At 44.9% G+C, this 144,179-nt stretch overlaps 1 protein-coding gene across 2 annotated transcripts; it reads right to left on the bottom strand.

Moving 5' to 3' along the window:
* Positions 1–24,084: 24,084 nt before the first annotated feature.
* Positions 24,085–126,404, bottom strand: LOC148529660 (transmembrane protein 272-like). 2 transcript variants are annotated; one of them, XM_088468318.1, is made up of 7 exons: positions 126,315–126,404; positions 124,758–124,876; positions 109,147–109,182; positions 45,461–45,520; positions 45,186–45,362; positions 38,707–38,870; positions 24,085–24,416 (listed from the first exon to the last, which is right to left on the bottom strand). In XM_088468318.1, the coding sequence occupies exons 2-7, from the start codon at positions 124,789–124,791 to the stop codon at positions 24,348–24,350; spliced, it is 540 nt and encodes a 179-aa protein (XP_088324444.1). In that variant the 5' UTR covers positions 124,792–124,876; positions 126,315–126,404; the 3' UTR covers positions 24,085–24,347. The 2 variants fall into 2 exon arrangements, with proteins under 2 accessions (XP_088324444.1, XP_088324445.1); XM_088468319.1 differs by lacking the exon at positions 124,758–124,876 and having other exon boundaries at positions 126,315–126,372.
* Between the last annotated feature and the right edge of the window lie 17,775 nt (positions 126,405–144,179).

The following is a 144,179-nucleotide window of genomic DNA, read 5'->3' as shown; positions in this document are numbered from 1 at the left end:
GCACAAACGGAAGCGTTCCCGAACGAATGCCTGCCGTTTGTGGGTGGCACTACTGACATTACACGTGATGTCAGTAGTGAACTTCCTGCTCTATAAGAGCAGGAAGCTCACTGGGGCTTGCGGTGGACGAGACCCTACCACAAGGCCAATGGTTGCGATAATCGCGACCATCGCCAGGCCGCCAGCTAAAGCTGTGGGCAGTCACCCACAGCTTAGCGAGCGGCCTGCAGGCCGGGGTAAAAAAAACCCCCGTCCCGACCTGATTCAGAGCGAGCGCTCACAAATAGCGAGCTTCTCTGAATCAGCGCCTCAATTCCCTTGCTACAGTCAGTATTCACTACAGTCAGTATGAGTCAGCCTTTTAGAGGGAGACGTAGCAAGCCTTAGAGACAGATAACGTGGAGAAGTTGTGCAAAGCAGCCAATTAGTTTCTGCCATTTACCTAGCACAGTCTATGAAATGACAATTAGATGCTGATTGGTCGCTTTGGGAAACGTCTCCACTTTATCTCTCTCCAAGTCTTGATGCATCTCCCCTCCAACCAGTGTGAATGCCATGTACACAGTATACACAACCACAAATCAACACTACCTAACCATTATACTGGACTCTGTGTTAGTCACTAACATGAGTACAACCTCTCTGAGATACAAGGCACCTATGCCTCGGCACTTAGATACTCATTGTAACATAGAGCTGTGCACTGTGGATGTTACAATATGCCCTTGATGATACAGTGACTTGACTATGGTGCACTACACAAAGCATGATGTTCACACAGAAAGGGCTAAGGGGGTAATTCAGGCTCGGGCAGATTTACTATCGCAGCTGCTAACATGATAGCAGTTGCGACAACACTATTATGGTAATGCAGCAGGAGGCATCCTGTCTCCTGCATGCATTACCGATCTGAGTTGCAACCGTGAACGCAGCATCAGATCATCAGCATGATCCTCTTCCGGCTGAGTGACCATGGGGTCACTCAAGCTGCCGATCAGTTTTTTAAAATAGGCCAGGAAATCTCCATCAGCCGATGGAGATCCTGGCCTCTTCCCCCCTCCCCCCCCAACAGCAGAGAAATGGAGGCTAACACCGCCCCCTCCCCACCTAGAAATTACAGCAGACTGTGTATTACTGACAGTCTGCTGCCGCATTGCATGCCGGATCGTAGACCCATACTGCACATGCACACAGCACTAACCATTGGGTTAGCGTACATCTATGAATCAGCCCCTAAGCTCAATGAATTAAAATATATTATACTATGCCTTTATGTTGCTCTTTTACTACACTGGCAGTGGAAGCCCAACAGTCCAAATCCCAATGAATTTTAGTAAGTATTGTAACTCTAACCTACCCCTCCTGCAGCCTAACCCTAACCCAGCCCTCCTGCAGCCTAACCCTAACCATCCCCTTTGGCAGCTTAACCCTAACCGTCCCCTTAGACAGCCAAACCCTAACCATCCCCTACCGTAGCCTAATACTAGCCTTCCCCCTAGTGCCGAACCCTAATACTCACCGTCGGGATTCGTCTGTATTTTGACCGTCAGAATTCTGCTGCCATTATTGTGACTGTCGAGATGGTCACCACTGAGATCCTGACTACATCCCCTGACATTTGATAACTCCAGAACTATTTAACTTGTATTATTGTTAGTGTAAATGTTTCTTTGGGCTGTTTTCTGTTGCTCTCGATGATGTTACACTGCCAGGTGACTCAATAACGCTAATTAAAGTGAAAATACAACACAAACCCATTGAATCAAAAGGTGGATCAGTGTCTGAGAAATGAATAACAGGAAAGTCTTCTATAGTAAAAATAGTGCACTAATGTTGAGAATACTATAAATGTTTTTAGAATCATCTATAAACTAACAGTGCAGACAAAAGGACCGTTGTGATGATGCATGAAGCTGTTTGCATTCTTCATAATAGTTTTTACATGACAAATTTTTTTGTAAAGGATCTAATAGTGCTCATGGCAAGGAGCAGACCTTGGGAGGAGTAAGGCGTTATACAGTCACTTGTGTCACAAATACTGTATGTATTAGATTAAATGTCAGAATTAATAAATGAGATTCTCTTCAACAGAGATATGAAAACTAACTACAAGGAGTGGAACTAGCACATATATGTAGGCATTCATGGTCTTGCAATGTGAATTACAATGAATTACAGTCCTACAAAGCCACAAATTTTGCCACCACCATTAAGGTTACCTTGTTGCTTTTTCAATTTATTTAAACTTAGTTTCTTTGTTTTGGCTCTGAACTCAATACAGACATGTAACTAATTCTGTATTAGTTAAGCATATTATTATCTGCTATCAGCTGATGTACCTGGCATTGCATGGGTTTAAATCTTCAAGTTATTAAGTTTTATTATGTGATGTTGTCCAAATCGTCCCAATCCATCCAATGAAAGGCCCAGAGGCTCCCTAGGTCATAGTTCTGCCCAGCGTACACCAACAGGAAGTCAAACCAGGACCTCAACCCCCCTAGTATGTCTTCTGGGATCCAATGTTACCACTCTGTGAAGTTTTCATCAAAGTCCACCCAGTGGAAGGCTCAGAACAGGCTCCCCGGGTCAAAGTTCTGCCCAGCATACACCAACGGGAGATCTGACCGGGACCCTAACCCCTTAAAACCTGGCCAGGATTCTGCTGGACCACCTTGCATTGGTTTCATCCTAATCGGTGCAGGGATGTATCTTCAAGTTAGTAAGCTTTATTATGTAATGTCGTCCAAATCCATCCAGTGGAAGGCCCAGAACAGACTCCCTAGGTCAAAGTTTTGCCTGGAGCACTCCGCTGCGAGGTCCGACTGGGACCCTAACCATACCATTAGGCATCCCAGAACAATTGCCACCCCTCTGTGAAGTTTTCAGCCAAATCCATAGAAGGGAAGGCCCAGAACAGGTTCCCCAGGTCAAAGTTCTGTCCAGGGTACACCAACAGGAGGTCCGATCGGGACCCTAACACCCCGTAAACCGATCCAACTGGACCACCTTTCATTTCTTACATCTCAATCGGTGCAAACAAACTTCTTTTATAAATATAGATATCTACTATATATATATATGTTTGTTTGTTTGTCTGTTGGCGAATATTTTCCACAGCTCTCAAGGTAACACTGCCAAATCTTACATATTTATTTAGTATCTATAAAGTAAGATATCAGGCCACATAGTGACAATGCAACAATTCTTTTATATAAAATTCATTGGTGTTTGTTTGTCCGATTATGCATTCGGACATCTCTGCACCGATTGGGATGAAACCAACATGAGGTGTCCAGTTGCATCCTGGCCAGGTTTTAGGGCGGTTAGGGTCCCGGTTGGACCTCCTGTTGGTGTACGCTGGGCAGAATTTTGACCCAGGGACACTGGGCAGAACTTTGATTCTGTGTCACAAGATGCCACTGTGGCATGCGTCCTGCTCAGGTTCTAGTGGTCACTAGGCTCTGACAGTTCCGCCAATTGCTGGAAAACATGGACACCAGACCAGGATGGCGGCTGCAGTTGCCAGGCAACTGGGACACCGAACAGCCGCAGGGATTGCTGGGACTGCATATCGTTGATTGGAGTTTCTGCTTGAATGTGCAGCATCACAGCTGCTTACAATCCTCAGGAATCCCACCTTTTCTATGTGCAGTGATGGGTGGATCTCCTTGCTATTAGGCAGTCGGGCTAGCTCCTCCTTGCCAGTTATAGCTTATGCCTTGTGTGTAAGTCCCTGGTGTTGTTGATGATTATGAGGAATCTCTGGCAGCCAGAACTTCTGCCATGTTCCTGCGAACCTTGTCCTGCGTTCCGGTATAGCCTTCACTATAGTAGCTTCAGCTGCACAGCTATTCTGAGAACATCGTCATCAGCCCTCGGCCTTGCTGATTATTTCACCCAGGTACAGAGACATCACCCTGCAGCCTTGCTGCTCATACAACCACACAAGGGAGCGCTATAAGAATAATCACATGTTCATTTAATGAAACATTAAACCATAAATACAATATAAGAACCACACAAAGTGGTCAAAAAATAAACAATGAATAATTAATATAATGAGAAGATAAATTGAATTCTGATTTAGGACTCTGGCTTAGGACTCCAGTATAACAAAACAATCCACTTTTTGTATGGGATGAAAGGAAATATTCCAAGTAGTGTGGTTCACTTATATATGGGATAATGATGTATATTCCAATAATTGGTAGGCACAAAATGTTGGCATAATACTCGACCTCCCCACCATATGTTCACCTCACCGCTAGTGTGGACCTTAGCACTTGGTATTACTCCCAGAGTAGTCACGGTATGAGGAAGGTACCTCAGTGAATTACGCTCCCCATGACAGGCATCCACCTGATGGATTAGTGGAGCGGTGTCTGTAGGGGCAACACGTCATTGGCCAGTTCTTTTTGTGGGAGGGAAATGCACCTCAGGTGGAAGAGAGGTGTGTGCCCCCCAAGTCCACGATGTCCAACTCAGGGCCGTATTCAATTAGGAGCGAAGAGCCGTTTTCGCCCGTTTTTTGGTGAAAATTTTGCCTGCAAATGTTTCCTCGTATTCAATTCCAGTTTGTTTTTGCCTAAGCGAAAAGTCAATGCACTGAAATAGGCAAAACTTTTTCTCCACAGAATGGCAGGAAAAAAAAGTGCAAATTCTATATTTTGGGGTGCAGATGTTGGGAAACCAGCCAGAACCTTTGGTACACCCCAACTCCCAAAGGACAATTCACCCCCCAAAATGTAAAAATTCACCCCAAAAAAACGCCTTAGAAATTTGGGGCGAAAATGACCAAAGTGGGGGGACAACGTAAAAAACTAGCGAAATAAGCTTCTGGGGTGCTCTAAGAAGGGGCCAAGAGTCTTTGGGATTGCAGGTGCTTGTATGACGGATGAATTTCACTTAACTTTAGAGACATAAAAATATGCTAGTACCCATTTTCAAGCTCCCGAAATTTGATGGGACTACTTATTTTATCCAAAAAACACAGCTTTATGCTATTCTTCCACACTTGTACCAAAACGCTAACAGCAAGAAATTACCACCACTTAAGTACCCTAATTAGTTCAATTAGGGCTAATACTAAACTACCATAATGATTTACGAAGTCAGCTCATCTTCTTACAGGGTACAGAGTAATTCCCCCAATTCAACCTGCACTTTTCACCTGGTTCATATTCACCGGGTCCCGTTTTCGGCTGTTTGGTAATTGAATACGGTGTAAACTGGGAGAGCGCATGAAAAGTTTTCGCCTCCAAAACAGGCGAAGGCGGAGGAAAGTCGTGTAGGCGGAACATTTTCGCCGATGCGAAACTAATTGAATACGGCCCTCAATCTCAATCGATCACCAGAGTGTCAAGCGGCAGCGAACGGACCTGCAGGAAGCTCCTTAACACATTTCTCCGTTATGGCAGTGTAATGGTTTCATCATACGGCAATGCAGGTGTCAAAAAGGTAAGATATTTAAATGCTCAGACAGACAATCGGAGCCATCTTTCAATTAATTCCAATAGATGGCCATGGCTGTTTTCAATTGAGAAAGGAATAAACATCTAATAATTCTAAAATAAAACAGCTAAAAGACAATCACCAATAAAAAAGCATCTCAAAATCAAGTATAAAGATAATAATGCATAAAATAATATATATATAGCAATCATAACAAGTTTATATTACAAATGCATCAAAGAGAAACATAGGGCCTGATTCAGACCCACTCGCGAGCGGCTGTACGCTCGCAAGTGGGTCGATGGTCTGCACTGAGCATGCGCACGACGGAGGGAGCTCCGTCGTGCGCATGCGCCAGACACGACGAGCGAAGGACTTTCCTTCGCTCGTTGTGTCCGATCAAAGGGGGCGTGCTGTCAATGTTGATTGACAGCACGCCCCCTTTGGTGGGCGTGCCGGGGGCGTGCCTCCCTGACGGGGGCGTGCCCACGGGAACGCCTCCCGTCAGAAGCCGGCCCACTGACATCACTAGTGATGTCAGTGGGAGTGATTTTGGCTCTGATAGAGCCAAAATCACTCCGGAGCTTGCGGTTGAAAACCTCAACCGCAGGCTCCGGCTCGCAATTTCGATGGTCGCGATGGTCACGACCATCGCGGCCATCAAAATGCACGCTCGTATAGCCTGTGGGTGGTGACCCACAGCTATACGAGCGTCCAGGAGGACGCTCCATGAAAAAGGAGCCCGGCCCTCATGCAGAGCGTGCGCTCTGCTCAGAGCGTACGGCTCTGAATGAGGGCCATAGTACGCAATTTATATAGATGGAGTAAAGTATAAGGAACCAGATACCAATTACAAATGGCCTAGTGTGCTAGTAACACAGGGCCTGATTAAGACCCATACGCTAGATGTGTACACTCGCTCCCAGCATATGCAAATTCAGCTAAGTGACGGCAAGGCAGGCGATCGCACGGCAAGGCATAAGCATGCTCACTATGTCTTGGCGTGCGATGGCAGTGTGTATGCAGACGCCCACCAGCCTGTCTTTAAACGCCCACTAGCGCACATCATCTCCAGAAAGTGTATGCAACCATCGGTACATCGGGTACCATCGGAAGTGAACGCAGCGCTTGAGGTTGACTATATCCTACCACAAGCACTTCAGTGTATAATTCTACCAGTTGACATGTACTATGACGCTGGCTGTTAATTATGCACGCCTCTGAAACGGCGTTCAGATACTCAGGCACGCGCACCTCCACTCCTCCATTTCCAGTGGCCTGCCCCTGCTACCACCCACAAACGGCTTTACCTGTCACTCATTCAGCTGGGCTGTCTCTGCTGGGCAAGCGAATGTTTCCCGATCACTCGGACTAGTTCACGCACGCGCACTGCGATGCATACGCATGCACACATTGCAAAACATTGCTCGCTCCGAGCTACTGAACGGGTCTGAATCAGGCCCACAGTACACATTCGATGGTGGCCCAGTGCGCATGTGCACAACGGAGCCAGCTCCGCCGTGCGCATGCGCGAGACCCGGATAGCGACGGGCAAACCGTCGCTCCAGGTCTCATACAAAAGGGGGCATGCTGTCGATGTTGAGTGACAGCACGCCCCCTTTGGTGGGCGTGCCGGGGGGGTGGCTGCCCAGACGGAGGCGTTCTCATGGGAACGCCTACTGTCTGGGGCCGGCCCCACTGACATCACAAGTGATGTCAGTGGGAGTGCTTTCGGCTCTGTTTGAGCCGAAAGCACTCCAGGGCTTGCGGCAGCGAGACCCTACCACAAGGGTCTCGACGCAAGCCCGATGGTCGTGATGGTCTTGACCATCACGACCATCTTCCTGGCCGCTTGCTATAGCTGTGGGTGGTCAGCTATAGGAGGCCGCTCTAAAAATCAAGAAGGACGGCCCTGATTCAGAGCGAGCGCTCTGTCAGAGCGTCCGGCTCTGAATCAGGGCCACTGTTCAAAGAGGGCCAGGTTTGAATCCAGCATAGAACCAGGATTTTTTTTTTTAAAACATAGTTTATATTGTTAATGTATCATTAATAACATTATCACAGAGAAATGGAAATAAAGTATACAAAACCAGCTACAGATAATGAGAAGCTCAAATGGCCTGGTGGGTTAGTAACATAGGGCCTGATTCAGACCCGGACGCTATTTGCGTCCGCTCGCTGGCTAAAAGGAGCCGGCTATTTAAATCATGTGCTTGCACTGCATCGCGTAAAGCCGCCCACTAAGTAATAGCGAGTGGCCACACTATGCGCTCGCACCTGTATAAAGTTGCCCCTTCGCCACTTGCAACACACGTCATCTCCGGCAGTTTTAGGATTAATCGGGAACATCGAATGCCATCGGAGCTGCTCATAGTGCTTGTGGTAGCCTTTTTCCACCACAACATTGCGAGCAGTTCTGGCTAAAATACAACCCAGTCACGTGTGTAGTGACGCTACTTTGCTAATTATGCACACCCATTAAATGCCGTTCTGACGGTCGGGCACGTCTGCGTTCGCAGATCCACACCCCTGTTTTCAAGCACCTTCCCCTGTTACCACAGTACTATCACAATAGCGGCCCGACTGCGGGCTACGGGTGAGCACTTTCCCATCACAATGACTGGTTTGCGCGCGCATTGTGACTCATACGCATGCACAGATTGCGAAAAATCGCTCAATGCGAGCAAGCGCAGCATAGCGTCCGGGTCTGAATCAGGCCCATAGTACACTGTTCAGGGAGGGCCAGGTCCAAATACAACAGAAAGCAGGAAAAAAAGTTTTTGTTGTAAAACATTGTATATATTAAAGATACATCAGAGATCTAAAGAAAGTACTACAGACACATTAAACCTAGCAACTTCAAGTTGCTCCCACAGCAGAGTCACAGGCACTGACCACGAGTTCGACTCCCTCAGAACATAAGCTAGAAAAATATTTTTACTAGCAAAATATATTGGAGGGATATAGGCCCTCATTCAGAGGCGCTCGCAAGAAGCGAGCGCTCGTTCTGAATGAGAGCGGCCGCTTCTATTTTTAAGTGCGGCCTCCTGGTTGCTAGCTAAGCTGTGGGTTACCACCCACAGCTTTAGCGACCGACCAGGTTGATGGTCGCGATGGTCAAGACCATCGCGGTCATCTGGGCTTGTGATGGGACCCTAAGGTTGGGTCTCGGCAGTCGCAAGCCCCAGGGAGCTTCCTGCTCTGATCGAGCAGGAAGCTCCCCACTGACATCACTGCTGATGTCAGTGCAGCCACCCACAAAACGGCAGGCGTTCCTTAAGGAACGCCTCCATTTGTGAAACCACCCCCCCCCCCGCCCCGCCTACAAAACGGGGCAAGCTGTCGATCAACATTGACAGCCGCCCCTTTTGTAGTGAGCTCCGGAGCGAGAGAATTTCTCTTTCGCTCCGGGGCTTGCGCATGCGCAGTGCGGCTGCTGCGCGTGCACAGGGCCTAAACATCGACCCGCTTGCGAGCGCTCAGCGCTTGCGAGCGGGTCTGAATGAGGTCCAGTGTGTATTAAAATTACTAAGATCCGCTGTGTCAGTATCTTGTTAAGTATTTATTGAAGAGCTATTATTTATATATAACTAGCTCCCATGGGAATTATCTATTTAAAATAGTATATATTATATTATGTTATTCAAAAGATACTTCTCTCCAAGAAAAAGTCTCTTTAGTAATTGTTGTCTCACTAACTAGTATTATAATAACACTGTTGCTTCTTCAATTTTGTACATACTAAGTTGCCAGTTGTATCTCATGAAAGCCCACAAAACGGCAGGCATTCCTTAAGGAACGCCTCAGTTTGTGAAACCACCCCCCCGCCCCGCCTACAAAACGGGCCGAGCTGTCGATCAACATCGTCAGCCGGCCCTTTTGTAGTGAGCTCCGGAGCGAGTTTCTCTCTCTTGCTCCGGGGCTTAAACATTGACCCGGTTTAAGAGCGCTCAGCGCTTGCAGCCGGATCTGAATGAGGGCCATAGACTATAAAGTAATTGATCTAATAATTAGATGTTATTCATTTCAATGCAGTCATTAAGGCCATTCGCAATTAGGGTACCCAGTGAAAAAATCCAGAATGCCTCATGTTTGCATAACAGATTAAAGCGATCTCCACCTCTAGGGGTCATCTTAATATGTTCAATGCCCTGAAGTCTGAGAACATTAACATCACCATGTTTCAATTTAACATGTTGCGAAAGACTGTGGACCTGATTTAGACCTGCTCGCTAGCAAGCGATAACTCGTTGCTGGCGATGTTAGCAAATGTGCACATGCGTATACTTTGCATTGTGCATGCGCAAACTAGTACGAGCGATCGGGAAGCTCTCGCTTGCCCTGCAAAGACAGCCCAGTGGAATGAGTGACAGGAGAGGCCATTTGTGGGTGGTAACAGGGGCAGGCCACTGGAAACGGGGGAGTGGAGTTGCAAACGCAGGCGTGCCTCAACATCTTAACGCCATTTCAGAGGCGTGCATAATTACCAGGCAGCGTCATAGTACACGTCACCTGGTTGATTTATACACTGAAGTGCTCGCAGTGCTTGCAGTAGGGTACAGTCTACCGCAAGCGTAGAGGTCAGTTCCGATGGACCCCAATGTACCGATGGTTGTATACACTTCCTGGAGATGGACGTGCTTATGCCTTACCGTACCATCGTCTGCCTTGACGTCACTTAGCTGAATTTCCATACGCTGGGAGCGAGTGGCCGCATCTAGCAAGCGGTTCTGAATCAGGCCCTGTGTGTATTCACTCCCTTAAGAACATTTCTCCTGTGTTCAAGGAACCGTGTGTGTAGCATACAGGTCGTCCTTCCAATGTACTGGATACCACAATTACATGTAATAAAATAGGCAACATAGGTGGTTCTACAGTTAATCATGCTTTGGATATCAAATGAGGTACCTAATAAATTTGATTTTAATTGGATGCTTTTATCCAGCATAAATTTGCAAGTAATGCCGCTCATACCACCTCAGTGCTGCAACATCAGCCTAAGGCCTTGCCGCTCATACCACCTCAGTTCTGCGACATCTACATGGGGCCTTGCCATTAATTTCACCTAGGAGCAGCGACATCAGCCTGCGGCCTTGCCGCTCATAGCACCAGTGAGCCAAACCGTCAGCCCTCAGCCTAGTTGTTCTCAGTTTGCCGCAGTTCTGAGCCTTCTATCGGTGGCCCTGCTATTCAGATCACCTCAGTGTAGCAATCCAGCCAGCTACCCAGCCACTTTACTCCGCACCCAACTAGTGGCTCAGTCACTCCTGTTTATATCGGAATTCACTACAACTGTGTCCAGTCAGATCCCTAACGGTACACATCTGCAGCGATATCTCAACTACTGTGTATCCTCTACTGTTCCGAGCATAAGTCCAGACGGCAACCTAAGTACCGACGTGCTCAGGGAACAATGGAGGGCTGTTATTGACATGAAGACCTCACCAGTGTGACTCTAGAGGTTTTACACAATAGTAGTTCAGGTCATCATAACACCCAGGGAGCCTGTTCTGGGCCTTACATTGTATGTATTGGATGAAAACTTCACAGAGGGGTGGCAATTGGTCTGGAATGCCTAATGGAGTGGTTGGGGTCCCGATCGGACCTCACGACGGAGTGCACTAGCCAGAACTTTGACCCGGGGAGCCAGTTCTGGACCTTCCACTGGATGTTTTGGATGACATCACATAAACTTAATAACAATCATTGGTGCAGGTGGAGGGGAAGTTTTGGTATTTAAACCTGAACTGACCAATGCAGCAAGGTCTGAAAATCCAGATTTTTTCTGATCAAATCTGTTTCACCTGTGAGAAGCTTTAACAGGAAGTGTTCTGCCTTCTAAGCAATCAGCAGTGTGTGTTTAAAAAAAAGAGAAAAATATCAGAGCTGGAAGTAATAAGCCATCAGTCGTTGCTCAGGAGTGTGGTGGAAACCAGTGTTACTCTAACACCAATAAGTAACAACAAAATTGAAACGAGTGAAACATTTTCACGAGCAAGTTCAACTGCTGGTCCCAGTCCGGATCTGCAAGTTCACCTGCCAGTCCCAGTCCGGTTTTGCAAGTTCACCTGCCAGTCCTAGTCTGGTTCTGCAAATTCTCCTGCCGGTCCCAGTCCAGTTCTACAAGTGTACCTGCCGGTCCCAGTCCGGTTTTGCAAATTCACCTGCAGGTCCCAGTCTCGTTAATTCTCCTGCCGGTCCCAGTCCAGTTCTACAAGTGCTCCTGACGGTCTCACTTTGTTTCTGCAAGTTGTCCTACCGGTTCAGTCTGACCATTGACGCTACCATCGCTTACAACAGTTACATAACCCAGCTGCTCCTACCGGTTCCAGTCCAGTTCTGCAAGTTACTACCATCTGATTAGCCAGGTTCCCCCTGGCTGCATCACAGCTATCCATCGTTGTCATTTAACATCAAAGGCAGTTCTCACTACTACCCAAATCTCTATGAGAAAGAGCTATATATTGCCTCCACAATTCCTGCTGAGATCAACTGCTGCTGATCCCACCCTGACGCCCGAAACAAGTAATTCTATGACACCAGCCATGACAGTTTGTTCAGGCCCACAAATGGTTCAAATCAAGCACAAATCCCTGGAGCAAGCCGTTTACAAAATCTGGCCACCCATCTGGACACTCAGGAGGCAACACATGCTCAAATGATACAATACTTACAAGAACTTTCTTTACATTTGGACAGAATCAGGTCCGTTTTGCCAGCTCCCAGTACTTCAACCAGTGCGTCTACTGTGCAGACCGCTCACGCTGTTATATCCTCTGCAGCCATGAAGTCTCGATTGCAGCTACCTACTCCAAACCGCTATAATGGCAACCCCAGGAGCTACAGGGGATAATATCCCAATGCCAAGGGCTAAGGTGGCCTACATTATTTTGCTACTGGAAGGTTCTGCTTTAGAGTGGGCATCACATTTATGGGAATTCTCTGACCCCGTAGTGTCCAATTACTCCGAATGTATTGCCTCCTTTAAAATAATTTTCAAAGAGCCTAGTCATTCTGTGGCTGCCTCCAACAACTTACTTCGACTCAAGCAGGGATCACGGTCCGATGGACAGTATGTAGTCCACTTCCAGACTATAGCCTCTTAGCTACAATGGAACAATGATGCCCTTAAAGCAGCATTTCTTAATGGCCTATCAGAGAGATTAAAGGACAAACAGAGGGCATCACCCTAAGTTATGCACTATTCCTGTGGTTCGGTCCAAGAAGTCTCCCACAACTGAAGAGCCCATGCAGATTGTCTGATCTCATCTTACACCTGAAGAACATCTTCAATGTCACCAAGATAAATGATGTTTATACTGTGGTTTTTCCGACCACTACCTGAGGAATTGCAGCCTTCGTCCGGGAAACCTTCAATCCTAACCTGTTCTGGAGGAGTCAGGTTGGGAGTAACTTTTAAACATCCTCCTAAGTCAGACTGTTTTTCGGTAACCCTGAAGGGTCCACAAAGTTCTGTTAATTAGTCTGCTTTACATGAATCAGAGGATAATTTTATTTCTCCTTCCTTAGTCCATGACTTACACATTCCTGTCAAGTCACTGGAACAACCCATTGTGCATACTGCAGTCAATGGGACTCGAATCAAGAAAGGGACTATCTTGTACTCCACAGAACCTGTTATTCTTTAAGTGGGTCCTTCACATCAAGAGCGACTGTCACTGTCATTCCTTGTACTTCCTCAGAACACGCATCATCTAGTCTTGGGTTTACCCTGCGCAGACCCATTATCCGCACATCAATTGAATCTCCTCTCAAATAGTGGCATGGGGGCCCACTTGTCATCAAAGTTGTATCTCCAATTCTGTGTTACCTGAAGCCTTTCCAGATTTTATTGACGACTTCTCTGTACAAGCAGCCGACCATCCTCCTCCCCATTGCCCTTGGGAGTGTCCAATTGAGTTAATTCCACGAAAAGTCCCCTCCAGAGGCTGTACCTACCCCGCTCTGGCCCTGAAACTAAGGCCATGTCTGAATATATACAGGATAATCTAAAAAAAAAGAGTTAATTAGACCTCCTACGTCTCCGGCCGGAGCAGGGTTCTTTTCCATAAGGAAACAATATGGAGGACTATGTCCCTGCATCGACTAAATTAAATTACATTGAAAAATCATTATCCTCTTCCCTTGAATACCGAATTATTCAACCGTGTATGAGGTGCCAAGTTGGATTTGAGAGAGGCATATAACCTAATTCGAATAAGGGAGGGGGATGAATGGAAAACCGCTTTCAACACCAGGGACGGCCATTACGAGTATCTTGTGATGCCCTTTGGCTTGTGTAATGTGCCAGTGGTGTTCCAACTCTTCGTAAACGAGATCTTCCGTGACATCCTCTATCAATATGCAGGGCCAAATGTAATAGGTTGCAAATTTGTTAAAAATGCGAGTTTTGCACTAAACTCGCATTTTTTACTAACTCGCAAATGTAATAGGGTGTGACTATAGTAAAAATTAAATTTTTCGGGCTTTGCTATTACTCGCAAAAAACATCTCGCATCCAGATGTTTTCACATTCTCTAGATAGAACTCAGGCAATGTAATAGAGTGCGAGTGTATAACTTGCACATATTACTGCCTGAGAACTCGCAAAAACAACAGACCAGCTTCAGGATAGCAAGTTTATCCTGAGCAGGTCAGAGTAACACAGAAACATGCACATATCCATGAGATACATGCATGTTTCTGTGTGTACATATAAAAACTTTTAAAACTGAAAAAAAAAAAAAAGATGTGCACCCTCTCCCCAGAAGCATAACCAGCACAGGGTTATTTAAAGCCTGTCCTGGTTCTAAAAGTACAGAGGCCAAAATGCGTAGGGGGCCCCTGTATCTTAAGTACCAGCACAGGGCTTTGCTGAGCCGGTCCTTGCTGTGGAAAAACAGGGGACAAAACGAGTAGGGGTCCCCTGTAATTTCCATAACCAGCACTGGACTCTTTCTAGCGGGGGGGGGGGGGTGGCTAATGCCACAGCCAGGGAAAATGCTTCACCGGTTTCCCTGGCCAAAGCATTACCCCTGACCGCTAGTCAGCACAGACCCCAATATGGTTCTCTAAGTACCAGCATGCGGGGGAGGCTTGCTGGGATGTGTAGTACCATAGCTAAAGACAATAATTTTACTTCTAATTTTTACACAACACTGCACCCAATGGCCAGAGGTGCCAGGGATAGCCCCGGGCTATCAGCCTAGGGTGCCCTGGAGAGGGGGACCCCTTTATTGGGGGGATCCCTACCTCCCCAGGGATCCCTGGCCTGGGCTGACTAGCGGTCAGGGGGTAATGCTTTGTAAGGGGAAACCGGTGAATTCCCTGGCTGTGGCATTACCCCCCTCCCCCCCGCTTGAATGAGTCTGGTGCTGGTTATGGAAATTACAGGGGACCCCTACTCGTTGTGTCTCATTTTTTCACAACCAGGAGCGGCTCAGCAAACCCTGTGCTGGTACTTAATATACAGGGGTCCCCTACACATTTTGGCTCCTGTATTTTTAGAACCAGGTCAGGCAGTAAAGAGCCCGGGCTGGTTATGCTTCTGGGGAGGGGGTACACATCTTTTTTTTTTTAAACACTGACAGAAGCCTTCACGGGTCTCACTGATCTGTGATGGCTTCTGTATAACTCGCACCTTTTAATGCTAATCGCATTAAACGGTGTAAGTTTACAGGCTATTACATTTGCGACACATTTAGACATGGACTTCATCACAGACTTACCTGAAGAGAAAGGTTATAATACAATACTAGTAGTGGTAGATCGCTTCACGTAGATGGCACACTTCATTGCCCTTACTGGGCTCCCTTCTGCTGCCAAACTTGCCCAGATCTTCTTTCATGGCTTGCCTCAAGAAATTGTCTCAGATCGTGGTGTCCAGTTTGTTGCTAAGTACTGGTGAACCTTATGTTCAGCTATGCAAATCAAATTTTTCTTGTGCTTGCCACCCACAAACCAATGGACAAGTGGAGGAAGGTTTCTTGATCAACTCTCTCAATCTTTACATAACCTCTTCGCAAAACAACTGGATGGAGAATTTACCCTGGGCCACAACTATCGCTATCACACTGCAACTGATACCACTCCATTTTTTACAAATTATGGTCTTCAACCGTGCATTGACTAATTTTATTCACTCCCGGCACCAGATGTACCTGCAGGAGCCTCTAGATTAGAACTCCTTGCTCAAGTGTGGAAGAACATTCATCTGTCTTTGAAGAAAGCTTCCAAACAATACAAAATCTATGCTGACAGGAAGCAATGAGCCTTTCCAAATCTTCAACCAGGAAATTAAGTTTGGTTATCTACCAAAAACTTAAGACTCAATGTATCAACAATGAAATTTGCACCTCGTTTTATTGGGCCATTTCCAGTAGAAAAAGTTATTAATCCTGTTCGCTATAAACTCAAGCTCCCTGTTCACTTCCGTATTCCTAATACATTCCATGTTTCTTTGTTGTGACCTCTGGTGTTAAACCGCTTCTGGCCTTCTCCTCCAAAGTTTTCGCAGATCCAAACTAAGCAAGGAGTTGAATTTAAAGTTGCCAAAAGTCTTGACTCTCGTCTTCGCCAAGGACAATTACAGTATCTGATAGACTGGAAAGGCTATGGGCCTTAAGGGAGGTCTTGGATCAAAGCCAAGGATGTTGAATGCTCCTCGTCTTGTCAAAAGTTTCCACCGAAGATTTCCTCACAAACCTAATAGGTGTCCGGTGGTTACCCTAAAAAGGGGGGGTACTGTCATAACACAGCACCGGTGCTGGCGGCGGTCTGTGTGCTTACCTGTCCGTGGCGCTCAGTGCTGAGGCACATGCCGGGTCCAGTCTCCGAAGTCCTCTGTGCGGCTGGCTGTTCTAAAGTGGGAGTCCCTGCCGCGCCATTCATGGGGGCTGCCAGGTTGGACTGGGTCAGCAGACCCGGCTCATCCAGTCACAGTTCCTAGCTCTGAGTTTCCACCAATCCTGCGCTAGCAAGGGGGATAAAAGGGGCATGAGTGCCAGCACTCATTGCCTGAACAATAGTTACTACATGTGGTTAACAGGTTATGCTGTTGCATTCTCTCAGTGTGCAAGTTGCTATTCCAGACTCCTGCCGGTCACAGTCCGGCTCTGCAAGTTCACCTGCCAGTCCCAGTATGATTCTGCAAGTTCACCTGCTGGTCCCAGTCCGGTTCTACAAGTGCTCCTGCCGGTCCCAATCTGGTTCTACAAGTGCTGCTGCTGGTCCCACTCCGATTCTGCAAGCTCTCCTACCGGTTCAGTCTGACCACTGACGCTACAATCGCTTACAGCAGTTACATAACCCAGCTGCTCCTACCGGTTCCAGTCCGGTTCTGCAAGTTACTACAGTCTGATTAGACGGGTTCCTCCTGGTTGCATCACACCTATTCATCGCAGTCATTTATCGTCAAAGGCAGTTCTCACTGTTAAAGAAATCTCTGAGAAAGAGCTATATATTGCCTACATAATTCTTGCTGAGTTCACCTGCTGCTGATCACTCCCTGACACCCAAAACAGGTAATTCTGTGACACCAGCCAAGACAATAAGCATATCACCTGGATATATGATTACAAACTGATCCAAATTGTCTCAGAATACATCATTTACTAAATTTATGAAAGTGACCAATGCATTAACTAAAGGGAATTGCATAACTAATCACTCAAGGGGCTGATTCTGAGTCCACGCAAAGGGGCTGTAGCTGCAGGCAGCCACGGTAGCCTGACTACCTTATGCTAATGTATCTGATCTACAAAATCATGGGGTCCATGCACGTGCAAGTGGGAACCCATGCTGCTCCATTGATTTTATGCTGGCTGCCACATGCTTGGTGCAAGAGATCTGTTAGAAACAGGCTATCCTACCCCATAAGCATGATCAGAATATCACGCCCGTGACATTCCCACAACTCATGGTTGTTACGTGCAACGGCAATACCATCCCCCAAAAGACGCTATTTAATGGAAAGAGAGATCTAAGTTGCATCTGACTCAGTACAGGACAGACATATTCAAAGATGCAAAAATTCGTATCTGCGCATGCGCTCTATGCAAAAACTCACCATTTGCAAACACAGATCTATGTGACCTAGGCCAGAATCATTCCTAAAGTGTCTGTATTGGGTTCAGAAAGAGGTCTTCCACTTATCACCTGAGCATACCCTCATCCAATTGTAGGCGGCTCTTAAATACAGCTTGGTGAAGATTTTAGCTCCAAAGTCTTTGAAATAATTCCTGGACACGTGGAAATGGTATTCAGAGCTCTGTAATTTATACAACGCTGCAAACCACCATCCTCTTTCTTCACAAAATTGGTGCCCCAGCTGCAGAGGTAGAGGGCTTCATAAACCCACAAGACAAATTAGATTTGCTATATTAACTGAGTGTTTGTAATTATGATTGGGATATAGAATAGATGCACCCAAAAGGTATCTTGGCACATGAGAGCTAATCTATCAGACAGTCATAGGAATAATGCAGTCGAAGAGTTTCTGCTTATTTCTTATCAAACACATTAGCAAAGTCTTGATACTACTTTAGTACAGTGTATAGATACAGGAGATAAATATTGGGAGGACTTGATACATTGGTTGAGACTATAAACAGAAGAGAAGGGCAATTTAATAATTTTCCAATTTATACTAGGATTATGTTTGCTGAGCCAAGCCATACCAAAGATAACAGGAACTTTTAGGGGTTAGTGCAACATTAAGAACCAAGGTTACACAATGATTGTGACTATCTCTAACAGACATTGGTTTAGTCTGGCCCATAAAAGACAGAAGACCTATTAATAGTTTACAATTCTATATTTATTCCTTTGCATACAGCAGATATTTGATGTTATTACAGCAGCCCATTATCTATAGATCTGTCCATAGAGACAGAGGGCCTGATTCAGACCCGCTCGCTGCCGGTGGCAGGTCGCAGGTCTGATAGGTGTTTTTTTTTGTCCAGCCTGCTCGAAAAGCTGTGGGTGATCACCCACAGCTTGTGCGAGCGGCCTGGAGTCCATCGTGATAATCACGACCATTGGGCTTGCGACGAGACCCTGTGGTAGGGTCTCGGCTCCCGCAAGCCAGAGTGGACTTCCTGCTCTAATAGAGCAGGAAATCAACTACTCACATCACTAGTGATGTCAGTAGGGCAGCCCACAAACGCATGGGGTTCCTAAGGGAACGCCTACGTTTGTGAAGCCACCCCCCCTCCCCGCCTACAAACCAGGGTGAGCTGTCACTCACCATCGACAGCCGCCCCGTCTTGTAGCGAGACCCGTAGCGACGGAGCTGCCATCGCTGGACGGGTCTCAGGCATGTGTACGCCGGAGGCGGCGCATGCGCAATGGGGGACCATCGACCCACTTGTGAGCACTGTGCGCTTGCGAGCAGTTCTGAATCAGGCCCAGAGTCCACCAGTTCTACTATACACACTGTCTGATGCTTACTGTATAGAAATGGAACATGTAATCAAATTGAGTTGACTGGGAGTAAGATGGGTAATGACTAGCTGGCCCCACTCCACCTCTTTAAGGAGATTGGGTTCCTGGCATTATCTGAAGGCATTTTCTGAAGGCTTAGAGGTATCTTTTGTCTAAGAAATAAGCAGTGCTAGCACAGTACGAACATATTTTCCAGAGGAGAGTGGGAACATTGTCACCCTCCAATCTGCATAAGCTTCAGGTCCAAGTCCTCAGGTACAAGTATAGTGAATCTAGATTTAGCTTATTATAATTTAGTTAGGTAATGGAGCGCTGAGCTTTATGTATTTCTTTTTATGCCTTTTACTTTGATGTAGTGGTCCATGAATTCTTCTAGGCCTTGTGGAAGATTCATATGGGCCAAATACTACTTTATCTCATTTAGGCCTTTCCAGTAATGCTTTTTAGCATCTTTATTTGATTCAGTATCTGCCACCCATCATCTAAATGAAATAGTATAATCCAAAACAGAACATCCTTTTCAAATGCTTGTAGAAACAGCAAAAGACTATTCAGGATATGGTTTTAGATCTTCAAGTAAGGAGCCCAAGCCAATGCATTCCCTTTAACAACATAATAATGAATCCCACTTTCAAGAAGAAGGTATTTTTGGGAACACAAGTTGGCACTGTACCATGAACTGGCAGTACAGAGTCCTATCCCCATGATATTTACATGATTTTTTGTAATGGTTTAGATTCTCTGTTTGTAGCAGGTGGCAACAAGTTCCAACAGTGCTGTCCTACCAGGGTCTGAACCATATGAGCGGTTTGTAGCTCATCTATCCCTACTTGCATAATGGGCAGCTGACCTTAGAGTGCCGGGATAGCCTGAACCAGAGACACTCCAGCTGATTGAGACAAAGCTATTATGGCTTGGTTATTGTGTCATGATACAATGGTAGATAGCCTACCTGATGATGCTCACAGGGAGGATTCCAATGGGTAGGGCAGTGAAGTATATAGAACAGTTAAAGGAACGTGAGTTTAAGCTGGTCTGAGCTGGAGTCATTGGTGGCAGGTATATGAACTAGCAGAAGCAGCACGAACAGACAAGTGCTCCTGTAATTTACAGAATTAGAAGAAGCACAGACAAGAAGTAGGCACAGCAGGCATGTACTTGAGAACACAAGGTTGTTTTATAAGTGTAGTCTGATACAGTCCAGGGTCTGGTACACTTGCCGTAAACTTAGGTAGTAGGGGCATAAGCAGAACCATACTCTGACCACAGTTCAGGGAGTGGTGCACTTGTGGGCAACTTAGATACAAGGGGCTTAAGCAGTAGAATAGTCTGACCACGGACCAGTGACTGGTACACTTGTGGGCAACTTACTGTAGGTACAGAGGCTTAAGCAAAACCTTAGTCTGAGCACAGTCCAGGGTCTGGTACAATTGCATTTAACTTACAACAGAGCAACATGCAGTAAGCATAAAGCAGTGTCAAGGTATCACAGGAATCAGTCAAGAAAGCACAGTGTGATGTACAGAAATTAGACAATAATCTAGTAAAGGCGCAGACATCCTTTTATCCTTTAAATAGGCGGAGAGCGGAAGGTACAAGTAGCTGCCATCACTATAAAATATTTGTAGATCACATCCCCACATGCTGACAGCCAACTTGGGTAAGTCAGTCTCCTTCTCAGCCCCAGTGCAATGTTGGCATATTGTTGCAACCCAAACTAACTAGCCAGTAGCTGGTTCAGATTGCAAATCAGTGTCCAATGAGGCCACAGTGAAGAGCACTAGTATATATATATATATATATATATATATATATATATATGTATGTAGAAGACAGAATGAGCAAGCAAAAACTTACCAGGACCATAAAAGTCTTTAAACCAGGAAGCCCCAATTTATCACCTTCTGTACCTCAGGAGGACTGGACATTCAGGGTATTTAGAACCGGATTAGACAGGTAGGTAAAACTGCACTAACTAACCACACTGCAGTGTAAACCTGACCAACAAAGTGTACTAAGTCTTAGCCAGGTAACTTTGGACAGTTTTTACTGCTGAATTCACATTTGAACTCTCTCTTGCAGTCATGCCAATAACTGATACTTTTTGCATTATCCAGGGTCAAAGACTCCAGGCCCCTAGGACCCTTCCCTGCTGTGAGACATAACACTACAAATTTGCACAAAATGTAATACCATGTGACAACATAGCTACACACAAGCACAAGCACATTATAGTTCAACTTTATTGAAAGAAAATACAAAGAACATTATTATTCATGAAAATAGAAGATACTCAGATTTATTTTAAATGTATGGTAATAAGGGCCTGATTCAGATTTAGGAATAGAGTAAGATATAGCAAGTGACTGTACATCTTAAGCCGCGTATCCACTAGATGAGAAAAATGAGATATTGAACGATTACGATATAATTCAATTGTTCATTAAACGTTCATTATTCATTCCCGCTGGTCATTGTCCGCATTTGTCATTGCCTGAACATGCAGGCCAACCTGTGTGCATGTTTGTTTTTTGTGTGTATTTTATTGAGTACTGACAGGGTTAGTGTATGTGTGTGTGGGTTTAATGAGTGCTGGCATGGTGAGAGTGAGAGTGTGTGTGTGTATGTGGGTGGGCGGGTAATTGTTACTGAGATATATGGATGTGTGGTGTAATGTATTGGGGGCACAGCTGTTTTGCATACAAATAATTTGGGGCACTTGTGTGGCATATTATGTATTGGGGGGATAAATGTGTGGCATATTATGTATTGTGGCATAAATATGTGGCATATTATGTATTGGGGCATTGATGTGTAGCATAATTATGAATTGGGGGTATAGCTGTGTGGTATATAATGAATTATGGAACATAACATAACATGAATTGGGGGCAGTGTTATGAGGCACAGTATGATTTTGGGTCTCTGCTGTGTGGCATATTATAAATTAGCGCCACTAATATGTGGCATAGCAGGGCCGGCTCCAGGGGGAGCTGTGATCTGTGCAGGACTGAACTTAGGCGAATGTTATCTGTACGTGGCTTCGTCGAGTGCAACCGAAATTGGGGGGGCGCGACCGAATTGTCATAGGCCACGCCCCTTACATGATGTAATTAGGGGGCGTACCCGAATGGCATGCCTCCCGTTAACGTCAGGCTGGGGACGAGCCCAGCACTATGTCAGTAGCTGGGCTGCCCTCAGTGCTCTTCCTCTTCTCCGGGGCTGGCACCGCCGCACAGCTGCGGTGGTAGAGGTGCCCAACCTCCCGCGGGACACTTCTCCCCGCGGGTGAAACAGCGGAGCAGTGCCCGAAAAACGGGACTGTCCCACTGAAATCGGGAATGGTTGGGAGGGGTGTGCCCTCTATGAGGTGGCGCTCCTGTTCAACCGCACTGGTCGACAGTGCCTTGAGCCAGCCCTGTGGCATAGTATGAATAGGAGAAAGCAGGGGCGGTGGCTGAATTGTTGCCTAGGGTGTCCAGACACCATGCACCAGCCCTGTATTTACCCTGCATGCAAAAAAAATGTATGCATTGCACACCTTGCGTTGCAACATGGTTTGTCCAGGTACACAGTTATTTGCTCTATCTTACTCTGTTCCAAATCTGAATCAGGCCCTAAGAGTATAGTATTTTGCTTATTGTCAAAACTGATTTACAGTATGCATGGTTAAATTAATAAAAAAAATTAAATTTTGTCAATCATGGACATATTCCTGCTAAACTTATTTACCACCTCACCATTACCATTCCATGTCATAACTACTTACCCCTAATACAATAAACTTCTCTTTAAAAACATACATTTGTTTGAGGTCTTGTTTTGTTTAGGGAACTTTGTGTCTTTCTAAGCATTAGAATGCTCTCTTTCTTCACCAAGGAACAAGAAAGTGTCCACCAATAAGTACCGCAGATAATATTAGTTACACTTTCCCCACGTTTATGCAGCACTGTTGCTAGAAAGCGTCTATGACTAGTCAAATTTCCTCTGTACAGCACGATTCATAATGCATTGCTTAAAAGGAGTAGCAAAGGGAAACTTTGACAAAAGATCAACCTCTTACAGTGTTAACGTTTATGGAATTGTGCAATGGTGCTTTTCTATATTGCTTTTTTCTCTCTAAGCCTATTATTCCACTATCATTAGTAACTGATCCCTAGTATATTGTACTGCATGTTTGAAGCTTACTTGTAAACATTTCCATTAAACAAATTAATCAGTTAAAACAAAGGATCAAACAGCCTGTTCTGGTGTGATGTAAGTGGGTTCTTGGGAAGCCCTCTCTCGGGATATACTGCACATCTGTATGTGTGTATGTCATTGCAAGACGCCAATTTCTGCTACTAATACATTTCATTTATAATCTATACTATGTATTCTGAAGTATACATTAATGTCAATTAAGTTCATCCATATAAAACAAAGATTATATATCATTTATAAATGGTGATTACATAATATATAATGAATAACATACATTCTTAGCATTGATTTCTGAGACTTGTATTCTCATGGCTTTATATACGTAAATATAAGCATATTTGCAAGCATATAGCAAATTATTTATATACCATCAACACTTTAATTTGAAGATTTCCAAGGAAGACCTGTATACCTGAGGGATCGATAGATAATAGACCGAATTACAAGTACATTTTATGTTCTCTCCTCCAGCCACTTGTGTTTTGTCATTTTTTAATATCAATCTCAGGCCACGATATTGTCTTAATACTTACATCAGCTGGTACATTGTATCACATATAAGGTGCATAAACAAAATGGGCTAAATCAGAGTGCGAGCTGGCGCCGCTGCAGGAAAACATGCGAGTATTCCTGTATTTTTAAAACAGCAAGCATAATTAAAGGATAAATCAAGCTGGTTTAGCCTCTTAACATGCTTGCTGCTTTAAAAATACGGGAATACAGTACTCACATGTAATCCCACAGCAGCGCCAGCTCGCACTCTATTAGATTTAGCCTCATATATATAAATTTTCTGATAACTAAAAAGAAAGCATTCAATTCGATTAATTAAAGGTGGATCAGGGACATATTTGGACTATTGAAGGGAAATATACACTGTTATATGGTGTAAGTTCTAAAGCAACAGTGCCCCCTGTGGCCAAATTATCTTGGAAAATGGTAGAATATTTTTCGGCTTCATCAATCATTCACAAGCATCTCTCAGACAAGGGAGTAATGTTTCTTTATTCACGAAGAGCTCTATAAAATATATATATATACTATATTTAAAACAATTAGTGTTACATTGTAATGTCCCTTTAATATTTTAGAAACGCTTGCAACCTTGACAGAAGACATCAGCATCTTGAGAAAAGCACCTACATCCTATGGGACAGGTGGTGGTATAGGTAGATCTTATTCTCTCATCAGCACCTTCATAATTACAGAAATTTCCAGGTTTCTGCTTGATCCACAGATTAGAATGTGTATTATTTCAGAGCTTCTACATCCTCTGGGGAACGGTCGCCGACAGGAGTGTCTGTGGTTCCATCTGCCGCCTGAAACACAGTGTAACTGATATTAGAATCCAACTTACTTTTTAATGTAAAATATATAGAAACTATGTACACCCTGCGGGTAATAGCCAAATGCCTTGAGCCAGGAATCAACAATGTACCTGTAATCATCAAATGCAAGGAGCAGTAATCTAACACAGTGCTTAAAATCACCAGAGCCAGGAACTAACTCTATACCTGTAATTATCAGCTGGCTGGAGACAGGAACAGATACTGTACATTACCTGTAATCACCAAACTGCCCAGACCCAGGAACTAGCACAGTGCCTGTAATCACCAAACTGCCCATACCCAGGAACTTGCACAATGCCTGTAATCACCAAACTGCCCAGACCCAGGAACTAGCACATTGCCTGTAATCACCAAACTGCCCAGACCCAGGAACTAGCACAGTGCCTGTAATCACCAAACTGCCCAGACCCAGGAACTAGCACAGTGCCTGTAATCACCAAACTGCCCAGACCCAGGAACTAGCACAGTGCCTGTAATCACCAAACTGCCCAGACCCAGGAAACAGCACAGTGCCTGTAATCACCAAACTGCCCAGACCCAGGAACTAGCACAGTGCCTGTAATCACCAAACTGCCCAGACCCAGGAACTAGCACATTGCCTGTAATCACCAAACTGTCCAGACCCAGGAACTAGCACAGTGCCTGTAATCACCAAAATGCCCAGCCCCAGCACAGTGCCTGTAATCGCCAAACTGCCCAGACCCAGGAACTAGCACAGTGCCTGTAATCACCAGAATGCCCAGACCCAGGAACTAGCACAGTGCCTGTAATCACCAAACTGCCCAGCCCCAGCACAGTGCCTGTAATCGCCAAACTGCCCAGACCCAGGAACTAGCACAGTGCCTGTAATCACCAGAATGCCCAGACCCAGGAACTAGCACAGTGCCTGTAATCACCAAACTGCCCAGACCCAGGAACTAGCACAGTGCCTGTAATCACCAAACTGCCAAGACCCAGGAGCTAGCACATGGCTAAAGGAACTAGCACAGTATCTGCTATCACCAATTGCTCAGAGCCAGGAAATATCACTATATCTGTATATAACACCCACTAGGCGACGTTAATAGAATAACACCTCTTTTAGTGTTAAATGCTGCTACGGAGCTACCTATTGTATATACTGAATGCCTGAGACCTTGGGAGGGTTTTGCGGAGAAATGGGGCGTGGTCAAATAGTGGTGCATAGAAAAGGGTCATGGCTAAGTGGAAAACATCATCGAAAGGGGAAGTGGAACCGTAGCCTATAGAGGAGACAGGTTTTCCCGCCTTGGAAGAGACATTTTAGAGCTGGGCAACAGTGTGTGAGCTCCTGTACTCCCCCAGCGCTGGAGAAGGGCTAGGCCATTGCGGCTTCCACAATGCCCATCTAATGCCCAAGGAGAAAGACTAATAAAGAGGTCTGGAGAGAGACCTAAAAAAAAGCCTGTGAGAGACAGAGGGAAAGAGCTGGAAGCATGCAGTGTGAGCGTTAATAACACCGGTATGTACCTGGAATTTCGTTTACAATCGCAAAGGACAGCTCTTCTGAAAACAGCTGTCATTTGTGAAGAGGGGACATCCGGGTTTATGACTACGGGCGGGATGCAGCAAGCCGAGAAATGCGGTAAAACCCCGAAAATATGAGTTTGACCGCATTTCTCAAATGCACCAAGCCATTGCGGTGGGTAACGCCATCTTCCTGATGGTGTTACCCATAGAAGCATATGGGTTTCTCTCCACAGAGTGCTGATAGAGGGATCTAACTGGATCCTTCCCAGCACCCCCCGCATGCGCAGAAGGACGGAAAGGGGCTTCGGGTCAAAGATCCCGTGAGCCCCTCCACCACAAAGGGCCGCTCTTACCGACAGAGCGGTCCTTTTTGGGGATTGTCATGCATACCGACATTAACAACACCAGCATGCATGCGATGACTGGCAGAATGCATTGTATCGCGAGCGCGATGCGTCATGCATCCCAACCCTCAGAGTCATGTACTAGTGCTGTATTTGTAGCTATCAACTGTTTGAAGCTAGGTACTGTACCTGTAATGACTACCTGCCCAGACCCAGGAATTAACTCAAGGAGCTAGCACAGTACCTCTAATCGCTAACATGCCTGTAATCATTTATTGTGCAGAGCCAGAAATCAGCACTGTACCTGTAATCATCAAATGTCTGAAATCTAGCACAGTACCTGTCATTTCAAATTTCTCAGAGCAGGAACCTACCCCATACCTGTAACTGAAAACATGTGCACCCACTGGCAGCAACAATGTTTAATCTGCGACCTTATGTATCAAGTGTACCCTACATATCCTAGATTATAACATTTGGGAAGGAACACCATGTTTCATGCAATTACATGCTAATTTGTTGGTATCATGTACAGTGCTGCATAATACTGTATATTGGTGATTTACAAAACAATTCAGTATTTACAGGAAAAGATAAGTTTGACAAAGTCTGTTCAATCTCTAAATTCCACCCATGTTTACTGCTGGTTTATAAATACAATAAACCAGATATACTGTAGGTGTATTTTCCACCAATCCTAGGAACTGGAGTACATCAAGATTCAGAAAAAGAAACAATTTAAAGTTACAGATTTGATTACGATAAAATTAGGACCATCCTCAGCAAACTACTGTAGGACACATAAGAGGCCTAACCCTGTGTGAAGACCACTTAGTGGTGGAACTAGTGCGTGATGGCCCCAGGTTGAACAATATGCTTTGGGCTGGCTCAGCTGTGGCGGCTGTCAGGAAGGGGAAGCGTGTCTCCTCCTCTCATCCCTGGGTTTTCGCACCAGGGACAGTCACGTGTTTGTGGTATCAGATCTTCGGCGGGAAGAGCTGGAAAGGAAGCAGGACCGCCTCAGACAGGAGGAGCTGGGGATACGGGAGAGATGGGGGGAGCAGAGGGCTATTCCTCCTCTTCCTCCAGCCAGACTGCATCCTGCCCCACGGCGTATCATAATGAGTCAGTCTGAATGCAATGCACCGGCTGCACCACCGCTTCTTTCACCCCTGCTACCACTTAATAATAGTAATTTGTAGGAGTGATACAGTATATTAACACACATTGTAAGTTTTCTTTATGAAAATTGAAGCATAAATTATATTGAAAAATTTCTTATTTGACAAACAATGATTATTTTTTATATATATATTATTCAAAAAGGTGAGACGTCAGCGCCATCCAGTGTAATATTGCCAAAGTGTTCCAAAGGTGAGTTCAATGAAAATTATAACTCCAAAGTAGATATAGAAAAAAATGCATAAAAAAGAAGTCTGAAGAAGTCTGGCCAGTGGGCAACTCGGACAAAACGCGTTGAGGAATTGATGTTACTGGTGGTCCTTACTGCATTCTTGATGGTCCAAACCAGATAAGCTGTTTATCCTGATTCTTAGGTGTATGTTTTTTTGGATTTTTATGAAATGTGATATTTTACTTTACAACTCATTGGTACCCTATATGTGTTTTACCTTACATCATGCCATAAACCTGTGCGAGCATTTCTGTGAATACCAGGACCAAGCCTGAATAGTCCATTGGGTACGAGTACATTGCACTTTATGAAAATATTTTTCATGGTTTATTGGTATATATTTTTGGGTATTATTATTACATACCTTTGTGAGTTTTTTGCACATGCACAGTGCACTTTTCTTGTATGCTGTGAATTAGCACAAGCACTTTACATTTGAGCTGCTGTTATATGTATGGTTTGCACATTTAGCTCGTAATCACATACACCATATGAGGTGTGGATATTAAGGGCCTGATTCAGACCCACTCGCGAGCGCTGAGCGCTCGCAAGCGGGTCGATGTTGGGCCAGTGCGCATGCGTACGACGGACCCGGCTCATTTCCAGGGCTTGCGGAAATGAGACCCTACCACAAGGGTCTCGTCGCAAGCCCGATGGTCGCGATGGTCTTGACCATCTTTTTGGCCACTCGCTATAGCTGTGGGTGGTCACCCACAGCTATGCAAGCGGCCAGGAGGCCGCTCTAAAATTCAGAGGGACAGCCCTGATTCAGAGCGAGCGCTCTGTCAGAGCATCCGCTTCTGAATCAGGGCCTAAGTCAGTTAAATAGTTTGTGTTTTTATTAATATATTTTTTATGAATTTTTTTTATATATCTTCTTTGGGGTTATAATTTTCATTGAACTCACCTGTGGAACACTTTGGCAATATTACACTGGATGGCGCTGACATCTCACCTTTTTGAATAATTTATACTGTGGACTTTTTGAGCTGTGGTCCTGTTTGGAGACATTCGTAGCTGCCGCCCCTGAAGAGGGTGTGTGTAACCTCACATTCAAATACGGATTGTTAGAGGAAAAGAAAATATTTACATTCCTTTGGGATTCTATAACAACAAGAGCGCCGCTTATTTACCATAACTGTTTATTTTTTTAAATATATATATTATATATATATATATACACACACACATACACACATACATACATACAACCAGGGTTTGGCACCTCCAGAAATTCATTAAATACTGTCGCCGATGCCCTCACAAAGAACCAAATATAGAAAGCAGGGGTGCGGCACTCAAGGCATCAAACAAGACAGGTAAGCAGGCTGTGGCTTTTCAACGTTTCAGTTATTCAAACTGTCAGGAAAATTTTTTCCTGACAACAGTTTGAATAACTGAAATGTTGAAAAGCCACAGCCTGCTTACGTGTCTTGTTTGATGCCTTGAGCGCCGCACCCCTGCTATATATATATATACATATATATATATATTGTGATAGGATCACTGGTAAAGTGGTCTGTGGCAGGTACATTTGTCCCAGATTCCTGTCTTTTGTGTTTTAAACCCCCAGGAGAAAGTCTGCAGTGTAGCAGGCTTGAGTTTCAACTTTTTGAAAAGCCGGTTTAGGACCCCTGGGGTTGTGGGTGAGAGGAGAGGGAGGGCTCCACCCACGGCCACTCCAGGTTTTGGTTCTCGCAGCCTGGTAACAGGCTTGTTAGTTTTCCACCTGAGAGTGGCCAATATAAGCCTAGTATGTTTAGGGCTGAGTGTCTCACCTGGGAGAGCAGACAGGGAGTTTGCTCAGAGACACTGGAAAACCTAACTGTGAGTGTTGTGCTGTGCCTTTTGTTGCTGGTGAGGGCATTAGGCCCTGCCAGGTTCTGGTAGTGAGGGAACCACCTGTGAAGTTAGTGCCCCGACAAGGCTAGGATTTATGTTTATGTTTTCTTTATGTTATTTCTGACATTGTACAATAAAGACTGGCGCCGACCAGCTTGTACTTGCATCCAGACTGGTGAGCTGCTTCCCTGCTGCTGTGTGTGTGTGTAAGGAAGGAGTCCTCTACCCAGGAGAGGGACCCCCTAACCTAACTGTGTCACAATATGGTGGAGAATGCGGGCAACCACACACACAGAAGTTGCAGCAAGAGGAAAACTTTCCGTTTAAAAATTAAAGGGACAGACACCCAATTTGTGAGTGTGGAAATAACGCTGTGTCCTTGGAGTCCCATAGAGGAGGCGTCAGCCCATGCTCAGAGAGGCAAGGTTCAGCTTCCAACCTACACCCCAGGACAAAATGGAGGACATAATTAAAGCCCTGCTCCAAGCTACAACAGCTCAGCAGGAATCTACCAGAGCTCAGCAGGAATCTACCAGGGCTCTGCAGGAATCCACCAGGGTGCAACTGTCGGCCTTGGAGACAGCCCAGGGACAACAACAGGTTGCCATCGAGGAAACCCGCCGGGCCTTAGCGGAAAACAGCCAGGCCATAAAAGAGGTGGTACAGCACCTGATCGCCTGGCCCAGAGATGTTGGTACTGGTCCTCCCACCACCACTCACTCCGTACAAGCCAGTCACTTCCTCCAGAAGATGACTTTGGGCGATGATGTGGAGGCCTATCTCACCGCATTTGAAAGAACGGCCGAAAGGGAGAGTTGGCCCAAGGAGCAGTGGGCAAGTCTGGTGGCACCTTTTTTGTCTGGGGAGCCACAAAAGGCCTATTTTGACTTATGCCTGGCTGATGCCAAGGACTATAAAAAACTAAAACAGGAGATCCTAACTTGCTTGGGAGTCACCACCTTTGTTCGTGCCCAACGGGTCCACCGCTGGGAGTTCCATATGGACAAGCCTCCACGTTCACAGATGCATGACCTCGTCCATCTGTCCTCAAAATGGCTACAGCCCGAGATGCTGACGGGACCACAGATCGTGGAAAGGGTCGTGATGGACCGGTACCTGCGATCATTTCCCGCGACTCTGCGCAAGTGGGTGAGCCATGCAGACCCTAAGTCCGTGGACCAGTTGGTCGAGCTGGTGGAGAGGTACATGGCGGCTGAGGAGCTGATGAGTATGCCCCACCGAGCCCCGATGGCGCACCGGCGAACTCCCACAGACACTGGTAAGACTGTTCCAGGGGAGAAGGGTGCTGGGCGGTGGAATGTACCTAAGACTAAGGGTGTAGAACCTGGAGACAGGCCTGCCAGGCCGGGAAGGTTCTTGCCCCGTAAACGACTAGACATTAATATGACTCAGTGTTTCCGATGTGGTGGCTTCAGCCATATTGCCGCTAATTGCTCACTTACAACTGAACCTATGCAATGTGATACTGCTCATGTCTACCGCAGGGGGGCTTTCTTTGCACAGATAGCCTGTACGGCTGACCGGCAGGCTGAGACCGATAAGCACATGTGTGTACTCACTGTAGATGGCAACCGAGTAGAGGCACTGTTAGACTCTGGTAGCTTGGTGACACTTATAAAAGCTGAGCTGGTGAACCCCTTGCGGCGTGAGGGGAAAACTGTTGGTGTGACCTGCACACATGGGGATACTCGATATTATGTTACTGCCGAGGTGAACATCGAGACACCATGTGGTTCTGCTATAGTTTCTGTGGGTTTGGTGCATGGTCTGATGTACGATGCAATATTGGGGAGAGACTTTGCTCACTTCTGGAAGTTGTGGGAAAGCCGTTTTGTGAACAACCCCGATCCATTTGAGAAGGTTGTCAATGTAGTGGAGGAGGGAGTTTCTTCTGAGTCAGAGTTATTCCCTTTTTCTACTATGATTGGCGAACTAGAGAATGCGGAGCGTGACGGTGGCCCGCCAACTGATGTGCCTCCCATTGAGGTGGGAAGTGTTGTTGGGCCAGGTGATCGTCTGCCTGACTTAGAGGTCAGAAGAGAGGTCTTTGCCGTGGAGCAGTTGAATGACCCTACTTTGGTAAAAGCCAGGGAGAATGTAAAAGTAGTTGATGGTAAACCTGTAGACCCTGATAGTCCTTTGTCCTATCCCCACATGGCAATGTGGCAGGATTTGTTATATCAGGTGACTAAGAAGGGGGAAGATGTTGTGGAACAACTAATAGTTCCCAAAGCCTACAGAAGACCAGTGTTGGATCTGGCCCATGGTCATATAACGGCAGGCCATCTAGGGGTAGAGAAGACCACTGAGCGAATAATGCAGAGGTTTTTCTGGCCCGGGCTGCATAAAGAGGTATCTGACTTTTGCGCATCCTGCCCTGAGTGTCAGTATCATGCTCCCAGGCCACATTTTAAGGGTCCACTAGTTCCATTGCCTATTATAGAGGTGTCGTTTGAAAGAATAGCGATGGATTTGGTTGGACCCTTGATGAAGTCTGCAAGGGGACACCAGTATATTCTGGTCATAATGGATTACGCTACCAGGTACCCGGAAGCGATCCCGTTGCGCAATACGTCAACCAAGACCATTGTCAGAGAGCTAGTTCATGTCTTTAGCAGGCTGAGTATACCTAAGGAGATACTAACTGACCAGGGTACACCGTTTATGTCAAAAGTCATGAAAGAATTATGTCGCCTGTTCAAAATTGAACAGTTAAGAACTTCGGTTTATCACCCCCAAACCGATGGGCTGGTCGAGAGGTTTAACAAGACGTTAAAACACATGCTTAGGAAAGTGGTTGACAAGGATGGTAGGGATTGGGATTACTTATTGCCGTATTTATTGTTGGCCATAAGAGAAGTTCCCTAGTCCTCCACCGGGTTTTCACCTTTCGACTTGTTGTATGGGAGACACCCAAGGGGGTTACTAGACATTGCCAAAGAGACATGGGAGGGGCAGTCTAGTCCTTACAAAACAGTGATTGAGTATGTTTCTCAAATGCAGGAGAGAATTGCTGCGGTAGTGCCGATAGTGAGAGAGCACCTGGAACAGGCTCAACAGGCACAGCAGAGGGTATACAACCGCAATGCTCGGTTACGCAGCTTTGCTCCTGGGGACAGAGTGTTAGTATTGGTTCCCACTGTGGAAAATAAACTTTTGGCTAAATGGCAAGGGCCCTTTGAAATCTTAGAAAGAGTGGGGCAGCTCAATTACAAAGTTTACCAGCCGGGGAAAAGAAAGCCGGAACAGATATACCATATAAATCTGTTAAAGCCCTGGAAAGATAGAACGGTACTGTCGGCCGACCGAGCCCCTCCAGTAAATCCAGGGCCCTTAGTTCCCGAAGTGACCGTGGCAAAAACCCTGTCGGCAATTCAACAACAAGAGGTCAAGGAGTTTCTGATTAGAAATAGGGTGCTGTTCTCTGACGTACCTGGGAAAACCTCGGTCATTAAACATGACATCATCACTGACCCAGGGGTTAAAGTTAATCTAGAGCCCTATAGGTTACCAGAAGCACAAAGAGAATCGGTGTCGAAAGAAATTAAAAATATGCTAGAGTTAGGGGTTATTGAAGAATCACATAGTGAATGGTCAAGTCCCATTGTGTTGATTCCAAAGCCCGACGGGAGTGTGCGTTTCTGCAATGACTTCCGAAAGTTGAACAGCGTTTCAAAATTCGATGCCTACCCGATGCCAAGAGAGGATGAACTGATTGAGAGACTAGGGACGGCAAGGTATTTAACCACTCTTGACCTAACCAAAGGGTATTGGCAAGTACCGTTAACCGAGAGCGCCAAACAAAAGACAGCTTTTTCAGCGCCAGAGGGCTTGTTTCAGTACAAGATGTTGCCCTTCGGGCTACATGGGGCACCTGCTACCTTCCAAAGAATGATGGACAGGATTCTAAGGCCCCATAGATGGTATGCGGCTGCTTATCTGGATGACGTGGTAATTCATAGTCCTGATTGGCAGTCTCACTTACCCAGGGTACAAGCAGCGTTGGACTCCATCTATAAGACAGGTTTGACAGCCAACCCAAAAAAGTGTTGTCTAGGCATGGAGGAAGTAAAATATCTGGGATACACCATTGGCAGAGGCCTGATAAAGCCTCAGCTCAATAAGGTTGATGCCATACAAAACTGGCCACGGCCTCTGAATAAGAAGCAGGTGAGAGCCTTCTTGGGAATTACGGGGTACTACAGGAGGTTTATACCCAACTTTGCCACCATGGCAGTCCCACTGACTGACCTGACCAAAGGCAAACAAAAAGTCATGGTAGAATGGAGTCCTGAGGCAGAGAAAGCTTTTCAGGAGTTGAAAGTAGCGTTGTGTTCCCAACCAGTCCTGATGACTCCTAATTTTGAAAGGGAATTCATAGTACAAACCGATGCATCAGAAGTAGGTATAGGAGCGGTCCTGTCCCAGAACAAGGAGGGTGAGGAACACCCTATTTTCTATCTTAGCAGAAAGTTGAATGTACATGAGAGAAACTATGCCACAGTGGAGAAGGAGGCGTTGGCCATAAAGTGGGCGTTAGAGGCTCTCAGGTAATACTTGGTCGGAAGAAAGTTCAAATTGATCACTGACCATGCCCCTCTGAAGTGGATGTCTGAAAATAAGGACAGTAATGCGAGAATTACAAGATGGTTCTTGGCGTTACAAACTTTGAAATTTTCAGTGGAACACAGGCCAGGAAGCCAGCTGGCCAATGCTGACGCGTTGTCACACGTTCATTGTTTGGGGGCTTCAGTTGTTCCGCCCACAGGTCGAAACAAAGGGGGGGGGATATGTGATAGGATCACTGGTAAAGTGGTCTGTGGCAGGTACATTTGTCCCAGATTCCTGTCTTTTGTGTTTTAAACCCCCAGGAGAAAGTCTGCAGTGTAGCAGGCTTGAGTTTTGGCTTTTTGGAAAGCCGGTTTGGGACCTGGGGGTTGTGGGTGAGAGGAGAGGGAGGGCTCCACCCACGGCCACTCCAGGTTTTGGTTCTCGCAGCCTGGTAACAGGCTTGTTAGTTTTCCACCTGAGAGTGGCCAATATAAGCCTAGTGTGTCTATAACAACAAGAGCGACGCTTATTTACCATAACTGTTTATTTTTTTAAATATATATATTATATATATATATATATACACACACACATACACACATACATACATACAACCAGGGTTTGGCACCTCCAGAAATTCATTAAACACTGTCGCCGATGCCCTCACAAAGAACCAAATATAGAAAGCAGGGGTGCGGCACTCAAGGCATCAAACAAGACAGGTAAGCAGGCTGTGGCTTTTCAACGTTTCAGTTATTCAAACTGTCAGGAAAATTTTTTCCTGACGACAGTTTGAATAACTGAAATGTTGAAAAGCCACAGCCTGCTTACGTGTCTTGTTTGATGCCTTGAGCGCCGCAACCCTGCTATATATATATATATATATACATATATATATATATTGTGATAGGATCACTGGTAAAGTGGTCTGTGGCAGGTACATTTGTCCCAGATTCCTGTCTTTTGTGTTTTAAACCCCCAGGAGAAAGTCTGCAGTGTAGCAGGCTTGAGTTTCAACTTTTTGAAAAGCCGGTTTGGGACCTGGGGGTTGTGGGTGAGAGGAGAGGGAGGGCTCCAGCCACGGCCACTCCAGGTTTTGGTTCTCGCAGCCTGGTAACAGGCTTGTTAGTTTTCCACCTGAGAGTGGCCAATATAAGCCTAGTATGTTTAGGGCTGAGTGTCTCACCTGGGAGAGCAGACAGGGAGTTTGCTCACAGACACTGGAAAACCTAACTGTGAGTGTTGTGCTGTGCCTTTTGTTGCTGGTGAGGGCATTAGGCCCTGCCAGGTTCTGGTAGTGAGGGAACCACCTGTGAAGTTAGTGCCCCGACAGGGCTAGGATTTATGTTTATGTTTTCTTTATGTTATTTCTGACACTGTACAATAAAGACTGGCGCCGACCAGCTTGTACTTGCATCCAGACTGGTGTGCTGCTTCCCTGCTGCTGTGTGTGTGTGTAAGGAAGGAGTCCTCTACCCAGGAGAGGGACCCCCTAACCTAACTGTGTCACAATATATACAACATACATATATATATGTTAATATATAATAAAAGAAGAGCGCTCCATAGTGCAAAGTAAACGTTGGTTTAATAAAGCATCTGTGGCTAATATGACATAGGCATCACATGGTACCGCTCGTAACTCATTAAAAACAGTGTGGGCTGGTTACCACGTGATTTAATAAAGGAATACTCCACAAGCTATCTGCTCTGGACACCGTCTAGTAAGTCCGCCGGGCTTACACACCCTGCCACTGGACACTGCTGCCAGGCCGCTGCAGGTCGGACCTCGTGCGTTCCCGATCAGGTGCACGGAGTGCCGGGGGTCTGTGTAGTTGACGTCACTGAAGCCCCGCCCTAACGCGTTTCGTCAGAGACTTCGTCAGAGGGCGCCCTCTGACGAAGTCTCTGACGGACCGCCCTCTGACGAAGTGTGTGAGCCCAGCAGACTTCCCAGATGGTGTCCAGAGCAGATATCCGGTGGAGTATTCCTTTATTAAATCACGTGGTAACCAGCCCACACTGTTTTTAATGAGGTACGAGCGGTATCATGTGATGTCTATGTCATATTAGCAGCAGATGCTTTATTAAACCAATGTTTATTTTGCACTATGGAGCGCTCTTCTTTTATTATATATTAACAGATCTATTGAACCTGGACTCTGGTCATTTAAAGGAGAGCTACAGTCCCTGGACAAACAGATTAAGGACCTGGTGTTATTATATAAGATTTCTTACACTAGTAAGAATCATTCCAGTGTTCTTTTCTTGCTGGACTCAAGTGAGACTGAATGTTTATGTTACAGTGCATGGTTTATTTCACGCACAGCTTCTGATATATGTACATATATATATATATATATATATATATATATATATATATCTCCACTGAATAAAGCAAAGGCACTTCCATCATTGGGAGACAATGCAACCCGGTGGGCAAATTATTACCATGATTTTATATTTTAACATGGTTCTATTGCTTGAATTTTTTTTCTCAGATAATATAATTGACTTGTGCATCCATTCGGCTGCTATATCTCAAGTGGTGTGCACAAAAGACTGGAAGATGCATTAGATCTGTGGTACATCACTGGTTTAAGCCTCCTGATTGGCGTTTGATGCCCCTGTTACAGTGGTTGACTTTGCAGTAACTACCAGCTTGAGGAAGTGGTTAGGAGACCACAAAACAAAAATATATTGTTGAGGAGACTCACATTATAGTATGAATCCTCATTTTAATCCCCTTATATTTAAAATTATTTATATTTTTTTCTTTCTTTTAATTAATCATGTTTTATATATAACATCTGCCTGGTTTTTATTAAGCTCTTACTGAGCAATATTAATTATTACAGACATAACTTTAAATTAATTGGTATATTAATAGACGAAAAATTATTTTTCTAAAAATATCTCTTTTTTGTATGAGACTACATAATTTCCTAATTGATCTAATGCTATTGCATAACTCCTGGAGATCTCACTATGGGGTCTATTCATAAAGGACATGAAGTGGCTACTGAAAAATATCACTATATATATATCGCATCGCATTGACACGATATATAGTGATGTTTAGCAGCCATTCATGTATACTTACCTCTCCGACGTTTTCATGCGCTATCCGACTCCGGCGTCTCAGTTACATTGGCCATTTTGAGTGACCATAGCCTCACTCAGTCAATGTTTTCATATTTTGCGTCTGATGCTGTGTATGTGTATACAGTGCAGACTGCTGCGATGGCTCTGGGGGACGTCTCAGTACAAGTCCCGGTGGCTGTGCCATTAGCATATTTTCACATATCCATAGCTGAAAGAAATCGCAGCTGTGGCAGCAAAAGCGTACAACTATGAATCAATCCCTGTTTCCTTTATATCTTTTCTGTCAATATAATCATGGAGAGAACACTTAAATAACACTACACAACAAAAAATAGTTATGGTCAGATACTGAGGAAAATCCAGGTGTTCTTGGCTAGTTTCTGTGTGCTGATTCCAATGCCTAATTCGTTAGTAACTAAGTTATGAGCATCCTATTGTTTTAGGTTTTAAACATTATACAACAGCTATTACAGTGATATCTTTGTGATTTCTTTGCTCTTAGGGCTGCAGTTAGGGTACACCAAAAACATGATAGTCGTGATGACAAACACCATTATGATGTGAAAGACTGGCCAGCAAGATCTGAACACATCATTGGGAAACACAATGTTCTCCACAAGTCCCTAGCAGATCCTCATAAAGTTTATCTTCCACCACGCCACATAAAATTGGGATTAGTGAAAAACTTTGTGAAGGTTATGGATCACAATGGAAGTGGCTTCATCTATCTGAAGGAGAAATTTGGAGCAGTGCTATCTGATGCTAAGATAAAAGGAGGAGTTTTTATTGGACCACAGATTCATGAAATGATTCGAGATACAGAGTTCAGATGGAAGTTAAATACACTTGAGTTAGCAGCTTAGGATGCCTTTGTGTTAGTGGTGAAGAACTTTCTTGGAAATAACAGATCAGTATGTTGAGCAAGTAGACAATATGCTTACAGCTTACAAGCAATGGGCTGCAGAAAGTCCCTGAAAATGCATTTTTTCCACTGTCACCTCAACTTCTTCCCACCCAACCTAGGTGCAGTTAGCGATGAACATGGTGAGATTTCATCAAGACATTTCTTTAATGGAAACAAGAAACCAAGGTCGCTTTGACCCCAATATGAGCGCAAGAGCAAGTCCCCAAAGTATTTTTGAATATATTCATCTAATGTTTAAACACATTTTATATGTAACAAAAGCTGTGTTTTTGATCATTGTTAATGTTTAAGTAAAATAATGCTGCTTACGTTTAATTTGAATAAAATAGCAAACACTATATAAACATGTACAAATTAAACATTGGTAATGTCTATAACTTTAAATTCTGTGTGATGTGATAGGTACGTTTGATTTCAGATTTGGAATCAGCACACCCAAATTAGCCTGGAGTTAACATAGTAGCAAAAATAGTTGTAATCTGACAGCAGACTGAGAAAGCACCAACACATACTTATAGCAAATAAATATGCAATATTAACATAAAAAAAAAGAAAAAAAAGTTTACTTACCATCAAACCCAGACAACCTGCACAACATGTGCATAGACAAATAACTGCAACAAAGAAAGCTAAAAAGATGTACTCAAAGATCAGGATTCCAAATGCAAATTTATAAACCAAATCATTACAACGTCTTGGATTGTCCTGGTAGATCCTAAACACCCAGACGCTACCTGGGAAGAAAAATGGAAAAAAAAAAGGATTTAAAGAATAAAATAATTTTTTTTTATATCTAATATTATTAAATTGATCTAAAAGTGTTTGCTACACAACATATCTATTTCTGATCAGAATTGAGGTAGGTTCTTAGGAGAGATGAGCAATTCTGGAAGTTTCATTTATGGGGCATTTCATAAAATGTTCAAACAAACCAGATCTTTAAAAGAATTATTTGGCAAAACATTAAAAAGGGTTTTATGACACTTAGGGCCGCATTCAACTAGCCACGGAAGCCGCCGAGTTACCGCCCATTTGGTGATTTCTGCTTGCAGTCTGTGATTTTCCTACCATAGTAACCGGAAGTATGCACAGCCGGAGATTGTGTGAACCATGCAGCTAGTTGAATGTCTCCCAATGTCTATATCTAGAGGGATTGAATAAAGCCACAGAACTAGTATAAGTAAAATGGTTAGGTAGCAACATTTGGATTATCTGTTGGTTTATACCAGTCTATTTTAATTCAAGTACAGTTTCTATAAAGGTAAATTTAATAGTATGTTTATTGGGTTATTACTGTTATTATGAAATTGAGGTTTAATATAACATTTACATTTGGTGTTTACCCAGGTGTTGAAACTATAGAAATTCCTTGTGACATATTTACTTTTTCCTGAATGACTACTGTATCTTTAGATTACTAGAAGAGATAGGCATATGATGAGTGACATAAAAAGCATTCTTAGGTGTATATTTACTAAAGTGAGAGTTTTTAGAAGTGGAGATGTTGCCCATAGCAATCAATCAGATTCTAGCTATTATCTTCTAGAAGGTGCTAGTTAAATGTTAAGTAGAATCTTATTGGTTGCTATGGGCAACATCTCCACTTCTAAAACTCTCTACTTTAGTAAATATACCCCTTACATTTATACTGCCGATAGCATGAAAAAATGTTAATTAGCATTTTAACGGGGTCAACTTCTGTCAGGACTGTGGTGTTTTTGTGTTCCTGACCGTGATGCTGGTGGCTCAGCGGAAGAACTCGAGATCTGGAGTTTAGCAGGCTTGATAGAACTCAAGGAATAAGCTCAGGTACTGAACCCTGGTGGTGACCAGGACTATTGGGAAGGAACACAAGGAGACTGGAGATAACAGGACTCAGGAGATAACTCAGATAGACTGCTCTTGGAGATAGCACAAATAAACTGGACTCTAGCGATAGCACCGGCAGAGTAAACTCGGGAGACTGAGAACTAGATAGGTACAAGGAGTTGGCTAATACCCTAGCCAGGGGTGCAGAGTCTAAACACACCAGAAGTCTTCTCCAGGGAACACCTCAAGGAGATTTGGATTTCGCTGCGTCTGGTGTGCAGGTTGCGACCCCCTTGTAGGGTCTCCCAAGTACTTTATCTAGAACTCTCCGATAATGCTGAGGCCTAAGCCCCAGATCTTCGGACAATGATAATTGGGAAATAGTAGCAGGAGTCAATGATAGAGATCCGACTGCAGCTTATGATAATGGAACCGTTGGTGCTTGTATCCGATAGGGACTGATGGTGCTGGTTATCTGATAGGACCGAATGCTGGTTATCCGATAGGACCGATTGCTGGTTAACCGATAGATCTGATCGGTTAGGACCGATTCCTGGTTATCCGATAGGACCGATTGCTGGTTATTGGATAGGACCGATTGCTGGTTATCAGATAGGACTTTATCTAGAACTCTCCGATAATGCTGAGGCCTAAGCCCCAGATCTTTGGATAAAGATAATTGGGAAATAGTAGCAGGAGTCAATGATAGAGATCCGACTGCAGCTTATGATAATGGAACCGTTGGTGTTTGTATCCGATAGGGACTGATGGTGCTGGTTATCTGATAGGACCGAATGCTGGTTATCCGATAGGACCGATTGCTGGTTAACCGATAGATCTGATCGGATAGGACCGATTGCTGGTTATCCGATAGGACCGATTGCTGGTTATCGGATAGATCTGATCGGATAGGACCGATTGCTGGTTATCGGATAGGACCGATTGCTGGTTATCAGATAGATCTGATATGATAGGACCGATTGCTGGTTATCGGATAGGAGTGATTGCTGTTTATCCGATAGGACCGATTGCTGGTTATTGGATAGGACCGATTGCTGGTTATCGGATAGATCTGATTGCTGGTTATCGAATAGGCATTGGCGTCTTTATAGTGGGTTCAAGGTGTGCGGTGCACATGGGCCCCTGGGTCCAGGGGGCCCACACTGCATACCCTGCACCCATAGTTAATAATATAGTTACCTCTCCGCAGATTCCAATGTGCTGCTTCGGCGCTGCAGAGCAGCAAAAACTCACTGGGAAAATGTCAGCAGCCATTTTCGCAGTGATCTGCGCATGCGCAGAAAAGATGTCGCAGGGAACATCTTTTCTGCCAGAATCTACAGCGCTCAGTGCACTGACAGATAGGAGGGGGTCCAGACGGAGGCTGTACACGGGCTCCCTCCTCTCCTAAAATGCCCCTGCGGATAGAAGAGATTGCTGGTAGTGACTTCCACGGCTGCAAGAGTCTGGAGCCTAGATCCGTAGTACAGTAGCGTTCCCGTAGGCTGTTTTAGCGGGGTGCTGCGCCCTGCCCTCCTTCTGGAGGGCAAAAAGCGCCCTGCCCTCACCCAGCAGCGCACCACTAAGACAGCCTGTGGGTGCCGTCTTCACCTGTGGGTCGCAGTGTCCCGCGGGTGGTGGAAATGTGCAGTGACTTCGTCACCACCAGTGAGCAGACACCGGGTGCATGCGCCCGGCATCTATTCTACCTGTCAGCAGCGCTTGGGGGCTGCCCAGAGTGTCCGTAAGTGCAGGGCACGCCCCCAAGAGTGACGAAAAGGTGACGCGTCTTATAGACAGGCCCCCTTTTCAATGGCCACGCCCCTTTTTTGGGTGCGCGCGCGTCTTTGACGTGCGCGGAAGTGCCTTCTCTAGCTCCGGCGCCCTGTCTGCCACCAGAGCTACACTCGACACTAGTACAGGAGTGAGATTTGTTGTCCAAGGCACTGACTGCTAGTCAGTGGATTCCTCATATCCTCCCTGGCTTGTCCTGATTGGCTAACAGGATCAGGTGTCCGCTATTGTGTATATGATTGGAGGAAAGGAAACCAGCGCTGAGTGGTGCATGGAATCATGTGACCGTTGCAGAGATTGGAGGATCAGTGGTCAGCTGACTGAATGTGGTAGAGCCCAGTCTCCTGAGCACATGCAGAACGCTGGACACTGGCACCTCAGGGAAGACAATACTGCACACTGGAGCTATGCAGAAGGAATGGTCAGCACAAGAGAACTGGAAGCAGTACATCAACATGATCCCTGCAGTCCAGGTTCAAGACATTAGCTGAATTGCAAAAGTCTGTTTGTAGTCAGGAGTCTACTGCTCTCACAGACAGAGAGACTCACAGGTGTGCAATCAGGGCCTTAATCAGGTTGGATCACACGGCTGCGTGGTCGATGTTTTTGCTCTGCACATGAATCGCAGTGCGTGTGCGCGAACCGGCCGCTGCGATTGGGAAGCGATCGCAATAAGCACGCAGTCCCATCTCATAGTGATTGACAGGAAGTGAACGTTTGGTGGTGGAGAGGGGGGGTGGTCGGCGGAGCGCAGGAGTGCCTGGGCATTTGAACGCCGTTACAGGGGCGTGCATAATTAAGCCCCTGTGATTGCATACGCTGGCAGAGGTTTAGATGGCGACAGGAAGTTTAGCAGTTTGTGAGGTAGGGTCAGGTCAACCACAACTGTGCGAATGGTTCCGATGTTACTTGATTTTACTGATGTTTTTGCTGACTTGCGGATGCATGTCTTGGGAAGTGTGCAGATTTGATACAGTAATGGGCGCCTTGGTATAGTGCTGTTGTTGCCGTGCGATTGCATTTATTAGCATATTTTCGTAGCTAGTGGGTACGTGCGAACGCAGCCATGCGATCCATGCTGAATCAGGCCCTCAGTCCAGAAGGGAATCCAGGAGCTAGCAACACATACATGCTGCAGCCTGCAGGCAATCTGGATATCCTGACCTGCAGAGCAGGTAGCAGAGACAAGCCACGGGACAAGTCAGTAAGGTATGAAGGAAATAAGTCAGGATCATGGTGCCGGGATTATGGTGTCGACAAGAATAATGGGGTCTATTCATGTAGATTTGAGGTACTGAATTGCTACTTTTCACTATAGATTGCATCAGCTCGATGCAATCTTTACCTTTGCTAAATAGCAACTCATGTACACTTAACCCTCCTGCGGAATTAAACGAAAAACTGGGTCCCGAGCGAAGCGCTAACCTAACTGCATGATAGGAGGAAGATAACAGTGCCTTGTGTCCGGTGAAGCAGCATTGGGGGGGCTTCTCCTGTGTCATGTCCTTTGGCGCTGAAGAAGTCTGCTGCTGCTGCCATGGTCCTCTTTCATTATGCCCACCAATCTGGCTGCTGTTTAAACAAGGAGTGAAGCTCTCTCACCTCCTTGTAGCCGGTGTGTTCTGTGCCCCAGCGTCGCTTGCTTTCCCCAGCCTGCCTACACTGCGCGGTTCCAGTCCCTATCTCACTGCTGCAGCTGCACTACAGTCTGGCTGGGCTGTGGATGTAGCCCAGCGGGATTTACAAGTGGAGTGCCGGAGGGCAAGCACTCTGTTCCCGCAGGGAGCCTACCCCACTAACCGGAAATGGCGGAGATGTTTACAATAAAAGTAACCTTAAATATATTTAATAAATATATTATTTATTATTATTGTATTAACATTTTTTGTCATCCTGGCAATTCACCCCGGCAGCAGGCATAAGGAGGAGGGATGGCTGCTGTACACTGAAGGGGAGGAGATACTCACCGATGCAGGGGAGGAAGCAGGAAGAAATGGCGCTTTTTCTCCTCCATGAGCTGTTACGACATCTCAAGATGGCGTTATTATTTTTTCACAGAGAACGGTAACCTGAGTTTACCATTGCTTTATGAATTGCAGGCAGATCGCTTTCCCCATACTTGTGTATGGGGAAGCAAAATTTCTTGAAAATAGGAAATAGGGTAATCTTGTACATGAATAGCCCGAAGCTGTGATAAGCTCTTTTTGAACAGCTCAAGCATGAAAAAGGGCTTTTCACTGTTTTATGAATAGACCCCAATGTCTGTAATGTTCTCGTCGACATAACTTAGGGCCTAATTCAGAGCCGCTTGCGCATGCTGTGCGTTCGCAAGCGCCCCAATGTTCTGCATACACGCATGCGTACGCTTCATTCTGCGCGTGCGCAAACACTGCATTCGCAACCCTCTCGCTCGCCCAGCAAAGGTAGCCCAGGGTAATGAGTGACAGGAGAGGCCGTTTGTGGGTGGTAACAGGGGCAGGACACTAATAACGGGGGGTTGGAGACGCAAACACAGGCGTGCCTGGGTTTTTCAACGCCATTTTAGAGGCGTGCATAATTAACAGGCTGCGTCATAGTACACCTCACTTGCCATTTTTTTACACTGATTTCCTCGCAATGCTTGCGGTAGGGTAAAGCTACCTCAAGCACTGCGTTCGCATCCGATGGTGCTTGATGTACCAATGTTTTAATACACTTCCTGGAGATGACGTGTTGCTGGTGGGCGGCTCTGCCTGTGCGATTGGGCGTACGCATACACAAAGTGGCCACTCGCTAAGACATGGTGGGCCTGCTTATGCCTTGGCGAGCAATCGCTTCCCGTAGCGTCACTTTGAAAAATTTTCATACGCATCTCGTGAGTGTACGCAGATAGCGAACGGGTCTGAATCAGGCCCTTAATCTTTTCACACAGGCTCTCGTAATAAATATATTAAGAACTGCCGAACTGGTTTAAAGACCTATTTAACATGTTGTAATCATGTCTGAAAGATTTAATAAAGTGTAACAATTAGGTTGAACTGAAGATAAGATCGTTTGTGAATGCTATTAAGTTAATTGTGTAATATGGAATTTGTAACCTAAATCCGTAATACTTTACGGATTAATAAATAACCTAGGCGCCCATTTGTTTAAGTTTTATTATACACAACGAGTTTTAAAACTTGTTGCATATGATAAATGGTGCTCCAGCCAATTAGCTCCCAACTGTCATTTTTCAAACAAATTACAGTTAGGAGCTGATTGGCTGGAGCACCATTGTCATACGCAACAAGTTTTAAAACTTGTTGCCTATGATAAAACGTGTTGATACATGGGTCCCTTAGTCTCTCCTTTTACAATCTACTGTATATTTAATCTGCCAATTTATATTCTTTTTTGTAAAAGTTACTCAATGACAATAGTTTGTGTTGAGAAAATGATTTAACCCCAAATACCCTCACATTTACCTGCGATGAACCAGCAAAAGGAGAACAGGGCCATAATGCTCTCTATGGCATACGCTATCTTGTCACCCACCAGCTTTAGCGGGAGGAGAGCAAATGCCACCAAATGAAAGACCCCCGCCACAATCAGGTAGATAGGAATTTTTGGTTCCACCGGACAGTTGTCAACATGCATGGAACCTGTACAAAGAATAATACAAAGATTACAATACAAAAACTGTATTTACCTGACACAATAGTAGGACAATCTTGTCATGCAAACATATATAGGGTCTTACCTATGATAACCATGGCAATACTAAGTGCTGTCCACAGTAATACAGTAAATATTTGTGAGCCTGAAATAAAATACAAAATATTTATTTAACATTAAGTTGACCTAACATCTTATCTAGGTAAAGGAATAACACAATGAAAACATGGCTGGCTTTTGAGGAGTGTAAATGGGGCAGTAAATGGGGGGTTTGAAAACCCCCTGCCCACACTTAGCATACATGACATACAGTATTCATTAGTGATGTTGTCCACTCACTTCCTGCTTCTCTCTATTCTGACAAAACAGCCATCAGCATTATATAGGGTTTTTTTTTTTAGCTATGGTTAAATAAATAAATAACAAAACTAAAACAAAAATGAATGTGCCACATGACGTGTTGCTGTGGTTATTGAAATTTTGTGTGACCACAGCGATATCTCTGGCTGTCCCACTCAGGAACATCTAAGCAGCGAGTATTGACAAGAATGTTGATGCTGCTCATATGGGTCTTGTTTAAGTCATATGGGTTTTAGATTACCAGTCATCAATAGTATACTGTAATTTAATGTGCAGCAACCAGATCTTCACTGTATGTGTTGCCACAGGAAATCCTTCAAACCACTGACCTATAGTACCTGGCTTGCATCGCCCGACATTTTATAAAGCAAAATAGGGACCCAAGACCCTTCCTTAATCCATGCCCAGACCCACCCAAGCCACATCTAGAACACACCAGCCAGGCCCAGTAATATACAAATCATGCCTAATTATCGTGAAGCCATGCCACTTTATGGGTTCAAAAATGTGAATATTCACCAACTAAACAGCTACACATGCTGTGAGATGCCTCTCAACCAAAGCTGAGTACACGCTGGAGTGATCGTTGGGCCAATTTCCAGTTTCGAGATGACAAATCGCCTACATCGCTCAGTGTGTACGCTCAATATGTGCACTCCTGAGGTCGCATGCAACGTCGTCAGGTTTGATGTGCTGCACATCAAACCTGACGACATCGCTAGCAACCTATGGTAAGTCAATGAAATACAGAACAGTGATCATTCCATCATTCATTAACATGTTCAAATGTGGATGGGCAATCCCCATTCAGGGCATTCATTCTGATGTCCCAAATGCCTGTCGTCTCAGTGTGTATATAAGCCTTTGAAGGATAACTTCACTTAAAAAAAATGCTGGTTACCGCGCCTTACCACCCAGGTTAAGTCGCGAGAACCGGCATTCTCTGACTTAACCTATTCCCGACCAGGCAAACAGCACGTTGTATTGAATAGCTGCGGGTGCTCCCTACAGCGGCTATTCAACATCGCACTGAATTGAATTTGGCCCATTGATCATATGCTGCTTTATATATCTGTCCTCTAGTGTAAAAAATGCAACATTTATACAGTTGTGTTTTAATGCAGAGGAAATGTGAATTGTAGGTGTTGGACAGACCAAATCAAGTTCCTCTGTGACTGTTATCTGCAGGAAGCGTGGTGACAGGGATGTGACATGAAGGGCCCACCAGGGGAATGCATTGATAGGGGCCCATACTTATGGGTGTGGCCAATCTTCAGAGGGGGGTGTGGCAAGCCTCCACAGAGGCTTGGCTAACCATTAGAGAGTGCATGGTCTGGGCCCCTCTTAAAAAAATATATGTTTGACCATGTTTCCGCCAGCCCTGCCATCCTACAACTGATGATGGGACAGTGTGACTGATATGAGGCACAGTGTAATGCCCATAAGGGGAAGCAGTGGTTTATCTGCTCTGGGCTGGTGGGAAATTAGAATGAAATATAGAAAATTACACACGTTACAGGTCTTGTTACCTTACTTATTGACCCACCCTTGTAAAATATTTTGTTTTAACCACTTAAGTGCTTATAAATGTAACATATACAGCACCTCCATGTGCCATTAGGTTTTGGCAGTCCCTAAGTAGAATATATTTGATGCTCCTTGTAAAATGTACAAGCAATAAGGGACATTTCCAAAAATAAATAAAAAAATATAAATAAAACTTTTATGAACACAAAAAATATATGTATATTTTTTTATATCTGTCATGCAAGATGCAAGCCTGCACATTGCACACCCCCATTTCCCAACTTATAGGATTAACCAGGGTACAGGAGCTAAGGCTGGGAGGGAATGCTGCGGTAACTGTCAGGCTCTGAGTCCTCATACAGTGTGTATGTCACCATCTTCCCAGGGACAGTGTACTGTGTGACCGGCAGTATGCCAACATATACTGAGCCTGCACATTATAATGAGAGGGTCAGGGGGACTTCTGTTCATCTAAAATCGTGGCTCCCCTGCTGGTGCTTCTCGCCCCTCTGTCAGATGAGGCACATGCCCCCGCTGCCCTTTCTAGCCGCACCCCAGAGAAATACAATAAAACTAGAGAGTTCTAATGAAGTGCAGAAAGCCAGGTAATCATCTGTATTCATATAGTACAATATGATGAAATCTATAATGACACAAACAAGTAACAAAGGTATGTGGACACAACTTCTATTTTTTGTGTCTGACACATCCACTGCTAATAAGTGCATAATATCTAACATACTGCTATGCAATATCCATTTTATTTATTAGCAGTTATTTATATAGCGCACACATATTCCACAGCGCTTTACAGAGAGAATATTTGTCAGAATCACCAGCAAATGGAATATTTGTCCATTCACATCAGTCCCTGCCCAAGTGGAGCTTACAATCTATATTCCCTAACACATGCACACACACATACACACTAGGGAGACAATTAACCTACCAGTGTATTTTTGGAGTGTGGGAGGAAACCAGAGTACTCAGAGGAAACCCACACAAGCACAGGGAGAATATACAGACTCCATACAGTAAGGGCCGTAGTGGGAATCAACCCCATGACCTCAGTGCTGTGAGGCAATAATGCTAACCATTACACCATCTGTGCTATCCATAGTCAAACACTAACAGTAGAAAGGGCGTACTGAAGAGCACAGTGATTTTCAACATTGCACTGTCATAGGATGCCACCTTTACAACAAGTAAGTTGTCAAATGTGTGCCCTGCTAAAGCTGCCTGTTACTGTGATGTGGAAATATCAATGAGCAACAACAGCACAGATGCAAAGCGTTAGGTCACACAGGCTCAGTGAATGGGACCACCGAGTGTGGGCAGTGCAAAGGAATTGTCTGTCACTCACTACTGACTCTACACACATCGCCATCAAAAAAATGGACGTAGAGAGCTTTATGGATTGAAATTCCACTGCCAAGCCTCAATTTACCATGCGCAATGCCAAACATTGTCTCGATTGGCATAAAATAATCGCATCTGGCAGTTTGATGGATAAGTCTGGGTTTGGCAGGTTCAAGAAGAGCACTTCCCACTCAAATGCCTACTGCCAACTTTAACGTGTGATGAAAGACAAATAACAGACTAATATGTTTTTCATGTTTTGTCTTGGGCCCAGTAATTCCAATGATGGGAAATCTTTTAATGGTACAGCATACAATGACATTCCAGAGATCTGTGTGCTTCCAACTTTGTGCCTATAGAATGGGGAATGACCTCTTTTGTTTTAGTATGATAATGCTGTTGTGCACAAAGTTAGGTCCTTCAAATGATTTTTTGAATATCTTTACTGGCCTACAGAGATCCCTAACCTCAACCTTATAAAACACCTTCAGGATGAACTGCAAAGCCTTACTGCCCAAGTGTGCGATATGACTGATGTTCTTGTGGCTGAAAAGATGCGAATCCTGGCAGCCATATTCCAAAACCCAGTGAATGTCCTTCCCAGAAGAGTGGCGGATGTTATTGCAGCATAGAGGGGATTAACTCCATGTTTGGGCTCATGATTTTGAGATGTGTAGCAAGCACATATGGGTGTGATGTCCAGGCGTGCACATACTTTTGGTCATGTAATGTAACTGAGATAAATGAACTGTGAACTAGCCATTTACAATGCATGGAGTAACAATATAAACAGGAACCAAAGGACCAACTACAAATGATTACATCAATAATAATAAAGGAGCGAAAGGAACAAAATATCCAAATATAATTAGTACAAAACATAATACATTATAATACATAATATACTAATAAAAAGCAACATTGACTAAAAATAAATATAAAGATGAGCAAATCACGAATCACAATTATATTTGAAAACTAATAGCATTTAAGCAAACAGCAATATCTTTGTATAGGAGCCAACATAAAGTTTCACGAGTAGAATAACCTTATGTTGTATAATTTGGAACTTTTAACTGTCCCTTACCCAGGCAAATCTACACTCGTTTTACTGAACTAGCCGGTTGTTGTATGCTGAAATAACAGTATGCTTACTTCAGCTGTCAGCCCAATTTGAACACTTCATTTTTCAAGAGCCGCTGCTGATATCCATAAATAGTGGCAGACTGAAAGAATTGTGTACCTTGCACTTTAATCCTGAGCAGCTGCTGCTGATGTCCACAAGTGTTAGTGTAATCTGAGACAGTGTTGTACCTTATAGTCTCCGTATTAACATCACATGGGGGCCAAGTTCTCCTATAGCCATCACTAATTAGAAGCCATACGTATCAGGGGCATATCTATAATGGGTGCACTCACACCCTGCACCCATATTATATAATACATACCTTTCCGAGGTCCCGCGTCGGGTGTCTCAGGCCTGCACAAAATGCCGGAACATGGCTGCCACGGCCATTTTTCCGTCGTTATACACAGTGAGGAAATCGCCAGGAAAATGGCGGCCACTCCATTTCCTGGCGACCAGCGCATGCGCAGTAGACTCTGGGCACAGGCGTGTAAGTCTGCTGCCGAACACCGGGGAAAGAGGAGGAGGCTCCGGACAGGAAATGAACACGGGACCCCTCCTCTCTTAATATGCCCCTGATAAGTATGCATTCACCGCTGCGCTCTAAACCATGATAATGGTCCCAATCAAGAAATCATAGCAGTTTCTTCAGATGAAGTGTATGTGCGCTTCAGGTTCAGCTGTATTTGGATGTGTCTGATTTTTTGCAGCAAGCGACCTGTAGTTAATTTTTTCTCCCCGCCAACATTTCATTTTGTTTCTACTCTCCGCTACCTTCCTCCAGGCTTCCTGCCTTGGTCTCTGGTGCTCCAGCTGTGGTGGTGCTGACTGTCTTCCCGCTGGCCTATGTTTCTTCGCTCTGTTGTCTGTGACATCCTGGGACCTGGCCGCCATCTTGAAATCACTCTGTCCTCTGTCTGCCTCCCAGTGTCTCCTAGCAATCTGATGTCTCTGCACTGTGGTGATCCTCACCCGCAGATCCTCCGCTTCCAGCAATGTGTGTCCTGGGCTGATCTGCTGCCTGTTCCTACGGCCAATTCTCCCTGCTGTTTTTTCTGCTTCTTTCTCTGAGAGGCTGCCTGGTGTTCCAATGGCCATTTTAACCCCGCAGGTCCTGTAGGCTGCATTCTTGGAGCCTCGATACCTCCACAGAGGGTTATAGCTGCTCCTGCTCACCCATTCTGACCAAGTACTGCTATTTGTCCTGCTTTTAGATGCTCTTTCATACTGAAGATTGTCTGTAATGGTGCTGCTATATTTTGTGCTTGATTTATTCATGTCCTCAGTTATACCTGCCTCTGGTGGCCTTGTTACTCCATTACTTATTGTGTTGCTCCTTCATGGACAAATCTGAGCATGCTGCAAGAGCAGCAGCTAAACTGGAAAAATGTGCACATTCTTCTTAGGTCCCCCATAGACTGACCCTCCTTCTAATGGTCAAGCTTCATCTCCACACACCTCCTCTGACGTGGCCGACACTACCTTTCTTCTCTTCAACAGGTAATCCAAACTATTACCACCTCAGAACACAGGGTTACCAATAAGATTGGAAAGTTTCAGGTTAATATTTCTCTGCTCAGACATGATCTTCATTAACTTTGAGAACAAGTCGGGGAGGCTGAGCATCGCCTCTCGGATATTGAGGACAGTACTTTTCCTATGACAACCCAATTGGCAGAATTATCCTCTCATATAGCCACGGTTCAGTCCAAGTTGTCTGAATGGATGGCAGACCGAAGGAATAATCTAAGATTTGTGGATCTCCCAGAACAGACAGAGAGCAATACCCCAGTGAAATGCCTTGAGGACTGGCTTGTGTCCTCCTTTGGCGAAGAAGTCTTTACCCCTCAGTTTGCAGAGGAGTGAGCCCATAGCCTCCTCTACCAGCCGCATCTGTCAGAGGCTCCCTTTCATTTATAGCTTGAAGTTTTCACTTCAGGGACCGGGACGCTGTCCGAGGTCTTCTCAATACTGAAAACACCTCTGTCTATGTTTACCCTGACTTTGCTTTGGATGTTCAAAAGTCTCGTTCAGAAACTCCGGGATCTTCATATCCAATACCCTATGCTCTTTCGTGCTCGTCTGCGGGTAATTTGTGATGGGGCTACTCATTTCTTCAACACCGCGAGGGAAGCCATGTCCTGGCTTGAGCAATGTCCAAGAATTCCTTACTGAACTTACTTATGTGTGGCACTTTATTTTCCCTACCAGTCAGCCTTTTGATGCTTCTGTTATTATGTACTTCATGTTTGGGTCTCTGTTAGTTATTTGGAGGGGCCTGTAAGTTATAGTTTTAGATTTCACAAGCTCTCTGGTTATAGTTTGTACACATTTTACTGGTTCTTTTCTTTTCTGGGTGGCATTGAAGCTTATTGCAGTTTTTTCTGTTGGCTTATGTGCTGATTGTAATGTATCAATCCTCTGTTTTGGATGGGGGTTGTTAGGTAGATGATTAGTGTAGTTTTGGGGGGGTTGGATCCATGTATGCCTTGGCTGGGGTCAGTCTATATAGGGAGGGGGAGGTGTTTTGTTCCTGCATGTACTGTATTTATTAGGAGAAATGGCACATGTGTATTTTACTATTTTCATTTATTCTTTCCCAGTATTTGTTTACTATATGATATCTTTGTAGTAACGGGGGTATACTGTACATCCTGGTCGTCTAGTCTAATGTTGATAGTTGAGTCATCTCCTACCAAAAATCTATATGTCACTTAAGCTCCACTGATATCCTGATTTTATACTACGTGGCCCTGAATGGCGGTTTCTGTGCATATTTTTTATATGTACTGTATAATGTTTATCACTGCTTACCCACTCCCGCTGATCTATTGAATTGCTATACCTATTTACATGTTTATCTCAGACTCTTTAGTAATTTTTGTATTTCCTTTTCATATGGGATAATGGACCTTTATTCTCTTGTTTTTCCGCTTTATTCATTTGAGTTGAGGTTCTACATTGTTTCATGCCATTTTTCATGTCTGCCTTGTTTTTTGAATGTATTGTTATTTTTCTTTCTATGGGTGTATATTTTAAAATCCAGCAACTGACCCAAATGCTAAACCCATCCCTAAAATCCCTAACTCCTAATCTGTTAGGAGCTGTTATGTTCATGTCAATTTAGGAACATCAGTTAGTAAAGAGGCACTCATCTGTGAAGAAAATGCTGGTGCGCAATTACACATGCAAGTCACACCTGGTTGAAAAGTTTCTGAATAGGTATGGGGACAATCATTCATATAGGGTGCTGAGTGATGGAACAGACCTCAGTCAAGAACTTGTTCCTGATTTCCAGGAGTTGATCTACTTACTGTATAATAGCCAGTTCCTAAACTTGGCTTGCCTCTTGGTTTTAGTATTTTGACTTATTGATTTTGTATACATTCCCAGTCTACTGGCTATGTTCCTGGGTCATAATAGTGTTTTGCATATCCTGCAACTGGCTATTGTGACCATGCTGCCCTTAATACTCCTCGTAGATGTAGATGTCAATCATAGCTAAATATCTAGATCAGACGCAAATATATATATGTATATATATATATATATATATATATATATATATATAATATATATTGATAATCACTTTTTACCCGTATTGCAGCTCCCAAAAAGGTTCTGAAGAAACAGTTACACGTTTTTTTAACGGAGAAACCGGTTAAGGACTTATCTGCAGGCTTGCCCACTATTGCCACAGATTCTAGTGATTTATATGAGAACAATCGGCACCCCGTGGAAACAAGCAATTGGGATCTATTACACTACTCCATCTGCATCTCCCTCCCTAAAACACCGGCCAATGATGTGTTGCTCCCGCTGACACAGCTCCATCTTCAACATCAGGTGGTTACGTATACATCTCACGGGGAGCGTAATTCACTGAGGTATTGCCCTCCCACTGCTGCTCCTCCGGACTGAGTACTGTATTTTTTTTTTATCTTGTCAATCATAGCGCCTACAATAACTCTTACATTAAGTAGAATGTCAGTGGGGTAAATCTCGTGCTACAAGTGATTTCCTCACATATATGACTATCTACCACTACTATCGTAAGGCTCTGGACACTGCCAAAGATTTCCAATCTCCCATCTCTGCCCAAGCCTCTAACCCCAAATTACTTTTTAATACATTTAAAACACTTTTTATACCCTCCACACCCAACACACTATCTACTATAAGTGCACAAGATCTTGCTTCCTATTTAAAAGGACACAACCAGTGACCTGCTCAATTCTTTCCTGAACCTTTTGGCCCCTTCAGGTTTTTGATCCCACAAATGAAGATGAAGGGGTAAATTTATTAAGCTCTGTGTCTGGTAGATCTTGCAATCACGGGTGTTTTTGGACGTTTTTTAGAACTCGGAAACTTACTAAGTGCAAACTCGGGTGAGAAATCATGAAACTCTTTAACACATGGGTGCATATACAAATAGAAATAAATACACCATCAGCCAAACTCGCAGGTACTTTTCATAGCCAGAAATACTAGGGAATTACTCTAGAGCGGCCTCTAATCGGCTGGTGGCACAGCCGATCAGAGAAAACACATACACATATACAGTGTCCGAGGGGTCCGGGCTATTCGGTTTGTTATTTTGTCAAGGCCAGGACTCTGCTGGATAAGAGGACCAACCTGCACCAGGACGTGAGTGAGTATTTACATTTTTTTTTTTAAGGGAAACCATGGGACTTCTACTGGACAAGGGGACCGATCACAAGGGAGAATGTAAGTATGTGTGTTTTGTCATTATTTTACAATTTTTTTATAGTAGTTCCACAAGTGCCAAAGGGCAGGCAAGCTGGCACCTGTAGTCCCACTGTAAAAAACAATAGTAAATATCTAATTATTCCCACTATTACCCCTGCATCCTGTCACGGCTGCCAACACTTGAGACTCCTGGGAGGAGGCAGGCCTACTAGGCACAATAAACTGAGGTAGCTTTAGGAATGACCTTTTCATGAAATCTCGATAGCACGGAATAAAAGTAAATAGAATTTATTCACAGGAGAAATATAATAGCAGCGTCTCACATAAAGTCTCAACAACACTGAGGTTCACATAAGCAATAACGAGTATAGGAGAAAACCCCCCATATAGTCTTTAACACAGAAAAGTTAATATGGTAGGGAACCCCGAGTCCAGTATGAGGCTAACACCTCAGGATGGTATAGAGGAGCTTCACCTGGGTGGAACCCTGTAGTGATGGAGATCCGGAGCAGAGTGAGCCCTGTGATGCAGTGAAAGACGGAGCAGGGTTGAGCCCTGTGATGCTGTGAGGTTGAAGCAGGGTTGAGCCCTGTGATGCAGTGAGGTCGGAGCAGGGTTGAGGCCTGTGATGCGATGAGGTTGGAGCAGGGTTGAGCCCTGTGATGCGATGAGGTCGGAGCAGGGTTGAGCCCTGTGATGCGATGAGGTCGGAGCAGGGTTGAGCCCTGTGATGCGAGGAGGTCGGAGCAGGGTTGATTCCTGTGATGCGGTGAGGTCGGAGCAGGGTTGAGCCCTGTGATGCAATGAGGTTGAAGCAGAGTTGAGCCCTGTGATGCGATGAGGTTGAAGCAGGGTTGAGCCCTGTGATACAGTGAGATCAGAGCAGGGTTGAGCCCTGTGAAGCTGTGTGGTTCCAGAACAGGGTTGAGCCCTGCGGTGTGACTAGAATCCGGAACGGGGTTGAGCCCCGCAATGCGGCGATAACTGTAACGGTGCAGTTGACAACTGTAACGAAGATGGGTTCAATGTCCACAGGAGTGAGAGGCAACAGGCAAAAAATAGTGCAGCAAAAGGTGAAACCACAGCAGTGGAGCAGAAAGCAATACTTAGGCAATGACTATGCTGAGCTCTGTAGTGCGGCTAGTAACTGGCATCAGAAGTTAAGCTAGAACATGAGAGGAGATATAGCAAAGTCCACAGCAACCCACAAGCACAGCAGGGATCTGGCAGGAGTCCAAGAAAGACCTGAAAGTAACGTTGCACAGACACTGAGACACAGTTAGTAACAGGCTTTATACTAGAGGTCTGTTATCCATAGAAAGTTCAGAACATGTGACCCAAATGGAATCAGGTTTGAAATAATGAGCAATCTAGGAATCCCACAACCTGACAACACCTTGGAAACAGATGATGACTTTAACTCTCTATTCCCTGTATGTGAAGAACACCAGTAAGCAGGATAGCTCCTCCAATGACCACAAAGGAACTTTGGAAAAAGTAATCTATCTTTATGTACTGAAATAGTCGCAGTCCTGACACATCCACTGGCCAGAGGTGCAAGGAAGAGCACAGGGCTTCAGCCTAGGCCTGGAGTGCTTAGGAGAGGGGGACCTTTTTATTGGGGGGTCCCCACCTCCCGAGATCCCCAGCCTGGGCTGACTAGCTTTTGGTGTTAATGCTTTGGACGGGTGACCCGGTGAAAGGGTCCCCTGGCTGTGGCATTACGCTCCCGCTAGTTTGAGTCCAGTGCTGGTTTTAAAATTACGGGGGAACCCTACATGTTTTGTCTCCCGTATTTTTAGAAACAGGACTGGCTCAGGAGCCTGGGACTGATTATGCTTTGGGGGAGGAGGGACCCCACATAATTTTTTGTTTTGAAAAATTAACCCTTTATTTTATTAATTTTCACATTCAAGCAGCCTGCACGTATCTCACTGATATGTGCAGGCTGAGTGTTTGGCTGCAGTCAGACACAGGAAGCTTGGGGAGAAACACTATCACATACAACATCAAAAAACACAAGTCAGCAAAACACGAGTCTTGGTAAATTTGAGTGTTTCAGCTGCCAAAAGTCTCCCGTGCTTCAACAATGCTGATCGTGTTTCAACTCAGGCAATCTCGGCCCAAACACGATTCTTAGTATATTTACCCTGAAGCATCTACATCCTCCTACTCTACTACCTCTCCTCTTGATCCTATACCCTCACAAACTTGTACAACTCTGTTTCCTGTGCTTATCCCATCTTAAACTAAAATCTGTAATCTCTCTCTCGCTCTACTAGTATCTTTCCTTCATTATTCAAGCATGCAGTGATTACTACTATTTTTTTTTAAAAACCCATAGAACTCTGACCCTAACTCTCAAATTACCATCCCATCTCCCAGCTACCTTGCCCCTCAAAGCTACTTGAGAAACTTGCCTACACCCACCTCACACATTTTCGTGATTCGCACAACTTATTAGACTGTCTTCAGTCAGGTTTTCATTTCCGACACTCCACAGAGACTGCACTGACTACAGTAGTTAATGATTTGATCACTGCTAAATCTAAAGGCCATTACTCACTTCTTATTCTTCTGGATCTTTCAGCTGCATTTGACGTTGTGGACTACTCTCTTCTCCCACAAACTCTACAATTGGTCTTAATGACGCAGTCCTATACTGGTTCTCATTCAACTTCTAAAATTGCTCTTTCAATGTTTGTTTCTCTGGATCCACCTCGTCTTCATCAGATGGAGTACTGCAAGGCTCATAAAATTATTTCTTAAATTTATTTTTTTGCAATTGTAATATCTTGGCGGACATTATTACTAACGTGCATTTGGTTTAAGCTATAATATTCTGGATATTTCAATGAGACATTGTTCTAGACAAACAAGAGGTGTTTTGGAACCTTTGAACACTGATCATGTGTTGTATTATCTTTTCTTTCCTCCTTTGTTTTAAGCTTTGGTGCTGCTCCCAGGGTGAGGGTGAGGCAGGGATGTCATAGCTTAATCATTCCTCCATTCCAGTTTCCTCTTTTTATTTTCTTTTGCCAGTTTTTCCCTCTGCCTTTTTTTTTATTGCTATAATATGTACTTTTATGTTGGCTCTTTGTATATTTTAATGAGAACACAAAGCATGTATTTATTATTGGCTTATTATCCTAAAATAAATTAATAACATTGACAATTTTAAGTAAATATGGGAATAATCAAGGAAAGTTGTGTATAATCTATTTTGCCTATTTTTTTATGTAAATTTATATTAACAAGACTATATTGCAAAGAAAAAGCTATATCAGTCCCTCAAAACTATTCTATTCTATAGCTATTCTATTAAAATTCACCAAGGTGGATTGAAATAAAAAAAGATTCCTAATTAAAGCTACATACCCCCTAAATGTGAATTTTAGTCTGCTCATTAGCTTATGCAATACGGGTTTATTGGTTATTGGTTTATAGATGTATTCATTATAGAAAGTATTATATGGTTACATACATGATAACAAAAAGCACATGAAGGAAAGGCACTACCTTTTTGACAGTGCTATTTTAGATATGTATCTTTATGTGCTATGGGTATTTTACAAATACCTTTGATTAAAACAATTTAAATACGAATATAGGGCCTGATTCAGACCCATTCGCTAAGCCGCGGATGCACGCTATGGCCAATAGTCGCATGCGTATGCGGCAAAATACGCATGCGCGAACCAGTCACTACGATCGGGAATTGTGCGCTCGTAGTACACAGACTGGATGCTACTTTGAGTGACAGATAGTGCAGTTTGTGGGTGGTAACAGGGGAAGGTGCTTGTGAACGGGGGAGTGGTGCTGCCAACGCAGGCGTGTCTGGGCATCAAAACTGAGTTTTATGTGTGTGCATAATTAGCAAAGATGCATCATTGTGCACGTCACTTGGGTGTATTTCAGTCTGCAGTGATTGCTGTGCTTGCGGCGGGGTAGGGTCTACCTCAAGCACTGCGTGCTGCTCCGATGGCTCTGATTAATCATACACTTCTCGGAGATGATGTGTGTTAAGAAAGAAAAGTTGGCGTCTTTAGACTGGCGTGCGTTCGCTCTGCCATCGCTCTCTAAGTCATAGAGAGCGTCCTTACACCAGACAGTGCGATCGCTGAATTTGCATACCCAGCCCCTTTTAGCTGCGAGAGAGCGCAGCTTAGCGTCCGGGTCTGAATTGACCCCATAATACCAAATCACATCACATACGTAAAATTCCAAAGTTCAATTTTAATGGATGTTGTGGTTTTAGGGCTAAATTACACATTTACTAACAATAAAACAAATCAATGATTGTCTGTTAGTAAATGTGTGATTTAGCCCCAGAAACCAGATCGATTTTGAAGGCAAAAGACAGGTCCGATACGAGTGACCCACGCCATGCATCGTTACAGTTTCTGCAACTTTATATAATTAATTTGTGATAGAAATACGAATCCTAAGACCCTAGTAAACTACAATATGGGCCTGATTCTGAGTATCACTCATTCCTCACGCAATGCTAATGTTCACGTAGTTGAGCGAATATTTGCAACTGCTGTTGCAATCGGGAGAGATGGTACCACAAGTGTGGCAAAAATGGTCGTGGGCGTGTCAATGCAAGTGGCGGCGTTCACAGATGCATAACCGCAGGCCTAGGAGCCCATGGTCAGACAGAGAAGCTGCACCTGCCATAGGGCTGGTGCAAGTTTCCATGGTGCAACCATAAGGATCCACCAATCGGTATTACAGCGTGCACAGGTGCTAAAAGTGGGCGTCCCAGACCTTGCACAAGGGGCGAACGGATATACACCAGGGAAGGAGTTTGTATGCTATTTGTATAAACTCACAGATGGGTGACCGCCAATAGATGCAGCAGTGAGTCATGTCTGATCCCCTTAGGATCGGCCACCCCCTGCTGCTGGCTGCTCTTCTAGCAGGACTGTGCAGTACAATCATGTTTTCTACAGGTAAAAAAAAAAATTATGGCGTGTACACACAGTATATATATATATATCTTAAACCGTAAAGGTTTTTTTATTTTACTGTATAAAAGGCAGGCTTAATAAAATATAGAGTATACTCTTGTTTGCAGAAGTAAACAGTGGGCTCAAAGATTGCAAGATGTCTCTGTATTGTGGCTGATCATCGGATGCAATTTTACTAACCTAATCCGTATTGAGGGCCTGATTCAGCAGTGCACGCTACTGCACCGCTGAACGCAGATTCCCGATGTTCAGAAGTGTGCAGAATGGGTCCTGCTTACATGCTGGCAGCAGACTGTCAGTGATTGACAGTCTGCTGCCGTTTGTGGGCGGGGAGGGGGGCGGCGATTCCCTCAGTTTCCCAAAACGGAGGCGCGTCGCCACCGTTGTGGGGGAGGGAAGAAAGCAGGATCTCCGTCTGCTAACGGAGATTTCCTGTCCTCTTCCTCTAAACTGCGGAGGCCGGCTGTGAGATCCCATGGGTCACCGCAGCCGGCCGATGGTACGAAGATTATCCAGTGCTGCGTTAGACAACGAAGCTCGGATAAATAATGCACAGGAGGTGTGATGCCTCCTGCTGCATTACCATATCTGCAAGGATCGCAGTTGTAAAGCTGGCTGCGTGCATACATCATATAACTATAGCCATGTGCAGCTTTGAAATTACGATCCTTGCAAAATCAGGTCCTGAGATTTAAAAAAAAATAAAATAAAAATTGATAGGTAGAGTCACTTAGGGGTTTATTTATGAAGTGTAGGGATGTACAACCTGACATTTCTGTTCATGTTTATGCCCAATATTTAAAAAGTCAGTGCTTTTATTAGCCACGTCTTGTTAGGAAAAGCACTGCCCTTTTATTGGGCATAACATGTACATCCCTACACTTCATAAATAAACCCCTTAATGTACTGACAGAGGTCCTGATTCAGACCCGCTCGTGAGCGCATAGCGCTCGCAAGCGGGTCGATGTTTGGCCCCTGCGCATGCTCTGCCTCCGGCGTACGCATGCGCGAGCCCCAGCGAGCCACGGCAGCTCCGTTGCTCCGGGGCTCACTACAAGACGGGCGGCTGTCGATGTTGATTGACAGCTCATCCCGTTTTGTAGGTGGGGAGGGGGGGGTGGCTGCACAAACGCAGGCCTAAACTAAAAAAAACAAAACAAAAACGCACTGATTCAGAGCGAGCGCACGCAAATAGCGTGCGCCTCTGAATCAGGCCCAGAGTCCAATAGATGTTTGTAGATTTTGGGTTCTTTGCGATTTCACTAAGCTTCATACAGTCTGATCATAGGGCCTGATTCAGAGCCGGACGCTATTTGCGCTCGCTCGTCCAGAAAATAGGGGTGGCTATTCAAATCAACCGTTCGCTGTTTGCGGTCTGTTCACGCCTCCAGGTCTGAACGAGCGAACAAAACTTGCGGACGTTTTTTGGGAAACTACGCCCCCTGGCCGCTCGCATCCTACGTCATGTCCGCTATTTATTAGATTAATCGAGTACATCGACCAGGGTATGAGCTGCTCGCTATTCTTGTGGTTGGTTTTTGCTACCACAATTTTGCGAGCAGTTCTGGCTCTAAAATAACCCAGTGACGTGGTCAATGATGCTGCTGTTTTAATTATGCACACCCATAAAACACCCGTTTTGACCTTTAAGCACGCCTGCGATCGGATCTCCACTCCCCGTTTTCAAGCACCTTCCCCTGTTACCACCCACATACGCCTCATCCTGTCACTCAAATTAGCAGGCATTCGCTATTTTGCGAGCACATGAATTTCGACTGCACTGACTGGTTCGCGCATGCGTATAACGATCCGTACGCATGCGCAGTTGGGCAAACATCGCTCGGAGCGAACGAGCTGACGCTTACGAGTGGCTCTGAATCAGGCCCATAGAGGCTTAAAAATATTTTGCCCATTTGAAAAAGTAACTTGTATTTTTGAAAGTTTAAATGACTGTGGACCAAGCTACATGTTTAGTATAATCCTATCTGTGTACACAAACTTTGAAATAGATGGCAAAACACAAGTCATATATCAAAATAGTCAATAGTCTTAAATGTTTGTTGGTATAACACAACGGGCTGTGGTGAGTTGCAATGAATTTCATGCTGTGGCTAATTGCACCATTTTAGACTCTTGTAAGTTTTACAACATAAATATTCTAAATTGATAAATCTTTTCAAAACGTGTACTGTCTGCTATATGTTACATGTTCACAGGATTTGAAAAATCTATAATTTATTGACAATAATTTCAATATAGTCAAGTTTTTGACCTATATCAGCACAACACTATTTCAGCAAGTCTAAAGTGTAAAAGTCACGGTAGGATTAAGTAAAGCTCTTATTTCAGAAGTCTTCACCCTCCTCTCTGACAGATGCAGCTACTTCATTATGGCAATCAAGAAGCTGCGTCTATAAGCACATGTCACAGTGATAATTACATTAGCAGCAACTCACAAGTCATGGATCTGAAAAACAAGTATACTCAAAACAAGCTACATGGACTTGGGTAAAAGGATTGTATATTCAAGATGCAAAGGATAGAGATAGAGATAACATTGTTTTTAAAATTAAAACATGATCCTTATTACTTATGTTCCAGCAGACTGTTCTCCCCATGGTATTGCATTAGTGACACTGCGCATATTATGAAATCATTACTAAAGTCCTGGTTGTCCTAGCATAAACTCAGCATTACATGAATATCTGTTCTCATCTTTTCCTTGGCTGGATTTCAGGTCCAACTCTGCCCACCTGTCCTTTTTAATTACAGTCTGCTGGTGCTTACAATTATTTATATAGTGGCAGCATATTCCATTAGGAATACAGTAATAAATCTAGGCTAGGTATTTACAGTCAGACAAAGGGGAAAGGGTGCTCAGCTCTCCCAATCTACAGGTGCCACATTTTGCATACTGGTCCAGCCAGTTAGCAAGAGTAATGGTTAGTGGGCTATATGTTCCTGTCACACATCAGTTTTGGTCTATGGTCAGACGGATGTTTATTTATGTAAAGAGAACACATGTATATTTTGTGTGAACTGTATAGAGAGGAGATATTTTGAGAAATGTGAAAAGATGTAAAGATTTTTTTTTTATTGATTCTGAAGCGTGCAAAACAATATATCAAACATTGGGCCTGATGCAGACCCGGACACTAAACTGCGTTCGCTCGCTATGAGCGATGGTCGCCAGTCTACACATGCGAATGCATCACAGTGAACGTGCGCGAGCCAGTCACTGCGTCCGGGAATCGTGCGCTCGTAGTACACAGACTGGACGCTACTTTGAGTGACAGAATATGCCATTTGTGGGTGGTAACAGGGGTAGGTGCTTGTGAACGGGTGAGTGGTGCTGCGAATTCAGGCGTGTCTGGTCATCCAAACGGAGTTTAATGGGTGTGCATATTTAGCATGGAGGAGTCATTGTACACGTCACTTGGTTGATTTTCAGGTTGCATTGATCGCTGTGCTTGCGTTGGGGGTAGGGGCTCCCGCAAGCGCTGCGTCCAGCTCCGATGGCTCTCGATGTTACCGATTATTCATACACTTCCTGGAGATGACGTGTGTTATGAGTGGAAAGTGGGCGTCTTTATACACCAGTGTACACTCACTGCCGTCGCTCTATAAGACATAGAGGGCGTCCTTCGGCCACACAGTGCAATCGCGGAATTTGCATACCCGGCCCCTTTTGCCAGCGAGCGAACGCAGCTTGGCGTCCCAGTCTGAATCAGGCTCATTGTACAATGTCATATAAGACTTAAAAATTTAAAAGAACATAGAGTGTTCCTTGGGTAAATCAACAGCATAAAAATAACAGATAAAGTGCAGTAACATGAAATTACTGTAAGAGGGCACCACGTGGACCTATGCCGCGTATCCACTAACCGATATTATGGATGACTGAACGATAATGATATATTGTTATCATTCATTATATCGGCCAATGGCTATGCCGTCAACGACTAGCAATGCACGCTCCCGCTGGTTGTTGATGATGTCGCACATCGCCTGTACTTGCAGGGCAACCTGACGATACTGTCAGGTTCTGCAAGTACGAAAATGAAGGAGGGTGACGTCACTGAACTATATCGTGATTGATATCGTTCAGTCTGGGTGCTCAATGTCATTAATGACATTGATCACAACACTGCCAGGGACACACTACACGATATCGCTCATAGGAGTGATATCGTGTAGTGGATATGCACCATAAGGGATTCCCATCAGACATATAGGAGGATCATTAGCTATTAGTTGCATAATATTCCACAAGGTCATTGAAAACATTTTGTCCCCTAAGCCCAAATGGACAGTACTACCGCGTAATGGCAGGCTATTGACGGTCACTCTCATAAGAATGAATGGGGGAAGAACTAATTGGCTGGGAACATGGGTGATTTTTTTTTTTTTTTACTGAAGATAAATGGACCTTTCGGTGTGTGTGTATTGTCATTATTTTAATATTTTCTTTACAGGCTGACTACAGGTGCCAGCAGGCATGCTGGCAATTGTTGTTCCACCAGTGGCGGCATGCAGGCAAAGGCTTGCTGGGAACTGTAGTTGCACAATTCCTACTGTGGAGTCCATATCACAGTGAACAGACACTACAGATACTGTTTATGAGAGCTGCCCTAAATGAAACAAAAGTATCTGGTATTGCAATTGGATACGTAACAGTATAGTAACACTAATTATCTCGATGCACCTGCAGTCAAAGACCAGACCAGAGGTTCACAAACTTTTCTGAATCATTGCGCCCTAGAGTATCAGCATTTTTTTCACGGCACCCCTAGGCCAGAAGTTTCTTATTGAGAAAGTCAGAATAAAAAATTAATTTACGTAAATTGTGCTTAACTATCAGTTTTGTGGTGGTGGACAGGGTTGCGCTTCTGTTTGCCCACAAATGGTAGTCACCAGCACTGGTTTTGCCTATCACATTGGCCATAATTAATTATTTTGATCCAAGCCCTCTTGCAAATTCCTCCTCCTGGGAAGTCACAACATAGGGCCTGATTCAGAGCCGGACGCTCTGACAGAGCGCTCGCTCTGAATCAGGGCCGGCCTTCTGTTTTTTTAGAGCGGCCTCCTGGCCGCTCGCATAGCTGTGGGTCACCACCCACAGCTATAGCGAGCGGCCAGGAAGATGGTCGTGATGGTCAAGACCATCGCGACCATCAGGCTTGCGACGAGACCCTTGTGGTAGGGTCTTGCTGCCGCAAGCCCAAGAGTGCTTTCGGCTCTGACAGAGACGAAAGCACTCCCACTGACATCACTTGTGATGTCAGTGGGGCCGGCGCCAGATGGTAGGCGTTCCCATGGGAGCGCCTCCGACTGGGCAGCCACGCCCCTTGCCCGCCCACCAAAGGGGGCGTGCTGTCACTCAACATCGACAGCACGCCCCCTTTGGTATGAGACCCGGAGCGACGGTTTGCCCGTCGCTATCCGGGTCTCGCGCATGTGCACGACGGAGCCTGCTCCGTCATGCACACTGGGCCTCCACCGACCCGCTTGCGAGCGCATAGTGCTCGCGAGCGGGTCTGAATCAGGCCCATAATCTTATGCAGTCTCACACTAGAATATGACATAGAAATAAAAACTGTAAAATTGTACACTACAGCATATGTTCTTCACTGCTTATAACATTACAGTAAGGAGTATCCAGGAAACCATATATTTTATGCTGCTGGAGTGTTAAGCAAATTAACATTACAGAAGACTTTGGGACTCATGCTGTACTGTAAGAGTAGTGAGCTAAATATAGCACAGTTGGTCACTAAGTATTTCTGGAATTATATCATTAATGACTGGTGGTACATCTTTGTTCAGTTATGTTCTCATATATCTTTACTTACCGTATATACTCGAGTATAAGTCGACCCGAATATAAGCCCAGGTACCTAATTTTACCCCAAAAAACTGGGAAAACTTATTGACTCGAGTAAGCCTAGGGTGGGAAATGCAGCAGCTGGTAGTGCCCCCAGTAGTAATCCCCCCTGGTAGTGCCCCCAGAAGTAATTCCCCCTGGTAGTGCTCCCAGTAGTAATCCCCCCCTGGTAGTGCCGCCAGAAGTAATCCCCCCCTGGTAGTTCTCCCAGTAGTAATCCCCCCCTGGTAGTGCCCCCAGAAGTAATCCCCCCTGGTGGTGCCCCCAGAAGTAATCCCCCCCTGGTAGTGCCCCCAGAAGTAATCCCCCCTGGTAGTGCCCCAAGTAGTCCTAATTAAAAAAAATAAAAAAATAAAAAAAAACACTTACCTGAAACCACGCTCCTGGTCCCGCCGCTGCTATCAGACGTCTAATAGACCCGGAAGCTCACTCGTGATGTCAGTGGGGCCGCCCCCAAATGGCAGGCATTCCTTTTGGAACGCCTCCGTTTGGCCAGCCACCCCCCCTGACCCGCCTACCAAACGGGGCGAGCTGTAGATCAACATCGACAGCCACCCCTTTTGGATGCTCGCACAGTAGCGAGTGATTTTTCGCTCGCTCCGGGGCTCGCGCACGCCGCGCATGCGCACTGCTCGGCCATCGACCCACTTGCGAGCGCATAGCACTTTGGCACTGTGTATGAACTTTGGAGACAAAAAAAATTTACTCTGAATATTTGTTCATCTGTCTGTACGTTTTCAGTATTGTATAGCTTAGTCACCTAGAAAAAAACTGAGGTATGTATTATCTCAATGTGATATCAGGGAAAGAAGCAATAAAGGAAAAAACAGACGCTTGACACTCAGAGCATGCAGTGTGTCCTTCTCAAGCCAAAAATGACTACATGTATATAAATATAAAATAAACTGTTTATGAACTATGGCTACAAAAAAATATATATTTATTAGAATTTGCACAGGCTTCAGTTCAAAATGACTATATGTATATAAATATTATACAATATATACAGTCAGGTGCATAAATATTGGGACATTGACAGAATTTTCATATTTTGGCCTCTATTCAACACCACAATGGTTTTGAAATGAAACAAACAAGATGTGCTTTAACTGCAGACTTTCAGATTTCATTTGAGGGTAATTACATCCAAATCAAGTGAACGGTGTAGGAATTACAACGGTTTCTATATGTGCCTCCCACTTTTTAAGGGGCCAAAAGTAATGGGACAAACTAAACAATCCTAAATCTAACTTTCACTTTTTAATACTTTGTTGCAAATCCTCTGCAGGCAATTACAGCCTGAAGTCTGGAACGCATAGACATCACCAGACGCTGGGTTTCATCCCTGGTGATGCTCTGCCAGGCCTCTACTGCAAATGTCTTCAGTTCCTGTTTGTTCTTGGGGCATTTTCCCTTCCGTTTTGTCTTCATCAAGTGAAATGTATGCTCAATCGGATTCAGGTCAGGGGTTTGACTTGGCCATTGCATAACATTCCACTTTTTAGCCTTAAAAAACTCTTTGGTTGCTTTTGCAGTATGCTTCGGGTCATTGTCCATCTGCACTGTGAAGCGCCGTCCAATGAGTTCTGAAGCATTTGACTGAATATGAGCATATAATATTGCCCGAAACACTTCAGAATTCATTCTGCTGCTTTTGTCAGCAGTCACATCATCAATAAATACAAGGGAACAAGTTCCATTGGCAGCCATACATGCCCACGCCATGACACTACCACCACCATGCTTCACTGATGAGGTGGTATGTTTTGGATCATGAGCAGTTCCTTTCCTTCTCCATACTCTTCTCTTCCCATCACTCTGGTACAAGTTGATCTTTGGCCCTCATTCAGAGCCGTACGCTCTGAGCAGAGCGCACGCTCTGAATGAGGGCCGCCCTCCATAATTATGGAGCGTCCTCCTGGACGCTCGTATAGCTGTGGGTCACCACCCACAGCCTATACGAGCGTGCAGTTTGATGGCCACGATGGTCTTGACCATCGCCACTGCGAGCCGGAGCCTGTGGTTGAGTTTTTCAACCGCATGGCCCGGAGTGATTTTGGCTCTATCAGAGCCAAAATCACTCCCACTGACATCACTAGTGATGTCAGTGGGCCGGCTTCTGACGGTAGGCGTTCCCTTGGGAACGCCCCCGTCAGGGAGGCACGCCCCCGGCACGCCCAACGAAGGGGGCTTGCTGTCAATCAACATCGACAGCACGCCCCCTTTGATCAGACACAACGAGCGAAGGAAAGTCCTTCGCTCGTCGCGTCTGGCGCATGCGCACGACGGAGCTCCCGCCATCGTGCGCATGCGCAGTGCACAGCATCGACCCACTTGCGAGCGGACAGCCGCTTGCGAGTGGGTCTGAATCAGGCCCTTTGTCTCATCTGTCCATAGGATGTTGTTCTAGAACTATAATGGCTTTTTTAGATGTTATTTGGCAAATTCTAATCTGGTCCTCCTGTTTTTGAGGCTCACCAATGGTTTACATCTTGTGGTGAACCCTCTATATTCACTCTTGTGAAGTCTTCTCTTGATTGTTGACTTTGACACATATACACCTACCTCCTGGAGAGTGTACTTGATTTGGCCAGCTGTTGTGAAGGGGTTTTTCTTCACCAGGGAAATAATTCTTCTGTCATCCACCACAGTTGTTTTCCGTGGTCTTCTGGGTCTTTTGGTGTTGCTGAGCTCTCCGGTGCGTTCTTTCTTTTTAAGAATGTTCCAAACAGTTGATTTGGCCACACCTAATGTTTTTGCTATCTCTCTGATGGGTTTGATTTGATTTTTCAGCCTAATGATGGCTTGCTTCACTGATAGTGACAGCTCTTTGGATCTCATATTGAGAGTCGACAGCAACTGATTCCAAATGCAAATGTCACACCTAGAATCAACTCCAGACCTTTTACCTGCTTAATTGATAATGAAATAACGAGGGAATAGCCCACACCTGTCCATGAAATAGCTTTTGAGTTGATAGTCCCATTACTTTTGGCCCCTTAAAAAGTGGGAGGCACATATAGAAACCGTTGTAATTCCTACACCATTCACCTGATTTGGATGTAATTACCCTCAAATTAAATCTGAAAGTCTGCAGTTAAAACACATCTTGTTTGTTTCATTTCAAAGCCATTGTGGTGGTGAATAGAGGCCAAAATATGAAAATTCTGTCAATGTCCCAATATTTATGCACCTGACTAATTATATATATATATATATATATATATATATACACACACACACAAAATATATACATATATTGCACACCCCTAATGCAAACAGATATTTATATATATATATATATATGCATATATAGATACACAGATGTATATATATCAAGATCTATTTAGCAGGTAAATCCGACTATATATTAAGCACTAATCAGGCAGCTTATCTTGACTCATTAACTTGCAGCATAAATGTCAATCCAGTAGATGGTGCACGAAGACAAATACTACATATAGAGTCGCTGCTCATGTTACTTGCAACCTTTCAGAGTTACTGTAGGTTAAGTGGCTTGCTCACAAGTTAGTAGCCCTAAACATCTTTTTGTGTTTATCCCTGAAGGGAAAACTGCAAATATTGTTTACAAAGATATTTTGTGATCAATGTCTACAATATAAAATATGCATCACAATAATAGATGCCACAACTGTTTTTGTAAAACTAGTTCCGCTGAGCTATAACAGACATCCAAGCAAACGAAGCTGTGTTCATATGCTAGTTCATGTATAAATTTGTGTACTTTACATTTCCATGTAACACTATAATGTATGAATTAACACATCATTTGTTCACTTCCCTATAAAAGTGATAAAATACCTTTAAAAGGGAGTATGTACCTAACTGAGAAAATTGTTGGTGGAGATCAAAGATCCTAAGTAAAAAAGTAATGGATTGTTTTGACCAAAAAATACTGTGCATGTAACTCACAGCAATACATACTATACTGATGTAACAGGGTTTTCCCAGGTAGGCCCATAAGGAATCGGTATGTAATGCCGCCAGATGTCTTGCCGGCATACTAAATACTGATGCTGGTATCCCGAACAGTCAGTATCCTGACTGGGGCTGGTGAGTACCCTAACCCTACACTCCCTCCATCTAACCCTCCCTTAATGGTGCCTAATCCTAACCTCCCCTTCCCCTAGCCTAACGCTAACCCTCCCGCCCCAGCGGCTAACAGCTAGCAGTCCCCACTTACCTTCGTTCAGGATGCCAAGCATCAGGATTTTGGCGACTGCCTAAAGATAGGTGTTGGTATTTAGATGCCTATCTTTAGATGCCTATCTTTACCGGCATTCCGTACGCCGGTAAATAAACATTCCCATACTACAGATACTTGGATGGAGGCACTGAACTGATGTAAGGGTATACCACTTAACGGGTAGTTAAGTGTGGGTTCATCCTTGACATTAAGGAGGGTTGATAATCTAGGGTCACTTTATAGAGTAAAGGGAGGTTACAGGTGTATAAAATTCCAGCTTCTCAAATAATCACACATGTCCTCCAGCAGCTGCACGGCACTAAAGCAAGTCAAATTTTAAAGCATTTAAGGAAAACTGCCTCTGCTGCTGAGTATATCCTTCTGTGAGGGTTTATTGTTCCTAATGATGCTTTTCTGTAAGGTTGGTATTTACTAGAGGCGCAGCCACATTTCTAAGGGCCTTTACAAAGAGACAGTAAATAAAGCATATCACTTTCAGAGAATACTCTCCACAAAAGGTTGAATAATACCAAATATAGGTCAATGTACCAGCTAGAGGATATAGTGACTCAAATGCTAAATATATTTGTGCATAACTCAAAGATAGACAAGTCCTGACATGCAAGTGATCTCTGTGTATACTGATAACAAAAGACTGGGCCTGGACATATACCAAGTGCCTTTACAAATGTAATACCATTACAATCACCATGTTATGCCAGCATCCATCGCCCATGATGCAATTAGATTAACCAACTCTACACAAGGGGTGATGTTCAAAACTATGCTAAGTATATAAATGCTGATGGTACAAGGTTACATCATTTGCACTCTTTAGATCCATAGCATGATAATACAGTTTGCTGGAGGGGATGGATCAGGTTGTCTTTTCTTGTACAAAATAGTCCCTGTGATTATGCTCGCAGAACCCCCTAAAGCTGCAGCATGACTGACAGCGGAGCGGGGTGTGGCTGGTCACCGTTCTCGGAAACAGGGACGGGTCATCACCGTTTTCCGGGAGGCCAGTTTCCTGGCCTCTGAACAACCAACAGCTTCAGCTACCGCAGCCTGACCAAAGAAGCAGCCTTATTCGGGATGGTAATCGTAAATGCAGCAAGGAGGCGTTTGCTTAAAGATGGACAGAATTGCAAAGCTGCTTGTGTGCGGCTCTACAACACCGTCCTTCTCTGAGTCGGAGCCTAAGTTTTCCCTCATATTTGTAAAGGTTGATGATTCACAAGGGAATCCCAGCGTAAATAGGGAAAGTACCCACTAACAACACTATCTGCAAAGTGGTCATTATATCGGGTGTAGTAGGTATTACCACCGGCCGACAGCGGAAGCCCGGCAGGTGTGAAGATCCCAATCGCTAATTCAGGAAAGTGTTATGTTCTGGGTTGCTTGTGGACCCGGGGTGGTAGCAGGAGCGATCACAGAAGCGGGTTTGAATATAAAACTAGGTTATTTTATACGTGCTTGAGTAGACATAAAATATGGCAGTAAATAAAAGTCCAGGTATATATAAACGTGCACTAAAGTTCTGTGCTGGGAGTAATGGGTTAGTGTCCAGGTAGAAACAATTAGAACTGTCCAGGTGTGCAGGTAGTGAGACTGGAATAATCAACCAGGTATGCAGGTAGTGATGCAGGAAATAATAAGCCAGGTTTGCAGGTAGTGAACTAAGGCAAATGAGCAGGATGTCAGCAGGCTCGGGCACTCAGGTATGGGCAAGGGTGGTGGAGGAAGCGGGAACGGGATAAGCACAGAGAACTCCCTCTCAGTTAGGCTGAGATACACGTTGCACTGGCAAAGAAGGAAGGCACTGAACCTTCCCAAATACCCCATGCTGTGCTGTTACTGGCCGGAGGGAACATGTGACTCACCAGGATTGGCCAGCCGCATCACATGGCCAGAAGGCAAAAAAAATGGCGGCGCCCATGCGAAACGGAACGGAGACGGCGCCAGGCCTTACCAGCGCAGAGTGACAACAGGCCCGCACAACAACGCGCACAGCCAAAGCCCCCTGCCAGACACCAGCTCTGCCACCAGACAGCCCACGCCACAACGACCTCACAGGTAACACCCGCCTAGCGCCATGCTGAAATACCCTTTCCGTGACAGAAAGTACAGCTAACCTAATTCCCTACCCTAACCCCCCGTTAGGGGTGTCTAACTCTAACCTCCCTCCTAGTGCCTAACCCCTCTCTATGTGCCTAAACCTAACCCTCCCTTCCCCGCTGCCTAAACCTAAATCTACCGGGGGGTGCCTAACCCTAACCTTCCCCGGGGGTGCCTAACCCTAACCCCCCCTTCCCCTAGCTAAACCTAACCCTCCCGGGGGGTGCTTAACCCTGAGTCCCAATGGGAGCCCTAAAACCTAACCCAATCCCCGCGTGGCTGTCCGCACCCGGCGCCCGGCTTACCTTTGTTCGGTTTGCCGGGTGTCGGGCTCCTGGCGTAGGTGTAATGACAGGCATTGGAATTTCGATGCCTGTCATTAGTACCTAATGACAGTCGGGAAGCCGGCGGTTGGCACTTAAACCATTGACTTCCTGACTACATCCCATTATATGAACTAGCAGTGGAAGAAGAGGGTTATATGTAGAGATTACACAACAGTTTATCAATTCCTCTTCCGGGTCTGTTCGTTCTATAGTGGGGAGTTTATTACCACCTACAGAAACACAGCATGGAAAAATGAATTACAAAAGCTAACACACCAATATTACATTGTCACTCTTTAGTAAGAGACCATGACAACCATTCCTAGTTGACCCTAGTGCTGTGATGCCGTAATGATGCAGTAATGCTAACCACTATGATATAAATAAACAGACAATGGGTGGGATGCATCAAGCCTTGCACCAATAATCGCATGTAGAACAGCGTTTAGTAACACATGAATATTTAAGACCTCCCAATAAGAGCTGTCCAATGCAGTGTTGGGGCTTCCAGGTTTATGACCCGGGAGTCCCTCTGTGCATGTACTGTCGTCGGCTGCTGATGTGCCCTATAGACGCTGAAATCTGATAAGAAATCGTATCACACTACACACCTCAATGTTTCACCATGTTTCCTCCAACCCTGCCATCTTACAACTGATGTTAGGACAGTATGACTGATATGACGCGCAGTCTCATGGCTGTATTAGGAAGATGTGGTCTACCCAGGGCCGGCTCTAGGGGTGTTCGACCAGTGCGGTCGCACAGGGGTGCCACCTGTAGAGGGGCGGCACCCCTCCCCAGCATCCCGATTTCAGCGGGACAGTACTGTCCCGCTGTTCCACCCGTGGGCCGAAGTGGCCCGCGGGTGGTCAAATCGGGAGGTTGGGGACCCCCACCGCCGCAGCTGTGCGGAGGTGCCGGACCCCCGGAGTGTCCCCAGAGTGTGAATGGCAACCATTCACTGACGGCTGGGGGAAGCCCAGCCAGTGACGGAGTGCTGGGCTTTACCCCCAGAGCCCAGCCAGTGACGGAGTGCTGGGCTTTACCCCCAGCCTGACATTATTTGGAGTCGTGCCATATGGGCACGCCTCAAATTAACGTCACACAGGGGGCGTGGCCTATAGTAATTAGGCCACGCCCCCAAATTCATTCTCGCGCGCGATTTTGGGGCGTCTTCTCAAGGGCCGGCACAGGGTGCTCCGAACCCTGGAGCAGGCCCTGGGTCTACCTGCCCTGGTCTGGTGGGGAATTAGAGTGAAATAGAGAACATTACACACGTGAGAGGTACTTATTGAACTACCCTACGTATGTTGCTTGTATCGCTTTATTTTATATTTCTTGAGCAAAACCTGTTCTTGATACTCAGGAATAGTGTACTTGAGCCTATGCTTACAGAATTCAACTATCAGTAAACAGTTCAGCAAGAAAGTGCACAAAAACCTTTCTTGGTGATTTGTTCCTAAACATCCTTCTATGATGGTACTCATACATTTTTCATATTTCATTTTCTTACCACCTGCAATCAACCCTTATCACTGATCAATGTAAAACCTTTTTTCTTTTTATTAGACTAAGGGGTAAATTTTCTAAAGTGAGAGTTTTTAGAAGTGGGTTTTAAAAGTGACCAATCAGATTCTACTTAACATTTAACTATCACATTCTAGAAGATAATAGCTAGAATCTGATTGGTTAGTTGCTATGGGCAACATCACTTTTAAAACTCACTTCTAAAAGCTCTCACTTTAGTATATTTACCCCTAAGGGGTAGACTTACTAAAGCTTCTAAAGATGAAAAGTGGAGTTATTGCCCATAACAACCAAAGAGATTTTTGCTGTCATCTCTAAAAAATGACGGACAGAATCTGATTACTTGGTCTACACCGCCCCTCTAAATTTCAAATAACAAAACAGAAGGTGATTGATAGTATAAGTATTAAGCTCCCTGGTTCAATACTTGGTAGAATCACTGTTAGATGATAGATGGGAGATGTGGGTAAGTCTGCACATGATTTTCAGATCGGTACACACTGCAATGTGAGCCCATGCTTCTATTAAAAAAATTAGTGGGCAGAAAATTTAATTATATATATATTTATTATATATGGCTGATTTGCCTGTCCCATTATGCATTCGGACAACCCCGCCACAAATTGGGATAAAACCAATACGAGGTGGTCTAGGTGGATCCTAGGGGGTTGAGGTTCCGGTTATATACTGTATATATCAGGGCTCGACAAATCCCGGGGGCCAGGTCACCATGGCGACTAAACTTTGTTGCCTGGCGACCAGATTTTTCATGGAGGTAGGATTGGAAGAAGCAGTGCCCCAGCGGAGATTCATGGGCGGTTATTTCAAAAGGAGTGCATGCACTGACAGTGTCTCCTGTGCTGACTCCTCTGCCTGTGGTGATACTGCTCTCTCTTCCGTACCGGCTGTCCGGCTGCATAGACCTCCGGTAAGAGGTTCTATGCATGGCCGGGGATTGTGGCTGCGGAGGGTAGCGATGTGGCCACCGGGGACAGGGGGGGTGATTTGCCCAAGGGGGCAGGTGGGGTAGCGGCACTAAATGGGTTAACCCCCTGTGCTGCGGTGCCATATTTAAAGGGCGCTAGGCGCCGGTGGGTGTTTAAAAAAAATGTGTTTTATTGCTGCCGCGGCCAGGCCCTCCCTGTGGCCACGGCAGCACAGACTGTTAACCCCCATCATCTCCGGTGGCTGCAGCAATGGGGGAGCATGTGGTGTCCAGGACTGCAGGGCTAAGTGGTACACAGGGGAACCGGGTTAGCCGGCTCCCTGTGTGGTGCTGTGCGCTGATGCTGGGGACCAGGAGCCTAGCTCCCGGCACCCCCAGCTCCATAGCGTAGCGATGCAGAGGGGACTGTGTGCCGGCTGCTGGGGAGCGGGAGCTTAGCTCCCGCGCCCCAGTATTAAAGGGCGGCTGAATTGAGTGCCACACTGGGGGTGGGAACTGGGCGCACAAAGCCGCTCTGCGCTCCCAGCTGGGGACCGGGAGCCTAGCTCCCGGCACCCCAGCTCCACAGGGCCAGTTGGGCACATGCTGGGGGAAAGGGAGAGCCTGCTTCCCCAATCCCCAGCATGGAAGGCGTCAGGAAACCATTGCTGCTGGCACAAGTATCCCAGCGCAGCAGGACTGAGAGCCGCACACAGGAAGACCGGACAAGCCGGCTCCCTGTGCGGTGCGGCAGGGGCTAGATACCTGCATGCCGGGGGACAGAGAGAGCCAGCTGCCTGTATCCCCAGACATAAGAAGGGGAACAGCAGCTGAGCGCTGCTGGGAGTAAAGGTGCCCACACACAAACCGACTTTTCATCCAATTAGGCCGATTTCGACGAATCGTGACGACGAATCGGGTAAAAAAAGTACAAATCGTGAGTTTATACTCACAAGCACGATGCCGATGCGCGTCCCCGCTCGTCATACATCGCATCCTCTGATCTGCCGTGCTGTAGGGCAGATTAACCAACCATGAACACGATGGAAGCCGATCGTGAGGGTTTTTTCCCTCATGATGAATCGTACGATTAATCGCACAACGTGGAATTTGACTGACAGGAGCCTGGACACGGACCATTGCCATCTTGTGCAGCATCGTGTATGGAGCAAGACAATCGCACATTGAGGAACCTGCACACTGGATTCTTGTTTTGGACAATTCTTGGTGAGTATTGGTACAGTTTAAATACAACCACACTGACCACCAATATGTGTTCCCCACTGCCCACCAATGTGTGCCCCCAGGTAATAAATGCATGACCCAGCCACCGCCCGCTGGAGTGAGGCGGGCGGTGGCTGGGCCATGCATTAAGCTCCCACTGCCCACCAATGTGTGCCCGCAGGTAATAAATGCATGACCCAGCCACCACCCGCCGTAATGAGGCTGGCGGTGGCTGGGTCATGCATTAAGCTCCCACTGCCCACCAATGTGTGCCCCCTTACCTAGCCACGTCATGGGGCCACCTAATAATTAATTAGAAAACCAATCAATTTTTTTTGTAAATTAATAGACAAAAATATTTAATCAAGATAAACAAATACATTCCAGGAAGATTATTAATATTGAAATAACATATTATATTAATAATAAACATGTTTAAAAATCAATTCAATACAGATAAAATAAACATTAATTTTAAGTAATATAACAAAAAAAAAAAAAAATAAACACGTATTTCACAAAATAATCACCATACATTACATTTAAAAACACACATTATTTAAAGCTGGGGGTGTTCTACCTTACGGTCTCCAGCTGTTGTGGAACTACAGATCCCAGGATGACCTGCCACCCACCTTTGAAACTGTTTTTAGGGCATCCTGGGATCTGTAGTTCTACAACAACGACAGGCCCAAAGGTGGAAAACCCATGCTGTCAAACAAAGAAAAACATTATATTACCAAGCAATGAACACATGACATTCCTGTAAAAGAAAACACGATTAGAATACCATAACAAACCTTTAAAAAAGAAAATATTAAAGCATTAAAAATGTGAACTATAACAACATTACATTTTCAAAACCTGTATTAAAGAAAATATTAAAGCATTAAAAATGTGAACTATAACAACATTACATTTTCAAAACCTGTAAAAAAGAAAATATTAAAACATTAAAAATGTGAACTATAACATTACATTTAACAAAACTATATACACAAATATTTTAATGTCCTTTTTTTTCTTATTCATAGATAAGGTCCATGGATTCTGAATGTGAATTCGTTACAGGATTCATTGAAATCCTGCATTCGAAAAAGTGTCTGTGGAAGATCACTTCTCGGAAGTACCACAACAAGTCGCACAAATTGGCCGCACTAGAGGAACTTTTGGTGTACGAAAAATTACATATCTGATGCAGACCTGAAAACTGCATGGCAAAAGATTCATAATCTCAGGACAGTGTACATCAAAGAAAAAAAGAAGGTGGATGACTCCAAAAAATCAGGAGCAGGCACAGATGAAATATATAGTCCTGCGCTGTGTTACTACCATATGATGTCATTCATCAGTGAACAAGAGCCTCAAAGGGAATTTATCGCCTTGATGGCTGAGCGTGAGGGAGAAGAGGAGGTTGCAGAAGTCTTGGTAAGTAGTGACACAGTTTAAACCAAAATCCTTAATGTTTTTGTTGTTAAATCCCAAATGTCCAATTTAGTCAGTAGTTCACAGACAGTCCTCCTGCCATGGTACAGCACCTGGTCCATTAAAATAGGTCATGTACTCCTCCCTCACTTCTTTGGCACATGCGGTGTATGTTGTTGTAGTTGGTGGTGCAGACACAGATGTCAAATGTTCAATGTCCTCCAGGGGTCCTACATCTTCTGGTCTAGCTGGGACTGGTCCTCGTTGAGTAGATTTTCTTTGCAGAAAGTTGTGCAGCACACAGCACGACCCAGTCTATCTTCTCCACACGTAGATTGATGGTGGTGTGGAAAATGCGGAAGCGGTTGCTCATTATTCCAAACGCATCTTCCACAATAAGCCGTGCCCAGGATAGACGGTAGTTGTAGATCCTTTTCTCTCTGGTCAGGCCCCTCTGTGCAAATGGCTTCATCACATGTTCATGTAATGTAAAAGCTTCGTCTGCGACGAAAACGTATTTTACCCCGTGCTTTGTCTGGTCCAGTGAGAGCAAGTTGAGGGTTTTGTTGGCGAGTCTCTGGTAGAAAGGACCCACCAACCGAAGCACGGCCATTCTTGCCGACATCCACAAACAGAAATTCGTAGTTGGCATTCACCACTGCCTTGAGAACGATGCTGAAGAATCCTTTGTAGTTGTAGTAATATGATCCGGTGTTGGCAGGTGGGTTGATGCGGATGTGTTTTCCATCGATGACTCCTCCGCAGTTAGGGAAATTCCAACGTTGTTCAAAATCTTCCGCGATGCTAGTCCACTCCTCCACGGTGTTAGGAAACTGTAAAAATAGTAAAAAAGGGGTTAAAACATGACATTAATATTATTTTATATCTTTTTTCCCTATATAGACTCCCACCCAAGACCCTGAATTAGCATCCACACCGGACCTCAGTCTGCTCGGTGGTGACAGTGAGCCGTAGAATACCACACAAGTGGCAACTCCACTTCCACCTGGACCCTCATCTTCTCAACAACCCCAAAAAAAGAAAAAAAAAACAAACAAGGGAGAAAGGAGAATCTTACTGAACGTGAGGACATTTTTTTCCAAAACGCAGAATGGCTGCTGCAGAAACCCCCAGATGCAATAGATGATTTCACCGCTCATGTGAACAGCACATTGAGAAATATGGATACAGATATCCAAAGAAATTTTTAAACTACGACCTGTTGAGTCACTGTATGAGCAAAAATATCTAAAATTCTACCTACATTGCAGATCCAATGCTATTTTCCCCTGCCCCAAATAGGTATGTCCCCCCCTGCCCAGTTAGATATTACTCCCCCACCAAGCACCCCAAGCACCAGCACGACCTTGTATAATGCTCTGCTGGATGCAGCGGATGAGTCGCCCCAATATACAGAGATGTACATTTTTTCTTGCTTTTAATGTCACCACATTTTATGAATTCTAATAGGTGCTTGCTGCATGGGATAGGGTGGTGATGACGCCATTTGGACAAGGTCACTACGCACATAGCACAAGTACACATTGCTGGAACCCGGGGCCACAATGTGTACTTGTGCCATGTGTGTATTGGCCTGTTCAAACTGGCGTCTGACCCACCCTATCACATACAGCCGGCTACCTATTGAGATTCATAAAATTTGGTGATAATGTTCTTTTGTGAACTTGTTACAAAAAAAGTATATTGCACACAGTTTAGTGCACACTTTCAGTTGCCTGCAGGTCAGTGCACATTATACTAAATGCAGGCTATTTTTTCCTTTATGTTCAGTAAAAAATAAAAAAAAATAAAACTCTTTAAACAAGAAACCAATGTGTGGTGTTTTTTTTAACTTACCTTGCAATAATGGTACTGTAGCACTTTTACGATGGCTTTGCAGGTCTCCAGAATGATGACGCCCAAGGACTGAGGTGAGATGAGTGTCCCAAACTTCAGGTCTTCCAGTGACCTTCCTGTAGCCAGGCACCTCAGGGTAGCCACCAGTCTGTCTTCAGCAGGGATTGCCCTCCGCCACCTTGTGTCCTGTCTCTGGATGTAGGGGGTCACCAGATGCAGCAATTCTTGGAAGGTGGCGTCATCCATGCGCAGGTAGTTCCGATAGTCATCCGGGTTGTTCGCCTTCATCTCCATCAGCAGGGACATGTGAGAGTGGGTATCCCTTTGTAGAAGCCACTCCTTGGTCCAGCATGCTCTCGTCCTTCTTCGCTGGGCCCTCTTCCTAATCTCCCGGACCCCAGCTTCAGCAACCAACACTCTATACCGATAGGGATGCATCAGTACAGAATTCAGGAACAGGATAGAATGCAGGTAGGTAGCACACACTTGCAGGTAGAATAAACTTTGTAAAAGGCAAGCCAAATACAAAGAGCACAGTAGCAATGTACAGGATTCAGCAGGAATACACCTAGCCTCATCTAGTAGCAGAGCAGAATGTACACAGATTTTAAAGGGTGCCTGCTTTTTATACTGCCTAGATAGCCCCTCCCATTGTTATGGCTATTTAAATTTCCCGCCAATAGTCAAGAGCCTGGTTTTTTTTTTTTCAAACTCACAATTTGTTATGGCCAATCTCACGATGCGTATGATCCGATAAGATCGTGAGATCGTAAAACAGATTGAGTGTCTTTTTTCTAAAATCGTGATCACGACGGCAAGGGAGCTCCCGTGAAAGTTCATGAGGAAATTGGACAAGAAATCAGATCAGGAGCACATCGGTATATATGTGGGCACCATAAAGGTACAGCTGGGGCATGGTCCCAGGCTGCAGAGCTGAAAGCTCTATGCTGGGGACTGCAGTGTCCCAGCATGGCAGGGCTGATTTAGTAAATTATTAGCTGTGGTTTTTTTTTAGAACGGTGGTCTGGCTCCTACTCTTTCATCTTTCATCCTGGCTCCTAGATTGTAGAAAAATTTGTCAAGCCCTGATTATATATAACAACTTGTGTTTCACCGATTTATAAGCCTCTGAGTGCCGCCTTGACTGTGCATTGTATATGGAGATTTTATGGAGAGTATACCCCATGGGCACCAGAGTTCCGGGTACTGAAGAGATAGATAATATGAGATATGGTAAGAACGTACCTTTGTTATCTCTATTTCTACGAAGTCCATAAGGTTCCACAGGATACCTTGGGGGTATAGGTGATGACGTCAGGAATCGGGCACCATAGAGTTAAGTTTTCAGCCTCCCAGGATGCACTAGGGTCCCCCTCCTATACCCCGCCCCCGAGCCAAGGCATCTCAGTTACGCCATAGGCCGGAGGAGGAGAAGGAAGAGAGAGAAAAAAGATCTGGACACACACAAGAATCACATTCTCACCAGAGGGAGACGGAAAAACCGGTGACCAGAGTAAAGCCCATCTGCAGCACAGGTGCGCCAGGGCGGGAGTCCTGTGGAACCCTATGGACTTCGTAGAAATAGAGATAACAAAGGTAAGTTCTTACCATATCTCATATTTTCTACATCAGGGTCCATTGGGTATCCACAGGATAGCTTGGGGATGTCCCAAAGCAGTATCCTTTAAGGGTGGGGACGCTCCTGTGCTGAAAGGAGAATCCGCCGCCCGAAGGAAGCATGCTGAGAGGCAAAGGTGTCAAACGCGTAATACCTCACAAAGGTATGGACCGAGGACCATGTGGCAGCCTTGCAGATCTGGACTGCAGAGGCACCACGTAGAGCAGTCCACGAAGGACCCACAGACCTAGTGGAATGAGCCCTCACAGAGGAAGGAACCGGAAGGCCTTCATGAAGATAAGCTTCTGAAATGGCCATACGAATCCAGCCTGCCAAAGTCTGCTTTGAAGCAGGCCAACCCTTTTTACGGAAGCCATAGAGGACAAACAAGGCGTCCGACTTCCTAAACGAAGAAGTACGGTCAACATAAATCCTTAAGGCCCGCATAACATCCAAAGTGGCCTCACCCACTAAAAGATCAGGTGAGATAAAAGCCGGCACAACGATTTCCTCGTTGATGTGAAAACTGGAAACAACTTTAGGAAGGAAACCAGGACGAGTGCGCAGCACCGCCCTGTTCTTATGAAAAATCAGAAAAGGGGGTCTACAGGAGAGAGCCCCTAAGTCAGAAACACGTCTGGCCGAAGAAATGGCCAGAAGGAAAATTGTTTTAGCTGTCAGCCATTTGAGAGCCCTCAGGAAGACAGCTAAATCCCAAGGCGCCACCGGTGGAACAAACGGTGGCTGAATTCTGAGAACACCTTGCATAAAGGTGCGCACATCAGGGATTGCAGCAATCCTACGATGGAACCAGACGGACAGGGCAGACACCTGCACCTTCAGAGACGCAAGGCGAAGCCCATGGTCCAGTCCCGCCTGTAGGAAAGCTAACACTCTAGACAGACGGAACTCCCGAGGAGCATAACCTCTCGGCCGACACCACTGGAAGAATGGATGCCACACACGATGGTATATCCTTGCAGAGGATGATTTCCGAGCCCTTAGCATTGTTTGCACTACAGAGCTGGAAAACCCCCTGGACCTTAACATGGCCGTCTCAACAGCCACCCCGTCAAAGACAGCCAGGTCCGGGTGAAGACAAGGACCCTGTGACAGGAGGTCCGGGCATAACGGCAACCGCAGAGGAATGTCCACGGACAGTCCCTGGAGGTCTGAGAACCAGTGCCTCCGGGGCCACGCGGGAGCTATCAACAGGAGCGTCCCTCCTTCCTGTTTGAATTTCCGGATTATCCGTGGAAGAAGGGAAAACGGAGGAAACAGATAAGCAAACCGAAACGTCCACCAGACGGACAGAGCATCCACCAGAGAAGCCTTTTCGTCTCTTGTGCGAGACCCGTACACCGGCAACTTGTTGTTGTGCCGTGACGCCATGAGGTCGATCTCTGGAAGACCCCACCTGTCCACCAGAAGTTGAAAGACGTCCTGGTGCAGAGACCATTCCCCCGGATGAACGTCCTGGCGACTGAGAAAGTCCGCCTCCCAGTTTAGGACTCCCGGGATGAAGACTGCTGATATGGCCGGGAGATTGCGCTCCGCCCAAACCAGGATTCGGGACACCTCTACGAGAGCCGCCCGACTTCGGGTTCCTCCCTGCCGATTTATGTAGGCCACGGTGGTAGCGTTGTCCGTCTGGACCTGCACTGGGTGACCTTGGAGAACCCGATGTGCCTGCTGGAGAGCAATGAAAACCGCGCGGAGCTCCAAGATGTTTATAGGAAGCTCCGCTTCCGCCCGAGTCCACCTGCCCTGGAACAAGTGTGGACCCGTGACTGCTCTCCAGCCCCGAACACTGGCGTCCGTTGTCAACAGGACCCAATTCGCCACCCAGAACGGACGACCCTTGTTGAGATGGGTCGTCTGCAACCACCAGGCTAGAGACAGGCGAACCTCTGGAGTGAGCACCATCGTCTGGGATTTTAGACTATGAGGCAGTCCATTCCATTTGGACAGGATCAATTGCTGCAGAGGTCTGGAGTGAAAGTGGGCATATTCCACCATGTCGAATACTGACACCATGGAGCCCAGTAACCTCATCGCCGAGTGCAGAGACACACGGCGATTCTGCAGACAACTGCGCACCCTCAACTGCAAGGCAGAGATCTTTTCCCCCGTCACAAAGATCCTTTGCTGTCTGGAGTCCAATAGGGCTCCGAGGTGCAGAATCCTCTGAGACGGAATCAGGGTGGACTTCTGCCAGTTTATCATCCAGCCGTGCCGTTGCAGTACCGCAATGGTCAGGTCCAAGTGGCGTAGAAGGAGCTCTGGAGATCCTGCCACCAACAGAAGGTCGTCCAAGTACGGTAATATGCGGACTCCCTGCAGCCGCAGGGAAGCCGCCATGACCACCATCACCTTGGTGAATACACGTGGTGCTGTCGCCAGCCCAAAAGGTAACACCCGGAACTGAAAGTGGTCGTTGCGGATTGCAAACCTGAGGAATTGTTGATGGCGTAAAAGAATAGGGACATGCAGGTAAGTGTCCTGTATGTCCAATGACACCATGTAGTCCCCAGGTTCCAGCGCCAGAATGATGGACCGTAGGGTCTCCATCCGAAACCTCGGCACCCGCAAAGACTTGTTGAGTGCTTTGAGGTTGAGGATCGGACGATACGACCCATTGGGTTTCTGCACCAAAAACAGATTAGAATAGAAACCCTGGCCCCTCTGGGAGAATGGAACAGGCACTATAACTCCAGCCTGGAGAATAGTGTGCAAAACCTTCCGCAGTTCCATGGCTTTGTTCCGGTCTGATGGAAGACCCGTGGTGAAGAATCGAGACGGGGGCCTGTGCCGAAAGGAGGGTGTACCCGTGAGAAACCACCTCGAGAACCCAAGTGTCTGTCGTGGTAACCGACCAACACTGGGCGAACTGCAGCAGGCGGCCTCCCACTTTGGGATCCCCCAAAGGGAGGCCCGGACCGTCAGGCCGCAGGCTTGTCATCGGGCTTAGGGGCCGGACGTCTGGTACTCCAGGCCTGTTTCCGGGGCTTGGCTGATTTTTTGGGGCCAGCCTGTCTGGGAAAAGACTGCGTCTTAGGCCTACCCTGGGCCCTGTAAGGCCGAAAGGACGACGTACCTGAACCGGAAGGAACCACAGCAGACGGAAGACATGCCGATTTGGCTGCCGCCAGCGTGGCTACGATTTTGTCCAGATCCGGACCAAAGAGGACTTCTCCATTAAAAGGTAAAGCTTCCAAGCCCTTCTTGGAATCAGCGTCTGCCTTCCAAGATCGCAACCATAAGGTGCGACGAGCAGCTACAGCTGCCGAAGAAATCCGAGACGCCAGGGTACTGATATCCAAGGCCGCTTCATTGATATAAGTGGCCGAGTCCCGGAGATTGCCTATCAACTCGGTCTGTTCAGCCGAACAGTCGGAATCGAGAGACGCCTCCAAACTTTCAGCCCAGCGCTCCATAGCTCTGGCTACCCAACAAATGGCCATAGCCGGCCGAGCTGCCCCCCCCCCCTGCAAGGGAATAAACGGACTTTAGGCAGATCCCTACCTTACGGTCCGTAGCATCCTTCAAGGAAGACATGGAGGGCATGGGCAATTTGGCACTTCGGACTAGGCGTGTCACATTAGAATCCACCTGTGGAGGGGATTCCCACTTAGAAAAATAATTATCCACAAACGGATAAGCCACCGCCAAGCGTCTCTGAGGCTGATACAGTTTGCCCGGATGTTTCCACGCCTCCTCTAAATGGTCCACTAACTGACCTGAAAGAGGAAACACTGTGGCGTCACCCTTAATATCCTTAAAGAAGGCATATTATCATCCTCAATCACTAAAGCTGTGCGGACTGCCCGAATAAGTCAAGGAATATAAACCTTGGACCTAGAGTCCGACTCTTTAGTACGGAGAGGTTCCAGGTCCGAAAGATCCAGAATCTCCCCATCATCAGACGTCACGTCGTCATCCTCATAAGGAGCGGACAGAGACGCCACCGGCGTGGCCTCAACACAGACTCCCCTTGTAACACATCCGACAAGTGCTGTACAGAACTTGTCAGAGAATTAACCCACGCAGGCTCCTGAGAGACTTGGGGAGGGGAAATAGGGAGACTGTGTGGTACCATCATTGTCTCGGGAAACCCTGCATGGGTGACGACACCACTGACTGCTGGGACAATCCCATCTGTGAGAACGCAGGCTGCGGAGCTAACTGGCCCACGAGGGTTGTAAGCGCTTTGGCGAAACAAGCCCAGGGCGGCTCCTGTACCGGGGCCGTGACAGTAATTGGCCGCGCCAATAAATAACACTGCCGACATAGCCCCTCAGCGCTACCCTCCCCCTCCGCTATTGGTACCTTACACGTAGTACACATAAGCTGGAGAGGAAAGTCACTCTCAGACATGATGGTAAGTATGTGACCCTCTCACTGATACTTGTTAGTATAGTGTGAGACCACCCTGCAATCACCGCACCGCAAGGGCTTTAGCAGAAAAAGATCAGGGGACAGTGAAATGGCTGACAGTAGAAAATGAAAGTACAGGCAGCAGCGCTAGCAGAAGTCACATACAATGCAAAGAAAATCAATTCCTGCAATATCAGCGCTGATACTCAACTACGCAGACATGGAGCCTGGTAGGACACAGCGCTGCATACACAGACCTGAACCCAACGGAGGAGAGGTATGCCGGGGGACCCAGACTGCAATGCCACCGCTCCAAAGCTTCCAGCAGCGTTCACCATGCGTCTTGTAAAGATGGCCACCAAGGAGCATAGAGGAGGCCGGCCTGGGGGAGGAGAGCTGCCACAGGGCCAGTCAGCACAGTGCAGAGAGGGCTGTGTGCAGCGGGGGAAGCGCCGGCTATGTACAGGGAAGGCGCGCTCCCCAGGGGGGTAGTGGAAGCGCAGGTTAGGTACCTGGCTCCACGCTGCAGCCAGTCCCCAGAGAGCCCCCTGCCTGGGGACTCTGGACCATGTTCCAGCAGGGTCCCACCGCGGGACCCCGCTGCTTACCTGCTGCCCCCTGGGATCCGGCCATGGTCCCAAACATCTGTGGTCACCGCTAGCTGTGAACCCAGATGCTTACCAGCATCCCCGGATCGGTACCGGCGTTCTGGTACCGGCGGGGGTGTAGGGAAGACAGCATGGATGTCAGCACTGACTGTCCATGCTGTACTTCCAGATGTGCAGCCACAGCTGCATTGAAGAAAACTTCAGGGGCTATTCTTAGCCCCCCTCTAACAGGTGCATCCGACTCCGGCCGGGCACCAAACGAAACTGAGATGCCTTGGCTCGGGGGCGGGGTATAGGAGGGGGACCCTAGTGCATCCTGGGAGGCTGAAAACTTAACTCTATGGTGCCCGATGCCTGACGTCATCACCTATACCCCCAAGGTATCCTGTGGATACCCTATGGACCCTGATGTAGAAATACACATTACCATTCAAAAGTTTGGGGTCACTTAGAAATTTCTGTATTTTGAAAGAAAAGCACTGTTTTTTTCAATGAAGATAACATTAAATTAATCAGAAATATACTCTATACATTGTTAATGTGGTAAATGACTATACTCGCTGCAAACGTTTGGATTTTAAAGGAATATCTACATTGGTGTATAGAGGCCCATTTCCAGCAACCATCACTCTAGTGTTCTAATGGTACATTGTGTTTGCTAAGCGCGTTAGAAGACAATGGATGATTAGAAAACCCTTGAAAACCCTTGTGCAATTATGTTGGCACAACTGAAAACGGGTTTTCTCGTTAGAGAAGCTATAAATTGGCCTTCCTTTGAGCTAGTTGAGTATCTGGAGCATCACATTTGTGGGTTCGATTATACTCTCCAAATGGCCAGAAAAAGAGAACTTTCATATGAAACTCGACAGTCTATTCTTGTTCTTAGAAATGAAGGCTATTCCATGTGAGAAATGCCAAGAAACTGAACATTTCCTACAACGGTTTGTACTACTCCCTTCAGCGAACAGCACAAACAGGCTCGAACCAGAGTAGAAAGAGAAGTGGGAGGCCCCGGTGCACAACTGTGCAAGAAGACAAGTACATTAGAGTCTCTAGTTTGAGAAATAGACGCCTCACAAGTCCTCAACAGGCAGCTTCATTAAATGGTACCCGCAAAATGCCAGTGTCAACGTCTACAGTGACTCTGGGAAGCTGGACTTCTAGGCAGAGTGGCAAAGAAAAAGCCATATCTGAGACTGGCCAATAAAAGGAAAAAATTAATATGGGCAAAAGAACACAGACATTGGACAGAGGAAGATTGGAAAAAAGTGTTATGGACAAACGAATCGACGTTTGAGGTGTTTGGATCACACAGAAGAACATTTGTGAGACGCAGAACAAGTGAAAAGATGCTGGAAGAGTGCCTGACGCCATCTGTCAAGCATGGTGGAGGTAATGTGATGGTCTGGGGCTGCTTTGGTGCTGGTAAAGTGGGAGATTTGTAAAAGGTAAAAGGGATTTTGAATAAGGAAGGCTATTACTCCATTTTGCAACACCATGCCATACCCTGTGGATAGCGCTTAATTGGAGCCAATTTCCACCTCCAACAGGACCCAATGCACACCTCCAAATTATGTAATAACTATTTAGGGAAGAAGCAGGCAGCTAATATTCTGTCTGTAATGGAGTGGCCAGTGCAGTCAGCAGATCTCAACCCCATTGAGCTGTTGTGGGAGCAGCTTGACCATATGGTAAGCAAGAAGTGCCCATCAAGCCAATCCAACTTGTGGGAGGTGCTTCAGGAAGCATGGGTGAAATTTCTTTAGATTATCTCAACAAATTAACAGCTAGAATGCCAAAGGTCTGTAATGTTGTAATTGCTGCAAAAGGAGCATTCTTTGACGAAAGCAAAGTTTGAAGGACAGAACTATTATTTCAAATAAAAATCATTATTTCTAACCTTGCCAACTTCTTGACTATATGTTCAATTCATATATATATATATATATATATATATATATATATATATATATATATATATACACACACACATATACAGTCAGGTCCATAAATATTGGGACATTGACAGAATTTTCAGATTTTGGCCTCTATTCACCACCACAATGGCTTTGAAATGAAACAAACAAGATGTGCTTTAACTGCAGACTTTCAGATATAATTTGAGGGTAATTACATCCAAATCAGGTGAACGGTGTAGGAATTACAACGGTTTCTATATGTGCCTCCCACTTTTTAAGGGGCCAAAAGTAATGGGACAAACTAAACAATCCTAAATCTAAACTTTCACTTTTTAATACTTTGTTGCAAATCCTTTGCAGGCAATTTCAGCCTGAAGTCTGGAACGCATAGACATCACCAGACGCTGGGTTTCATCCCTGGTGATGCTCTGCCAGGCCTCTACTGCAAATGTCTTCAGTTCCTGCTTGCTCTTGGGGCATTTTCCCTTCAGTTTTGTCTTCATTAAGTGAAATGCATGCTCAATCGGATTCAGATCATGGGATTGACTAGGCCATTGCATAACATTCCACTTTTAAGCCTTAAAAAACTCTTTGGTTGCTTTTGCAGTATGCTTCGGGTCATTGTCCATCTGCACTGTGAAGCGCCGTCCAATGAGTTCTGAAGCATTTGACTGAATATGAGCATATAATATTGCCCGAAACACTTCAGAATTAATTCCGCTGCTTTTGTCAGCAGTCACATCATCAATAAATACAAGGTAACAAGTTCCATTGGCAGCCATACATGCCCACGCCATGACACTACCACCACCATGCTTCAATGATGAGGTGGTATGTTTTGGATCATGAGCAGTTCCTGTCCTTCTCCATACTCTTCTCTTCCCATCACTCTGGTACAAGTTGATCTTTGTCTCATCTGTCCATAGGATGTTGTTCCAGAACTGTAATGGCTTTTTTAGATGTTGTTTGGCAAACTCTAATCTGGTCTTCCTGTTTTTGTGGCTCACCAATGGTTTACATCTTGTGGTGAACCCTCTATATTCACTCTTGTGAAGTCTTCTCTTGATTGTTGACTTTGACACATATACATCTACCTCCTGGAGAGTGTTCTTGATTTGGCCAACTGATGTGAAGGGGTTTTTCTTCACCAGGGAAATAATTATTTTGTCATCCACCACAGTTGTTTTCCATGGTCTTCCGGGTCTTTTGGTGTTGCTGAGCTCTCCGGTGCATTCTTTCTTTTTAAGAATGTTCCAAACAGTTGATTTGGCCACACCTAATGTTTTTGCTATCTCTCTGATGGGTTTGTTTTGATTTTTCAGCCTAATGATGGCTTGCTTCACTGATAGTGACAGCTCTTTGGATCTCATATTGAGAGTCGACAGCAACTGATTCCAAATGCAAATGTCACACCTAGAATCAACTCCAGACCTCTTACCTGCTTAATTGATAATGAAATAACGAGGGAATAGCCCACACCTGTCCATAAAATAGCTTTTGAGTTGATAGTCCCATTACTTTTGGCCCCTTAAAAAGTGGGAGGCACATATTGAAACTGTTGTAATTCCTACACCGTTCACCCGATTTGGATGTAATTACCCTCAAATTAAATCTGAAAGTCTGCAGTTAAAGCACATCTTGTTTGTTTCATTTCAAAACCTTTGTGGTGGTGAATAGAGGCCAAAATCTGAAAATTCTGTCAATGTCCCAATATTTATGGACCTGACTGTATAGCAGACCAAATTAGTTCTATCGCTGTGCAACCACGCACGATAAAGCATTGTAAAAATGCCCCCCGCCCGCAGTACAATCTCAATCTATCACTGATTAGCCCATACAAATGTCAATAACCCACACTGCCCCCTCCTATCTATCTGCATCCCATACCTGACCAACACCTCAGCTCCGATTGGCTATCCGAATCACTGGGTACGCCCACACACCCACCCTCCACCTATATAATACCCTTTAGTCCATCCATCAGTAACTCCTTGAGAAAGGCTTAAGGCCGAAACGCGTTGGAGACTACACCCCCCCCGCACCTTGGTGCTCATCATCAACCTCACGGCAAGGTGGTACAGAACTATAAATGCGGACCACCGCATCACCCCCACCCTTGAAGCAGTGACGGGCACCTGTCCAGTTACACCCTGCAGGCTCGCAGGGTGCCAGCAAACACCGGACCTACACAGAATCACGTAACAACTGTGCACCAACCAGGGACGACACACCTACCGGTAGGTAACTCACCATCAGTGCGGGACGACACAACTGTCACTATACGGGACTGTTCTGTCAACATCACAAATCCAGGTCCACTAAGACTGAGACCATAGGTCCAGCAAAGGGGATGTGCAGAAGTAAGGGCCGCATGGCAAGGAGCCCCCTTAAAGGGCCCACCCACTCCCTGACCAGGAACTACGGAGCCCGCCACCCATCCCCAATCCTACTCACGGAACCACCTAGGGAGCACTGTGTCTCACCATTAAACAGGTTGGATTCTATTTCCAGTGTCTGGCTTTTCATTGTGCACCACACACTACCTACACTGCAGGCACAAACAGACGCACGCCATCCTTTGATACAACATAACCCCCCCAATCTGCTCTCCCCAGTCCCCCCCCTTTCTTTCCCCCCACCACCCCCACTCAAAACACACATACACACATAGGAGCGCACGTGTACCCTTCTTCCTACTCCCGGAATAAACACCGTTGATATGGCTGGGAGATTCACCTCCGCCCAAGACAGGGTGCGGGACACTTCTACTAGTGCCGCCTGACTTCGAGTGCCTCCTTTTCGGTTTATGTAGGCCACTGTGGTGGCGTTGTCTGACCCGACTTGCACGGGATTCCCCTGAAGTATGAGCCGTGCTTGTTGAAGACCCCTTAGAACCGCCCTTAGTTCTAATATATTTATTGGCAGCACAGACTCCCCCATTGTCCACCTTCCTTGGAAGAAGTGTGGACCTGTCACTGCACCCCAGCCCTGGGGACAGGTGTCCGTCGTCAGGAGTTAGGTTCCAAAAGGGACGGCCCTTGGTAAGGTGACTTGTATGAAGCCACCAAGTCAGAAACAGATGTATCTCCGGAGACAGTACCAACATCTACGTTCTTATCTGGCATGGAGATCCATCCCATCTGGACAGGATCAGTGTCTCTAGAGGCCTGGAATGGAATTGGCCATACTCCACCATGTCAAAGGTCGACACCATAGAGACCAGAAACTGCATTGCCGAGTGGATCGGCACGCGGCGACTGCGCAGGCAGCTGCGAACCCGCTGCTGCAGCGTGGTTATCTTGTCCCTGGTTAAGAAAATCCTCTGTTGTTGAGAATCCAACAAAGCCCCGAGATGTAGCATCCTCTGTGAGGGAGTCAGTGAGGACTTCTTCCAGTTGATCAACCAACCGTGGCTTTGTAGCACTGTCAATGTCAGTTGCAGATGCTGAAGAAGCAATTCTGGAGACCTGGCCAGCAATACCAAGTCGTCCAGGTAGGGTAATAGACGGATCCCCTGCAGCCGCCATTACCGCCATAAGTTTGGTAAACACCCTGGGTGCCGTGGACAGTCCAAACGGCAGGGCCTGAAACTGGAAGTGTTGATGTAACACTGCGAACCTGAGGTACTTCTGGTGACCCGAAGCTATCGGGACGTGCAGGTAGGCATCCTGTATGTCCACAAACACCATAAAATCCCCAGGTTCCATAGCCAGTATAATTGACCGCAGGGTTTCCATCTTGAACTGGGGTGTTTGGAGGAACTTGTTTAGGGACTTGAGATTCAGGATAGGCCTGTATGTACCATTCAGTTTTGGAACCAAAAAGAGAGTGGAATAATACCCCGTTCCCCTCTGGGGAATAGGTACTGGAACTATAACTCCCTGTAGGAGCATAGATCGAACCACTCTCTGCAGTTCCAATGCCTTTTCCTGATCCATCTGTTGTCCCGTAAGGCAGAATCGATATGGAGGTCTGTTTTTGAAATAAAGGGCGTACCCTTGAGAGACCACTTCCCTTACCCAAGTGTCTGATGTGGTATGACACCAACACTGGGAAAACTGATGAAGTCAGCCTCCCACCTTTGAGTCCCCCAAGGAGAGGCCCGTCCAGTCAGGCTGAAGGTTTAGCCTCGGGCTTGGCAGCTGGACGCCTAGCATTCCAGGCCTGCTTTTTGACTTTCTTAGTTCCAGATGGTCTGGGAAAGGAGTGAGCCTTGGCCTTACTCTGAGAGCGGTAATGGGGCCGAAGGTAAACAGGCAGACTTGGCAGCCGCCAAAGTGTCCACAATTTTGTCCAAATCTGGACCAAAAAGTACCAGGTCATTAAAGGGTAAACCTTCTAACCCTTTCTTGGACTCAGCATCCGCCCTCCAAGATTGCAACCAGAGAGAGTGTCTAGCCGACACTGCAGCCGATGAAATGCGGGATGTTAGCATACTAACATCCAAAGCAGCCTCTTTCACATATGTGGCTGAATCTCTGAGGAAACCTACCAGTTCCACTTGTTCACTGGATAGCTTCTACAGGCAAGGACACCTCCAGGGAATTAGCCCGACGCTCCATTGCCCTGGCCACCCAGCATATAGCCATAGATAGCCTAGCCACTCCCCCTGAAAGAGAATAAATGGACTTTAAGCATATTTCCACCTTTAATGATGACATGGATGGCATAGGGAGTGTTGCACTTTTGACAAGGCGTGTAATATGAGAATCCACCTGAGTTGGATTTTCCCATTTAGAGAAATACTCCTTGAATTGATAAGTGGTCTCCATTTTCTTCTGTGGCTGAAATCTCCTGCTTGGAGTTTCCATGCTTCTTCCAAGTGTTCAACCAGCTGATCAGATAGCGGAAAAGCTGTTGCTGAACTTTTAACTTCTTTAAAGTAAGCATGTTTGGATTTGGCTGCTGGGGTATCCCCATCCCCAATATCCATGGCCACACGGACCGCACGGATGAGGCCGTGCACATATATTTTGGACTTGAGCTCCGCCTCTTTTAGAGGGAGCTCAGATTCAGATATGTCCTGTATTTCCCCATCATCAGTCAACACATGATCCTGATAGTATGTAGACTGGGAAGACAATATCTGTTTCCTAACAGAACGTTGGAATGGCTCCCCCTGTAACACCTCCATCAGGTTTTGCACCGTATTGGAGAGTGTATTAACCCACACAGGTTCCGACTGTGTTTGGTAGGGAGTAGGTTGTAAAGGCATACTATGAGCAACAGCCAACTGTCTGGGGGTCCCCTGTGACGCAGATGGCATAGCAAGCTGCGGAGTGTACCCCAATGGTGGGGTCACTGCTGGTGCAGCAAGTCGACACATCAGGGTATTTAGTGCTTGTGCAAATCAAGTTCATGGAGGCTCTTGAGAAGAGCTGGGCCCAGCAGGTAATCCTGCATTCCTGGTACACAGGGTACGCAATCCTCCCACAATAATCTCTCCCTCTCTTATTCCAGTCAAACATCTGTTGCAGGACTGTGTGAGGGGTAGATCAGTCTGACCAGACTCACTGCCAGACATTATAAATGTATGTGTCAAACTCCTCAGTACAATAATTGTTTGAACTGTGAAACAAAACCCCTGAGCAGCACTGTCACCGCAAGGGCTAGAGAAAGAGATAGTACAGGGATAGATAAAATGGCTGACAGAGAAATACAGGCAGACAGCGCTAGCACAGACACAAACAATGCCAGGAAAAATCAACTAGCTAGACCTTGTGTCTAGTAGGAATAGTGCTACATACACTGACCGGCTTAGAGGAGAGGTATGTAGGGGGGCCCAGGCACCGCAACTCCCGGTGAGACCAGCGCTTCAGCACACATAAAATGGCCGCCGGACTCATAGAGAGCGTGTCTGAGGGAGGAGAGCTGCCTGCAACCGCCAGACCGCAGTGGAAAGGCGCGCAGTGCAGCGGGGGAGGGGCCGGCTGTGCAGTACAGGGAAAGCCCGCTCCCCTGCTATTAACCCCCAGGATGCCGATAACATCCGCACGCTGTGGCCCGCTATCCCTGATGGTATAGTGTCAGAGCAGGCGCAATGCCTGTTAACACGTGCAGCCGCATCCACAGGACCCCCACCTGGGAAGCCTACAGGACTGTGATGTCAGCGGGCGCCCGCCGCGGAGACGCCAGCTGCTTACCTTAACGTCCCCCGTGAAGTCAGGCCACAGTCCTGGGCGTCTGGGGGTTTTTGCTAGCCAAAACCCCCAGACACCCGCCGCGATCCCTGGCGCCAGGCCAGCATCTCAGCGCCGGCGGGGTGTCGGAGTGGCAGCATGGGCATCCGCTGGACTGCCCCTGCTGACCACTCTTGTAGTTTTTAAAAGTTTTCTGGGGCTGTCAATGCAGCCCCTCTTGAAGTGACCCGACTCCGTGCCGAGCACCTACGACACTGAGGTGCCTTGGCTTGGGGGCGGGGTATAGGAGAGGGGCCCAGTGCATCCTGGGAGCACAAGTTTAACTATTGAGGTGCCCGAGACTGACGTCATCGCCTATACCCCAAGATCCCCTGTGGAGCCCTATGGACTCTGCAGTATAAATATATATATATTGTGTGTATATATATATATATATATATATATATATATATATACACACACATATATACACAATACGGGGAATGACACTCACGTGTAATAGTTCAATCTTCAAAATACCTGGGTGCACTAAGGGCCTCATTCAGAGGCAGTCGGAGGATGCAAGCGGTCGCTCAGAAACTGGGCGGCCACTTGCATCCTGACCGCCCGCCTCTGTTGCGGTCGTTAGAGCTGTGGGTGTAAACCCACAGCCTAACGACCGCTCGGGTGATTGTCGGGTGATGGTCGCGATGGTCAGAGACCATCGCGACCATCGGGGCTTACGATAAGACCCTAGGGTACGGTCTCACTTGTCGTAAGCCCCGGAGAGCTTCTGGCTCTGTCTGAGCCGGAAGCTCTCCACTGACATCACTAGTGATGTCAGTGGGGCCTCCCCCAAACGGCAGGCGTTCCCATAGGAACGCCTCCGTTTGGGCTGCCACCCCCCCGGCCCGCCTTCCAAATGGGGTGAGCTGTCAATCAACATCGACAGCTCGCCCCCTTTGGAAAGAGACCCGCTACGACCGGCGCTGTCGGTCGTAGCGGGTCTCACGCATGCGCACGAAGGATCCGGCTCCCTCGTGCGCATGCGCACTAGACAAACATCAAGGGTACGGCCGCCTCTGAATACAGCCCTAAGTCCTTAGAGAGCCTGGCACAGGGTCAGACACTGGATACAAACTTGGTTTAGGCAGCACTCCACAGACAAAAGATGAAGTAGGCTTGTTTAAAGCAACGTTTCAGATGTTTATTACATCTTTCTTCAAGGCATACAACACATGTAGTGATAAATCTTACCTTAAATAGTGATAAACATAGTGTCCCACCCAACGAACAGAGCTGCACTGCCGGGCAAGGCGCACACCAGTGATGCTTGGGTCACGTGACAATGACGTCAGTCGCAGCGCACCACGTGCACCCTAAGCCCGGAGTGTCCAGCTAACATGGAAACAGAGCGCACATCGTTACTCTGCTCCCATGGAAACCAATAACCAAAATACAGAAAAAAGTGATAAAGAAATAGACTATATTGCACACTCCTAATAATAATACATAAATTACGAATGCACACATATGAACCATAATATAACAGAGCAAAAATAGCGCTCCTGGCTGCATCAATATAAAGAACAAACAATGCAGTACAGTTAGCCATATGTATACATGTATAGAGAAAATCACATACATATGCACAAAGCAATAGACACATAGGACACATGGTAAATAATTACACCAAATAAGATACATATACCAATTAATGGCATACCTATTAACAATGGGATGTAATAACGTGATCAAGATACAACAGACCAATATACCTCAAGAGGGTAATAAACTCTGTCTAAGGTATAATCAAAAGCAAGCCAAACTGAGTTGTTCATTCAGCTCCATAGGAGCCAATGTTGAGGCGATAAATCCATGATGCTTCTAACTGCAACAATTTTCTGTTGCGATCACCGCCTTTAACCATATGTGGCACATGGTCAACCAGTTTGTAGCGCAACATAGCCAACGAATGTCTAGCTGACAAAAAATGCCTGGCGACTGGTTGGTCGCTACTTTTGCCTTCTAGAGCTAGCCTAATTGCAGACCTGCATTGTGCTGCCTTCTCTTTAAATGTACGAATGGTCTTACCCACATACGCAAGCCCACATGGGCATTTGATGACGTAGACTACATACCTACTCATACACGTAAGCACATGTCTAATAGGTATCTTAGAACCAGAGTGCGGATGTGTAATATACTGTATGAACCAGTTTCCATATGACTACAACTCATGCAACAAGTGCATTTATAGCATCCTACAGGCCTGGTCAAAATTGTTTGGCATTAGTGATACCTCTATCAGTAACATTGTTTCTAACAAGCCAGTCACGAAGATTCCTGCTGCGTTTATAGCAATTAATCAAACGTGTGTTATTCAAAGAAGGAGTGTTAGAATCAGTGTTGACCACAGGCCAAATTCTCTTAGCCAAATTCTCTCTTACTAATAACAGTGCTGGCTGGAGAAAAGGTGCTCACAAACGGGAATATAGAGGCTTTAGCATTAGCGGCTATATGTTGTTTATTCAAACATTTATCTCGGGGAATGGAAACAACTATCTGCTTGGCAGATTCTAAATCACTCCTCAGATAACCCCTAGCCAAAAATGTATCTAACATTACATCAATATCTAATTTGGCCTGTTCCTCATCAGAGGTGATCCTCCAGACTCTCAGAAATTGAGAGAAGGGCAAACATTTTTTCATAGCTACCGGATGATAACTGTGTGCTTGCAACAACGTATTCCTGTCGGTGGGTTTGCTAAATATACAAGTAGTCAAGGCATCATCTTTTCTAGAGATTTTGACATCAAAATAATTAACAAATTCTTCACTACATATATATGTAAACTTGATAATACTATTCATGGTATTAATCACCTCCATAAGAGATATGAACTCTCCAATTTCTCCAGCCCACAACACCAGAATGTCATCAATGTAGCGGGTATAGAAACTTAGTTTGTCAGAAAATGCTGCATTGGTCAGAAAAAGCCTCCGCTCCACTTCATACATGTAAGCATTTGCAAATGCTGGGGCCACATTGGACCCAATGGCACAGCCCTGTTGTTGTAGGTAAAAGCATCCATCAAAATAGAAATAGTTCCTAATCAGTGTCTTCTCCAGTAAATCCAGAAAAAACAAAAATTTCAGGACCTTTATACATAGGATTATTATCCAATAATGATTTGATGGGCTTTAAACCACAGACATGTGGTATGTTGGTATAAAGTCCAACTATGTCGATGTTACACAACAGGAACTCTTTAGGCAAATTTGTCAATGCACGCAACTTGAGTAGTAGGTCAGTAGTGCCTCTGAGAAATGTGGGTTCAGCCTGGATCACCGGCTTCGGGAAAAAAAATCTAAATATTTAGAGATGGTGGCAAACAGTGAATCACGGGCAGCAATAATCGGTCGCCCATGCGGGTTGACCAGACCTTTATTGATTTTCGGTAACTAGTAGATCAAAGGCACCTTTGGGTGCTCAACAAGTACTAATGCTTTCCTAGTGACAGAGTCAATGACACCATTGTCAAAAGTAACTTGTCTATTTCACTCTTATAGAGCATAGTCGGATCTCCGTCCAATTTTATGTATACAGCGGTGTCAAGCAGCTGCCTATAAATTTCATTCTTGTACTGCACAGTGCCTGCAACACAATAGCGCCACCCTTATCGGTGTGTATATATATATATATATATATATATATATATATATACACATACACCCACATATATGTACACATACTCCAGTAAAACACGAGACGGCACTCAGAGCCTTCCAAGAAAGACCCAATGTGTGGGTATTTACTATGTGATCGTGGTCGACGTTTCGGGGACCGTATCCCCTTCCTAAGGACAACAATATAGCACACAGTGTAACAAACAAGTGAATATATAGTGTCAAAACTTACACTCATCCCCCCAAGTGACTGACTGTGTGCTATATTGTTATCCTGAGGAAGGGGATACAGTCATGGATGGATGTTGAGCCGGAGTAAATGTTGGGAGATATACAGTATATATATATATATATATATATATATATATAGTCGAAGCTGGATCATTGGCTGAGACAGAATTGGTTTAAAATTAAATCTGCACGACGCCATTTTGTGAATGGCAATGAGAAGCCATTTTGCGACTGGCCACCCAGTGCTATTTTAGCGAATCTTGCCCTTTATAAGTACATACGGCGATGCTATTATTTAGCGTCGTGCGATTCCCACGCAATAGAAAGATGTTAAAAGTCCTCATTATATAAATACAGACAGTTACTTAAAACTTATAATATGATCAACCCTGCAAAACACGTACCATGGTGTACTCCACAAACACGTTGTCGCACAACGCTAACTAGTGTCTTTTCTCAATACCCCAATATTTACACACTGCACACTTACATAAAAAGGTTCCCTAGCATTAAAGTGTAATATTCAAGGGTTATTCAGTATTAGTAATGTTGTAAAATAAATGTTATTTGATATCTAAGGTTTAGTACATGGTAAGCAGACCGTGTTTGGTGTCATTCTAAACCACTGTGTCTTTGCAGATTTCCGGTATCATCGGTGAGGAGATCGCAACATGTGTCTGCAAACTATGGATCGTAGAGAGTTAAACATTAAAATGTATTCTGTAATGTAGCCAGCTTAGATTTATTATGCAGCGGGAAAATGGACACAAAGAGCTCTTGGAGGCTGGATTGTGCCCACACGAATTAACCTATGAACTGTACTGTAACAGAAGAACCAGGAAGAAGAACCAATGGGATCATGCCAACTTGTTCTATTGTATTGCCTATCTCTGTAAGAGTATATATGTGGGCTCTCTGAAACTGGATCTTCAGTCTTCTTGCTTTGCTGTTGACAGAGGTTTCATCTTTGATGCCGGGATCTGGGTCCAGAGCACGTGTGTATGTAACGACTATACCTTGGGTCTGTATAATTTGTTTGTGCTAATTGTATTTAGATCACAGCGTGTAACCATCTGTTTTTATGTTGAATAATAACTAATAACTTTTTGTGCTTTGGAACCACAATCAAAGTCTGAAAGCAATTATTTCTTGTGCGACTCTTAACGCTTAACAGCGACAATTTTAGAGTGTATAGATATTTAGGACTCGATATATATATATATATATATATATATATACATACACACACACACAGACACATAAATTGCTAAAACCATTTGGTTCTCAAGTTCTCATGTCCGTGAATTCTAAAAGTATCCTAACCACGTTTCATGGCACGCATAAGATTATTAGTATAATGCACAGAATTAGGCTTCCACCAAGTGATATTGGCAGTCAGGGAGCATTTGTGGGAGCTTACAGGGGGGTGAAGAGTCAAACGCAAGAGTGTCAAGGTCATTTTGGGGGCGTGTCTCAGGCTGCAAATGCAAATTTATATGCAGTTGCAAGGGCTCAGGCAGCTTACTTGCAACGGACATTCTGAGAGACCATAGGATTGCTCAGAAGATCGTTGGTGCGTCAGGGGTTTATACAGCAGTATTTTACTTGCGATTTATTATTGTCTTTTACTTGCAATTAGGAAAAGTCTTTAACCTTTTTTTATATTCAGAAATTAGAGTATTTGGTGTTAATCAGTAGTAAGAATTTGAATTATTAGTCCATGATGCATGAAAATAAAACCTGAAGAATTACAAAGGGAGCAAATATTTTCCTATCTTCAATATATATATATATTAGTTTCAGTGTCTCACACAGCATTTTAGAATAACACAGGCCTGCAAAATTGGGGTCATTGAGAATTGTCTGCAGTTTGATGATTAATTATTATGGTTTTTAGCATGTTGATTTCAAATATGACCACCAAATTTCTCTATCACGCAAGTTTTTTCCACAAATTGAATGCGAAAATATGGGGGAAAAGCATAATAATTCATATTCTGATTGAATCATATTTATTTGTAAAAAAACATTAAAAATAGATTATAGCACAAAATTGGTAGAAATCCATTCTGCCGTTGTAAAAATAACATTAAAAATAGTTTTATGCATTTTTACAAGTTCTTATAGTGCCTTTTCTTTTTTCCCTCAAAGGTCCTTTTGGTACTTTTTCTCTTGTAGGCAACTTGCAGCTCTTTTCTCTGTGCAGCATCCAACAGTAGTCTGCAATCATGTTGATGTTCCATATATCCTGTTATATGTGTTTCATCTCCTTAATATATTGATACAATCTTTCTCCCTGCTCTTCACTTACAGCACAAAGGCCCTCATTCAGAGCCGTACGCTCTGAGCAGAGCGCACGCTCTGAATGAGGGCCGGGCTCCATTTTCATGGAGCGTCCTCCTGGACGCTCGTATAGCTGTGGGTCACCACCCACAGGCTATACGAGCGTGCATTTTGATGGCCGCGATGGTCGTGACCATCGCGACCATCGAAATTGCGAGCCGGAGCCTGCGGTTGAGGTTTTCAACCGCAAGCTCCGGAGTGATTTTGGCTCTAACAGAGCCAAAATCACTCCCACTGACATCACTAGTGATGTCAGTGGGCCGGCTTCTGACGGGAGGCGTTCCCGTGGGAACGCCCCCGTCAGGGAGGCACGCCCCCGGCACGCCCACCAAAGGGGGCGTGCTGTCAATCAACATTGACAGCACGCCCCCTTTGATCGGACACAACGAGCGAAGGACTTTCCTTCGCTCGTCGCGTCTGGCGCATGCGCACGACGGAGCTCCCTCCGTCGTGCGCATGCTCAGTGCCTAACATCGACCCACTTGCGAGCGGACAGCCGCTCGCGAGTGGGTCTGAATCAGGCCCAAAGATTTTTGGGGAAATAGTGTAACTGAGAATTCAGGAAATGCACATTTAAACTCATCGAGGAACCCAAATCTTTGTATTTAATAAGCATGTCCTCCACGATACACTTAAGTTAGTGTCCTTAATATTTCCTAGAAATTTCTATACAATGTCTTTGAAAGCTTCCAGGCCTCTTTTTCAACTGTTTCTAATTTTGTTTCAAACACTTTATCTTTCATAGGTTTCCAAATATCTGAAAACAACTTCTACAGTATCACTTTCACTTCTGACAGTCCTGAAAATTTGTTGCGCTGGTATTAAACACTCTCCTTCCTTTGACAGAGGCTTTAAAAATGGTTTCATTAATCTAAGCTAGATATGAAGTGGTAGCCGGCAGGACTTTCTCTGGATCAACCAAACTTTGCTTTACTAAATTTTTGCTTCCATGTTGTAATGTTACCCTACGCGCCCACTCCTTTTTGATCCAGTGTTTGCCCCTATCCTGCCCTTCCCATTCACATAAGAGGCAGGGATACTTAGTGTATCCTCTCGGCTGTCCAAGAAGCATGGAAACTACTTTTAGATAGCTGCATATTATCCATCCATGATTCTTCTATTTCAAGACTCATGGCACCTATTATAATCACAGGATAGCCAACCCCATCCCTCCTCCTATTAGCCCTTTTCATTTTAGAATGCTCCTTCATCAAAACTTGATCAAATGATAATATAAAAAATGTTCTCAAATCGCTATTATGGAATTTTTGTTTTAAAGCTTAATACAGTCTTTTTTGAAATACTGAAAACAAAAATTTGAGTTTGAGGGAAAAATGGTACATGATGGAATTTTTTAGTATGTTTGCTGAAAATAGCACTAAACAACCTATAAGCTATTTGTTTTCGGACAACTTTTCCATTGCAGGCCTGTGTAAGTAAAATAAAGATAATTGCTAATAATTGCAAAAACAAATACACAATTGGGGAAATGATACAAAGGGCATCCTGTTTTCAACAGCTTATGATGTGGTATTTTAAGAAGGTAAAGCATTATGGCCCTGATTCAGAGCCGGATCCTCTGACAGAGCGCTCGCTCTGACAGAGCGCTCGCTCTGAATCAGGGCCGTCCTTCTTAATTTTTAGAGCGGCCTCCTGGCCGCTCGTATAGCTGTGGGTGACCACTCACAGCTATAGCGAGCGGCCAGGAAGATGGGCACTGGGCCAACATCGACCCACTTGCGAGCGCTCAGCGCTCGCATGCGGGTCTGAATCTGGCCCTATGTCCAGTAGTGCTAGACGTGTAAACCAATTTGTTGCAGGTTTAGGTTGTAAGCTTCATTGAAGAGATAGGTTTGAGAACAGTGAGCGTTTAAAAGGCTGGAATATAGGGTCTGATAGGGTGAGGACATGAGTCCCACAGAACCCATAGAGGCTTGCATAAAAAGGGGTGAAAAGAGGAAGATTGAGAACTCTATGCAAAGTTTGGAGGTTATATCTTAGGTTTTATACATAGTGATGAGAGATGAAGTAAGGAAGTGGAATAATGTTGATGGTGCTGTAAGTTACGAGTATAATTTGTAATTGTTTTTTCTATAGATGATAAGCAGCTTCTATAGAGACATTATAATGCAGTTTCCTGTCTAATCATAACTGAACTGCAAGTGTACATGTGCTGTAAGTGCTTACTCTACAGCCATAGTGCACTTAGGAGAGAAATCAATAAAACATTCTATTTTGTTCCGCTCAGTATGTATGCTCACATTTATAAATATCTCTTGTATGTTTATGCAGCACAAAGTTACTCCTTATAATAATGCACATGTGGCTTCACATGCATAAAAGTAACTGATGTAACAGGATGGTTTATATTGATTATTGTTCATAAATGACCAGGCATTCCATGCTACTTGCATATAAGATTGTTCCAACTCCCAGCCAAACACAATTTGTCATATTACTTGCAAATAATGACAAAACAAATTGACTTGGTAGGTAGGAAGCCAATGCTTTTATTAAATTTCAAATAAATACAAGCAGTACAGTTGGCATCAGGGGAAGTACAATACAAGTCACTACATGAATTCAAAGTCTTTCAGCTATCTGAAATAAGATTAAGTCCCTGACACTAATCAATATCAGATTACTACTCAGTTTTTCTGTACCATTGGAGAACGCACCAAGCCTGCTCAATCTCCCTCAGTTTTAATAATCGCCATTACGTACAGTTACTTTGTCATAACCTACCTGTAATTCCACCTCACAATTGCTACAGATGAGACCATTTCTCAACGCCCTCCAAACAAATCAGAACAAATTAGCTTGCACATTTAAAGAATGCCAAATGGTCTTGGCAATTTGTTACAGCAAATATTAAACTGGTAGAAGAGGACAACTACAGTCTCCAGAAAGAGTCAAAATGACACTCTACTAAGTATGACACAGAATTTGGAATTCAGACAATAGGATAGCCCAGAGAATAGCCAAGGGACAAAGAGCCAGATAAAGAGTCACCTGGGGTGAAATGTAAAAGGGTGCGAGTGCAATCTTGCACTTACTCGCTGTGAGTATGATGTAAGTTTGTTCCGAGACTTGTAGGTGATAGCCTGCGAGTTGGAAGGTGCGAGCTGATTTGAAATGCGAGTCCATGTGAGTTTATTGCGATTGTTACTGTGGTAAAACTCACAAATTGTATTGCGAGTTTCATTACAAGGTGCGAGTTAGGCAGCAGTGTGTTTAGCAGAAGCCTGCACAGATCAGTGAGATCCGTGTAGGCTTCGGTGTGTTAAAAGTGAATGTAAGTGTTGAAATAAAAGAAAAAAAATTATGTGAGCCCCCCAAAAAAGCATAACCAGCACTGGGCACTGTGAGCCGTTCTGGATTGTGAAAATACAAGGGAGAAAAGACGTGTGTTTACCAGAAGTCTGCACAGATCAGTGAGATCCATCTAGGTTTCTGTGTGTTAAAAATCAATGTAAATAAAAGAAAAAATGACGTGAGGTCCCCGCCTAAAACCTAATCAGCACCGGGCTCTGTTAGCCGGTCCTGGTTGCAGAAATATTGGGGATAAAATGAGGAGGGGGTCACCTGTATTATCAACAACCATCACCGGGCTCTAACTAGTGGGGTTGTAATGCCACAGCAAGGAGCAGGGGTACACAGTTCACGGGGTGGCAATGCCAATGTGCTGGTGGCTTTGGGTGCTGGGTTAATTGTGTACAAATAGAATAAATATTGTCCGTTACAGTGGGACTACTGGTCCCGGTAAGTCGGCACTTGGATATCTGCAAGTGCAGACATACCACGACCTAAGGTACTGCAGGCCACTGTAAAGAAAATATTGGACAAATTACATGACACACACCGAATGTGATATTAGCTTCTTACATATTTATTATCTTACTCGCGCTCACACTTGCACTCACACTACATACTCACAAACTCCACTACGCCAGTTGGTCCTATTCTCCCTGTAGGCGTCCCAGGACTTGGCAAAATAATAAACTGATGTACCTGTGCCCACAGATAATAGTAATGTACTCTAAGCACAGTACTTCCCGAATGACGGCGGAGTCGCAGTATTTCCCATAGAAATCTATGGGCAGACCGTTTATTGGCTGAGAAAGCAGTGCACCCCAGCCAATAAGCGCTTCCCCCATAGACTTCAATATTGGGAAGGACCTAGAGTAACCCGCCCATTGCCACCACTGAAGTTGCCAAATACACATCTAACATCATATAAAATGTAATCACATTCTTAATGCTAAAACAATGTAAACAATTCAAACAATGTAAATTCAAACAATGTAAACAATGCAACATCAGAATAAGCCCAAACCTTATAATAAATTTAGATGCTTGTAGCATTTTATAATGATATCTCCTTAGCCATAATTGTCTAACATAAATATCTTAATTATTATCTTATAGCCTTCTTTCTGTACAATGCTACTATATTCATAACTTTCACTGATCACCCCAAAGCTACCCAACATATTATATTCTCAACCAGCTTGCAGTTATCTTTCAAACATGCTCGTCTCACCCATTCTAAAAATACATACTCAACCTTTATCCCTGCTCAATCTCTAATTATCACCCCATTTCTCTTCTCTCATTTGCCTCCAAAATACTCTAGTGACTTGTCTACAGCTATATCTTCTGCCTCTCTGACAACTATATCCTTAATCCTCTCCAATCTGGCTTCACTTCCCTTCACTCCACTGAAATGCCCTGGCCAAAGCCAACAATGATCTTCTCTTGGCTAAATCCATGGGCCACTTCTCCGTGATCATTCTCCTGGACCTCTCTGTGGCCTTTGACACTGTAGATCACCCTCTCTCAATGTGCACCCTTCAGACCATCAGCCTCTCTGACACCATCCACTCCTAGTACACCTCCTACCATCCACTCCTTCTCTGTTTCTACTGTGCCTCTGGTTCCACCCCACCCACTCCCATCCATCCCCTGGGTATCCCACTGGGCTCTGTCCTTGTCCCTATACTCTTTTCAATGCACACCTCCTCTCTGGAGGAACTCATCAGTTTGTTCGAGCTCCAATATCACCTCTATGCCAATGACTCTCAACTCTGTCCGTCCCCTCCTGTTCTCTTCCCTTCCCTCTTGGGTGTCCAGTTGCCTCTCGCCTTCTCTTCCTGGATATCCGTGCGCTGTTTTAAATGCAACATGGCCAAAGCTGAACTCCTTATCTTCCCTCCATTTAGAGTCTCCCCCCCACCCCTGACCTCTCTATCACTGTTGACAACAACATCTCCTCTGTTCCCCAACTCTACTGCCTGGGTGTCATTCTTGACTTCTCCCTCTCCTTCATCCCCCACATTCAATCTCTTGCTCAATCCTGTCATTTCCAGCTCTGCCACATTGCTCGCATCAGACCCTTCCTCTTCAAGGATGTCAACAAAACTATTGCCCAGTCAATGATCATTTCTCATCTTGACTACTGCAACTTTCACCTTACTGGCCTCATCTCTACCATCTTGTTCCTCTCCAATCTGTTCTCAACGCTGCAGCTAGACTTATCTTCTTCTCATGCCTGCCCTCTCTACCCTGGCCTATTCCTCTACAGAATCCTTTTCAAAATCCTCACTCACACATCCAAGGCCCTCTACAACTTCACTGCTCCTTACATCTCCAACCTCATCTCCATACAGTCAGCCAATGACCGCCACCTTTACTCCCCTCTGGTTACAATATCCAAGATTTTCTCTGTGCTGCCCCCACAACTGGAACAATCTTCCTCATTCTAACAGACTATCCACCAGCCTACATAATTTAAATCGGGCGCTGAAAAACCCGTTCTTAAAAGCATACCAATCAACCACTTAACCTTATCACCACCTAGCTTACCTCACCCTCTTGCATCCACCATCTCTCCCACTCCTGCTTCATACATGCCTACCCTCCTGGAATTCGCAGGAGGCTCCCGATTCTTCGGGTAACCCCCCACAACCCCGGAAGGGTAGGCACTTCTCCCGCAGTCTGCCCACTTCCTAATGAAATTGGCAGAATGGGGAGAAAATTAGTGGAGATCGGCGGTTCCGAGCATTGGAGGCGGAGCCTAATGACGCATTTCTATGAGAATCGCATCATTTAGCCCTGCCCTCTATTTAAAATATGCATAATCACAGTGAATGCTCATGAGGGGCTGGTCTTAATGACATGAGACGGTCAGCCCCGCCTCACACTCCACCCACCTGCTTCACCTGCTCCGGGCTTCTCGCCGAGGAGGAATATGCAATAGGCAAGTATGTCCTGCTTCCTGCCCTCAGCTCCCCTTACACTGGCTCACTCTTTGTGTCATTCATTTGTCTCGCCACTTCCCTAAAGATTGTAATCTACAATGAGCAGGCCCTCCTCCTTCCTGTTTGAACTACCTACTTGCATTGCTCATCAACTACACTCTACACCTCCTCCTTGGGCTCTCTGCCCTCAGACTCCACTCCATCAATTGTTTTCGCACCTCTATCTGTGGCTCTAAACCTGTTAGTTGTGTTCACGCTAACGGGTACAGGTTTCAGCTCGGGCTGTATATTCCTATGGCTTCATTACCTGTGTTAAAAGTTGTAGTTTTATTTGTTTGCTGCACTGTACTGTTCTACCTTGTACTGTCTTATTGTTTACCCTCTGTATGCTGCTGCAGACCACTTCTGACACCTTATAAATAAAGTTTAATAATAATAATAAAGCACCCATGGTATCTTAGTACCTTGTGGGTTCCAGATCATACAGGAAAGACACAATATCAATAGGTACAATGATACCTTTATTTTACACAGCACACAATATGAAACAATATTACACTAAAGCTGGGTACACACGTAAAGATTTTCTGTCCAACCATCCAACTAGTTGATTTGTTGGAATGAAAATCTGGTAACGTATGGGAGTAAATGATGATCAGCAATTTGCTCCTAAATGCCAGAAAACAGATGAAAATGTTCGTTAGACAAGTTTGTTAAATGTTTGATCTAAACAATTTGTTCAAACAACAGTTTTTGTCCATTTTCCAGCATTTTGGAGCAAATTGCTGATTGTCAATTGCTTTCATACCTTACCCGATTTTCATTCCAACCAATCAACTAGTTGGATGGTTGGACAGAAAATCTTTACGTGTGTATGCAGCTTAAGAGATAGGTTGCGTCTATTGTATTGCTGAAGTACTTCTGGTTTTGGATTAGATTTGATTAACCTGGCTGCTTAGCCTAGTTATAGAGAAGTGGTTGTCAGTCAGCCCCCATCCATGGGTTATACACCATATCTGCAGTGAGTTGCCGATGTGGGAGTCATTGTCAGCTTTCAGGATAGCTAGTGGTCAGTTCAAATACCTTGGTGGTATAGTGACCATTTATCAGAGCTGCTTCCTTTCTCCCTCCTGTGGTTAAAGGTGCTTTAAAGTCTAGTAATGTCATCCCTTAGAACAATAGGACCCTATTAGGCAAATTATAAATACACCACTGGGCTTCTAGTTTTGAAATTAGTTAGCTGTCAGGTAGAGATTCCCTGTCCTGCATATTTAAAACCAATTATTGACAACATACAGATGTGTCCTCATATACATAGCCTTAAAACGCCATGCAGTGCTAGACAACTGGCGCTAGTGAACCACGCAGAGCGATGTAGTGTCTTATTTGCACCACAGACGCAGCAAAATTTGACTCAGTCTGAACCAGGGATGTAGTGCTGTGACTTTAGCCACACAGGAATTAGTTTCAAATATGTACAAATCCGCAGATGAAGAACAATGGAAATTGGCGTGGAAAAAGCTGCAGCCGTTGCATTGAAGCACTGTGTATACAGATTCAGACTCATTTGCTAACAGATGTATAAGTGTCACATATCAAATTAATCAGTGCATCTCATTAAGCAGTTTTGTTGCATTGCATTGTGACTAAGACGCATAATAGAGTGAAAAAGCGAAGTCTCACGAGGCCTGATGCGCCTAGAAGGGTTGTTTGGCACAACTGGACAAAATTAATTTACAGTAAAATCCTAGAACCCCTCCCCCAGAGTCTAACAACTTTCTGCAACTTCTCATAGTGAATAAATAGACAAAGTTATTTATAAAAGGTAAAGCTACATTTTCTTTAGAGCAACCACCACACCAATGCAACTCAAACTAACAAGGCATCCCTATTCTCTCCACAGCAAAACCAGCAACAAAGATGAATGGGGACTCTCCCTACCAAAGTCAAGTAACCTGATGTTATTTCACCAGTTTCTGTATAATTAGAAAAAGTACTTGTTAATGATATGGTTACCATATGGACTCTGCCCACCTGTCACACGGTTATTGACAGCATGAGTTCCACAGTTGAAGCTCTCTAGTATTCACTCGATCCCCTCACCCAGGTCACCCCATCTTCCTCCTCACACTTCTCACATAGTTGACAATGTTCTTAAAAAGCTATGCTACACGCTCCATGAAGGGGTGGTTTAGTCAACAAGAGGACAATTGGGACTGATCCGAGATGGTAAGCCAATGTTTGCATTTTAGGGCAGGAACAATTAGGACAGCAGCACCCACTCACTGTTTTTAATCATTATATTCAAAAGTCAAGTAATCGTAGCTCATGGGGTGAATGTATAAATTACAAGTACCTGGAATAGTTACAGGTCAAGATATACAGAACAAAAAAAAAAAAAAGCCATGAATACCATAACTGCGTAACATGATCATATGAAACACAAGGAATTGCTTATGATATGCTAATTAAGTTCCTTAGGGTGAACTCCATAAAAATAGAAGAGTCTGCCAATCACAATGCAGTTCTCTCAGGATGCTCTCACCCCCAACTAGCAGAATTGTAGGCGGTATATCTTTGTGACCATCATCATTATCACAAAATACTTTGTATATCATACGTCTCTGCAAGGAACCTGGTTACCTGGTTGTCTATGAATCTGTAACATTGCTCACCACCTGTATCTACTCTAAAGAAATTTGGATTCTTCATCCTGATTCTTTCATTAACCAATGCCGAGAACAAAGTAGCAAGTATCATGGCTTTGTCTGTCATATGCATATATATTTTGTATAAATCATCTTCTACCTCCACCTCATAAAATAACCAAGATAATGGATTGATCAAACGCAGTAAATTTGCTGAGTAATGAACCCAGCAGACATAATCACACTCAATGGTGTTAGTACATACATACATTGTATTTATTCTGCATCTGACATTTGATTTCTCTTTAGAGTTACCGTGTTTGAGCTATGGCTTGTTGGGTGGATCCTTAGTAGTAGGAATGGGCACTGTGCCTGCAAACAAGGCAGTGCCAAGTACACATTGCACTCACCTGATCTGGTGGATATTTCACCCATTGTTGTCAATCCTAAAACATAAAAAGAAGTTTCATTGTATCTTCATTTCACATAAAATTAATCAAATATTTAGAATTCCAAAATGCACATATATACCAATTACCTGCACTAAAGAGCTTTTCTATTAAGCTAAAATAATATGTTGAACTTCTAAAAAACTCCTGAAAATCTAAGGATGATTTACAAAAGAGCTAAAAACCTCAAGCAGTTATTAGCTTCTAGCTACATCCTGTTACCAGCCAATTTACAGAAAAAGGACAAGCAATACAGGACTCCTTTTTTGCTTTAATTGTATACAGTATGCTGCAAAAACAATGCAATAACTACAACAAAACCCACAAAAAGCTTTTGATCATATCAAACAAATAAAAGCACATTATAAAAGAAAATCTACCTTGTAATACAGAAGGAGCTGGACCCAATATGTAGGACACACAAATAGAAAAACTCGGATCGCAAAGAACATTTACAATATCAAAAGAAGGCTCACAACCCACAATGTATCGCAGCAATTTTTTTGAAAAACATTGTAAAGGCCCAAAAGGTCTTAAATTCTTGGGAATACAGAAAGTGAAGCAAATATGGAGAGGTGACATCACAAAAGAATAAAAAAAAAAAAAGAGTGAAAGCCAATTTATCTTTCTGTTCTGATCACTAGATCCAAAAGGTCTGAATATAGACTAGGGGTGTGCACCGGCCACTTTTCGTGTTTTGTGTTTTGGTTTTGGATCTGGATCTTTCTTCGTGTTTTGGATCTGGATTGGTTTTGCCAAAACCACCCTTCCGTGTTTTGGGTTCTGGGTTTTGTGTTTTGGATCTTTGTTTTTTTGAAAAAAAGCATAAAAACAGCTAAAATCACAGAATTTGTGGGTTTTTCTGCTCCTATGCTATTATTAACCTCAATAACCTTCATTTCCACTCATTTCCAGTCTATTCTGAACACCTCACACCTCACAATAGTGTTTTTATGTCCAAAAGGTTGCACCGAGGTAGCTGGATGACTATGCTAAGAGATACGAGTGGGTGGCACAAACACGTGGTCCATCTAGGAGTGACACTGCAGTGGCAGACAGGATGGCAGTTTGAAAAACTAGGCCCCAAACTATACATAATGCAAAGAAAAAAAAGAGGTGCAAGATGGAATTGTCCTTGGGCCCTCCCACCCACCCTTATGTTGTATAAACAGGACATGCACACTTTAACAAACCAAACATTTCAGCGCCAGGGTCTGCCACACAACTGTGGCTGAAATGATTGGTTCGTTTGGGCCCCCACAAAACAAGCTGGCAATTAATCTGTCCCTGCACAAACTGGCTCTACGGAGGCAAGATGTCGTCCTCATCCTCCTCATCCACCGATTCCTCACCCTCTTCAGTGTTGTGTACATCCTCATCCTCACAGAGTATTAATTCGTCCCCGCTGGAATCCACAACCACAGGTCCCTCTGTACGTTCTGGAGGCTGGTCTCCCTGGAAGAGTTGATAATTCATTTTATGAACATCATCTTCTCCACATTTTGTGGAAGCAACCTCCTACGCCTTTCGCTGACAAGGTTCCCGGCTGCACTAAACACTCTTTCGGAGTACACACTGGAGTGGGGGGCAACTCAGGTAAAATAGAGCCAGTTTGAACAGGGACTTCCAAATTGCTTCTTTTTCCTGCCAGTACAGGTACGGACTGTCTGACATGCCTACTTGGATGCTGTCACCGATGTAATCCTTTAACAGACAGACGCACGTTTGTCGCTGCTGCTTTGAGGATGCAAGTGCGGCTACAGCCCACACAATTCACAAAGACAGAAAAAAGAAGAAGAATATTTTTATTGTTTGTGTAGCACACTTTGAGGGTGTCACCACCCTTTAACAGACAGACGCACGCTTGTCGCTGCTGCTTTGAGGATGCAAGTGCAGCTACAGCCCACACAATTCACAAAGACAGAAAAAAAAGAATATTTTTATTGTTTGTGTAGCACACTTTGAGGGTGTCACCACCCTTTGACAGACAGACGCACGCTTGTCACTGCTGCTTTGAGGATGCAAGTGCGGCTACAGCCCACACAATTCACAAAGACAGAAAAAAGAAGAATATTTTTGTTTGTGTAGCACACTTTGAGGGTGTCACCACCCTTTAACAGACAGACGCACGCTTGTCGCTGCTGCTTTGAGGATGCAAGTGCGGCTACATTGCACACAAGTCACAAACACATTAAAAAAATAGTTTTTTATTTTTTGGAGCACTTTGAGGGTTACACCACCCTTTAACAGACAGACGCACGCTTGTCGCTGCTGCTTTGAGGATGCAAGTGCGGCTACAGCCCACACAATTCACTAAGACAGAAAAAAGAAGAAGAATATTTTTATTGTTTGTGGAGCGCACTTTGAGGGTTACACCACCCTTTAACAGACAGACGCACGCTTGTCGCTGCTGTTTTGAGGACAGTATCATATGCAGTGACAGTAGACTTGTCAGAAATTGTTGGCACGTCCTTCAGTCCGGACCAGATGTCCAAACCAGCCCTTGACTTATGACACAGGCGCACGCTTGGCGCTGCTACTATGTTGATGCACGTGCGGCTACATCGCACACAAGTCACAAACACATTAAAAAAATAGTTTTTTATTTTTTGGAGCACTTTGAGGGTTACACCACCCTTTAACAGAAAGACGCACGCTTGTCGCTGCTGCTTTGAGGATGCAAGTGCGGCTACAGCCCACACAATTCACAAAGACAGAAAAAAGAAGAAGAATATTTTTATTGTTTGTGTAGCACACTTTGAGGGTGTCACCACCCTTTAACAGACAGACGCACGCTTGTCGCTGCTGCTTTGAGGATGCAAGTGCGGCTACAGCCCACACAATTCACAAAGACAGAAAAAAGAAAAATATTTTTATTGTTTGTGTAGCACACTTTGAGGGTGTCACCACCCTTTAACAGACAGACGCACGCTTGTCGCTGCTGCTTTGAGGATGCAAGTGCGGCTACAGCCCACACAATTCACAAAGACAGAAAAAAAAAGAACAATATTTTTATTGTTTGTGTAGCACACTTTGAGGGTGTCACCACCCTTTAACAGACAGACGCACGCTTGTCGCTGCTGCTTTGAGGATGCAGGTGCGGCTACAGACCACACATTTCACAAAGACAGAAAAAAAAAGAACAATATTTTTATTGTTTGTGTAGCACACTTTGAGGGTGTCACCACCCTTTAACAGACAGATGCACGCTTGTCGCTGCTGCTTTAAGGATGCAGGTGCGGCTACAGCCCACACATTTCACAAAGACAGAAAAAAAAGAAGAATATTTTTATTGTTTGTGGAGCGCACTTTGAGGGTTACACCACCCTTTAACAGACAGACGCACGCTTGTCGCTGCTGCTTTGAGGATGCAGGTGGAATCTAGACGGGATTTGGAACCGGGGACACACTACCTCCATCAATTGTCTAAATCCCACTGCAGTAATGGCGGATACCGGACGCACGTCTAACACCAACATAGCAGTCAAGGCCTCAGTTATACGTTTTGCTTCAGGATGACTGCTGTCGTACTTCATCCTCATCGCTAGGGACTGTTGGAGGGTCAATTGTTTAGTAAAAGTAGTGATGTTCCTACTTCCTCTCTGGGATGATGAACAACTCCCAGCAGCAGCAACAGCACTAGGAGGAAGTGGTTCTTGATCTTTCCCTATTTTATTTTTATCGGAGAAAGTTTGGTCCTCCATTTATGTTATATTGATATATATATGCGGCTAAAGCACACACAAACACAGAAAATATTTTTTTATTTTTGCTGGAGAGTAGTGCACTTTGTGGGTTATACCACCCTTTAAGAAATGAGCCAGCCGGCTCTTTACTTATGGGACATACTCTGCAGCTGTGTATGCACTCGCAGTGGCACATTTATGCACTATGTAACGGTGTTTAAATGGATAGACACACCTGCGGTTCTCAGGCCACCCCGTCACCACCCCCAAACGCTGACAACCTGTCACTCTTCAATGAATTCCTATATGCGCCCGTGATCGCAATGCGATCGTTGCACACGTGCAGTGCGGCTTGTACGAATGTGCAATGGCAAACAATCGCTCGATTGCGTGCGGAATCGCCTTTACGTCAGTCTCTGAATCAGGCCCATAGTGTCAATCGGATCCCTCTAAGCAGACTTTTGGGTCATAGACCTGGAAGACCCTCATTCGCAAGGGCTGCTCTTACCAAGAGAGCGGTCCTTTGCGCTTTACTTCATGTATACCGGTGTAATCAAGCCGGCATGCATGCGAAGAATGGCGGGATGCATAGTATGATACGCTTTGAAAATTATCAGTGCCATGGATTGAATACCCCTAATACTGACACCATCTGGCTTACCCCGGCTCCCGCCAAGCAAGGAGCACAGAAAAATCATCGGCCGGCGGTACAAAAGAACTGGAGGAAAGTTATATAGCAAGTATAGAGTAAGGAGGCTTTCCAGCCATAAATGACACACTCACAAGGAAAATATTGGAAAAGAGCTATAACATTATCGCAAATCAGCAACTAATTGTATTGCTTTTATTCGCTTTTAATGCTTTTTATTGCTTAATTCATTTATTGCTAACCTGTTATTGCTACAGTTAACACACACATAGTACTAGTATCTCACAACAGGATGCGGTCATTGGGCCTGATTCAGACCCACTCGCAAGCGGCTGTCCGCTCGCAAGTGGGTCGATGTTGTGCACTGCGCAGGCGCACGACGGCGGGAGCTCCGTCGTGCGCATGCGCCAGACGCGACGAGCGAAGGACTTTCCTTCGCTTGTTGTGTCTGATCAAAGGGGACGTGCTGTCGATGTTGATTGACAGCACGCCCCATTTGGTGGGCGTGCCGGGGGCGTGCCTCCCAGACGGGAGCGTTCCCAAGGGAACGCCTACCGTCAGAAGCCGGCCCACTGACATCACTAGTGATGTCAGTGGGAGTGATTTTGGCTCTGATAGAGCCAAAATCACTCCGGGCCTTGCGGTTGAAAAACTCAACCGCAGGCTCCGGCTCGCAGTGGCGATGGTCAAGACCATCGCGGCCATCAAACTGCACGCTCGTATAGGCTGTGGGTGGTGACCCACAGCTATACGAGCGTCCAGGAGGACGCTCCATAATTATGGAGGACGGCCCTCATTCAGAGCGTGCGCTCTGCTCAGAGCGTACGGCTCTAAATGAGGACCTTTATTATTATCATTTATTTATATGGAGCCACAAATGTTCTGCAGCGCCTTACAAAGTACATAAACAAGTTGTAGACAAGTGACTTACAGAACAATACAATACAGGACAAGAACATGGATAATATATATTGCTACATTAGTGACCATAACACCCAGATAAGCAACAGAGCATAAGCAACCAAGTGTTAGGTGCCCTAGTGGTGAGTAAGTAGATGAAACTAAAGTAGGGAGAAGCACAAGAGGGTAGAGGGCCCTGCCCGTAAGAGCTTACATTCTAAAAGGGAGGGGAAGACAAACAGGGGTGACACAGATGGGTTAGATTGGGAGGAAGGAGCATGTAGCAGAGAGTTAGAATGATAGTTGGAAGGCTTTGATGAAGTAGTGGGTCTTAAGAGCCCGTTTGAAGGATTGCAAGAGGTGGAGAGTCTGATGGGGAGTGGGAGAGAGTTCCAGAGGTGGGGAGCAGTGCGGAAAAAGTCTTGGAGGCAGGAGTGGGAGGAAGTAATCAGCTGGCATGAAAGACGGCGTGCATTAGTTGAACAAAGAGAGCGGATAGGAGAGTGAAGGGAGATGAGATCAGAGATGTATATGGGAGAAGATTGGGTGAGGGCTTTGTAAGTGAGCATGAGAACCTTAAATTGGGTTCTAAAAGGGAAGGGGAGCCAGTGGAGGGCTTGTAGAAGAGGGGAGGCAGATGTAGAGCGTTTGGAGAGGAAGATAAGCCATGCAGCAGCATGACGGATAGACTGGAGAGGAGAGAGATTGGATTTGGGGAGGCCAGATAGGAGGAGGTTACAGTAGTCCAATCTGGAGATGATCAGTGAGTGTATAAGGGTTTTAGTAGCATCCTCGGTGAGATAGGGTCTGATCTTAGAAATATTTTTGAGAGGGAAACGACAGGACTGTGAAAGGTTCTGGAAATGTGATTTGAAGGAGAGGGATGAGTCCAGGATAACTCCAAGACAGCGCACCTTGGGACTAGATGAGATAGTTATTCCATCACTTGATAAATAGTGGGAAGTGAGGTTATATGGGAGGGTGGGAAGATGATCAGCTCTGTCTTAGACATATTAAGTTTAAGAAATCGCTGGGACATCCAGGAAGAGATAGCAGAGAGACAGTTGGAGATACGTCAGAAGAGAGGGGGAGAGATCAGGGGAGGAAAGGTAGATTTGAGTATCATCAGCATAGAGATGATAATGGAGGTCAAAAGAGCTGATGAGTTCACCTAGAGAGGAAGTATAGAGGGAGAATAGGAGTGGTCCAAGAACAGAACCGTGGGGAACACCTACTGTAATAGGCTGTGGAGGGGGAAGAGGAGTCATGAGAGGAAACTGAGAAAGATCGATCAGAGAGGTAGGATGACAGCCAGGAGAGGGCAGTGTCATGTAGACCAAGGGAGTGAAGGATATGCAGCAGGAGAGGGTGGTCCACAGTGTCAAAAGCAGCAGAGAGATCAAGGAAAATGAGAAGAGAGTAGTGGCCTTTGAATTTGGCAGCAAGGAGGTCGTTACTGACTTTCGTGAGGGCAGTTTCAGTGGAGTGGAGAGAATGGAAGCCGGACTGAAAAGGGTCAAGGAGGGAGTGGGAGGAAAGAAAAGTGGTAAGGCGTTTGTAGACAATCCGCTCAAGGCGTTTGGAGGCAAAAGGAAGGAGAGAGATGGGTCGGTAGTTAGAAAGAAGGTTAGGATCAAGGGTAGGTTTTTTTAAGAATGGGGGAGACAAGGGCATGCTTGAATGCAGAAGGAACAGTGCCTGATGAGAGGGATAGGTTAATGAGGTGGGCAAGATGGGAGCAGGCAGAGAGAGGAAGCGGAGGAGGCGGGAGGGGATAGGATCAAGAGGGGAGGGGTGGAGGACCGGATGAGGGCCATGACTTCCTCTCCAGATACAGGGGAGAAGGATGTAAGAGTTGGTAAAGTTGATGGGGAAGGGTGATCTGGGAAAGGAAGAGGTGGAGAGCTGGGGGACTGGTTGGATATGATGTCCTGACGTATGAAATCAATTTTAGATGTAAAGTAGGTAGCAAAGTCAAGGGCAGAGAGCAAGGAGGGGAGACAAGGAGGGGGTGGGTGAAGGAGGGAGTTGAAAGTGGTGAAGAGTCACTGGGGATTAGAGGACTGAGAGGAGATGAGGATCTTGAAATATGACTGTTTAGAGAGGGAGAGAGCAGCACTATAGGATGAGAGCATAAATTTGAAATGGAGAAAATCTGCCTTAGAGCATGATCTTCTCCACTGTCGCTCGGCGATTCGTGAACTTGCAGGTATCTGGTGCATTTGGAATGCTAAGGTTGGGGAGTAGATCTGAGAGTGTGAGTAGTGATCGCCGGGGCAAGAGAGTCCAGAGCAGAAGTAAGGGAGGCGTTGTATAGGGAAGTGGCTTGATCAGGGCAGGAGAGAGAGAGGATAGGGGAGAGAAGTGAGTCAAGCAGGGAAGAAAAGGAAACTATCGATAGCGTCAATGTGACGCTTAGTGATGGTGGCTTTTGGAGGTAGAGGAGGGGAAGGAGAGAGGGACAGGTTAAAAGAGAGAAGGTGATGGTCAGAGAGTGGGAAAGGGGAATTGTGAGTGATCAGAAATATCACATCGGTGAGTGAAGACCAGATCAAGCATATGGCCACTCACATGGGAGGGTGAGGAGGTCCTTTGGGAGTGACCAAGTGAAGATGTGAGGGTGAGGACTTTGGAGGCAGAGGATTCTGTGGCGATATCAATTGGAATATTGAAGTCACCTAGGATAATGGAGGGAAGGTCTGGGGAGAGAAAGTGAGGGAGCCAGGAAGCAAGTTGTCAAGGAACTTGGAGGGAGGGCCAGGGGGACGATAAATGACAGTTACTCGGGGGTGTACTGGGTAGAAGAGGCATATAGCATGGATTTCAAATGTAGAGAATGTAAGGGATGGTTCAGAGGGAATGGGTTGGTATGAGTAACCAGGGGATAGAAGTACCCCAACACCACCACCATGGCGACCCCCACGTTGTGGGGTGTGGGAAAAGGTGAGGCCCCCAGAGGAGAGAGCTGCAGGAGAAGTGGTGTCAGAGGGTAAAATCCAGGTTTCAGTAATGGCTAGGAGATTCAGGGAGTTGGAGATGAAAAGGTCATGGGTCGGGACCAGTTTATTATTACAGACTGACCCGGCATTCCAGAGGGCACAGGATAGAGGGACAAAGTTTGTTGGAAAGATTTGAATAAGATTATCAGGGTTGCTGTAGCGTGGAGGTGAGATTCATTTGGGGGACCGAGATGAATAGATTGTAGCGATGGTGCGGTCTCCAGTGCTAGAAGGGGAGCCAGTAGAAGGTGGGCAGGAAGGGAGCTTAATGATATGTGGATGGATGTGGGGTGAAGTGACATGGAGAGGGGGGTGGGAGGAGGGTTTAGCAGTGAGGTCGTAGGACCCCTGTGGAGTATAAGAGATTGAAAGTGGACTAATGGGAGAAGATGGGGAGGAAGGTAAATAGAGGAGAGGAGATAAGGGAAAGAGGAAGTGGAGGAGACAAGGGGAAAGGATAAAGGTGGAAGCAAGGGGCAGAACAAAAGATTAGGTAGACACTGAGTGAAGGTGGGAGTTGAAGAAAACATGGTAATGGTAAGAATGATGTAGATAGGAGAAGAAAAAGTTGAAAGTAGGAATGTAGAAATAATGTAAGAGTGCAGATTTCCAGAAATGCAAGTAAGAGTACAGTGTGGGAAAAATGTGTCAGTGAAACAAAAGTTTATTATTGAGTATAATAAAAGTGGAGATTTGGTGGGAGCAGAAATTAAATAATAAAATAGACAGTGGTTGGAGCTAGATGATTTAAGGCTTAGAAAAAGAGCTAAGGTAAAAGTACATTATTATAGAGCAAAACTGACATTAACATAGATAAGTATGCATTAGGATTATATGTAAAGCACAGAGCCAGCACAAATAGTAGCAAGGGAGGCACCGGGTTTATATAGCCACCAGACAGGGAGTTCAGTGATGAAAGTCCAGGTTATGTGTCCACAGGATCTTGTAGTATGGAGAATGTGAATTCACAATTGTTCATCCCACTTTGTCCAATTTTTGGGGGGGTTATTGTTTGATTGTAGATCGGTGGGTTTCCTTCTGTTTAACGCTGATATAACGCAAATAATCGATTTAAAATGTAATTGGCACTTTTAAATCGGGCACATATGAGATAGGGAACACCAGCCTAGGCTATCCAGCCTTACTATGAACCTTACATAGGAGACCTGGCATGTGAAGCCACTGATTACTAACTACCCCCAAAACACTCCCACTAATATTACCAGCAATAATTTACCTTAAATAAACAAATAGCGCATACCATTAAGCTAACATCTGACTCTATATATCTAGAAGCTAACAAAGAACACAAAAACACAAAAAACTAAATTCAAAACCATCAGCTACAGATACTATGCAGTGATAAACTACTTAATCTTAACATTACTTCTAAGTTAATTTGTTCAGAGCAGTAGTCAATTACCGAATACAGCTGAGGCAGGGACATAATACCAACTGCGAGGATTTTGGCGCTCAGAATGCCGATGCCGCAATCCCGACATCTGTCAGAATTCCGGCGCCGGCATCATAAAAAAGGTAAGTAGTGGGGTTAGGGGGAGGGTTAGCGTTAGGCACTAAGTATCTATTATAGAAAAACCAATGCTGTTTGGAATTCTCATTTGCTAGGTATACTGTCTTTAATTAATATCTGTAAACTCCAGAGTAACTTTAAATTTAATTATCTAGTCAGATCTTATCTCCTAGCTTCATGGGATGCTGTTTTGGCTCTGCTTGTTTGTATTAGAATTGTATGACTTGTATCTGGTGTGGGTGAGGGTATTGAGGGTGGGTGTAATCAGTGACTACACATGTTATGCTTAACTATATAATCAGTAGGTCACAAGGCTTTAGGCTTATACAAGGCTGATAGGTTATATTTCAAAGTGGGTATATTTTTCTAAGTGGGACTACATGTACAGCATAACTTAAAGAGTTAGTCAGGAGTTAAGCAGGAGGAAGACAGGAGAATGACATTTTAAAAGAACTCTCTATAACTTGGAAAAAAGCAAAGAATCTTCTGAGCTTCCGGAAACCCTGCTACTCAGCAACCAGCTTCCATTATAACCTGGACACACCTTTTGCCAACACCCTGCAAGCAACTACCTGCTTACATTTAATACTTGTATGTTTGCGTTTCTTCTCTACATTGTTTAAATCATTCCAAAACCACTGTCAATTTATCTTTATACCACTGTAGTACCTACCATTGTTTCACACATATACCTTTTTTATTTCTTTTTTTTTTTTATATATATATATATATATATATATATATATATATTTTCATACTTTAGACTAATTCTCAAGTCTTGCTACTTTAACAGCTCTATATTCTTTTTTTGGTTATAATATACTATTGTAGTTGTGCCTTTACATCTTCCAGCACTGTTCTTCCTTTTATCTGATTTTGACCTTTGACCTGTACTGCTCCCTCATCTCACACTCATTACTACTACTGACTCCCCCCCCCCCGACTGCCTCATCTACACGATGTCTCTTTTCTTCTACTCCTCCCTCACTCTGCTGCTACATTATTTTCTCCTCTACCACCAGTTTTCACCTCTTTTCTCCATCCATAGTCCCCTCTACATTATCCCCCTCCTCTGTCTCTCTTCATCACATATTAGTCTCTCAACTGCATCTCCCACAACTCCAGTATTATTCACTACTCTTCCACCATGGTCCTGCTGCACCACCACTAAACCCTGCACCCTCTCTTTTCTCCAAGATACCTATCCTTCTCCCCCCCACACCACACTAAACCTCCACCTTACCCATCACCTACTGTCACCCTTCCTCATTCAGAAGCCAGCCACATAACCCCACACTCCTTATCCCCCTTCTCTAGATCAATATCACCTCCACACTACATCAACCCTAATAATCTCATTCTCCTCTCGCCTTTTAACTCTGTCCCTCTCTCCTGTTCCCTCTGGAAAGCCAGTTTTATCTATAATAAACTGGTCCCTGTTCATGAGCACCTCTTCTGCAATGCCTTGATTCTCCTTGCCATCACCAAACCCTGGATTTATCCCTCTGACACCACTGCTCCTGCAAAATTCCTCCATCACTTGGCTTCCTGGCTTTTAATCTTCAACTGGGCCCTCAAGACCCATTTCTTCCTCAATGCTTTCCAGCGCTCATCCTAACCCACTACTCTATGCTCCTTCCTCACTATCTAGCCCATCTGTGTCACCCCTGTTTGTCTGACCATCCCCTCAGAATGTAAGCTCTCACGAGCAGGGCCCGCTTTCCTCACGTGCTTCTTCTTGCTTTACTTTTACTTTCATTTACAATGGTTCCTAAAACTGCTTACTGACACCCTGCTGCTTATTTAGGTGTTATGCAGCATTGTTTATAAATCATGTACTTGTCCTGCATTGTCTGTACTGTTAATAACTGTTGTCTTGTGTGCTCATTTATTTTTGTACTTTGTAAGGCGCTGCGGAACCCTTGTGGCACCATATAAATAAAGGAAGATAATAATAATAATAATAATAATAATAATAATAATAATAAGTAGAGGGTTAGAGTCAGGCACTAAGGGGGGAGGTTTAGGTTTAAGCACTGGTGGGGAGGTTAAGTTTAGGGATCGGGGAGGGAGGGTTAGGGGCAGGGAGAGGGGGAGGGTTAGGATACCAACTGACAGGTGTTGGTATCCTAACCCTATCGGGATTCTGACTGCCGGGATCCTGAGCGCCAGCATCCCATACCCAAACCCTCACAACAGTTCCATTAAAAACCTAACTTGAGCTGCTCTAGCACACACCAAAGTCTTGAATACAGTTTATAATGGTTAGATGGATGAATGAGATTTTAAGCAAAAACTGGTGGTGGGGGGGGGTGGTTGTGAAGATAAAAACAATATGCAACATACTTTATAGAGGAAAGTGGGAGGGGTTTGAAAAAAATATAAGGAGGCACGGAGTTGAAAGTGGCTGCAAAATTATCAAGTGCATGTGAAAGCAGCAATCCCATATAAATTGTTTTATGTATTATTTTAACTAGAAAGTGATGTACATTTTAAGCATGTATTTTATATTTATGTTTCTTAGCAATCCTCCTACAAATCATTATCTCCTTTTGTAAATTATTCTGAATGGCAAAAATAGTATTTGCAGAGAAGGGAAAAGTCATGATGAGAACAGAGCTCAAAAGGGTGGAAAATTATCAATTATGAACAGTAGTCTGAAGAAACAAATCAAGAAAAAAAAAGTAATTACAAGGCCACATTTTATAACCTGCCACAGTGATTATGTAAAAAAAAAAAAAAAAAACACCAATTTTTTTTCATTGGACTGTGGGCCTGATTCAGAGCCGGACGCTCTGAACGAGCGCCCGCTCTGAATCAGGGCGTGTTTTTTTTAATAGCGAAGCGGCCAAAGGGCCGCTCGCATAGCTGTGGGTTACCACCCACAGCTTATGCGAGCGTCCATGATGATGGTCGCGATGGTCAAGACCATCACGACCATCGGGCTTGCAACGAGACCCTTGTGGTAGAGTCTCGTTGCCGCAAGCCCTGGAGTGATTTTGGCTCTATCAGAGCCAAAATCACTCCCACTGACATCACTAGTGATGTCAGTGGAGCCGGACCCAGACGGTAGGCGTTCCCATGGGAACGCCTCCGTCTGGCCAGCCACGCTCCCGGCACGCCCACCAAAGGGGGCGTGCTGTCACTCACCATCGACAGCACGCCCCTTTTGGTGCGAGACCCATAACGACGGCTACCCCGTCGTTTTTCGGGTCCCGCGCATGCGCACGACGGAGGCGCCTCCGTCATGCGCATGTGCATTTGGGGAACATCGACCCGCTTGCGAGCGTACAGCGCTCGTGAGCGGGTCTGAATGAGACCCTGTGACTTTAGCAAGTGGTAAAAGTCCAGCAAACAAAAGTTATAGTGAACTATATATAATATTTTAAGATAATTATGGTCATAGAGCCATGTCTGGATGAGAAACAATGTCTGTATGAAAAACACTAGGAAGTAAAGAAGGTATAGAATATAGATCAATGGAATTTTATGGCGATAGATAGCCAGAAAGGCCAATGGTCTCATGGGTTGATCCGGCCATCTGAACGCCTGGCCAAGCAACCTGGCCTCCCAATGCTCTGTCGTGCTAGCATGCTTAGACGGAGTGTGGCCTCGCGGAAAGAATGTCATTAAGTGTGAGTACTTACCTAGAACATACACACAGAAAAAAATGCTGGCCGAATTTTAGCCCGAGTTCATCCCTACTGCATAGAAAGCTGAGCTCACTGCACACTGGAGTCTGACCGCCACCAAATGCACGTCTAAAGTTGCATACACACGGTACGATCTGTACCACCAACGACTTGGAAGATATCTTTCAGTGAAGTCATCCTGTCACATCTCTGAACAGGCAAAGTTGACAATATCGACCAGATTGGCCTGCATGTATGAACGATCATAGATATCGTTATCGTTCATGCGGGAACGCGCATCATTGGTCGTTCACTGCATAAAAATTAACTATATATATATGAACGATATCCTTATCATTCATAGATAACGTACCGTGTGTATGCAACTTAACAGAACACAGTTAGGAACACATCTAACAACTTTCATCCACCTAACCAACTTGTCAAACTAAACGATCATGAAGTGTACTTCACATACCTAACCAACTTGTTCTGATCACTTAACCAACCAACTTTTTTATCAGACAAGCCAAATAAAAGATTTAGTAATGTCACAGGAGTAGGTAGACACTATGGGGCAAATTCAATAACATGCAAGGTTGCAAAAGCAAACTCGCATCATAAAACTCATATACATTGTGGCACATTGTGGCAAAGCGCGCATTTCAGAAATGCAAGATTCAATTACAAGCAGTGGGACTCGTGGCAAGATCACGCAACTTTTCTACAAAAAGTGAACTCAGAGAAGTGCATTAAAGTGTGGGGAAATCATCCTGGACCACAAAAAAAATGACAACCGAGACAGCAGGATCATATAGAATGCTGATAGTGACCATAAGGGACTGATTTTTGCTATTTTGATTAATGATGGAAAAAAAGATAGCAAGCAAGATGCTGTAATGGTTAGCATTACTGCCTCACAGCACTGAGGTCTTAGGTTTGATTCCCACCATGCTCTAATTGTGTGGAGTTTGTATATTCTTCCTGTGCTTGCGTGGGTTTCTTCCAGGTACTCTAGTTTCCTCCCACACTCCAAAAGTATACTGGCAGGTTGGCACCACAGCTGGCTCTCAGGTGTGTGGGAACAAATGGCACAATTATTGTTAGATGTGTGCCCAGCTTAAGTTTGTGGAAGATAGTTACTAATGCAGCTGAATAGGGGAATTCTCATACTGAGACAACAATAGGCGTGTTGTTAGGCCTGGAGTATTAGTCAGCGTGCCACAAAATTACCAGAAGTAGTAATAATATTAGTTGCGGTATCCTACCCTCCAACATGACCCATTCCATTAGGTACAAAATGCTCTGCTCCTGGACTTCCCATCTAATATATGATTGCCGTCACCTGTGTTGAACTAGGTGATTGATAAGACAGGTATCTCACTGCAATTATAAATTAAGAGGGAAGTCCAGGAGCAGAGCAATTTGTACCTAATGGAATGGGTCATGTTGTAGGGTCTGCGGTATATACAGTGATTCAGGGACATGCGGTGAGGTTAATGGATTGGGAGGCACTAGCTAGTATCAGAGCCAGATTTACAAACACATATGAACCTGCAAAATGGGGTGGAAAGGGCCTGCGCCCAATAGTGTAATAAATTATGATTAATAGCGCCCGTGCTCAATTAACAATAATGTGCGTACCAAATAAAAAATCTTTAAGGCTTATCTGAAACTCTGTCAGGGGGATGCGGATGATATGGACCCGGGATTCCAGTACCCGGGGAATCCCAGGTCCATATCATCCGCATACCCCTGACAGAGTTTCAGATAAGCCTTAAAGATTTTTTATTTGGTACGCACATTATTGTTAATTGAGCACGGGCGCTATTATTCATAATTTATTACACTATTGGGCGCATGCCCTTTCCACCCCATTTTCCAGATCACATTTCATCCGATTGCCATACGGATACACGGAAAGGACTGCTGCCTCCTCGTACTGGAAGGATCCAAGTGTTGATTGGATATAAACTCCACTTTAAAGTTATTTACACCGAAATAGACGTTCAGGGTAACCACACTGTGTACGATCAAGGAACGACAACATACATATGAACCTGCCCCTGATTTCCCCCTCACACATATCTCCCACTAGCACAGAGGATCCCCCATAGCACAAAACATTTCCAACACACACAGAGATATCCTCCCCTAGCAGTGGACCCTCCTCACCTTTTTCTCCTTTGCGTGTTTCCTCTCTCTGCATATTCCAATTTCCTTCCCTCAGTGCTGCTGCTGAGCTCCGATGCCTGAGTACTTCCTAGTCTGGTCACCTGATCGTTATTATAACGCTGCAGTAACAGGTGAATTGAAGACAAGACCATCACCAGTTTTTCACTCCCTGCTCCATGCAGCAATGTTTCAAGAACTTTGTCATTCACGTCATATTCCCAGCTAAAATCATGGGGCAATGTAACCATGTGGTCCAATGAGAAGTGGTAATAACAGCGTCTTACTGGGCCTCCTTCTCTTAGCACCCCCTCACCCCCCCCCCCAATACTGAAGCCATTCTAAAGTGGTAAGCAAAACACAACACTTTTAGGAGCCCTGGATGAAACAGTTTTAGCATACAGTTCCCAGAGCTCCACTAATTGGCGAGATAAGTAAGTAAATTGTGTGTAACAAATCCTAATGCTGCTTTAGACTATTATAAAAAAAAAAAAATGTTGTATTTTTGCCCTTATTTACGAAGCGCACTAAAAACTATAGACTGGACACGATTTTAGATTCTTCCTTACCATCAGTGGCAGTAAGTGTAATGTGCAGAAAAACAAGCATAATAATGTGATTTAAGTGCAAAAAAAAAAAAAAGAATATAAGGTAAAAATTTCATTATAACAACTTTTTAGGACTAACGAAACTACATAAAAATGATAGGGGTCAATCCAAATAGCCGCGGTGAACTAGCGGGTGCGAGTCATGGCGGCAACAGCCGCACTTCACGGCAGCCTCACAAAAGTACTCACAGCCCCATTGGCCCACAAGCAACATTGTGCTAATTCAGGGTCAGATCGGGCCGTCAGGGGTGCGAGATGAGGTGCTGTAGCCGGCATTTTAACAGCATGGCAATGGCAAGTCAAACCCTTCGCGGCTAATTGGATTGACCCCATAGTATTACAATATTTAACACACTTCACCTGAAACACACTCAAGGACATGGACCAGGAGTGATAACAGGAGAAAACTCTTATATGTATTTAGGTAACAAAAAAACACAGGTAAAAAAAAGCCTAAGAAACTGCCTTTGGTACATACAGTACAGTACAGTATGGCACATGTCCTCGTGTTCCCTATACCTTCTGGCAGAGAGATCTGCAGTGCATCACTGACAGCAGCACATCCCACGGCTCTTCTAACCACTCCCTGATCACAAGTATGTGAAGTTAGATATAATAATCTGTCCTGAAAACACCCCCGGGTTCCCTATACACGGTGCAGGAGGACTGATGATAAAGAAGTGCAGGGACACATTTGGAAGAAGCAGACACATGCATTCAGCTACTATCTGACAACAGATCATTTCTGCATCTCACTAACCGGGGACAGGGTAATAAAACTCTGCAGAAGCCAGTGCCCTGTGCTAGCTGCTGTCCTGCAGGGTAATGGGGTCACTATCTTGCTGTCCTGCAGGGTAATGGAGTCACTATCTTGCTGTCCTGCAGGGTAATGGGGTCACTAGTTACAGAGCGATGGTTTCATGCAGTGTAAATAAGAGTGTCCAGTCCTCACCTTCAGCAGCAGCAGCAGCGCTCTCTCTCACAGGATCCTGATATACACAAGTCCCTCCTTTCTGCCGTCTCTCTGTCCTTTTTATTCCAGGCATAGGAATGACAGTATAAACAGCTGCAGGCCCTTCCCAGGACTTCCCCCTCACTGCAGTGGGAGGAAGGGGGTGGGCATTGATTTTGGGCTGAGATACAAACTGGTTTGGCACTTTCACTTATAGAAGGCAGAAACACGAATACCGAATGTAAAAACACATTTGAAAAACCACATCCAACATTCTCTGTTGTCAGATCAATTTTATCCTATCTATTTAATCCTCTGCTGTATCACTGGGCAACTTACGGGTTTCGGACTATAAATAGACAGTAAAAAGGTCGACAATGTCTAGATAGACACCAGATGTTAGACAGTCAATAGGTCGACTGGGACTAAAGGTTGACACACTAAAGGTCGACTTGTAAAAAGGACGGAAGGTACAAATGATCAACGGTAAAAAGGTCGATGGAAAAATGGACAACACAAAAATGGGTGGCTTTATTTCTTAGGGTTAGGCACTTACCGGAGGGTTAGGGTTAGGCTCCAGGAGGGATGGTTAGAGTTAGGCACTAAAAGGGACTGTTAGTTTCAGGCACCTACCCTGACGGTTAGGGTTAAGCACCAGGAGGCAGGGTTAGGGTGAAGATTAGGGCTAGAAAATGTGTCGACCATTTTTGTGTTGTCATTTTGACCCTTTTGACCATTTGTACCTGTCGACCTTCTTACATTTCGACGGTTAATGTGTCGGCATTTTGTCCCAGTCGACCTATTATATGTCTAACATCTGGTGTCTATCTAGACACTGTCGACCTTTTTACTGTCTATCTGTTAATCTACACACACTTACACTAACACAAAACTAACAGCAACTGTATTTCAGATAAGAAGATGTAGAGTGTCTGATTCGACTGCATCTTTATGCTAATGCTGCAGCCAATGGACTTTATACAGATAAGCCCATCGGCTGTGGCGCTAGTCCACCACTGTGCGTATTATGAAGATGCATCATCGGAGATTGCACTAGCCCTATGGAGGTGCAGAATTTCCGGCTGAACATGGCCGCCGGTGTCAGTGCAACTGCAGCAAAAGACAGCCGCCTCTCTGCTTTCAAATTTGTCCAGCGTCTCCCGGCAGTGCCCATCACATACTTGCCAACTCTGCAGATGTCTTAAGCTCTGGAAAGTGACAAATTGGAGAGTGATAAATGACTGACCAATCAACTCCTAACTGTCATTTTTCAAACACAGCCTGTAACATGACAGTTGGGAGCTGAGTGGCTGGTCGTTTATCACTCTCCACTTTATCACTTTCCAGAGCTTAGTACATCTGCCCCTTGATCTGAAAAAGTCTGGTTTTTCAGACCTTGCTGCATTGGTGAGTTCAGGTTTACATACCAAAACCTCCCCTCCACCTGCACCAGTGATAGTTATTACGTTTTTTATGTGATGTGGTCCAAAACCATCCAGTGAAAGGCCCAGAACAGGCTCCCTGGGTCAAAGTTCTGGCTAGCGCCCGCCTCCGTGAGGTCCGATCGGGACCCTAACCACTCCATTAGGCATTCCAGACAAATTGCCACTCCTCTGTGAAGTTTTCATCTAATACATCCAGTGTAAGGCCCAGAACAGGCTCCCCGGGTGTTATGATGACCTGAACTACTATTGACTATTGTGTAAAACCTCTACAGTCACACTGGTGAGGTCTTCATGCCAATAACAGCCCTACGTTGTTCCCTGAGCATGTCAGTACTTAGGTTGCCGTCTGAACAGTAGAGGCTTACACAGTAGTTCAGATATCGCTGCAAATGTGTACCATTAGGGATCTGACTGGAGACAGCTGTAGTGAATTCCGATATAAACAGGAGTGACTGAGCCACTAGTTGGGTGCGGAGTAAAGTGGCTGGGTAGCTGGCTGGATTGCTACACCAACGTGATCTGAATGGCAGGGATTCCGATAGAAGGCTCAGAACTGTGGCAAACTGAGGGCAACTAGGCTGAGGGCTGATGGTTCGGCTCTTTTGTGCTATGAGCGGCAAGGCCTCAGGCTGATGTCGCTGCTCCTAGGTGAAATAAATGGCGAGGCTCCATGTAGAAGTCGCAGAACTGAGATGGTATGAGCGGCATTACTTACAAATTTATGCTGGATAAAAGCATCCAATTTAAATCAGATTCATTAGGTACCTCATTTGATATCCAAAGCATGATTAACTGTAGAACCACCTATGTTGCCTATTTTATTACATGTAATTGTGCTATCCAGTACATTGGAAGGACGACCCGTATGCTACACTCCCTTCCTGTCACTTCTGTATATACAGTCCTTCCCTCCCTGTCCCCCTGTGTATATACAGTCCTCCCCTCCCTGTGTATATACAGTCATCCCTCCCTGTCCCACCTGTGTATATACAGTCCTCCACATCCTGTTCCTATGTGTGTGCTGTCCTTTCTCATATATATATATCCTAGCCACGTCATCCCACACCTTCAACATAACACACCCACATGAGCACAACCAGCCGTGAACCTGGTTACACACATCACAACGGACCTTCTACCCAGACAGCCAGGGAAACTATATCCACACAAATATAAACATACATACATGTAACATCATATAATAGCATAAAGAATACATACATTTATTTATAAATACCTATATAGAAAACACTCATGAAAGGTAGTACTAACAAACTCCTGCCCGCAATTAAATATACTAACCCAGTGTACCTGGTATACAATATTGACATAAATTATAACAAATAGGCACACTGGCGCAATCAAGGGACCCATCTATCTCCGCCCCATATATAAAATAATCTTATCCAAGTATATATAGGTACCCTATGTGCCTATATCGATAATATGCCACTTGTATTTAAGAGCCTACTTCAAAGAACCTAAACGTTAACCCATACCACATGGTGACCCACAGCTATACGAGCGTCCAGGAGGACACTCCATAATTATGGAGGTGGGCCCTGATTCAGAGCGAGCGCTCTGGTCAAAGCGTCCGGCTCTGAATCAGGGCCTATGTTACTAACCCACCAGGCCATTTGAGCCTGTCATTATCTGTAGCTGGTTTTGTATACTTTATTTCCATTTCTCTGTGATAATGTTATTAATGATACATTTACAATATATACAATATTTTTTTTAAAAACTTCCCAGTTCTATGCTGAATTCAAACCAGCATAGAACTGGCCATATTTGAACAGTGGGCCTGATTCAGAGACAGACACTCTGAACGAGCGCTCGCTCTGAATCAGGGCGGTTTTTTTTTTTTTTTGTTCGGCCTCCTGGCCGATCGCATACCTGTGGGTGACCACCCATAGCTATTGCGAGTGGCCAGGTTGATGGTCGCGATGGTCAAGACCATCTCGACCATCGGCTTGCGTCGAGATCCTTGTGGTAGGGTCTCGTGGCCGCAAGCCCCAGAGAGCTTCTGGCTCTAATAGAGCTGGAAGCTCTCCCACTGACATCACTGGTGATGTCAATGGGGCCGCCCCCAAACGGCAGGCGTTCCTTCGGGAATGCCTCCGTTTGGCCAGCCACCCCCCCTTCCCATCTACCAAACGGGGCGAGCTGTCAATCACCATCGACAGCTCGCCCCCTTTGGTGCGAGACCCGGAGCGACGGAGCACCCGTCGCTAGCCGGGTCTCGCGCATGCGCACGACGGAGCCGGTTCCGTCGTGCGCCTGCCCAGTGGGCAAACTTTGACCCGGTTGCAAGTGCTCAGCGCTGAATCAGGCCCAGTGTACTGTGTTACTAGCCCACTAGGCTATCTGGTTCCTTATACTTTATTCCATCTATATAAATTGCGTACTCAGGGGGTCATTCAGACCCGCTCGCGAGCAAGGGGCGCTCGCAAGCGGGTCGATGTTGCCCCACTGCGCATGCGCACGACGGAGGGAGCTCCGTCGTGCGCATGAGCAAGACCTGGATAGCGACGGGCTCTCCGTCGCTCTGGGTCTCGCACCAAAGGGGGCGTGCTGTCGATGTTGATTGACAGCACGCCCCCTTTGGTGGGCGTGCCGGGGGCGTGGCTGCCAGACGGAGGCGTTCCCATGGGAACGCCTACCGTCTAAAGCCGGCCCCACTGACATCAGTAATGATGTCAGTGGGAGTGATTTTGACTCTGATAGAGCCAAAATCACTCCTGGGCTTGCGACAGCGAGACCCTACCGCAGGGTCTCGTCGCAAGCCCGATGGTCGCGATGGTCAAAGACCATCGCGACCATCTTTTTGGCCGCTCGCATATGCTGTGGGTGGTCACCCACAGCTATGCGAGCGGCCAGGAGGCCGCTCCATTTTCAGGTAGGAGGGCACTGATTCAGAGCGAGCGCTCTGGTCAGAGCGTTCAGCTCTGAATCAGGCCCAATGTTTCTCTTTGATGCCTTTATAATATAAACATGTAATGAATGATTGCTATATATATTATTATTTTATGCATTATTATCTTTATACTTGATCTTAAGATGATTTTTTATTGGTGATTGTCTTTTAGCTGTTTTATTTTAGAATTATTAGATGTTTATTCCTTTCTCAATTGAAAACAGCCATGGCCATCTATTGGAATTAATTGAAAGATGGCTCCATTGTCTGTCTGAGCATTTAAATATCTTACCTTTTTGACACCTGCATTACCTTCTGATGAAACCATTACACTGCCATAACTGAGAAACTCGTTAAGGAGCTTCATGCAGGACCGCTCGCTGCCGCTTGACACTCCGGTGATCGATTGAGGGCCGTATTCAATTAGTTTCGCATCGGCCTGTTTTGGAGGCGGAAACTTTTCGTGCGCGCTCCCAATTTACTCCGTATTCAATTAACAAACAGCCGAAAACGGGACCCGGCAAATGTGAACCAGGACAAAAGTGCAGGGTGAATTGGGGGAATTACTCTGTACCCCAGAAAAAGATGGTCTGACTTCGGAAATCATTATTGTAGTTTAGTATTAGCCCTAATTGAACTAGTTAGGGCACTGGTCAGGGAACTTTTTTACCTTTTACACCAAAATATATTTAGATACGCCGACGTTACCCCCTTGATTTGAAGGAAGGAAATCATATAGTAGTTTCCCCATATAATGCCCCTGTAGTAGTTCCCCCATATAATGCCCCTGTAGTAGTGCCCCCATATAATGCCCCTGTAGTAGTGCCCCCATATAATGCCCCTATAGTAGTGCCCCCGTAGTTATACCCCTGTAGTAGTGCCCCCATAGTTATGCCCCTGTAGTAGTGCCCCCATAGTCATGCCTTTGTAGTAGCGCCCCCATAGTTATGCCCCTGTAGTAGTACCCCATAGTTATGCCCTTGTAGTAGTGCCCCCATAGTTATGCCCCTGTAGTAGTGCCCCCATAGTTATGCCCCTGTAGTAGTGCCCCCATAGTTATGCTCCTGTAGTAGCGCCCCCATAGTTATGCTCCTGTAGTAGCGCCTCCCAATAGTTATGCCCCTGTAGTAGTGCCACCACAGTTATGCTCCTGTAGTAGAGCCCCCATGACGTCTCTCCCATAGTGCGCATGGAGAGAGGCGGAAGCTGGAGTTCAGAAGTGAACTCCAGCCTCCGGCTAACGCGGCGCTGCAGGGAAGGAGCCGGGCGCCTGCTGGTAATTACATCTCAGCGGGCGTCCGGCTTAGAGCCTCCCTGCGGCACAGCCAGGGGTAATGGATGGACAGCCGGGCATGCATAGAATGATTCATATGCATGCCCGGCTGTCAGTCCATTACCCCCAGGAATTTTGACCTCATGTGGGGTAATTTACCCCTGTTCCCCGACCACTGAGTTAGGGTATTTAAGTGGTGGTAATTGCTTGCTATTAGCGTCTTGGTAAAATTGTGGAAGAAAGGCATAAAGCTGTGTTTTTTGGAGGAAATAAGTAGTCCCATCAAATTTGGGGTGCTTGAAAATGGGTACTAGCATATTTTTATGTCTCTAAAGTGAAGTTTTAGAAAAAGTTAAATTCCTCCGTCATACAAGCACCTGCAATCCCTAAAACACTTGGCCCCTTCTTAGAGCACCCCACAAGCTTATATTGCTAGTTTTTGAAATTGTCCCCCCACTTTGTTCATTTTCGCCACAAATTTCTAAGGCGTTTTTTGGGGTGTTCCGGGAATTGATTTATTTTTTTGGGTGAATTGTCCTTTGGGGGGGGGGGTGTACCAATGGTTCTGGGTGGTTTCCCAACATCTGCACCCTAAAATATAGAATTTGCACTTTTTTCTCCTGCAATTCTGTGAAGAAAAAGATTTGCCTATATCAGTGCATTGACTTTTCGGTTAGGCAAAAACGGACTGGAATTGAATATGGAGATAAATTTTCAGGCAAAATTTTCGCCAAAAAACAGGCGAAAACAGCTTTTTGCTCCTAATTGAATGCGGCCCTGAGTTGGACATCGTGGACTTGGGGGCGCACACCTCTCTTCCACCTGAGGTGCATCTTCCTCCCCCAAAAAGAACTGGCTGATGACGTGTTGCTCCTACAGACTCCACTCCACTAATCCATCAGGTGAATGTCTGTCACGGGGAGCGTAATTCACTGAGGTACCTTCCTCATACCGCGACTACTCCGGAAGTAATACCAGGAGCTAAGATCCATACTAGCAGTTAGGTGAACATATGGTGGGGAGGTTGAGTATTATGCCAACATTTTGTGCCTACTGATATAAAGGTCCACCAATTATTGGAATATACATCATTATCCCATATATAAGTGAACCACACTACTTGGAATATTTCCTTTCATCCCATTCAAATAGTGGATTGTTTTATTATACCGGAGTCCTAAGCCAGAGCGGACAGCGACTATTAATCAGAATTCAATTTATCTTCTCATTATATTAATTATTCATTGTTTATTTTTTTACCACTTTGTGTGGTTCTAATATTGTGTTTATGGTTTAATGTCTTATTAAATGAACATGTGATTATTCTTATAGCGCTCCCTTGTGTGGTTGTATGAGCAGCAAGACTGAAGGGTGATGTCGCTGTACCTGGGTGAAATAAGCAGCAAGGCCGTGGGCTGATGACGATGTTCTCAGAATAGCAGTGCAGCCGGTGCTACTGTAGTGAAGGCAGTACCGGAATGCCTTACTCCTTCCAAGGTCTGCCATGAGCACTATTAGATCCTTTACAAAATAATTTGTCATGTAAAAACAATTATGAAGAATGCAAACAGCTTCATGCGTCATCACAACGGTCCTTTTGTCTGCACTGTTAGTTTATAGATGATTCTAAAAACATTTATAGTATTCTCAACATTAGTGCACTATTTTTACTATAGAAGACTTTCCTGTTATTCATTTCTCAGACACTGATCCACCTTTTGATTCAATGGGTTTGTGTTGTATTTTCACTTTAATTAGCGTTATTGAGTCACCTGGCAGTGTAACATCATCGAGAGCAACTGTCAAAGTCAAATAATTGGGTATGATCGCTTTACAATTATTATCTGACGATATAGTTGTCTATAGTCTGATGGCGTGTTATTAGGATGCTACTTTGCGTCAGTGCAATCCAATGCGCACAAGTGCGAACACACACATGTATTCACATACACACACATACACAGACGCACATATGCGAACGCATACATATAAGATGGTTCCCACATATTATAGATAATAATCAGGGTTACTAAAGGTATTGTTAGCTAATAATTAAGATGTAAGATGTACTTAAAATAGATCTAAGGTTCAGAATACAGTGGACATGTCATGTTTGGTATCATACTAAATCCCTGTTTATTTGCAGACATCCGTTTCTATCGGCAAAGAAGTCGCATCATACGTGCACTAGTTATGGATGATAGGGAGTTATTGAGTAGAATGCTATTTCTTGTATGCAGTGTTGTAGCCAGTTTTAACCGGTTCTTCGGCGGGAAAATACACAATGTGACCGTTGGAAAACTGATCCATACCCCTGATGACACCGTATGAACTGACCAATTACCAGATTGACCAGAAGCAAGAACCAATGAAAACCTGCCAACTTGTCCCTTTGTTATCTCTGTAACCTGTACCGTATATAGGCGGGTGTACTGGCTTCAGTGTACAGACATCTACTTTGCGACCGTAGACTTCTGGACTGAATGACTGTATACTGGGACCAGTGCACATGCGTATGTATCGGCTGTACCTATTGTTCATTATCTTGCTTTTTACTCTAATTGTTAAACTTATATCGTGTTGCCCCCTTTTTACATAACAAATAACTTTTGTGCTTCGGAACCACACGATTAGACTGGAAAGCAATTCTTTCTAAAGCGACTTGCACCGCAAACTGTGACTGAACGGCATTAACACAACAGAAAACAGCCCAAAGAAACATTTACACTAACAATAATACAAGTTAACTATTTCTGGAGTTATCTAATGTAAGGGGATGTAGACAGGATCCCAGTGGTGACCATCTCGACAGTCGCATACTGGCAGCAGAATTCTGATGGTCAAAATACAGACCAATCCTGACAGTGAGTATTAGGGTTCGGCACTAGGGGGAAGGCTAGTATTAGGCTACGGTAGGGGATGGTTAGGGATTGGCTGACTAAGGGGACAGTTAGGGTTAAGCTGTCAAAGGGGATGGTTAGGGTCAGGCTGCAGGAGGGGTGGGTTAGGGTTAGGCTGCAGGAGGGGTGGGTTAGGGTTATAATACTTACTAAAATTAGTTGGGATTTTGACTGTCGGGATTCCACTGCCGGTATTGTGACCGTTGGGATGGTCATAGCTAGGATATCATACCCAACCCAACATAAGACTGAAATAATGTAGTAAAAGAGCAACATAAAGGCATAGTATAATATATTTTAGTTTATTGAGCTTAGGGGCTGATTCATAGATGTACGCTAACCCAATGGTTAGTGCTGTGCGCAGTTGCATGACCCATACTGCGTATGTGCAGTATGGGTCTGCGATCCGGCATGCAATGCAGCAGCAGACTGTCAGTGATACACAGTCTGCTGTCATTTCTAGGCGGGGAGAGAGCTGTGACAGCCTCCATTTCTCCGCTGTTGGGGGGGGAGGTGGGAAGAGGCCAGGATCTTCGGCAGCTTATGAAGATTTCTTAGCCTCTTTTGAGCAACTGCGATCGCCGGCTTGAGTGACCCCATGGTCACTCAGCCGGCAGAGGACCACGCTGATGATCTGATGCTGTGTTCACGGTTGCAGCTCAGATCGGTAATGCATGCAGGAGACAGGATGCCTCCTGCTGCATTACCATAATAGTGTCACAGCTGCTACCATGTTAGCAGCTGCGATAGCAAATCTGCCTAAGCCTGAATTACCCCCTTAGCCCTTTCTGTGTGAACATCATGCTTTGTGTAGTGCACCATAGTCAAGTCACTGTATCATCAAGGGCATATTGTAACATCCACAGTTGCACAGCTCTATGTTACAATGAGTATCTAAGTGCCGAGGCATAGGTGCCTTGTATCTCAGAGAGGTTGTACTCATGTTAGTGACTAGTGCAGAGTCCAGTGTAATGGTTAGGTAGTGTTGATTCGTGGTTGTGTATACTGTGTACATGGCATTCATACTGGCTTATAACCATTGCAGATTAATGATACTAATGATCCTATTTAAATGTATATATTTAATATAACAGCTTCATAATGGGGGTAAAGTGCAATCAGGGAGATTGCTAGACTCTTCAGGGACTCAGGGAGATTACTGCTATTTCATGGAGTCTCCCTGACAATCAGACCCTGGGGCAGATGTATTAAGCTCTGGAAAGTGATAAAGTGGAGAGTGATAAAAGACCAACCACTCAGCTCCTAACTGTCATGTTACAGGCTGTATTTGTAAAAATGACAGGAGCTGATTGGTCGGTCGTTTATCACTCTCCAATTTATCACTTTCCAGAGCTTAATACATCTGCCCCCTAGGGATGGACATCGGAATCTGATGGTTAGCAACCATCGAAGTTTCTGATTCAATGGAAGCTCTTTTTCCATCAAATTTTGGGTATTCAATATTTGAAAAGCCATCGCATTGCTGGATTTGATGACAGAAGCCCGGCAACCATTCGGTGCCAGACTTCCGATGTCCTTCCCTAGTGCCCTTTCCTTATCTTATGTGGGGGTGGGACAGTATTTTCTCCCTCTGATGTCATGTGACATATCCCAGCACCACACTCCCAGTGCATTCCCAACATGGAGGAGGACCAGCAAAAGATAAGCTGCCAGCTACCTTTCCTTTATGAGAAGAAAAAGGATCAAACAGCGCTTATAATAATGGCAATATTGATACTGATCTAACACTAAATGGCTCCAAATCTAGTGAAACAACACCTGAATGTAATACATATTGACAAGTAATAAATGTAAATGGTTCCCTGAATTATAATTCAATACGGCTTGGTTCAGAATTCAAACATTTAATAATAGTAGAGTTGTTCTAAAATGGATAATAATAGCAATCACACAAAAGGTAAAAAACAGCAGCACATAGAATAATGATATTCCTTCATATAAATAAAATGCATGTATAGACTCAAATCATGCGAATCTCTTGTCCATATAATCCACTGGAATTGTGGAGATCAGATAGAAATGTCACAATGTCACAAGAGGAAAGCCACCCACATGGAGAGAAACGGAGTAAGGTGGGGCAATCCGGACGATTATCCAGCAATAATGAGCATATTACCAGCCCGCAGAGATGATCCGGTTAATGGCTGGTCCAGTTGGCCAACAAGGGCCGCCGCTTTGTGGCAAAGGTGATGAAAATGTGTGGTGCTGGTCCGGAACTTCCCAAACACGTGTCCAAATCAATCCTGATATTCTGGGGTGCTGTAAGTCCTGGGGTGCTAAACGCGTTTCGTTGTGGAACCCCCCACAACTTTGTCAGTAGCTCAATGAGATAGGTCTCTCAAAATAGGGTTTATATACCCTGATAATGATTGTAAAATCAGTGCAGCTGTACACGCCCTAATTGGTCTGAACCAAGCCGTATATACATTTATATGAATCACTATACACATAATCTAAGGGAACTCAAATAAGAATAAAAAGCATATTTAATTCCTATTATACAGAGATAATGTAGTACTTACAAAATCAATAACACACTTGCGCTCCAGTACTTCCGGTTCGCGTGACTCAAAAGTTAAAATATGGTCACGCGAATCACCGGAAGTGATAATCAGTGATCCAAACATATCGGGGATCATGTGATGTAAACACAGACAACGTGCGTCTGTATCCTGACCGCTAACTAGTAGCGGTCACGTGATGTAAATATACCTACGTAGTAAGTAGCGTCAATGGTCATGTGTCTCCACATGTCGCTCTACATCTATCTATCTCAGAAACCACCCAGTTAGCGGCGGTCACATGGTGTAAACATATCTAATTACATAAACACATGTATTTGGTGCTAATAGAAAATCCCCTTAAGGATTACTTTACTTATCCTTGATAGGAGTAAAAACCTGGTCTTCTATGGACGTTACATTGGCGATCTATTTTTTATTTGGGATGGGGATCTGTCTTCTGTTTCTGATTTTGCTTTGTCTCTCAACACTAATCACTATAACCTTTCTTTCACTTATCAATATCATCCGTCACGTATGGACTTCCTAGATGTGACCCTTGAGGTCCGTGATGGCATTATCCACACTTTGAATTTCACCAAACAAGTGGATACACAATCATATCTACACTTCAAAAGCGCTCACTATCAACCTTGGAAAAACAATATACCCAAGGGGCAGTTGATGCGCCTACGGAGAAATTGCTCTACTTTGGAAACTTTCCAAATACAAGCATCCAGGATGGTTACTTCCTTCGAGAGAAGGATACAGACACACGTTGTCTGTGTTTACATCACATGATCCCCGATATGTTTGGATCACTGATTATCACTTCCGGTGATTCGCGTGACCATATTTTAACTTTTGAGTCACGCGAACCGGAAGTACTGGAGCGCAAGTGTGTTATTGATTTTGTAAGTACTACATTATCTCTGTATAATAGGAATTAAATATGCTTTTTATTCTTATTTGAGTTCCCTTAGATTATGTGTATAGTGATTCATATAAATGTATATACGGCTTGGTTCAGACCAATTAGGGCGTGTACAGCTGCACTGATTTTACAATCATTATCAGGGTATATAAACCCTATTTTGAGAGACCTATCTCATTGAGCTACTGACAAAGTTGTGGGGGGTTCCACAACGAAACGCGTTTAGCACCCCAGGAGTTACAGCACCCCAGAATATCAGGATTGATTTGGACACGTGTTTGGGAAGTTCCGGACCAGCACCACACATTTTCATCACCTTTGCCACAAAGCAGCGGCCCTTGTTGGCCAACTGGACCAGCCATTAACCGGATCATCTCTGCGGGCTGGTAATATGCTCATTATTGCTGGATAATCGTCCGTGTGGGTGGCTTTCCTCTTGTGACATTGTGACATTTCTATCTGATCTCCACAATTCCAGTGGATTATATGGACAAGAGATTCGCATGATTTGAGTCTATACATGCATTTTATTTATATGAAGGAATATCATTATTCTATGTGCTGCTGTTTTTTACCTTTTGTGTGATTGCTATTATTATCCATTTTAGAACAACTCTACTATTATTAAATGTTTGAATTCTGAACCAAGCCGTATTGAATTATAAGTCAGGGAACCATTTACATTTATTACTTGTCAATATGTATTACATTCAGGTGTTATTCCACTAGATTTGGAGCCATTTAGTGTTAGATCAGTATCAATATTGCCATTATTATAAGCGCTGTTCGATCCTTTTTCTTCTCTTTTCTGTGTTATTTGGGGTTTTGACACACCCCTTTCGAACGAGCTGCTCTGACAGCGCCTTTCCTATCTCCCTTCTATCTACTTTAGCTATACCTTTCCTTTATGTCAGCGGCCGGCACTCTGTGTGGAGGGTCCGCAATGTAAAATAAAGGTACTGCAGAGCTTATTTATCAGGACAAAAAAAGGCACTTTTGCATGAAGTAACGCAGAATGTTTATAAATTGTTGAGTATAAATGTACCTCTTCAATACATCTGAGGTGACACAGGTTCATAATTATTTGATGTGTATTGTACCCCAGTAATTAATTAGATGAGTTGTTGATAAGATCTACGGAAATTGATAACAAGACCCATATTTCCTACTACAGTAATATTTTAACCATACCTGTCCCGATTTTTGGTGGTGTGTCACTCTATCAGGATATTTATTTAGTTTTGCAGAGAGTTGAGAGCATAGGTTTGTGCAGGAGCATCGCCAGAACTTTGTGGACCCTATAGCAAAATTCTGAAGGGACCCCCACTGTAATTCTTCAAAAGAGACTCTTTTCTCCACAGCGGTTGTTCATTGTATGCCCCATAGTAGTGCCCTAGTTAATGTTTGAACCATAGCAGTGCCCTACTGTAGTTAATGTTATGCACCATATATGCATACTTGCCTTCTCTCCCGAAATGGTCGGGAGTCTCCCGAAAATCGGGTGGCTCTTCCGGCCACCCAGAAAAGTAATAAAGTCTCCCGAATCCTACACTGCTACCCCCATCCACCCGCTCGCACAGCCTGTGGCCGCCTACTTACAGAGCGCAAGTGGGTAGATTGGGGGGGGGCAGATGACGTGATTCACAGTGAATCATGTCATCGTAGCCCCGCCCCGCTATATAATGCCATTTTTCCCGACACTGTATAGCAGGGGGCGGGGCTACGGTGATACAATCGTGTTACCACGGCCCCTGTACCGCCCACTTTCCCGGCCGTCCCCTCTCTTCTGACGTGGCTGCCCCCTCCCAAAGTCGGTATGTATGCATACATGTGCCCTAGTTCACACTGCACCACACAGTGCACTCAGGGCCTGATTCAGAGATGGACGCTAATGCGATCGCGACTGAAATTTCGTACGCAACCCAGCTGCAAAAGTATGCTAATATTTATAAAGATCACCCGAGCATAAAGACGCCCACTTCTGCATTATTACTTGTGTGTGACGACGCATACCTGCATAAATATCGATAACATCGATGTAGATCGAGCAGCCATCTTGCCCATGCAGCAAGTCTTACCAGCCGCAGACTCGAACGCACTCCTCTCACGCAGAGGGCTCACATGTTGCGCAAGAGATCACAAGGGCTAATTTATACACGCCCATGTAATGGCGTTTAACTGCAAAGACACCTGCGTTTTTCTGACCACTCCCCCACGTTACCACCCCCAAACGCTATCCACCTGTCACTCACTTTGTGATGGATTCACAGTGTGGCTTATACGCATACACAATGGCAAACAATCACTCCATCCGCGTACATAATCGCTATAGTGTTCATCTCTGAATCAGGGTCTCAGTTCATATGCCACATTATAGTGCTGCCAGTTCATATTATGCCACATTGTAGCCCCCTCAGTTTATATTATGCCACACTTAGTGCTCCCAGATCATATTATGCCACACTGTAATACCCCTAAGTTCATTAATGCGTCCATTTCATACTGTGCTATATTACAGTTCCCCCAGTTAATTTTATACCACATTATAGTACCCCCAGTTCATATTGTGCCACATTACAATCCTCCAGATCATATTATGCCGCATTACAGTGCCCTCAATTCATATTGGGCCACACCATAGTGTTCCCAGTTCATGCTGTGCAACATTTTGGTGCTACCAGTTAATTTTATGCCACTTTATAGTATTCCCTTAGCTCATATTATATAACATTGCAGTGTTCTCCAGGAGATGAATGATATTATAATAAACTACTATTACTTGCAGATGTGAAGACTATGGGCCCGATTCAGAGCCACTCGCAAGCTCTGTGTGCTCGCAAGCGGCTCGATGGTTGCCCACTGCGCACGCGCCGAGATTTTTTTTCATTTGAGTAAATCCAAATTCTGTAGATTAACAATTTTTCTTTTATTCCAACAAACTGTCACACAGTAACAATACAATTGGTATGTAATATTTCAAACAACAATACACAATGAGACAATCAAATACCACGTTGACATTAGTTAACACAAAAAAATACAAATACTCCCTCGCATTTTATTTTACAGGAACCAAGCTGGAAAATCGCTGTGACAGCTGTCCTCCTGAGCTCTGGGCCTGATTCAGAGCCAGACGCAATTCTTTGTTCGCTCGTACGCATTCGATGTTTTCCAACCGTGCATGTATCCGGTTATCACTGCGCATGTGCGGCCGTATCTTTGCGGTCAGTTTTCTTTCGCTCGTATACACAGCGAGCAGGAAGTGACCTATGTAATTTGATTGACAGAATGGTCCGTTTATGGGTGGTGACGGGGGTGGAGATTGGAAAACGCAGGCGTGTTGGGGCGTACACTAATTATCTTGTGCGAGCGCAATATTTGAACGGAAGTTGTGATACGTCACTGTGTGATCCAGTTTCCATTATGACTGCTCGTTCAGCTTGTGGTAGGGTATTGGATCTCGCAAAGACGATGGTGTCTTCGTAGCTCCCTTAGCTAATCGATGATTTGCTATTCTCCTGAATAAGGCACAAGACCAATCACCTAATAATTGGATCACTTGTGATAATGTGCTGTGCAATGGCACTGATTTATTAGCTAAATTTGGAACGCATGTTGTGATCCTATTTGTTTGTATGTTTGGAAATTACAACAGCAATCACCTAATAAATGTTTCATTTCTTATGTTATTTGAAATGTGATTGTTTTATTTGCTTTATTTCGTACGCATGCTGTTGGCACATTTCCTTATTTTAGAGCACAACACCAATCACCAATGTTTTTTTTTTTGGTTTAAATACACAAAGATAATCACCTACTAGTTGCTTAGCTTGTGTTATTGTCTAATTACCTGTTGGGTTTTTTTTTTTGGGTGCAAATATTTTAGTATATAATCTTTCTCATGTATTTAAGTATGTTTGTTGCAGTCCCTTTTACCCAGTTGATAAAGAAATTTCAAACAATTTTTTTTGGGGGGGGTTTTTTGATTTGCCAAAAAATTTTACAATTAATAATTTTTTTTGGGTCAGCCAAAAAGGAAAATATTGTCATTTGCACAAATAAGAAATCATAAAAATTAAAAAATTCACAAGAAAGGAGATGGAGGTTTTGGTGTGGCCAAATATGGGGCAAACACAGAGATGGATTTTGTCGAAATTAGCCAGTGCTGTCAACGCCTTTTCGTCCACTTGGCCTGGTGTTGCTGGGAGCATGACTTTGTCGGTGTGCTCCTGCGCCTGGCCTGGCCAGAGCTAGATGTTGTTGCCTCTGGCCTAGGCATATGGCTAGGCACATTTTGAGGGATGGCCGATGTTGCGCCAGAGGTGGAGGGCCCTGATGTTCCGTCAGGAAGGGAGGGTGGCTCCAACATGCGCAGGCGGACGAGCTGCTCCCGGGCATTTGCTATTCTCACATTGGCCGCAGCAGTTTCCTCCAGGGCGTCCGCCACCCGTAGCAGATTGACGTCCATCCTCATCAGAATCTCGGTGTTCTTATCCGTTTTTTCATTGAGATCTGTGAGGAGGGCCACTGCCTGCGAGCGGGATTGCCCTGGACTGCCTGCCACAGGGTCCCCAGCCGGATATACTGCTTCCTCCCCTGCAGAGCCAGCAGATCTACTGCGGCCAAAGCTCACCTCTGGAGCGGACTCGTCCTCTTCTGTGCCTGTGTGGAAAAGATAGAAAAATAATGAAATTAGTAAATTAGAAACTTTACTTCTACATTTTTAATCTAATTTTGATACATTTTTACCTGCGGCAACATGTGGAGCCGCAAAGTCTGGCATGTCTGTGTCCATGTTGGACACGCCAAACACCTCCTCTTCCTGCACACACCCCTGTGCCAGCTCCTCCAAATCTGTTAGCTCCAATGACACAGGGGTTGGCCCACCACCTGTCCCCCCTGCATGCCTAGCCCTATCTGCCAATTTTTGTTTTAGCCGATATTTGAAGTCGCTCCATCTGTTGTTAAAAAATGTAGGGTTAGATTTTTTCTTAATTACAAAAAAATATGGAAATAGGTTACAGCATTTACGTACCGGCGTTTGACCTCTTTGGTTGAACGGACAAAGTCACCAACCCCATTGACAGCACTGGCTATTTCCTCCCACAGTTTCCATCTCTGGGTTGCACCCATATTTCGGGGTGCCTGTGCCACGTTATCAATGCACTTTTGCACCAAAACCTCCATCTCCTTTCTTGTGAATTGAGGCTGCCTTTTGCGTTTGGCCCTGGCCTGGGTACTAGGCCCCGCAGCCTCCTCATTCTCAGTCTCAACACCTTTCAAAAAAGTTATCAAAAAAATTATTTGTCTATTTTTTTTTGTGGTAACTTTCATTTTTGAGCTACTTACTGTGAGGTCCTGGATTTTGGCTTGGCTGCTGTTCAGTGGACATGATGAAACCCTTGAAATCAGCAGACCCATTGAGGACTCTCGTGACGTTTTTATAGATGCGTGTGCATTATACGGGCGCATCTGTTGTGCGTCATTGATTTGAGCGTGAACGTTCTGGCTATTTAAGGCTGTTTTGTGGCCTTGTTTCGGGGTGGGTTGTTTGGAGTGGTTGTTGTTGGAGTTGGCGTTGGCATTTGAGAGTGAGTCGGAGTCGTAGTCGTGGTTTTTGGAGGAGAGTTTGGAGGTTTTTTGGAGAGTTTGGTTTTGTTTGGTTATTTTCGTTCGCATTTTTGCGTATTTTTTGTTTCACAAATTTTTCTTAGTTTTTGTTTTTTAATTTTGAGTCGATTATAACTTGCAAATATTTTTTAAATTTTTAATGTTAATACGTGTTTACTTTGCTTTTATTTAGGTTTTGGCTTTTTTTCGTTTGGTGTTTGGGATTTCGTTTATTTTGGTGTGTTCGTCTTTGTGCGGTAAGTG

The sequence above is a fragment of the Taudactylus pleione genome, unplaced genomic scaffold (assembly GCF_031769625.1).
Source record: "Taudactylus pleione unplaced genomic scaffold, aTauple2 ptg000085l, whole genome shotgun sequence".
In the NCBI taxonomy this organism is placed as follows: Eukaryota; Metazoa; Chordata; class Amphibia; order Anura; family Myobatrachidae; genus Taudactylus; species Taudactylus pleione.
This window is presented reverse-complemented; position numbering and strand designations above follow the sequence as displayed.

Bases quoted from the DNA above. Each gene is read 5' to 3' on its own strand.
- LOC148529660 (XM_088468318.1), bottom strand. From the start codon at position 124,791: ATGCAGAGAGAGGAAACACGCAAAGGAGAAAAAG. The intron at 109,183-124,757 runs GTGAGGAGGGTC...TTTATGTTTTAG, and splicing joins AACACGCAAAGGAGAAAAAG to GATTGACAACAATGGGTGAA. The intron at 45,363-45,460 runs GTAAGACCCTAT...TTCTTTGTACAG, and splicing joins TATTGCCATGGTTATCATAG to GTTCCATGCATGTTGACAAC.